Source organism: Sphaerodactylus townsendi, linkage group LG07, assembly GCF_021028975.2.
Source record: "Sphaerodactylus townsendi isolate TG3544 linkage group LG07, MPM_Stown_v2.3, whole genome shotgun sequence".
NCBI classification, from domain to species: Eukaryota; Metazoa; Chordata; class Lepidosauria; order Squamata; family Sphaerodactylidae; genus Sphaerodactylus; species Sphaerodactylus townsendi.
The window spans coordinates 64320543-64464721 of NC_059431.1; the positions used below are offsets into that span (position 1 = coordinate 64320543).

Here is a 144179-nt window from a genome sequence, read left to right on the forward strand (position 1 = left end):
CCTAGTTATGCAATATCTAGCCCATACATCTACTGTACCACACACACAGCTCCATCGAGGCGCGGGGGGGGGGGGGGAATACGAGGGAAGGAGGGGGAGGAGGAAAGGGAGGGCGAGAAACTGAGTTCAATTCAAGTCTGGTCCTGCCCTTGTTACTTCTCTCCCGGAGACACCCATTGGCTGCTCTTCGGAAAACCCTGAGCTCTGATTGGGACTGGTGGACCGCCAATCATTGCAGAGGCAGGCATGAAGATTGTACGTTGTGGGGAGTGTACAGTATTGACCTACTAACACAGATCTCTCTCCAGTGGCGGCGGAAGCAACGGCATCAGCAGCAGGAGACCCATTCTCGACACTCGCCTGGTTTATTCGCTCTCTCCCTCCTGACCCAGGAGCGGATTTGGGCTGCCCAGGGAAGGCAGCGCGCCCATTTAGAAGGGGGTCTTCAGGGGTCTTCCCCTCTGGCATCACAGCCTCCAGCAGCCTGAACGCTTTTCATCTGTCGGCTCCACTCCAAAGTAATCCGCTTCAAGAGCAAGCAGGCAGATGCCAAAGGGATCTTCTGAGAAGACAGACCCTTTCCACCGGAGGCGACTGCCAAGGTATATAGACCCTTTCATGGAACTAGAATTTGCAATGCGTTATCCACTGGGCACATTTATTATCACGCTCTGTGTGAATCACCCTTTCCTACCTAGCTAGCTCTGTACATGCGCTTCTGGCTTAAAAAAACACGTATCTGCCTGTCTATTGTCTAATTTATCTCTTATCGCAGTAACTTTTTTTTCACTCTTTGGCACGTCAACATTGGGACTCGCCAACTTAAGGTGGCCGCTTTGTTTACAGCGTCCCTTTGAACAGCCCAAAGACTCTGAGCAAGGGTGGCTGCCGCTTGATCACTGGCTCTTGGTGCTACATTGCTGTTGCATAATATGTCGCCTTGTTTGAGTGGAATTGATGTTTTGGAGGAGAAAAGGTCGGGGGGCGGGATGGGGGATCGGAGTGCAGCCTGTCACTGAGCCAGGGCTGGGAGAAGGACGCTTGTTGTCTGAGTAGGAGTGGTGGAGGAGATGAATAAGAGAAAGTTGGCATTCTGGGTTGCTATTGGGGGGGGGATGATTTTTTTTACTGTTCCCAAAAATGCTTGCTTGCAGATTTTTATATATATAGTTATGAGGGGGCCCTGTTTTTGTTTTTATCAGACAGGCACACATTTTCCTGCCTGAATGTCTAAACAGGCGGCGGGGTGTGTGTGTGATGGGATTTGTTCTTTCACAGATTGCATAATCTGTCCACTGTGAATTACTGGCAAGTGTTTGCTATTCTGTGAGCGGAGCGTGCGGTGCTTTGCTAATTTTGGTGCAGCATTCGAGGTTTCAGTCTTTATCTACCTTCATTACAACTTCATTACTCTGAAAATGAAAAGAAAAGCTGAATAATAGATGGACTACACTTTTTAAAAACTGTCAGACCAGTACCCGTCACAATCGCCTTTTCTCCCAGATTTCCATTTGGGTTGTGTGTTTTTATTCTATGTACATTCACCAAGATGCCTGTTTCTCCCGATTGGTGACGGGTTTTCAATCACTTCGTTTCCTGATCGTTCCTGGAAATGTTGTATTACGTAACCACAGTATTTGCTAGCAGTCAAGCTAGGAAGCTAACTATGTTTTTTTTTTAAATCTCGCCACAGAGAAACTAGAGCAATCTCAGCCTTTAAAATGTCGAATAGATTTCCCAAGTCGTCTTTCTTCTCCCTCCCCCCCCCCCCGGGCTCCCCTCCTCCTCAAGAAAAGTAGATCGCTGTGTAAGTGGGTAGGCAGTTTAGCTCAGCGAATGTGTGCCATGTCCCTTAAAATGAAAATTGCGTACGTCTATATTTAGCCCTATCACATTTGAGCAATTGTGGCTTCATGGGCTATTTCTGGTCTTTTCTCCAGAGCTACGCAAATAGACGTTCAAGGACATTTGCTTGCGTTTTGAACTCCACGCCCTCGGAGACGTTTTGATAAGGCTAGTATTTTTAGGAAGGCATTTCGCCCAGACATCAAGTGGTTTGGTAGGTGTTGGCTTACTTGTATGATTTTTCTCTCCCGCCTCGCCTCCTGTTCTCTGCAAAAAAGACCTTTAGCGATCATTACGCATTTCGGGAAAAGCGAGATCGCGTGTGACCTGATCGCCAGTGTAAACTGCAATGAACAACGGCGAAGTCAGCCTGACAGGGTGTGTTATGTTTGGGTTCTTATTCCAATGTTTGGGATCTCATACCTTACGCCAAACACACACACACACACCCACACCCACACACACACACACCCACACACACACACCCAGAGGGATCTAGGGCAGTATTACATACTGAATGACCATACTTCTAATGGAAGATCATAACCTTCCTACTAGTATGTTCTCTCCTCTTCCAATTTTGTGCCTTACTTTTGTACCAGTTAAGCCAGTGACCTGATCCGAAGTCATTTCCAAAATCCAATTACATCGCAGGACAGAGAATCTGATCCAGCGTGTTTTGCTTTCTATTGATGAACCAGTTTATGGGTACATGTGTCAATGCCAATTGAAACGCCTCCCAAAGTGTATCGCACAGACCATTTCCCAGATTTAAAGTGGACATTACGACCCCCTTTGGGAATCGATGGGGCTAGCTGGTGCCTAAAGCAACGGGGCAGGGGTCGCCCGCGGTGTCCGAGCAAAATCCCACTTCGATTCTGAAGGGCTTCGTTTTTCGTCCGGGATACGGGGGGGGGGGGAGGGGGCCGCGGCCGGAGTCGGGGGCGGGGGCGGCGCGCTGACCGCCGGAGCCTTAGGCGTTGGTTGTTATGACTGGGAAGGGAGCGCGCGTTGGTTGCCTGGCTGGCGGAGAGGGCTGGAGGGCGCTGCTGCTGCTGCTGCTGCTGCTGTCGCCGTTGCTGCGCTTCGCATTCCTTTGTTCTGGAAGGGGGAGCGAGACGAGGCGGCTCTCCAGTGGGGCGGGCCGGCGGGCGTGGGAGAGCGGCAGGCGGGCAGGCAGGCTGGCTGGCTGGCTGGAGCAAGGCCGGCCAGAGGAGTAAATAAGGCAGTGGAACAGTTGTTTTGTGTCCTGACAGGGAGCGAGAGCAGAACAAGCCGGCCGGAGGGAGGGATGCGTCTCCAGTCACGTAGTGTGTGTACTCGCTGTTTGACGCGCGCACTCGGGAGGGAGGGAGGGAGGGGGCACGATGGGCAGAGCGCTCCTCTCCCTCTTTCCCTCCGCCTCCCTCTCTCTCTGCCTCTTCTGGCTTGCGAATGGAGTCGTTGGCAGCCTGCAAGGGTTTGGCCGGCCGACTTCTCTCAGGCTTGAATGCCCTCGGCTGGCGTGCCTTCGCTCTTCATGCGCCCAAGCCTGGACTAAATTTCTTCTGTTTTTTAAAAAATGTAAAAAGCCCCACATGCCTTGGACTATGTCTGAGGGAGGCCTATTTGCCAGCGTCCCCCATAGTGCAGCAAAATTTCAGCAGCCTCCAGTTTTCTCGCAGTTCCCTGTTATGACTTGGCCGAATTCCGTGGGGAGTGTGTGACTCCGTGCATAAAAATGTTTGCTTGATGTGACACAGTTATTGGTGTGAAGGAGTGAACTGAGGAGACTTGACTGGGACACACTGCATATTGTGGGTGGCATTTTTACCACAGGTACAAAAGGAGAGATTAAAATATAACAGCCAATGGTATTATTAGTTCAGCAGTGTCCAAGGCCTGTTTCTATAAGTTTGGGACACCCCCGCCCCTTTCTCCCAGCGGCTTTAAAATAACTGGTATTTCACTGGTGTTAATGTTGCTATGAAACAAACCTTGGCATGTTTCTTAGATGTCCCACTGAGCTCAATGGGACTTGCTCCCAGTTAAACGAACACAGATCTGAAGCTTAAACATAACCCCAGTTGTTAGCCATGGTAGTAATAGCTGTAGACAGAGTACAGAGTTTTGTATTTTAAAAACTGAGCACATTTCACTGGTGGGACTAGACAGTTATAACTGATTGCTTCCACTTGAAATGCCAAAGTAGTTATTATTAACCTATGGAAACAGATTGTAACCACTGAGCAGCAGTATATGTAGTTAATGATAATTCCACGAGAGGATACATATGACATTTTTATTTGATTTCCTCTTATATTTTTAACTGTGATACAGTAAAACTGTTTGAATACTTTTTAGTTACTTTTCTTTCCATCATCTGACTTTTGCTGTTTTTATTAGAATTCGACACTTTCTATTTTAGTGAGTTCCCTGAATGATCCAAAATATGGGCGCTCTCAACATCATAAATAATGTTAAGAAGTCTTTGACACAGACTTTCCTGAGTTGTCTACTGATGTGAGCTGGCAGCTTTGCTGTTGACTTCAAAGTTCTAATGACAAACTGATGACTGCAGTTCTGAGTCAGGACCCCAAAAAGAAGGCACTGGAACAAATGTTAATATTTTACTATTTAAAGACATTTATTATTTATGTGCCTGATCAAATTCTGCAATATATTTTAATCCATTGGACTGATGAGGCTTCCTCATGTCTGTTTTCTTATCTGCATGGTACAATGTATAGTCTCTCCAGAATTATTTTCTCTGCTCTCTGGAACATTAAAGTTTTAGCTTTAGGCTCTTGCTACAGTTTTTCACATTGTTTTATTTATTTATTTATTTATACTTTGGGCTTCTAGACCGCCCCATCCCCGAGGGGCTCTGGGCGGTGTTCAATATTTATGTAATATTTATGTAATGTAAACTAACATTTACGGTGTTCAATATTTACAGTCTGGACTAGCTACACATGATCATAACTTTTGAAAATACACTTTAAATTTCACGCTAATTCTATTTTTTGTCCCATAAATAATTTTTAAAATGGTATGTTTCATTTATTTTGTCCGTAAAGTAGATTGTTAAATGGCAGAACCATACAGGACTATAGCTGTGGCTAAATTATAAGATAACACAGAGCTTTATAAATTAAATTTCTTTTTACCTGACTCCTATAGTAAACACAAATTAAAGTTTCTTCATGTATACTTGTTGGAAGGTCTCCTAGGCATCCGTTTTGGTAGATAAAAGCTCATTAGTAAGAGATAACCGGGCAGCAAGTTTCCACTAAGTATATTCCCAGAAGGTTTTACACATGACAATGTTGAATAATATTATTTCTGTCCTTCTTTGTGACCTTTTTTTGGGGGGGGGGGATGCCACATAGACAACAGACGTAACTGAATTACTCTCACCACATGCAGTTGCATAAAAACACATGAATCACTTAGGATATATAGTGTTATCTGTCATGTTTGAAGCAATGGTTGACTACTGGAACATTATACCTCTTTGATACATCAAATAATGGATTTATGGTCAGTCCAGAATATGTGGTCAACTGAACATTTGAATATATTTCTTGATATGCTATGAGTGTATATTGTTTATGTACTTGCATTTAAACAATGGGTTATATAATTACTAGTTGGCTGTCCTGCAGCTGTAGCAGACTAGCACACCATAAAGACATATCACAACCTAATTAAACTAGGATTTGCTGAATATTGAATATATATATTGGATAAGATAGTCAGAGCAGGATTCATCAATGGAAGCAGCTGTTGGAATGCCATTTTGGCAGAGGGCACCAACTGTTGCATTCCTGACTGTGTAACCAAGCTAGGTTGTAGAGCCTATCTGCAGTCCAACTTGGTGAGGTATAGTAAGAGACGTGACCTCCTCCTGCATTTGTGCTACTGTGTTCCAACAGTATCCAGAAACCCTTTGCCCATTCTTGAAGCTGATGGGGCACATGGGAGGACATGCTGCCACCACCTGGCTTCAAGAGGAATTGCTATAGAACTGGGCAACTGCAAAATAAGTGCGGGGGGGGGGGGGAATAATCTCTTTTTTCATGTTCTGAATACTTGGAGCAACAAAGAGAGTTGAGTTTTCCCTGATTGTCAATGGTCCTGTGTATTGTTTCTATGTAGTTATCTGCTCAAACTGGAGTTCTAAAATAATTTAGCTTTATTGGACCATGATCAACACCCCTGTAATGGTACTGTCTCTTCATTGAGTTGTTGAGGTCCTCTGGGTGTAACTGTAATTTATTCTTAGGGATAGCTTCCCACTCGTGGAAGTATTCACAAGGAAATTTGCAGGATCAGGCCTGTACCTCTGAAACAAGTTCTGTGTTGGTATTTGCTTCTGCCTAAGTTCCTCTACCTATGTGTCTTCAGTGGTGTTGCTAGGAGAAATGGAGCCCAGGGCAGACTCCCAGTTTTTTGCCCCCCTTGGGCCCTGCGCCCTGCCCCCCACTTACCTTGGCTGGCGGCAGGGAGAAAAAAAGTGGAGGGTCCCCCTGGCTCGCCTCGGCCTGCCCGGGCGGCACCTGGCTGCTCCGACACATCTGTGCACACTGCGCTGTGACCGCCCTGCCTCCTCTGGCTCGTCTCAGCCCGCCCCTCGAGCAGCAGCTGAGCCAGCCAAGGCCTGCCTAGGCAGCTCTGCTCCACGCTGTGCCTGGCTGGCAGAAGTGTGGGGGGTGATTTTCCGGGCCCTCTCCCCATGTGACTCAACGGGAGCCAACTGGAGCGGTTGTCCCCGGATGTTCCCATTATAGCTACGCCTATGATCGTCATAGCTGAATATTGACTATTCAATCCCACTTATTGTTCTGTCTGATAACTTGAACTCCAGGCTTCCCAATTTGTTCCACAGCATCTTGTTGTTCCTTCTCCATTTCTGTTTATGCTCAACACAAGTTCTGATATTACAGAGTTCTTCAGAGCCCCATCAGGGGAAAGGGACGGCGAATCTGCCAATGGAAGCAGCATGCAGCCATTTCTTCCCCCTGGCACTGGGATGCAGTGCCAGGATTCTATTGGTTCTGCTACCACCGACGTAGTGGGAATGGGTCAGGGGCATGGCTGGGGAGGAGCCAACTTTGATTGGCTCTAACCTGGCCATTCACAGAATTATGCTGGCAGCTGGGAATCCAGACTTACTCAGCGGGGCTTACTTAGGGTTGGTAAATAACAACACAAACAAAACAGTGGAGTGTGGTGGTTACTCACTGTCACTCGTGCTCGCCCTTCTCCCCCACTACTGAATTAATTACAGTTACTGTACTGTCTGCAGCTGCCTGAGAAGGAGCAGGTGCAGGTGTCAGCCATTCCCCATGGGAGAGTTGTGATTGCTGGTGGCCGCAACTGTGCTATTAAGTGTTGAGTGGCAATACAGGGATCTGAGAAGAGGACCAGGCATCTGGGTACAGGAGAAGGAGGAGGAAGTTGATGACATCGGGCTGAGGTAGGAGGAAAAGCAAGAGGGGTTGCCTCCCTCATTGGGCGCCATGCAGAATGCTGATGCAAGCATCTAAGAGAAGGAGGAGGACAAGGAAGGAGCTAGTGACCCAGGGCCAAGAAGGGAAGAAAGGCGGGAGGGGTTGTCTCCCTTGGTGGGCGCCATTAACCCACTAACAGTTTTCTAGAGCCTGTTGTATTTGTTTGTACAATGGGATTTATTGCTAGTTATTTATAATTTCCGTAGAATGTTCACTATGAAAAGTGTTTTGAAAAGTTTGCTTCATTTCATTTTCACAAACATCTAAAATGTATGTGCATGAAACTCAGGCTGAATATTACTTATTTACCCAAGGCCAGAATTTGAACATTATTGTTGAGGGACAAACAAACAAAACCTCTGTTCCCCAGTTTAGGGCTACTGGCCTGCTGTGGGCTTCAGGTATCCAGTATCTTTTGTTATTTCAGATCCTGATTATATTAATACCATCAGCAAAGGTCCCTTTGTTCATTAATGTATTAAAAAGGTTTCACAAGGATTTATTTCCTTTTAGTTTTTAATTACCATCTATTTTTAGCCTTCCTTATTCTTTAGCAATTTGTTAACTAGTCTCCATGGCCTTCAGGTTCCTTGATTTGCAGGTTCAGATTTCTGTCAGAATTGATTATTTTTAAAAAGGAAATGGTTTGAGATTAGTCAAAAAACCCTGTGAGCTTACTGAGGCTTTTTATGGTTTGTCTACAGCTGTGAAGAAAGAGACTGTTAGTCCATCAGTCATTGGGGTACGTTAACTTGAAACAAAGCACACACATTTAGCTTATTTTAAGGTGTGCTTATTTTACTAAAGGTTGTGCAAACTTCATTTATGAAATGACGTTCTTTTTCCAGATGGCTGACTTGTTACATTATCATAATGATCTGTGGTTATTATAACATTACTGTGATGAAATCACTTAAACAATACATTGCTTTGTTTTATGGTTACTGCATATTGTTAAGCAAGAGATCTGACTCATCAGCTTAACAGATTCTTCTAGATGACCTTGCCACGGTTGTTGCAGTCTGCTCTAGTATGAGAGAAAAATACTGCAAGTCCCCAGCAAAACTTTAATTGATTTTCAGCCAATGATCATTTCAGTTTAATCCACACATCAAGGAAATATTTCCAGTGAAATATTTATACTTTTAATCAACAGGATGGCAAGTTTGGCTGTCAAAAGCAAGAAACGGAACAAATAAAAGATGAAATACTACCCAAAGAGTGTTGTAGAAAACCCCTAAATATCTTATTTTTTAAAAAAACTGCGTTAATTTCTTATGATAATGTACAATCTGATATATTTTAGTTTTTCCAAATGCATTTGTATTGCTCCTTGTTCAAGTAAGCGTTACATTAATGTTCTTTGTTCCAGTCTTTCCGTACTGGAAGTGGATTACATTTCAAAATGCAATAATAATGAGCCACTTGCAGAAAGAGGGAGTAACTCAAATCACATTTGAACTTTAAATACAGTCTTGCAGCGTTTGTAAAACAATAAAACACTCTTAAAGATTTGAAAATATTTTGTGATAGTTCATAATAATTAAAATTTAATGCATAACTGCATAGGTTGATCATTGGGGAGGGGAGTTGACTAGGAGGTAGGGCTGCCAACTGGCCTGAAGAAAAATGTGGTCCTTTGAACAGGGGCTTAAGATGTAGAAATGGGGAAGTGAAGCTTTTCATGACATGGGAATAAATAACATCACCTGCTAAATACTATCTTATTAAGCATCTACTAAAGGGACAGGGCATTCCCCCACCCCCCAGCACTTGACACCTCTACTTGAAAATGGTGCTGTAGATTTGTCTTTACCTGTGTTAAAATTGATTTATTATTGTTCTAGTTCTACAGCAATGATATAATGTTACACAAGCAACCATTCTTGTGTAACTGGAAAATCCCCACAGAAGCCATGAGGAGAGAGAATATAACTGCTTTCCTACAGCCACTCTTCCAAGTTATGGCACAACTTGGAATACCAGCTAAGCCTGCAGCCAATTATAGCTTTCCCAGACAGTATATAAACCCTACCCAGGATATCTATATGTCTGATAACAGGGCATACATCCAGCATCTTCCTGGCTTTGTGATCTAGAACACACATGGGGGATAGACTTTTACGATGGGAGCTCTAGAGAAAGAACACTTTGCACAAAAATTGAACAATTTGGAAAAATATCAAAGGGAGAGAACAAATATGCTGTGGTCTGGGTTCCTACTGTTTTCCCTGTGGTCTACCACTCAGGGAGGGGTATTCTGTTCCTTTTGTTTCCTCCATCGCTGGATTCTGCATATGAATAGTGGTAGGCTGACATCAAGGGAGTTCCCACAGTTGCGTCATGTGCTGGCTGACTCCTTCCATCTGTGGCTGTCATTGGGCATCATTTGCATGGCACTTTGTGACTGGTGGATTACCTTGTAGGTACTATGGACTTTTCTACACTTGCTGTGCTGACTGCTGCTTGGAGTTGGATCTCTTTTCCCCTCTGTTGAGTAAGCATTAAGCATTGGATACCAACTAGGACTGCTGGCTCCAGCACTCCAGGACTGAGTGCTTTCCTTTCTTCATCCCCCCACTTTCCCAGTGAAATTAGTCTTTACTAAGGACAGTGAATTTTCTAACTCAAATATTACAGATATTATAGAAATGAATGTGAGCTCTAAATCAGATTTGTGAGACAAATGGAGGAAAAAATATGGGTCCACTGACCTTACCTGTAATCTTTTTAATCAACTGCTATTTTTGGCACACATTTAAATTCTGCCTAAAAGATAATTTAAGCATGTAATTTGTTTAATTTACCTTTGGGAAGTATGGTTGTACTTCAGTTAGTTAATCTGTAACTATTAATACAATGCTAAATATACACCTCATAATGATGAAATTACACCAAGAACTGAATCTCAGAGGATAATTCTTCAGTATTACATGCAGGAGTATATTTATTACATATCACCTGTTACGCATTTACTATCACAAGAACATAAGAACATAAGAACAAGCCAGCTGGATCAGACCAAAGTCCATCTAGTCCAGCTCTCTGCTACTCGCAGTGGCCCACCAGGTGCCTTTGGGAGCTCACATGCAGGATGTGAACGCAATGGCCTTCTGCGGCTGTTGCTCCCGATCACCTGGTCTGTTAAGGCATTTGCAATCTCAGATCAAGGAGGATCAAGATTGGTAGCCATAAATTAATAGAATATATAAATGATAGACCCGATCTTCCAACTGCTATGGTGTTCCTCGACGCTGAAAAAGCCTTTGATATGGTTAGCTGGGATTTTATGCTCGCAGTATTAGTTAAAATGGGTATAAAAGATGAATTCTATAGAGCAATACATGAAATTTACAAAGACCAGGAAGCGGTAATTAAAATAAATGGGGATTATTCAGGGAAATTCAAAATTGAAAAAGGAACTAGACAGGGATGCCCAATATCACCTTTGTTATATATAAACACACTTGAAATACTAATAAGAGAGATCCTAAACCAGAAAACTTTTGAAGGCATAAAAATAAAAAAAACATTCATTTAAAATCCTGGCTTTTGCTGATGACATAGTTCTATTTATAGATGATCCTATAGAAAATATTTAAAAAGTTTTAGAAGTGTTAGAAGAGTATGGTGGCCTAGCAGGCTTAAAAATAAATTTTCAAAAGACTAAGATGCTGACATTTAATCTGTCCATAAGAGAAAAACTGAGAATTAAACAACTAACAAATATTAAGGTGGAAAAGAAAGTTAAATATCTAGGCATTTGGATAGAAGATAATAATAAAAATCTCCTAAAAAACAATTATGACCAGACGTGGATAACAGTTAAAAATAAACTAATAGCGTGGGCAGGAAAACAGACATCATTGTTAGGAAGAATAAGTATAGTTAAGATGAATATCCTCCCCAAATTTATGTTTTTGTTTCTGAACCTCCCCCTGGTTATAACTAAATCAAGTTTTGCACAATGGAGGAAAGAAATTAATAAATTCATCTGGGAAGGTAAGAAACCCAGAATACGTTATAAAGACCTTATCCAACAAAAGAGGCAGGGGGGACTGGCTGTTCCAGATCTCCAGTTATACCATGATGCAGCAGCATTAGGATGGGTCAGGGAATGGATCAGGCTGGAAAACCATAAATTGTTAGATCTTGAGGGATATAACTTAACAAAAGGCTGGCATGCATATCTTTGGCCGAATAAGGACAAAAAAAACACAATAGACAAAGTTATAAAAAACCATTTTATTCGTTCTGCCTTAATTAAAATCTGGAACAAATATAGAAATATATTCTATAGTAGACTCCCACTATGGGTTTCCAGAATGAAATCCCATTTTGGTGGAGTTAGATCAACAACAACCTTTTGGCCCAAATACCAAGATCTAATTCTTTGGAATAATAACCAACCCACCCTAAAACAAAGGCATCAGATAGCCTGGGAAGACCAACCTTGTCACTGGTACACATTCTGCCAACTAGAAAGCTATTATAAATTAGACATAAAAAATTGGGGAATCCAAAAAAGGAAAACAGAATTAGATAACATATTTATAGGAACAGATAAGAAAATTGTGAGTTCTATATATAAAGTATTATTAACTCAACAAACTGAGCAAGAAGTGGTAAAACCAAATATGATACGCTGGTCAGAAAACATAAGAGAGGTAATTACTTTAGAACAATGGAGTAGGTTCTACAAAGAAATATATAAGTATACTCCAAATTCAACAATGTGGGAAAATAGTATTAAAATGTATTTTAGAACCTATTTTACCCCAACTATACTACATAAAATGAACCCCCAAATTCCTCCGCACTGTTGGAAATGTGGAGTCAAACCAGGAACATTCCACCACGTATGGTGGACATGTATAAAGGTTAAAAGGTACTGGAAGGAGATACATGACCAAATAACCAAGATAATTAAAATAACCTTTAAAAAAACTGAAGCAACCTATCTTTTGGGCCCTGCATTAATGAAGGAAAAGATTGCTGAAAATTACAAACATCTGTTGTTCCATATGATTTCAGCAGCCCGAATCGTTCTAGCGAGACATTGGAAATCAGCTGTGATCCCAAAGATAGACGAGTGGATCTGCAAGATGCAGCAACTAAATAAAATGGACAGACTCTCCTTTCAATTAAATAACAGGTCGTCAGAATATTACCAGCAGATATGGCAGCCGTGGTCAGACTTTGTTTCATCTACTTATAATGTTGTAATTGATCCATTATAAATAAGACATAGTATTATAATTATAACAAATTAGAAATGTACTTTTTAGGGGGGAAAAAAACCTTCTTTCTTTCCTTTTTTAAACATATAGAAGTTTCTTTTTTTTCCTAAGACAGCTTTGTTTTTTGTTTGTACTTTGAACAAAGCAGATGTTTTTTTAATTATGTAGTTATAGAGAATAATAAAGTAAGGCTCGCTGTACACGAGTCAGTTGGAGTGGAAGCCAGGGGAAGGGGGGGAGGGGGGGAGGGGAAGCAATATGGTGGGTACTTAATTATGACAATTGTGATAAATACACATGAAAATTTTTTTTCTTCTTGAGAATAGCCACGATCGGAGTTGATTTAATGTATAGTATAATTATTGTATCACTTTGTTTCTCCAATTATGCTATACTTGTGTGTTTCTAACTTCCTCCTCTTGTAATTCTTTTTGAAACTGAGCAATAAAAACAACTATAAAAAAAAAAGATTGGTAGCCATAAATCGACTTCTCCTCCATAAATCTGTCCAAGCCCCTTTTAAAGCTATCCAGGTTAGTGGCCATCACCACCTCCTGTGGCAGCATATTCCAAACACCAATCACACGTTGCGTGAAGAAGTGTTTCCTTTTATTAGTCCTAATTCTTCCCCCCAGCATTTTCAATGAATGCCCCCTGGTTCTAGTCTTGTGAGAAAGAGAGAAAAATTTCTCTCTGTCAACATTTTCTACCCCATGCATAATTTTGTAGACTTCAATCATATCCCCCCTCAGCCACCTCCTCTCCAAACTAAAGAGTCCCAAACGCTGCAGCCTCTCCTCATAGGGAAGGTGCTCCAGTCCCTCAATCATCCTTGCTGCCCTTCTCTGCACTTTTTCTATCTCCTCAATATCCTTTTTGAGATGCGGCGACCAGAACTGGACACAGTACTCCAAGTGCGGTTGCACCACTGCTTTATATAAGGGCATGACAATCTTTGCAGTTTTATTATCAATTCCTTTTCTAATGATTCCCAGCATAGAGTTTGCCTTTTTTACAGCTGCCATGCATTGAGTTGACATTCCCATGGAACTATCAACTAAGACGCCTAAATCCCTTTCCTGGTCTGTGACTGATAGCACTGACCCCTGTAGCGTGTATGTGAAGTTTGGATTTTTTGCCCCTATGTGCATCACTTTACATTTTGCTACATTGAACTGCATTTGCCATTTCTGAGCCCACTCACCTAATTTATCAAGGTCTGCTTGGAGCTCTTCGCAATCCTTTGTGGTTCTCACCACCCTACATAATTTGGTATCATGTGCAAACTTGGCCACCACGCTACCCACCCCTACTTCCAGGTCATTTATGGATAGGTTAAAGAGCACTGGTCCCAAAATGGATCCTTGGGGGACACCACTCCCGACATCTCTCCATTGTGAGAACTTCCCATTTACACCCACTCTTTGTTTCCTGTTTCTCAACCAGTTCTTAATCCATAGGAGGACTTCCCCTCTTATTCCTTCATTGCTGAGTTTTCTCAACAGTCTCTGGTGAGGAACTTTGTCAAAAGCCTTTTGGAAATCCAAGTAGACAATGTCCACCGGTTCACCCCTGTCCACATGCCTGTTTACACCCTCAAAGAACTCTAGTAAGTTTGTAAGACAGGATTTGCCTCTGCAAAAGCCATGCTGACTCTTTCTCATCATAGTATCCATTAAGAATCCTTAGATGATTAGCCTTTTATATACCATTTGTTTCCATGGTAACTTATAATTATCATTCCCAAGACATTGTACCTAGAAGTTGGGGATTGTATTTAGCACCACTCTTAAGACTTAAAAGTAGAATGCCAGGCTCTTATTTTGAGATAATTAATTGCTAGTTCACCTTATATTGCTGTTTTGGCAATACATTTGGGTGAACCCGTGACCCATCTTAAGAAATACGACATGTTTTTGGTGGCGCAAGTCAGCCATACCATCTGCCAGCACAGCAGGGTGAATGGCCAGGAGGAAGTCGACTAAAGTCAGTTCCTCCCCCAGCCACGCCTCTGGACCACCCCACTATGCTGGCGGCGAGAGTGCAGGAATGCTAGCGCTACATCCCAACAGGGACAGGCCATTGTGGCCGCACACAGGCAAGTGCCATGGGGACGACAAATCTGCTGGCATGACTGTGAACTGCTTCCACAGGCAGATTTGCCCCCTCCCCACTTTGGATGGAGCTGCAAGACTTGCGCCACCAAAAACATGTCGTATTCTGCCCAATAGAAGTCTCTTGGCGGCAGAGAGGCTTTTTGGCTCTTTAAGCCTCCTCATGCTGCCAGGAAACTTCTATGAGAGCAGTGGGCTAGTGCCATATTAGTGCTGCAGCACTTTGCCACTGAATTTGGTTGGGACTGCCCATCTTCTGGGCATTTATGATCAAGTGCTCATTTTTGCAATATTCCTCTGAACTAGAGGAATATTCCTCTAAACTGCACAACTCACTTGCTATCTGCAACAAAAGTACCATAGCATCTGCAACAGAACTGAAATCTTATTATGGGCCAATATGGGATGATGTTGAGAACTTTGCAGTAAAACTGATAAATCTCTTATATATAAAATAAATAAAAAGGGAAAAGTGGACAACCTTGTCTTAACCCCTTTAATAATGGAGTCTCACCAGACAGTACCCCCATCTTCATCTAACCATTCATACAGTTTAATTAATTAATCAGCAACAGTAGGTTCCAGTTGATAGATGTTTGAGATAATTTTCCCCAAAACACTAATAGGTGCGGTGTTTGCATGATGAATATGATTTTTTCATATTAAAAAGACAATATTTCTGGTTTATCTTGAAGTACAAATTAATTGTAGGTTGGTTATGTAATCTTTTAACACATCAGACAGCTATTGACTTGTGAGCAAGTTGCTATTATGGTCATAGGATGTCCAGGTTTAGGTAACTTTCACTTGACATTAAAAAGCTTATAAAGTAATATTTCTATTAAGTAAATAGTTACGTGTGCCTTGGATCCAGCTTCTCAGGACATCACATTAGGCAACAGCAATGTTTCTCTTAGTTAGATATTCCAACTCACAGTCCAGTCTCACTTTCGGAGCCTTACAGTCTTTTAAAAAAAAAGAAAATCTACAAAATAATAATGTAAATACTTATTTTACAGAGTTGTTATGACAATAAAATATAAGAAGAATAATGTAAGCTGCTTTGGGTTCCCTGTAGTTATGAGGTAAATAAATAAACTAGGTTCTGCAGGATGTTTCCCAGTGATAGCATACTTGATAGTTCAGCAGATTTGGAAAACCTGATCTAAATATTACGTAATAATTCTTTGGTTGTTATGATTTCTATTTTCATTCAAGTATAACTTTGCAGAGCTATCTGATCCTGTTTCCAATGGTAAAAATATAGTATGGAACAGGAATGAAAAAAGAGAGTTTGAGGCAGAAGGAGTTGTAAGCTGCAACTCCATTATTAAAAATTTCATAGGGATGGCATTGTGGGAGAACAAATCTCAGTAGCTACCTGGATATTGAATTGGGAGGAGGAGGTATAAGACAGAATAGAGTAGGTTGAAGACTAAAACCAACTCCTGAGGATGTGGCTTTCAACCTCTCTCTGGCCCCTTCCGCACACACAAAATAATGCGTTTTCAAACCACTTTCACAATTGTTTGCCAGTGGATTTTGCTATTCCGCACAGCTTCAAGGAGCACTGAAAGCAGTTTGAAAGTGCATTATTCTGCATGTGCGGAATGAGCCTCTCAGTCACAGGACTAGTTCGTACACATTACCTCAGACATCTGAAGGAGTCTAATTTAATTTTCTCCAAAAACCTACTTTAAGAATCCAAGAGCAATCACCTGGATTCTCACATCCAGCCACAGCAAGTACAATTAGTACCTCTCCTTTCATGTCTCTCACTGGGCACAGTCAGGCCTCCTCCAGACGCCGCAGGTCGTGATTCTTCAAGTCAAAAACAGCTAGTTGTCATCTTAAAACTATGGCTCAACAATTCCTACATGAGGGTAGGCTTATAACATTAAGATTACAAGGCTATGTATTGACTGTTATATTGTTGAAATGACAGTGATGCAAACAATCTTAATGGCATTTCTAAAAGTGCCAGATCTTTCAAAAGTGACTAATGTATGAAATGTTGGTTTTAGACTACTTTATGGGGGAGTGACAAAATAATTGCAAAATTAATCATAAGGTAAAACTTTTGGGAACTTGAAACATACAGTCATACAGTTCATTAGTTTATGTGTAAACTTTTGTTTTCCAATGAATTTATAGATTGCCAAGGTAGAATAGCTTGTTTTTGTTAAAGGCATTTTGCCAGTATCATCAAATGGAATTTAATATCCTCTGAAGATGCCAGCCACAGATGCAGGTGAAACGTCAGGAGAGAATGCTGCTAGAACACGGCCATACAGCCTGGAAACTACACAGCACCCCAGTGATTCCGGCTGTGCAAGCCTTCGACAATAATGGAATTTAATATGTTTATTGGTTGCCTTGGGCTGATCCACATATATTAACTGATAAGGGCTTTATCTCCATCATTTGGCAAACTACTGACTCGGTCAGAACGAAGCATTTAAAAGTGGTCATTAATAAGGCACTGATAAGATACTGAAAATATTTCATATTTTAGTGAGTTTACACACAAACACAAGACTGTTCCAAAAGATTTACCTAGTCTGAGAAGCAGAACCACTTCATGTAGCTAGGTGGTAAATATGTTTGCTATAGGAAAATTAATCCTGACCTCAACCATATTTTCACAAAGACAAAGAAAGTTGTACTACATGATAGTTTCATTCATTCAAATCATTTAAAAATTATATAGGGTAACAAAAGAGAGTTTCACTCTGAACAAAACATAGTCTATATTCTAAATTCATCCTCATCTTAAATTGGCTGGAATACAGGTTTCTGCCTCATCATAAAATAGTGCTTATGAGAATGGCTTTGCTTCTGAGTTAGTACATATTCAGCATGCTTATCACTTCAGCCTAGGGACCTCACTGGCCCATATCCATTCCATTCCTACATATCTTGTATTGCATAGAACTTCAGATTGTACAGAAGTGATTCCATTTTGCATTGCTATAGGATAAATAAGTTCAGATGTCTTATTCAGTACTGAAATATGAGTCAGATAATATCTGCAATGAACGGTCTGCCATCCTGTAAAGAGTAGGATGAGAATACATGCCCCCCCCCCCCAAACAAGCTTTCTCCTAGTATACAAAAGTCCAGTGCACTCACTGAGTCCATTCTCCTTCAGGAGTCTTACCAGATCTCATTAATATGTTCACTATTGTTTACCACTGTTATTCTACTGAAAACAGCTGTGTGGCCGAGTCCTGGGGAAGGTGAGACCTGCACAGTGTGGCATCAAGTAACCTCCATTTAGAGGGAAGGGCCTTACAAGATCAGTGCACTTGGTTCAACTGTGGTACACTGATTTCTACCTTCCATCCTTAGTTAAGGATGAGGTTACTTTTGGCTCCTTATCAGAGTCTGTTCTACAAATCCTGTGTTTGCATGGGGCTGGGATTATGACCTTAGCCTGTCTTTTTTTTTTTTTTGGCTAAGGAGGGAGGAATTAATTTATGTACCCTAGATCTTTATTTCTAGTTTAATTTGGACAGATTGGGGGTATAGAAAACCTGAGCTGCCTTATAACAAATTTTGGAAATGTGTCAGCAAGTGCTATTAGAGGCATGTTATTTCACTAATTACTTAACAGACTTGTCTGTTTATATAGTGAACCAGTGTTAGTTAATATATGGCATTTATTTCCCTTAGATATTTATTACATGTTAGATTATTTATGCTTCATATATTCCCCTATGGATTGTTTCAGCTTGTTAAAATGAGAACAAAGAAATCAGTAGAAATTTTTAAAAGTTACTTTGTTAGAAAACATGAACCCAGGGCATTAGATCTCATCAATACATTTCACTAATATAATTGAGTGATTATCACGAATTCTTTGTCCTGCTGTAGATTTCTGATTGACTCCAACAGTTTTCTTGGGGAGATCAGTGGACTGCAGTGGAATTGGGGGGCAGGGAAGTACTTTTCCATTAATGGGAGTGTCTTTTGTTCATCAATCATTGGGATCCAATCCAATATATGATCTATATTACCAATATACGATCTATACTACTCCCCTGTGTTATTTTATTAAATAGACTGGCTTGTCTAGATCTGTTAACCCAATTTTCACTGAGTTTAGCCATAAACACATAAGGTGGCTGACACTTTGTTTTTGAACTCAATTTAAGATCCTTGTTGTGATATTTAAAAACTCAGTTTGCATAATGATGATGATATCAAACTGTCAGAAAAGTATGGCAGAGGGTGTTCTGGATGACCTACATGTTAGTCCAAAAACTACTCTGAGGGAAACTTTGGGCATTCATGAAGTACATAGATTAGGTTCCATGGTGTCATCAAATATGAGTAGTTCTATACACACCTGTCCTAATTTGTGACTTTCCAAACTGCCACTTAACATTTCTGTATTAGAAATACATTAGCTGAAGTGAAGTAAGGAAAAACTTTTATTCACCAACATAAAACAAATAACTTTTTATTATGGAGGACACCTTTCTGTCAATCATTCAAGCAGTTTAAGGAAATAACATTGCCATCATAAAAGGACTTTAATGGACTTAGAAGAGTATAACTCTACTTAGGATAGCATGGTATATATCATCAACAGTGTACAATCTCAGACTTCTGCAACCTTTAAAAGGACAAAAGCTGAGACTTCCTTAGCTATCTGACTATATGAAAACAAAGCCCTCAGAGTTCTCTAGGAATAGGGGAAGGGGACAGGATTGTCTTCCCTCTTTGAAAGGTTGGAAATTTAGAACCATTACACCTAACTTCCTGAATAACCCTAGAGCACTTACTGGGAGTCATTAGCTCAGTTCTATGAAGTCTTCTTGGTTGAATGGCACACCAAGGAGGACAGTCCTAATACAGTCATCAAGGTTAGTTCTGGTATAAAATTGAGCTGGTTTTTATTCTGTTTTACAGTGCAAAAGATTTCAGCAGGGGTGTGTAATCCATGGATCATAACAGCTAATGGTGGTTTTCAATTGAAATATTATTTTATTTATTTAGCAAGTTTTTATGTCACCTCTCCAGGGAGCTTGCTTGAGGCAGCATAAAAAACAAAAACAAAATATTAACAGCTGTTAATTAATAACTGCATTAAAATATAATATTAAGAACCCAATCACAGCTACAAACATAAACCAGAACAGCTTAAAATAGTAGGTTTTGGACTAAAAGCATGCTAAATAAAAGCTTGGGTGAACTAAAACATTTTGACTTGGTTGCTGAAAGACACTAAGTGAACCTCAGGGAGAAAGTCAATCCATGAGCAAGGTACCTCTACTGAAAATTCCCTGCCTCTGGTTGCCACCTGCTTCCTAGTTCTGAGAGCAGGGCTTATGCGGCAAATTACTGGTGGACTGGATGATATGAGAGGATGTGTATCCTTTAAGTACCATATCCCCAAGCCGTTTAGGGGTTCACCATGTACCCTTGGATCCCTGGGATCCCAAGTACCCTGGGATCCATTGACCTCAATTTAAAGAACACTGATGTACCACATTATTCTTAATCCATCACTGCTTGGGTGCTGGCTGATAACACCAGCGACCCATATTGGATACAGATAGACAGTTAGCAGCAAGATATCTGAACATTGCAGAGCCAATCACTCTTTTCCTTCACAATCACCTCACAGTGTCTACTAGTAAAAGCACAGAGCTGCTTCTCTTTCACAGGTCAGAGGTGGTAACTGATTTTTATTCATCTGCTGCCCTAACTCATCTGCTGCCACTTGACACATTAGCAGTGCCATTTTAAGCAGAATTACACCCTTGTAAGTCCATTGAGTTCAATGGATTGCATGTAAGAACTCTCCATAATGGCAGCCAGTACAAGATGAATAGAAAGCAACTCCTTCCCTATATAGTACTTGGCACAGTTCCTGACATAAGGGTCATAAACTAGCTACAGCTTATAGTCTTTTCTAAGAGTTCTATAAGAACATATTGTTCATATTGTTAGACGTTTTGTATTTGGTAACAGATACTCTCCTGTACATTTCTTGATAGTGAATATATTTGGTATGGGCTTACATGCTTATATATTAGCCTGGCATAACCTCAAGATTAAATCATTTGAGACCTTGTATATCTTGATTTAGTGAAATCCTGCATCTAACAAAATGGTAATTCAAAGGGAGAACAGATGGGTTAGATTCACATTAGATTTTTGTTTATAGCAGCATCAGTTTACAGCAATGGTTCAATGCTAAACATATTTATTCTGGAATAAAGTACAATTAGTTAAATCACCCTAGTAGGATTGCTGCATTAGTTAAATTAGTAGTGTCAATGCATTCAAGTAGACCTGAATATTATCATGTAAATGTACAAAAACATTATTTGCAAATTATACATAATACATCCGTAGTATGGTGTTAATTATTTCCCCAACAATAGGTATTAAACCCTAACCCTGGCTCTTTATTAATATATGCCCAGTCAGGTGAAATTGCTTAGTGATTTATATCTTGGATGTCCTTTGATTGATTGCAGGGTAATTGACTTTTTTTAAAATTAAGGAACAGAAAATCAACTAAATAATAATTTTCTTTTGTGTGCCACAGGTTGGTAAGAAGATTGACAATTGAATGAACTCAGAAGAAAATTTGACTGAGATAGCTTGATGATTGAGACTATGAAACAAGAGGAAGAATGCTTATGGATTTAAAATTATTGTATTTATCCAGTTGTTATGGTCCAAGGAATCCTAGGAGATTAATTTGTTCAGTCACTATTTGCACAGCTACAAAAATTTGGTTCTGATGCAGCTGAGAAAAATGCAGTCCATTAAAAGCGAACAGGCACTTGCTGATACAAGTAGCAATGTGGACAAAATTATGGTACTTAATTCCACATTAACCGACGTATCTGATGACTTAAGCGGTGAAGACATGCTACTAAATGAAGGAAGTATTGGAAAAAACAAATCTTCAGCATGCCGGAGAAAAAGGGAATTCATTCCTGATGAAAAGAAAGATGCTATGTACTGGGAAAAAAGGCGGAAAAATAATGAAGCTGCCAAAAGGTCCCGTGAAAAACGGCGACTGAATGACCTTGTGTTAGAGAACAAACTAATTGCACTGGGAGAAGAAAATGCCACTTTGAAAGCTGAGTTACTTTCACTGAAGCTAAAGTTTGGTTTAATTAGCTCTGCAGCATATGCCCAAGAAGTTCAGAAGCTCAGTAACTCAACAGCTGTGTATTTTCAGGAGTATCAGAATTCCAAATCAAGCATTAATTCTTTCACTGATGAACATGATCCAAATATGGTGGGCAGTAGTTGTATATCTGTCATTAAGCACTCACCACAAAGCTCTTTATCTGATGTATCTGTTTCATCAGTAGATCCTGCTAAGACAACTCCTATACAAACTAATTGCAGAAATCCTGAAAATAAGTTCCAGATCATCAAACAGGAGCCAATGGAGATGGAAAACTATTCAAGAGATCCACGAGATGAAAGAAGCTCCTATGCGTCATCCATGTATCAAAACTACATGGGAAGCAATTTCAGCGGGTATTCACATTCCCCTCCTCTTTTGCCAGTTAACAGATCCTCCAGTAACTCTCCAAGAACTTCAGAGGCAGATGAAGGTGTTGTAGGAAAGTCGTCAGATGGAGAAGATGAGCAACAGGTTCCTAAAGGCCCAATCCACTCCCCGGTTGAACTTAAAAACACCCATGCCACAGTCAAAGTTCCAGAGGTGAGCTCTTCTGCACTACCTCACAAGCTTAGGATTAAGGCCAAGGCCATGCAAATCAAAGTGGAATCATTAGACAATGAATTAGACACTGCTCAGAAACTGTCAACTCCAATTGACATGTCATCTAAAAGACATTTTGAACTTGAAAAAAACGGTGTACAAAATACGGTACACACTTCCCACACTCCTTTCTCTGTTCAAGTGACTAACATCCAGGACTGGTCTCTGAAGCCAGAACACTGGCACCATCAAAAAGAACTCACTGACAAAATTGAGACTGCCTGCAAAACTGGAGTGGTTGAGGTTAAAGACAATTCCTACAAGGTGTCTGAGGCAGAGAACTTGTATTTGAAGCAGGGCATAGCAAATTTGTCTGCAGAAGTAGCTTCACTTAAAAGACTTATAACTACACAACACATTTCTGCTTCAGATTCTAGCTAAATTGCTTTGGAATGAATGTTCATTGTATTAAAGGATGTTATTTGCAGTAGATTGATATGTTTTGTATTATGCTGAATTTTCACTGGACTTGTGATGTCAATTCACTGTAATGTTCACATAATGTCTGATGGATAGTGTCTTTTTGTGCACAAATGATTATGATTAGATTGTCATTCTCACTATGCCTTGTGTATAGTCAAGCAGCCTGTGCAAAGGCTGTAAATAGTGGACATTATTTTTCTGTCATTCTGTTACTATAAATTGTGAAAGTTGCCATTTTCAATAAAAAAATTGGTGACAAACACAGAATTAGTTCGCTGTCTGTCCGTTTCTATTGGCCTGTAAATAGGACCCTTAAACTACAGTCCCTGCATTAGCCTGCTCAACGCCTTTTGACATTCAAAGTGGTTATAAATGAAGCACTGTAAAATCATTTACATGGCAAACAAATATAGAATTCCTTGGGAATGCCTAAAAGATCTCTATAGAATTGAACAGCTTGTTAAATTATCATGGTCACAAATAGGTAATTTTAAAAAGAACTAAAATGAACAGAAGTGTATGAGGGGAAAATCCAAAATCATATACCTAAAGGGAATGCAGACAACCAATGACAATCTTGTCAGATCTGTATAATGAAAAGTCATTTTACAAAAGGGAATGATGTGGTCATCATCAAGCTGTCAGTCTGTCTACTCTAACTGCCAGTACTTTCTTTGAAGATTAGAGAAAGTTGCATAGCATCAGACTCCAACTTGCCACCTTCACAACAGTCAATGGGCCTCAATTTGTTGTGGAGGAAATAAGTCTTAAAACACCCAGCGTTGTTTATTGATATTATTCATTTATAGTCTGTCTTTCTCATGAAGCAGATTTCTATCCAATCAGACAGCATAAGACATCTAATAAACAGTGCAGTAGGATCAGGATTACAGAATTGGAAAATAATGCAAGCAGTTTAAAAAACTGTTTAAAGGATAACTTAATGCAGAAATGGGCATCAAAGATAGAAGGCAATGCAATAAAATCAAGGTGATCATGTACAATAAACACTGAATTGATTGCAGTCCTATTACCTTATGAAAACAATGGTGAAATAAGAAACTGTAACTTGCATTTGTTTCTCATACTGAATGTAAAAGTTAATAACTTTATAAAGGATTTCCCCCCTACAGTCATCAGCGACTTTTAGTAGTTTATTGAAGCTGCCATTTATCTTCATGTAACACATAGCCCCCCTGCACACACTAACAGTATATATTTAAGTTCCTTTTCCTGTGTACAGATATTCTTGTTTCCATTAAAGTTCAGTTAATATTTTTATCTTGCTAGACTCAGATATGAACAACTTTTTTTAATAAGGATCTAACAGTGCAATCCTAAACAGAGTTTCACCCCTCTAGGATGACTGACTTAAACTGATTTAGAAGGACTTACTTAAATTGATTTAGAGGGAATTAGACAGCCAGCATGGTGTAGTGGTTAAAAGCAGTGGGTTTTAATCTGCAGAACCGGACATGATTCCCCACTCAAGTGGGGAGCGGCGGACTCTTTTCTGGTGAACCAGCTTAGTTTCCACGCTCCTACACTTGAAGCCTGCTGGGTGACCTTGAGCTAATCACAGTTCTCTCTCAGCCCCACCTACCTCACAAGGAGTCTGTTGTGGGGAGAGGAAGGGAAGGAGTTTGTAATCTGCTTTGAAACTCCTTACAGGAGAACAAGGTGGGATATAAATCCAAAATCTTTGTCTTGTTTAGGATTGCACTGTAATTGATTCATGACATACTTGTGGAGTGCTTCATACAAATCTTGTTTCAATAGAAGCTGATTTTAATATGACGGGGGCTATAGTCTTTAAGTAACATTTTTTGAGCTTCCAGAAGATGTAAAAAATCTTGAACATGGATGAATCAGGTTCTAACAATGTGGTTTTATTAGTCAAGGATAGTTATTTTTTTTAAGGTAGATTCATTTTTGTTAGACATCTTTATCTAAATGTTCTCCCATAGATTGCCCATAAATTTCAAGTAGGTATTCTTATATGTACATTGGAATAATTAACCATGCTCCTACTTGGTCTGCTTTGATAGATGAAAAGAAGCAATAGCCTACAGTAACAAATTATAATTATTTACTGTGACCAGGTAGTCAAGTGTCAACTGTAATTATGGAATAACAGTATTACACACAAGCACTGATTTTTATCTAAACTAGTAAATATTTTGGTGCAGTTTGCACCTAATGTCATGTCCTTGCCCTACATAGACTTTACTTTCAACATTGTGAAGGTTTTCTCAAATCTGATAATCACACATTTGAGTTTTTTAAATAAACTAATCCATGCATTTTAAATCTGAAACTACCTCATATGCCTAAAACAGAGGTATAATACCTCCTATAGCTACATCCATTACTATAAATAGATTACAACAGCATTTAGCAAACTGCTGTCCAGGTCACTCCTTGAGATCCTTGAAGGGACTCTTGGAAGGGGTGGTTGAATTCCTTTGTAAAGATAGAAAGTGATCCTTTCATGTGCCATTTGGGCAACTCAAAAGCATAGCCCTCTCAGTTTTCTAGAAATGGGAGAAGGAGCTGTCAAACCTTTGGACAGAATTAGCCGCTTCCCCCTTTCTGAAGGGTGGGAGCTCATATAGTGGCTGCTGCCCATAGTCACCTAGCTTCCAGATCATCTTAGAATATTAGCCAGAGAACATTATGATTTGTTGCTCAGAATCTACAGTTAAATCACAGAAACTCAGAGGTGGGATCCAGCAGGTTCTCACAGGTTCCCGAGAGTAGGTGTGTGCTGAGAGGGGGTTACTAATTGGTGATTTTGCCACGTGATTTTTGCCTTAGTTACGCCCCTCCTCTCAGCAGTAGCACGCAGAACTTGAAGCTGTCTAGCAGGAGGTGCACCGGCGTGCGTGGCAGCCTGCACCTGCGTGCATTTGTTTCCCACCCAAGGACCGGCGCAGCGGCTGCGTACTTGCCACAGCCCTGCCCAGGAATGCCTTCCACCTGGAATGCCCGCCCCCACCCCCGTCATGCCCGCCCAGCCCCATTGGCGCTATGCCACAGTTTGAATCCCACCACCATGGGAACCTGTTACTAAAATTTTTGGATCCCACCACTGCAGAAACTCTTAACTAGTCTAGTAGTACCAAGGACGCACAGTCATAATGCAAGCATTATGGTTTCTTCCGGTATAAAATGTCATACCATTTTCCAGTGCAAAGACATCTGTAGACAATATTATCCAATTGCATGGCCTCTTTTCCCCTTGTTTCTATGGGCAGCTCTGTCAGTTTGTTCAAGCCCCTTCCATCACATTTCAACTAGATGTTATTACTCATTAAGTAATCACATTTCAACTACATGTTATTACTCATTAAGGATGTTTCTTGCTGTCTGTGGTGCAGTCCCTTCCAATCAAGAGGTAAGCTTGATTAAATCTTGGTCAGAGTATTTTGAGTTGTGGCCCTATAGAATCAGCTACTCTTTCTAGATCCTGTACTTGCTTTTAAATTGTACCTAATAAGGGTCTCACTGTACTGTTTTGGGGACTTGAAAGAACCAGAAGAGTCTATGTCACATGACGTCCCATATGGTCTTTGAAAAGGGGTTGTCTGTTGGGTGGTGTATGCCAGTGTGGAGGAAGGAAGAAGTTTGGACTCTGTAGTTAAAAAAAAAAATCAAAATAGGATTCTGGGGTTGCTAAAGTGTGAGAACTGCTAGTCTACATCTTCTTTTTCATCCTCAGGGGACTGTGGTTCCTTGTGTTCTTTAAATCCCACCTTATTTTTAAATAGTTTGGGTTCTGTGCTTTAGCCTCTAATGCTAAGCTCTTTCATAGAAATTTCCCTGGCTGAATAAACATTAACCTCTGGTATTTGCTTCAAGTATAAGAAATCACTGACAGAATCTGCAGCTAATCTCCATAGTTGCTGTTTAACCCATTCATGTTGTCCTGAGGACCTTTAGCTCACTCGCTGCCAAATAAACCAGAGCTAATTCTAATATTTCTAACATGACTGAAAAAAGGCCAATACTGTATTACACATTTCCTCAAACATAATTCATTTTAGTAGGAACCAGTATCAGAGATCAGAATAGTGGGCAGTAGCTGGAACCAAAAAAAGGGTCAAGCATTCACCTACCATATCACAGTAGTTAAGCCACCTAAAAGCAGCAAGCAAGTGCCATATCCTCACTCTGTTCTCTGACTACAGTTGCCAGCTCCAGCTTTAAAAATTTCTGATGATCTGAGGCAGTGCTTGGGGATGGGGGAATTTGAGGAGTGGAGGATGCCATTGGTGGCCAACCAGTAGGAGATTGAGGGGCAGGAATGGGGGGAAATTACATGCTGTTTTCACCATATTGTTGGGTTGGTCTAAGATTCTGCCCAAGCCCTATGGTTTTACCACAGAACTTTGATGGAATCCTTGAAATTCATGCCAATATGGCATAATGTGTCCATGTTCTTTGCTGAAAGTGTTATTGAGTCATTGGCCTGACTGATTTTTTATCTGCTACTCTACAGAGCAGCAGCAGACAGAGTTAGCAGAGGGGCAGGAAATCTCATGCTGTAGTGACAGACATAACATCCCTAGTCAGCATGGGTGAAATGCCATAGAGGCTGACCTCTAAAGCTGCCATTTCATTCAAAGGAACTAATCTCTGTCAGCCATAACTCCAGGAGAACTTCAGGCCCTGCCTCAAAGTTGGAAACTCTATATCTGACTAATGAGGAAGAAGATAAGCCATGCACCATTGCCATCCACGCAAGGAAGGGATGAAGACCTAATCCCTTCAGGGGCCAAATCAACACTTCTGCAGTAGTCATTTCTTACTGCTGAGTTGTTTTAGCTGGTGAACGGGTCAGTAGGGACAAGGCAGGTTCAGGAACCTTGGGCTCAAGACTCCAGCACTTTGAAATATGCCTGGAAACAAATGGGCAGCCAGTACAAATCTTTATAGAGACACAGTCCGTATATCTTATCCCTGACAGCAGCCTGGCTGCCAAATTTTAAACCAATTGAAGTTTCCAGACTGTTTTAAAAACTAGTCCCATTACATTAGAGCACATTTCAGCAGTCTAATCTGGATGTGGATGGGTCACTGTGGCAAAATCATGTTTTTTACAATAAAGCCTGAACTGGTGTTTCAGCTGATGGTGGTAAAAAGTATTACAGGGAAAATCTCAGATCTACTTGTAAGCCAGGATCCAGCAGCACTCCCAAGCTATGAACCTGATCCTTCTAGGAGACTGCAATCCCCCTACATTTCAGACTCAAATGGCTTCATCATTGATCAATCATCATTGACCAGTAGCTCAGCCTTATTGGCTCTCATCCACTCTATCTTCCATGGCTACCGGCTTAGGACTCCCAGGGAGCCACCTATTCCAGGGAGCTCAGCTATTAAGGAGAAATACAGCTGACTATCACCTACATATTGGCAGTATCAAAGTCAAATCTCCAGGCAATCTCCCAGTGTTTTCATTAGATGTTAAACAGTGTTAAGCAGAGACAAGATGAAGTCCATCTGGTATAAATGCCACAGGATTGAGTAGCAGTCCCCCAGTACCTTCTTCTGGAGTTGGCTAGTGAAGTAAGAGTCAGTGACGTAGGTATAGATTTTTTATGGGGGGGTTCGTGGGTGAGGCCACACCCACCTGCCTCTGTGGGCGTGGCCATGCCTCCCCAAGCCCCACCCCCAGCCTAAGTGCTTATAAAAGCAGCTCTCCAAGGCAAGGAATGGCAGACTCCCGTGACCCGCCCGACTTGCCTCCCCCACCAGCTGGGCTCCCTGCTGGCAGCTGGTAGTCCCTTCTCTCTTCCCTCCAGGCAGAGGGGTAGCTAGGAAAAATGGAGCTCAGTGCAAAATGTGAGGTTTGCGCACCCCCCCCCCCATGGGCGACTGCTGTGATGCTGGAATCCACCCCCAAACAGCATCACTTTCAATGGTGTTTAAATTAGGGAGCCCAGATTCTCCTTTTAAATCCACCTTAAAGGGAGAATCTGAGGTCCCCAGATAAAACAATATTGAAAGTGATGCTGTTTTGGGGTGGATTATCCCCCACCCTGAAACAACATCACTTTCAATGTTTAAACTGAGGACCTCATATTCTCCCTTTAAATCCATGCCGAAGGGGGTGGATTTAAAAAGAGAATCTGGGAAAATTTGGGGGGTGCCTGCTGTCAAGGGTACAATTGTTAAGCTAGCAGCACCAGGGTACCTTTGGGAGACTCTCCTGATGATACCACCCAGGTTTGGTGAAGTTTGGTTCAGGGGGTCCAAAATTATGGACTCTCAAAGGTGTAGCCCCCATCTCCTATTAGCTTCCATTGGGAACAATGGAGGATGGAGGCACCCGGTTTGGGAGTCCATAACTTTGTACCCCCTGGACCAACCTTCACCAAACCGGGGTGTTATCAGCAGCAGACTATCCTGATGATACCACCTAGGTTTAGTGAAGTTTGATTCAGGGGTCAAAAGATATGGACCCTCAAATGGGTAGACCCATCTACTATTAGCTCCCATTGGAAACAATGGGGATGGGGCACCTTTTTGAGGGTTCATAACTTTGGACCCCCTGAACCAAACTTCACCAATCTTGGCTGGTATCATCAGGGGTGTCAGATAGCCTGAAATTTTGGTGCTGCTAGCCTAAAAACTGCGCCCCCTGCAGGCCAAAAACCGAAAAAACACTTTATAAATACAAAAACCCACAAACAGGAACCCGAGAACCCCCCCTTACCTACGTCCTTGGTAAGAGTGAAATATCTTGTAAATTAAGCAAATCTCCAGAACATCTGAAGAATTGTAGTTGAAACTCACATATTCCATAAACAAGGCAGAGTATGCAAAACATGCATGATGAAACAAGAAACAAAGAGGTAGGGATTAAAATATTACCAATCAGAATAAGCGGAACCTGGGGCAGACACAGCCTAACATGTGTTTCCTCTGAAAATGTTAGGTTAAATGGTTTCTATGTAGGAGAGATAGATAAGTGGAATATTTGACTCGGTCCTCTCTAGAACTGGAACTCTGTGTCTATTTTTTAAAATAACCTGCTGCTATGAATTAGTTTTCTGAAAATACAGTATCTGAGACCTAACAAAAATAATTAGGCAATAATTATTACTTATACTGCAAGGAAATTGATACTCCTATATAATATTTTACCATTAAGAATATTTAATGGTAGATGATGATGTTACGGAATTAGATGATCAGTTCAATATAAAGCTACCGGTAGCTGAAATTGTGCACTGAGGTTTACTATTGTTAGTCTTGGGGATCAGTTCCCATAACTTAACAGATATCCACCAACAGCTCTGAGAGAAAAGCTCTCGGTTATGACAGATGGTGCTGCTGGATGCTGAAACTTCCCCTTTCCATATTATATGTTGGTATATCTACCTGGTGCACTAAGATCATCATATTTCTCTGCTCATGTTGTTCAGTATTGGCTGCTACTGGGAACTAGTAAAATGCTTTAGTGATGATGATGGATGAATAAGTGCCATATGGGCTGAGTTAATGGAATTTTTTTGGCAGTAGTTTTGTATCTACTCAAAGAATCTTGCTGCTTATGACTTAGAAGGAGTTTTTCAGTCCCTGAAAGTAAGGATGAAACTTTAGCCTTTTTTTCCTGCTCCCTGAAGCAAACAGGACTCCTTTCCAGTTCAGAACTGGTAGTCAGCAAGAATTGGTAAATGCAACAGCAACTACCATTCTCATTAAATATTATGTTGCTGTTCTTTAATAAATGCTGTGTATTGTATAAATAAAACAGATACACCCATATGTTGGGAAATGTTGTAAATAAATATATAAATTCTTATTAGAAATGTTTATTTCAAAACACATTATATATAGGCCCTCGATTATTTTTAATGGAAGTTTTTCAACATTTTAAAATCTACAGTTGGTTTCTCCCTCATATGGCTACCATATAATTGGAAATGAAGAAGTATTACTGGTACTGGAGCAGTGCCTGTCACATTAGTGGAATACTGAGCAAAAATATTTTTTTATTTCCAACATATTGTTTTAAAAAATATTTTTAAAGCTGATTTCACAATATAAGCTGGGTAACCACATGATTACAGAAAAAAAATTTCATTGCAATAGCAATTAGCTTCAGTGTTCTGGTACAGAACATCATGTCCAGTGATAAAATATGTTAAACTAAATGATGAGATCCTTTTTATATTTCTGTTCTGAAATAAATGGTTTAGTGAGAAGGCATGGCATGTTGGTTGGGTAATTCTTAATTACATTGATCACATGTGATTTAAACATTTATCTAGATACGGATCCCCAGTTTCATTTGTAAAGTGGATGTGCAGAATGTACTTGTAGAATGTACTTGCGCTCGCTGTAACATATGAACAGGATTAGTATGGTGTAGTTTTGAATTAGGACTGAGGAGACCCAGGTTCAAATCTCTCCTTGCCATTCAACTAACTGGATTCTGCAGGTTAGTCATTCTCTCTCAGAATAATATGATTTACACTTACTTAAAAGAGGGGGGAAAGCCATGTATATTATTGTCAACTGTTTCAAAATGGTGGTGACTGAATAAAAAGCTGTAAATAAATAAAGTTCAAGATGAAAAATTCTGAAAGGGAGTGCCCCGCTGTGAATAAGTGTTTGTGTGAGGGATATCAACCAGTCATATCTGTAGTCGACCCACGCGGTCAGCGTAAGAACGAGACGAGACGCGGAGATAACATCTGGTGGAGATCGCCAGCAGCGGGAGACCGGAGGTCCGTGTTCCTAGCGAGTCTCTCGTCTGCCGGTTCCTGGCACCTTTTATTGTTACTCTATCGGGGGCGTGTAGGAGGGAGGACTGGGGGGAGTTCCGGGAGAGCGGGAGGTCGGGAGATCATCATGTGATGCATGATCTCATCTGGCTACGTGCGGAGAAGAGCGTGGGCGTCTGAGCCTAATCCTCACCTGGGGCAAGACCATTGTCCCTGCGCCCGGTGATTGAGCCAGACCGTGCACGACCCGTGACTCATGGGGATGAGGAGTGGGGGTGCGTCACGACCGGCAAGGCCGCAGGTCCGTTGGCGTCCCAACGTTCTACTACGGCACTGCTGGGTCGGCAGTGCACTACTACGTCTCCTCCTTTTACATTTTAGAAAAAAAACGGGGCCGAAACGCTAAGGGGCGATTTAAAGGGACGCTTGTCTCCTCCGCCGCTTGGTCAAGTTGACCAAGCTGCTTGTGCAACATTAGAACTTGGTTGCGGGTAAGGAAATGCGAGGGGTTTCTTACACATCGTTACAGGCAATATTAGACACGCATTGAACGAAACAAGATCCGATAACAAGGCACACAATTAAACCAATGCAGAGCTGTACAATAGCACTCAACCATCCTCCCGGCAGCCAGCTCCAGAGGGCTGACCACCAATGGGGCAAAACATCATACTTCAGATTAGATACAACTTCTGCAGCTCACGCACTTTCATGTGGATCAACTGGGAATTATCAGAAAGATTAAAACAACACATATTATGTACATTCTCACAACCTTGGTGATGTAACAACAACAAATAATCAATAGCGGCACGATTGTCTAGGGTCGCTTGACGAAAGTTCCTGCTGCTCGGAGGCCAGGGGCATCCAGAGCGGTGGAGGTAGAGTTGATGGACTTCAAGATGGGCACAGGCCAGCCGGCCAATAGTCTTAGCATTGTAGGAAGCGAGTCCGGGGACTCCCACTAGGGAAGTTGCGAGGGAGATCTAACTCCGCCTGGAGAGGGCGACCGCGTCGCTCCGACAGGAGGGGTCGAAAGGCAGGGCGGAGCGGCGGCCCGGCGTCCGGGCTCCCGGGTGGAGCCTGGGGTAGGACAATGGTGAGGCGACTGAGGCAGCAAAGAGTTCCGGCAGGGAGTCGGGCGGGGATGTAGTTAAACGTCCTCTCCCCGCGGGTCCAGAACCAGCCCCTGGGGAGCAGGATGCTTCCGAACACGGGGAATCTCCTCCCTGCGTGTGCAGTTCCACTTCGCCGAGCCGGCGAATGGGCCCGGGTCGGTTCCCCGTTCGGCTGCGCCGGTGATGCGGGCGCAGGTGTTGGACTCGTGGTTAGCGACCGTCTTGGTGACAAGGGAAAGAGCGCCAGCGGGGAGGGTTTGGACGACGGGTCCCCAGTCGGCGCTCATAGAATATCTGATGGATGAGGCATTCATGAAGGGGCTCAGCCCAGACTCCGCTAGGAAGTCTCCGGGTGCTTTGCAGACAGGGGAGCAGGCAGGAGCTCAGCAGGCTCCCGACTCCTAGGTACTGGCCCAGGCAGAAAGATGAGACGTTGGCAGCGGCAGCAAACTGCTCCCAGATGTTGGTCTGGTGAAAGCTTGCCAGGGGGTGGCCGATCGCCATCGGCAGGAGGCAGCAGAGCAGGCAAAGGATGGTGGTCGCTGAGTTGGTGGTGATGATCGCAAAGAGAGCGGCACAGAGGTTCTCGGGTGTCTCGGGGTGGTCTTGCTGGCGCAGCAGCGCTAGGGCCTGGCTGGTGGTCGCCTTGACGTCTCCCCAGGTCATTCGGGTCTTTGGGCGTTGGCGACGGCGTTCCTGCTGGGATCGCTGGGCGGGATCCTCTAGAGAGATGCGTTCCATCTCCGGGATGGGGTTGGTTTCCTCCTGGCGCCATTCCATGGGTTGGCCTGTCATGGCGAATCGGAGTCCACGGGAACCTGTAGGAAGAGGGACTGAAACACACACCCCTTTCCCAGGTTACGGGGCGGGTCCCGCCAGGCTCAGTTCTAGAGCGGATGGCGGGAGATTGGGATCGAGTTAGTGTTTAGGCGACCCTGGTGGGAATTGGCTTCAGAGCGTCATCAGGGTGCGTCAAGGCGAGGGTCCGAGCCTCGAGGGGGGAGGGAACAGGCGAGTCCTGGGGGGATTGTGGGTATGCATGCTTAATCAGCAACACAAAGGGGGCTTTGGAAGCACCTTTTGGGGGGATGGGTGCATCCGGGGAATGAAGCAATCAGGCAATTAGAGGCAAATTCCTCGCACACACAAAGGAGAAAGGAAGGGGGGGTTTCTTTGCAAGGGAGTTGCACTTACCATGACCTTGGTGGCTAATGCAGGAAGCTGGATGGTGCTAAATTTTGTGATCGAATTATCTTGGGGAACTGCCGTCCGCCGAGACCGCTCCTTAAGGGGCGGCCTCGGCTGAGCGCCTGGCCTTTAACATGGTATTGATAAAGCTGCCAGGCGCTGGGCAGCCATAACCCAAACGGGTTTGGGTATTAGGCGCATAATGGCGGCAGCCCCTTTTTAAACTGGGGCCTGTCCTGACAGTGCTGCGGTATCAGGACGGGCCCAGATTTTAATCCAGGGAGGGCCAGTCAGCCAATTGGCCCTCCCGCCTTTACTGGTCGAAAAAACAGAAGGAAAAGGGGAGGGGAGAGGGAAACAGATTTCCTGTGGAAATTAGGAGGCAAGTTCGGAAGGCACGATTGGAATCAATGATCCGTGACGGCTCTACCCATCCCAGACCAGAGTCGCTTTTAACCTGACTCATGAGGTCTCTTCCCCAGAGATTGACATGGATGTCTAGGAAGCGATGGGGCGACTGTGAGCTGCCGCCGAGTCCTGGAGCTGTTGACCGTGAGCGGGCGGATGCTCCGTCTCGCTGGGTTTGTCTCCCCCCCACCCCCCCAGATGTGCGGGCAAGCCTCGGTCGGCCACTGGTCGGGCCACTCGGCTGCTCTGATGACGGTAACATCAGCCGGTGTCCACCAGGCCCTTGAACTTACATCCTTCTATGGCGTAGCTCCAGATATGGACGGAGTTCCCGATAGGTGTCTCCACCGCGACGTGGTGTAGGCTGCGCCATGTTGGCTGCTGGGGCTCGTAGCCTTTATTGGGTCGGCAGCGGCAGCTTATGGGGCAAGAGAATCAGCTGAGCGCAGCTGGCTCCAGCGGGCAGCTCCTGTGGGATGTTTGTCCAGACCTGGAGGTGGATGGGTCCTTGGTGGTGGAGTCGATCACTCCGGGGACGATGAACAGTCCCTGTTCAGCGGCAGAGGCCTTTGGCAGCACTAGCCCAATTGTCCCGGTAGGGATGGGCCTGCCATACTGGGTTGGGGGGGCGACAAGAACCTCGTGGGGAACTTAAAGGAGATGGGCTGGGTGCATGCGGCGAGATGCCACGAGAGGGGGGTGGTTTTGGCAGGGGCCTTGGCGCTTGGGTCTGCTCTAGTACTCTCCTCCTTGGTCCTGGGCTGGGGAGACGCCCGAGCGGGAGTTTCCCGACGGGCAGTCAAGTTTCTCCAATGGAAGCCCTTCTGGCAACGTGGGCACCGGGTTTTAGGCGGTCTTCTCCTCCTGGGGGAGGACCCTCCTCCATCGGGGTTGTAGGCCCCCCCACCGGGCTGCCTGCACTCCCTTCGGAAGTGTCCGGGTCTGCCGCAGTTAAAGCATTCATCCTGAGACTGTCTCCCGCCGGTGGAGAGTGCTGCGCGAGGAGGCTAGCTTGGTGGGCTGAGGACCCAATGTCCTGGCAAGCCTTAAGCATGTCGGCCAGTTCAGGATTTTTGCCTAGGTCTGATTGCCCTGCGGCACTCCATGGAAGCGTTCTGCTCCTTTGCGAGGCACATGAGGGAGCTCGCTTGGGCCTCCTCCGCCATCTACCTGCCTCTTGAGAGCTTCCTGGAGCCTGTTCACAAATTCAGCATAGGGCTCTTGGGGTTTTTGCCGATGGAGGAGAAACTCTGGGTTGGCTGGCCGGCATTGGGGACGTTGATGAATGCCTTATAGGCGCACTCAGAGGCGACCGTAAGGGTGGCCTCAGGCAGGACAATCTGATCGTTGGGATTGGCAAAAGCATCGAAACCGTAAAGCTGAGCGGCGGTGTAGGCGCCGCCAGAGGTGGCTGCTCTGTTGAAACACTGCTGGCGGAACTCACTTTCCCAGACCACAAATTGTGCAGGGCTCAGGAGCATGCGAAGGTGGTCTTCCAGTCATCTGGGACCATTAGGTGGTTCCCTTGCGATGGCCTCCAGCATGCCTCTCACGTAGGGGCTAGTGATCTCCTACGCCCCGCATTGCTTTATGCAGTGGAGCTCGGTAAGGATATTATAGCTCAGGGGGCGGTAATTCTCGACAACCCGGCCAACTATGCCATCCTCCCCTCAGTATCTGTGAAGTGGATGGGGCACAATGCAAGAATATCGGCATCGTCTTCCATCAGGGTTTCTTTCTTCTGCAGATCGTGGCTAATACGTTCTGCGAGAGTTTCGAAACCCGCGCCATTACGTGGCGCTGACGGAGGTGCAGTGGCTTCGGAAAATGAAGGCGGAGCAAGGGGAGGGGGCAGCTGAGCCGCGGGAGAGTTTGAAATGGGTGAAGGAGCGAGGGGGGGGCAGAAGGAGGACAGGCGGCCAATTTAGTGGATAGAGAAAATTCCGGGGTTGAAATTGAAGGTGAAAGATCGAAAGGAGGGCGCCTACAGCAAGGGAGCCGTGGGTCTGCAGGCTGATGGCGACAAAACATTGTCTCCATCGTCAGTAGCAGCGACATCGGCTGCCACAGGCTCCCGTGCGTAAGAGTGCGCCTCGATGTTTTCCCAATCCTTAAGATTCAATGTCCCCCCCTCTGGGTACCATGGACACTGAGCTTCAATCTCCTCAACCAATTTGCGCAGCTCCCTTCTCTTTACGGGGACCCTGCCGCATTTCGCTAACGCTTTCAGTTCGCCAACGTGCTTGTCATAAGCCCTGCTTTTGCAAGCTCCCATACTCACCGGTGTTCCGTCGGACGAGAGAGTGTCCTAGGATCTGATGTCTCTGGATGCGCCGATCCAGAGGACAGGCGATACCGGAACGGTGGTCCCTGGATGCGCCGATCCAGCGGACTTCGGTATCGCGGCCCTTCCCCAGGCGACGGTGAGCAGGGTGGAGGTTCGAGGATTCCCGGGTTTCGGCACCAGCTTGTAGTCGACCCACGCCGGGTCAGCGTAAGAACGAGACGAGACGCGGAGATAACATCTGGTGGAGATCGCCAGCAGCGGAGACCGGAGGTCCGTGGTTCCTAGCGGCCTCTCGCCTGCCGGTTCCTGGCTCCTTTTATTGTTACTCTATCGGGGGCGTGTAGGAGGGAGGACTGGGGGGAGTTCCGGGAGAGCGGGAGGTCGGGAGATCATCATGTGATGCATGATCTCATCTGGCTACGTGCGGAGAAGAGCGTACGCGTCTGAGCCTAATCCTCACCTGGGGGCAAGACCATTGTCCCTGCGCCCGGTGATTGAGCCAGACAGTTCACGACCCGTGACTCATGGGGGGATGAGGAGTGGGGGTGCGATGCGACCGGCAAGGCCGCAGGTCCGTTGGCGTCCCAACGTTCTACTACGGCACTGCTGGGTCGGCAGTGCACTACTACACATATCATACACCCACCCAATCAGTTTGTGAGTGAAAGTTTAGACTTACTGTCATGCCCCAGACTGTTCAATAATAAGACTCTATATTCAGTTGATTTCTTTACTATGAAACAGCATCAGGAATAAGCATTTAGACTTCTTTTGCCAGAACTAAGCATAGCCAGCATTGCAGCCACCATTATACCTTGCTTTACTGCCACCAGATCTCCTGAAGATGCCAGTCACAGATGCAAGCAAAACATCAGGAGAAAATACTACAGGAATAGGGCCATACAACCCAGAAAACCCACAACACCCTATTGTTGACCATTGTCTGGATAGAATATGATGGTGGAGAAAGTGGAGAATAAAATGCCATGTGAAAAAGCCAAGTGATTAAAATATTTTTTTTCTTGGAAATGTCATGATATCATGAAAATGATTCAAACAACATTTCCCTCCTGTATAACATGTAAAATTAATTCTAATTTGTGAGTTTAGATGTAGTAAGATTACTGAGGATTATGAGAGCTGATACTAAAAGGGAAGAAATCTAGGCTTTCCTTCATTTCCCTGGGGATTTATGAGGTACCCTGAGGAAATTATTATACACACATATACATACACACACACACACATATATGTATGTGTGTGTGTATATATATACATATACATACACATACATCTTACACATATAAATATACATACACACACATATATATATTCACAGTGTGGCTTTAAGCATTTGATCTCATACGTTTTATAACAGATGAGCTAATATATAACTCTTGAAGTATACTTCTGTAAGTCTAACAACTGTCATTTTCCCCCTAGGAGAACCTACACTGACTGTTGAAAATGGTCTGTTGTTTTATACTTCAGCACATTTCCACAGCTTCCACTAGAGCGATGGGAATTCCTCTGTTCTGGTGTTTGACTACTTCTGGCACTTAAAGGTTATGGGAACTGAAATTCAACTGGGGGGTAAACGGCAACAAATATGTAATGAAATCAAAAGAATTTCTCTCAGCATAGTTGATGAACTACAACATCAAGCTGAAAGTTAAGTAAACAGAAATCCATGGGAAAAACTGCACTGGGAAAATAAAATTCTCACATAAAACCCATTTGTTACAAACTTTTGCATTCAGCATTCAAAGCCGACTCAGTTAAACCAGCCATGACCACTTTCAGCACTAAAGAGCAGGAGTAGGAGGAGACTGGAGAGTGAGGGGATAGCATGTGGACTGAATGGCAAATATCACTTGAATGTGGACTTTGCTTTAAGTTTAGAACATTGTCAACACTTCAGGAAGAAACAGTTTGTGATCATCTGCCAACTGTTGCACAACGATTTAAATGAATAAATAATCTTTTGGAACGGGAAATATACATCTATGTTCCCACAATCTTTTAGCAGAAGTTTTGTCTTGTATGTTTCACAGATGTTCATAAAACTAGACAGGAGATCACCATAGAATGTATTTTTAAAACCTTTCAAAATCACAGGTAAAGCTGACATGAGCAGGACTTTTCCAGTTTGTGGAAATATCTAAACATTCATATCTAAATCATATCTAAACATTCAGGTCTTCCAAAGTTTATTCATAATTTAGGGGCTACAAATTCCAACAGTCTACCTGAAACCACTCAGTTTTCTCAGCATCCTTGTTAAACAATCAATAATTTTCAATGGACATTCAGCGGGAAAATGCTTGTAAAATGCTAATTTGCCACAGGTTTCTGACTGACTTGCCATAAGGGTCAACAGTTTAAATACAGCATAAGTTCTGACCAATGTTCTCATACATTTTCAGTTTTGGTTCATATTTCTTGGTGTTGGTCCTGTAATAATTTCTATTTAGTCCCTTGGAGTTCATCCTCTCTCCCTTGCACCTGCAACATCCAGTGAACAGCCAAGAAAGCAAAGTTTGCCCAGAGGTTAGGTGGAGTATAAAGGAAACCTAGCCTTCCCTGTGTGATTCCTTTACTGCTTTCTCAAGCCGTCTTAAGCATGTTGCACAATTGTTGCTACATGTTACTCTCCTCAAATGCCCATTTGGTGCTGGGAGAACACCAAACCAGAAGAACGTGGTAAGGCAAAGATACCTGAAAGACTGTGGGCAGGATAACATGTTGCAAAATGCAGGAAGGATTTGGAGGGTTAACATACAATTGTAAATCAACCTTCCTTCACACTCATCAACTGATTTTAGAAACCTAATATATTATTAGGACATATAAAGTTTCCTTTCTGTTTTCAGATAGGAGTGGGGCTAAATGGCACTTAACACAGCACCTGTGAATTTGGTGTCACTCGTACAGGAAAGTCAAAAGTACACATGGATGGGCATGTCTAACAAGGTGTAATGCTTGCAGAATTAGGCATGAAATTGATCTCCCCAATTAACCTGCCATCATTTTTTTACCAGGAAAGGACCCAGAGTTCATTAACAGTAAGCTTGAAGATAGTGCTTCTACTACCAAGCTGATGTATTAGAAGTTGTTGTCAACAGAAAGATTCCTTCCCTTCACCAAGGCTATTGTCACTCTTGGCGTCTACCACACAGCACCTGCCTGTTATTTTTGATCACTTGACTAGGATTTACAAAACAAACTTCCTGCAGTCTTCACGGAGATTAATTTGTATTTTAATTATATTGTAGTATACTTTTACTATCATTAAACATTTGCTCTATAGAAAATTTCTCTAGATGCATTATGTAGGTGCTGCCAGAAAAAAATTACCTTTAACATGGTATACTCATAAATGTGATGCTTTTAAGGATGATTAATGATGTGAAAAGCTGAACTGCATAACAAAGAGTTCTTTCTAAAGAAGATTAACTGAGTCAGCTTCTTACTAATGTGTGAATATCTCAAACTGTAAACTGAGAAGGTTATTTATAAAAAAAAACTTCTGAAGTACTTGCAGTCTTCTGAGCTCATTATTTTAAATAGAACTCTATCTGAGGCAAGCAGTTAAAACTCTTCAGGATGAATTGCCAAAATTGGATGACAAAACTAATTAGACCTCATCTACGTCAACAATGCAAAGAAACCAAACAAGGCTTCATCGGTTTCAACAAGATGGGGGGGAAAGCACATATACATTTTCTCCAGGACTTAGTTAGTCTGACCACAAATTAACAAGATTTGCACTGGGGGAAAAGTGTATACCTGTCCAATGATCACGCTGAACAAATGGCTTCAGAATTTCAAGATTAGCTTTTAAAATGTGAGTGTCTCTAAATAGTGAATTCCATCCCTGCAGGAACCTTTCCATGCAAGGTATTTTTAACAGTACTACCAGAAATGCCACTAAGAAAAATAAAGGGTCATCTTAAATTTACATACAAGTTACAAGATTGGTACTCAAAAAACTTTTTTATGTATAACCTTATTTAGAAGACCATCTTACCTTTAGAAGTGTCTTCCTTTTAAGTAAATAAAAGTGGGGAATCTGAAAGGACTTGTAGGGAGAATGTCTCATTTCCCCTCCCTGTTTCCTCTTTCTTTTATCTGAAAGCCCTCATAGCCTTCTCCTGCATCCTTTTCTCCTTGCCACCCAGCCAACCTACCTTTAATTTTTTAATTGCTCTCATTTTGCTCTCATAATGCCCTGCATTATTTAGTGAGCTTCTGTGGCAGACTAGAGATATGAACCTGGATCTCCCAGACCCTAACGTGAAGCTCTAACCACTATACCACGTTGGCTTTCACATGATGACTGTTGTTGAACAGTACTAAGCAGCCAGGCTGTTACCATACCGGTCTGGCATAGTGGGGAAAGTGCTTCACAGGTATCCCTGCCCGTGTGCCAGCCAGCCTAAAGGATGATGCTGGCGTTGCAGAGATGGGGAACCCATTCTCTGACAATAGCCAGGTCTACCTACCAGGAACTTCCAGGACTTTTTCTTCTTCTTTCTGTTTTCATGCTCTCAGGTTGCTTGCCATAGCAGTACATTTCAGCACCACAGCCAGGGAAGAACATGTCCTCAACATGATACAGTAGCCCTGCTGAATGGATACTCATTTCCAGCCACAAGAGGACCCCTGATGACATTGCCTCCCTGCATTATCTTAACCCAGATACTCCCTTCTGCAACTAATTTATTCTTACAATTCACTCTATTGTTTCTCAAACAATCCGTCCGGACACCTCCCAGATTGATTGGAGGATAGACACCTCAGGCTCTATCCCAGTGGTTCTCAACCTTCCTAATGCCACGACCCTTTAATACAGTTCCTCATGTTGTGGTGACCCCCAACCATAAAATTATTTGTGTCTTGGTTCCTAAGACCATTGGAAATATGTGTTTTCCGATGGTCTTAGGCGACCCCTGTGACAGGGTCGTTTGACCCCCAAAGGGGGTCCCACAGGTTGAGAACCGCTGCTCTATTCCCTAAATCTCCAGGTATTTCTTAACTTGGAGCTGGCAACCCTAGACCTAAGGGAGAACAAAGAAACAGTTCGCTGCTCTCCTTAGACTACAAAATGGTCAAGTATCATTGCATTTGCTCGACCGCTTCTCCCAGTATATTCCCCAAAGAGTGCTCATCTGGAAACAATTTAGTGGTGATCCCTGGCACAAGACATCTGCCTGTCCTCAACCAGAGCAAGGATTTTCTTGCCCTGGCACCAGCCTGGTGGAACTCTCTGTTGAATGGGACCTGGGCCCTGCGAGACTTGTTTCAGTTTCACAGGGCCTGTCAGATGAAGATCTGTGTACATCAGGTGGTCTCCCTTCTGGACCCTTCCAGGGTCATGATTCCCTGATGTTTGTCTTGCACTGAGCCCCTTTTCTTGTTACTGTGATTTTGACGGCTGCTGCTGCTTGCTCACACTTTGTTAAGGAAATAACTAAAGCTGTCATCTTTTAAATATTTTAAATATTTTAGACAAATTGATAAATCAGGTTTTATAGTCTTATGTTGGTTTGTATATTCTTCGGTTTTTTAACTTATTGATGTAGAATATTGTTAGCCGCTCTAAGCTTGACTTTTGTTGGGATGGGTAGGATAAAAGTTGAATAAACAAACAAACTTTATAGAGGGTAGGTGCATTTTTCATAGAGGGTAGGCACCTTCACTATTTAAGAATGATGCCTAATGTACTCCCCATCTCAGAATAAGTCTGTGTCTGAATATCAATTGCAGGCCAGGGTGAGGGGTGGGGCAGGAACAACAGAGGGAAGTTTGGGCTTCTGAGCGATTCTTTGCTGTGGGCCTTCTGGGACATCTAGCTGGCTTCTGTGGGAACCATGGCGTTAGCTGACCTTCTAAGCCAGCAGAGCTCTTATGTGCTCATGTTCTGTTTCCTTTTCTACTATATTTTATGTACCTCTGTATTTTAAATTGTTATAAGTTGCTATGAATGTTAAGTGTTAGCTAGAAAATGAGATAAGTATACAATAAAGAAGCAAATATTTATTTTAAAAGGCATATTTAAAACTTTCAGCTCACCAGCTACATTGACTTTCTCATCCAAGTTGTGAGTTATTTTTTCTAAAGCAGAAAATCACACTGAATGCTTTCTTAGTGCTGCACTGCCCCTTTACATCTATGTAGATTAGCCATGTGCAATTTCCTTTACTAAAGGAAAATGTCAATGAAATGACAATGAAATTGCTCAAAATTGTACAATAATGCTACCTGGTTAAAAAGGTAATAGTCCACTTTGAAAAGAAAAGTTTGCACAATAACATCACATGACAGGCCTATTAATCTACTCTTATTACTTAAGAGTCTTCATTAACTTTAATGAGGTGTTTGGATATGTAAATCTTATTTGCCAACTGCTGCCAACTCTGACAAAAGACAGTATCTAATTTCTTGCAAAGCAGATACAATTTCTTTTTTCCTAGCTCACACAAACTTGCCAGTTGAACTTTTCAGACAAAGGTCTATAGATTCCAGACTGTATATAGTGACACAGGAACAGATGCTATTAGAAAAGTAAATATTTACTTCTAACTTGACTATGACATTGACACTGAAAACAGTCCAAATATTTGCTTTTATGTTCCCTATAATAAGCAAGGCTTCAGAAGAATAACAATCAGGAGCCTATGCCTTGCCTTTTTGAAATTAGTGAGATATGGTGAATATAAGAGACTTTTTGGATTTGCTAATATGAAGACTCTGCTGTCTCAGTTACAGGGAGGAAATGACTCCTTGTCCTTTGTTATAGCCTTTTAGCAACTGTTCTTAGTAGAGGGTCATGATTTATTAGGGGTTCTATTAGGCAACTAGAATATCTTAGTCTCCTTGCCCAAAGGTACTTCTGATTCACATTTTTCTTCAATAATGCATAGCAAAACACATGTGGAACTGAGAGGAGATGCAAACATGATGTGTAGGTAATGAAAGTTTCTCGGGGGTTTCCATATGTCTTTAGTGTTTTTTTTAAAGAAACAGAAAGTTAAAAAAAAAACTGGGGCAGGGCAAGCTCAATTTGTAGCCTGAAGTTGCTCTTTGGATCATGGTCTTGGTTGAGGAGTAGGAAAGAAAGAAGAGATAAATCACTTAAAGTAACCATTTTAATAAAAATGAATTAAAGTCTCAATCCTGTTTTAATAGCACAATCCTAGAAAGAGTAATATCCTTCTATGCCCATTGACTTAATATACTCAGAAGGGTGTAACTGTGTTTAGGATTGAACTATAAAATGCTAATGGGGAACAGAAGTGATATATTTGCTTTGGCTTGCCAATACTTGCTTAGTAGTTATTAGAAAGAAGGTATGTGAGGGGAAGGTACTCTCAGTCCCCATTTGACTAGCAAAGGCAATTCCTGAACTGCTTTTAACCATCAGCCAATCAGCCATCTCTGGGTTCAGGAGTCTGTTGAACAGAAAGATACTGTGCTAGTCTACAGTTAAATATTCCAGAAAATTCCTTGGTCCATTACATTTATATAACCCAACTTCTATAAACTATAATTGATTATCTTGTAACAGGTGCATAGCATATGACATGGTGGGAAGAATGAAGGAAGTGGAGGGCTGATGACTGGAATATTCACACACACACGCGCCATACAGACCCAACAAAAAACATTGAGAACAAAATGGGTTCTGTCTCATGCATCTGATCCATCAGTGGTAGCACTGTCACCAGTGCAAGAAGCTTTGCAATTTGTGCAATTATTTTATTAAATTATTTTATTAAAAGTCTCCATTTGCATGGGAAAAATACTGCCACTAGGGAAGCTCTGTGGAATAAAACCCTTGATGAAGCAATGCAATAAGAGATGGCCATCAACTCTCAATCAACCCACCACTACCTCTGTCTACCCCACAGTCATCTTCTGTGGCTTACATCAGGAATCTGTCCTTCATCCTCTCTGCTTCCACAAAGGAGGAGAAAAGAAGAAGCAACTTGCCAAGGATAATGTGCATATGAGGAACAGCTTTGAAGAAGTAGGAGTGTAGCAGGGAAGTCACGCTACTGGGGATGTTCAGGGACAAGGTTGTTCAGGGTCTCAGGTAAAGGATGTGGCTTCACTCAGTAGAACATCCTGCTATAGCAGCACTCAGTCATAATCACTGCTTTCTTGCACAACAATGACAAATAGTCATGTTTAGACATTGCTAAACCCCCAGCAACCCAAACTTTGAATGGAGCAAGGTTGGATGATGTCACATACTTTTGCAGTGTGGTTCACCCCATTCCAATCAAGGTCAATTATAGCCACATCACTATTTGAATGGTGCATCTCTATCTTACCATTAAAAGATCAAAATATAAATGGCCAGATTTTTTGATCTCTAATGGCTATCTTAGATATCATAAGGGAATCCTTGTTCTTCTTGTCATCTAATGTTGTTGTGTTTATGTTTTGCTAGAAACTGAGCTTCCCAGGGATGGCAGCTAAACCCTGCCTGTCTTTACTATACTCCATTGCTGGAATTATTTTTCTTCTAGCCTGACTCATTTCTAGTACCAGGCAAAGTCTGGGGGCCAAACCATCAAAATTAAGGAGTACAGTGAGACAGTGTGAAGGAGGAAGCACAGTTTAAGTTCTCTCACCTGTATAGTTTGTATTTTGTAAAAAAAAAAAAATAGACCACCCTCCATCCATTGTGTCAGGGTTGGGTCTAATGAGAACTCTTTGGAAGATGAGGAGGTGACTAATGCTGTGGAGGTCAATATCCTGGGCCCTCAGACACCCAGGACTAACATAGGCCACTTGCTGAGACCATAGAACTAGAAACCCAAATGGGTCCTAATTAACAGCAGGACATGGAAGCCACAGAAGAACCTGTCAGTGAAACCCACCCTTGGTGAGGGATCCCCAGAGTCCCTGGAATGAAGAGCTATCTCTGTGTAGAGGCTCAGATTCAGATCTAGCCACAGAGTGTCTGGCTGACTGATGACTGTTTGGGACCTCTATTCTACCAGTGAGGCTTATTACAGTGAAAATCCATTATGAGGTTTTGCAGGATGCTGGTCTAAGCCCAGCTGTTACTGGCTGCAGTGACAGCTGTGTGCACACTTCCATAAATAGTCTCAGTCCTGCCTGGTTATTGGGTCATCAAGTTCCAGTAGATGGTGTTATTGCCTGTCTTGATGCTGATATATACTTGAAAAACAATCAGAACATCCTGCTTTACACAAGAACAGAAAACATATGTGTAGCTCTGTTATATCTAGTTGGCTTTTAGTCTTAGGGCTAGATTAAGACATACCGAGAACATACTGCGCCTGGCCAAAAGCATGCTGCCTCTCCTAAAAACCTGCTTTTTCTTCAAAAGAAAAACAAACCGTCTTTCTTCAAAGTAGCTGCATTGATATCCTGCTTTTTCTAAGTTACCATTTTATGATATAACAGCAAAGGGCTTGTGGAAGGTAGGTAAGGTATTAAGATTTTAAGATCAAATGAGATGTGACATTGCACATTACAAATTCCTATATTTTTAAAGTACAGCCTGGGTAGGAAAGAGACTGTTCAACCCTTTTCCTTCAGTTTTCCCTGCCTGTATTTTTCCTCCATTGAGAAAACATACAGAAACAACTTGTTCTAGAGCAGGGGTAGGGAACCTGCGGCTCTCCAGATGTTCAGGAACTACAATTCCCATCAGCCAATTGGCCATGCTGACAGAGGCTGATGGGAATTGTAGTTCCTGAACATCTGGAGAGCCGCAGGTTCCCTACCCCTGTTCTAGAGAGTTGGAACATGTCCTTGGACAACTGGAGTGACTGGCTTCTAGGTGGGGGCTGGAAATCTCCAGGAATTATAGCTGATTTCCAAATTTAATAGATAGCTTATTTATTTTAAACATTTATTCCACCTCTTCTGAAGTAAATGGCTACTTTAGAAGGTGGACTATATGACATTATATAATCTACTCCTCCCCAAACCTCACCATCCAGTCTCCACCTTCAAATCTCCAGGTATTTCCAAGCCTGGAGTTGGCAACACTACAAACAAGGAAAGGATTTCATGAGTCTTGTTCTGCTGCCCCCATGAACTCCTTTGTACCCTAACTACCCATCCCTAGGTAGAAATCAGTCTGAGAGTTTTTTTTTTTTTAAAAGGAGAGTATTGTCTTGGATAAGACAGCTGATTTTTTCCCCTCCTCCCATCTCTCTGGCCACTAGGGCCTCCTCAGACTTCACTACACCTTACATTGACCCCTCTTACAGAATAGTTAGGCACAAGAATTGATATTTTTGAAACTTGAAGGATCACACCAAATTAGAATGTATGGAAGTAGTTTTTATTGTCAAAACAACAAGAAGATAAAGGTGCTGCCCATAACCCTGTATCTGTTTATCAAAGGTTTGCTCTGCTCCCTTCTTCCTTGGTGGAATATTTTCCTGTGACCCCATGGAATCCATCAGGCTAAAGAGGGAGAAAACATCAGCATAGTAGCCATCTAAGGCATACACCTTAACTTGTAGGGGAGATCTCAGGGGGTATCTGGCCTTACTCTCCCTGATGTTGCAGACATGGCCTGACACCTGGGCCCGCTGCCAGAGCTGGACCTTCTACACCTAGCTAACCAGTGGGGCAACCCAGGAACATTCTCCCCCATTCTCCAATGAAAACAGCCGGTGCGGACGATGTCCAGTCTCACCAGAAGAAGAGCTGCTGGGCGATCGACGGCAGGAAAGGTGACCTTGACACAATCTCTTGGGCTTCTGTGGGCAACCATGTTCTCTGCTGGGAGCATCAAGTCCATCCTCTGCCGATGGACTGCATTTCACTGCTGTTTGAATGCCCCTCCCCCATGCACAGGTCAGTGCCCTGCCCCCCTCCCCCCGCAATTGGGAGTGAAAACTCAGGTCTTGCCCTGGGCTCCATTTTCTGTCAATATGCCACTGCCTGAGAGGGTCCTGCGATTGCTTGCGGCTCAACACTCCTGGATCAAGTTGGACTGCCACCCCTACTGCCTCACTCGCCCTGGTCTCTAAGGGGCCTGGCACTGTTTGTAGCTCAGCAGGCTGCGTCTGCTGTTTCTGCCAGCTCTCTCTGCCCCTGGGACCCCCTCCCCATGATGAGGGTTTTGAGTTCTTTTTGCTGGCATCTCCCACCCACAGTTCCAAAAAGAAAAACCCCATCACTGTTCCCGATGTCCTCACTCCCAAGCTGCCAAAAACCACACCACAAGAAGCCGCCCACTGAAAGCCAGTTGATTTTCACTTGCTTGCTTCCACAAGCCAGCCGCTTCTGCTGTCCTGCTCACTTCCGGCCTCTGTCGGCTCTCCCAAAACCATGGCACTAAGGATTGCTTCCCTGGCTGCTCCTTGTGGCTCAGTAAGCAGCTGCCAGGCTGGGTGAGGAAGAGAAGCTGTCAAAACCTGGGCGAGAAGAGGAGCAGGATTAACCCAGTCCACCCATATAAGGCAGCAGCCCTGCCACTTCTAGCCACATCGCTTGCTTGTGCCTGCAGCTGGAAGTCCCTTCCCATGCAGGACTGGACACTGAGCCTGCCCTTCTTCACGCCCCGCTCCCAGGCAGCAATGGCGGCAAAGGTAAGTCTCAGCTGCATTTTTCCAGCTTTTCATAGGAAGAACTTCTTCAAAGCAGTGCTGGAAAAAGTAAAATTTAGCTTCTGAGTCTCTGGTTGTGTCAGCTTCTAGGGGTGAACCAATTAAAGATGCTAATTTATCCACAGCCAGTGTTAACATGAGTCTCCCTATCAGAACTGATAGTTTTTCCCTGGACAACAGATTTGGCTTAGCTCCTTTCAATAATCAACTATTTGTTACAAATCATAGACTAGCAGATTAAAAAAAATACATCGATAGAGTGGCTACAAGAACATACATAGACTGAATGAACAGTGTATACCCGTAGACTCTGACAGTTGCTCAGAAGCCAGCAATTCCATCCAAGTTTTCAGATTGAAGATCTGTCAGAGGAAGGGAGGTATACCATTCCTCTGATCGTCCCAGGACTTTTTGGAGGACAGGTGTAACAAATATGTATCTGAGGTAATTATAGAAAGGAAAGTACAGCAGCATGTGTCCAACCATTTTAATTTCCCAAATACTACATACCACAGTACCTTCCTTCTTATAATTCCTAAGGTATTTGTACGACATATTTCAAATTTACTTCAATTCAAATCAGTGGACCTTTACTCACTTAGCATACTTATAACTGAATATTGGTCTTAAAGAACAGCATAATTGGTCTTAGGATTGCACTATAAAGTCATTTTTTGTACCCAGATTGCACACTGGGTATAAATGTTGGGAAACTATCACCAAGGTTGTGCTTTTGGAATGAACATACTCCTAAAAAGCAGAACTCTTATGGGAAAAGTAACTGCTGAAATGAACATATGGTGTTTCATATTCTTATAAACTCAAGGTTGTACCGAACAAGGAGAATAGTCAATTTGAGGAAACAGATGCCTCTAAAATAAAGAGGCATTGTGCCAAAATGGGAATGCAGCATTTCTTGTTTATACCTGATAGATAACAATTCTGAAATATATTTTGGCCATAGCACTGTTTAAACAAAGAAAATAAAAACAGGATTTGAAGTGCATTCCCAAGGTAATAAACTATATTCTCTCACCTTGTGAATAACACCATAAAGAAGCAACCCAACCCTATATTCAATGCACAGGCAGGTGGTACAAAAATATGAACTTTCCTGTGCCTGCTTAGTAGAGACAACTCCTGGAGGTTACTGATAATAAGAAAAAGGAACTTGAAACCACAGCTTCACATTTCATTTAAACATGGTGAGATATGCATGAGTGGCTGCATCTGAACAGCATGGAGTATCAGTCAGAAAGTAAGCATTTTTCACTGTTACACATTTTAGAAGCCCTTTCCCACATCACAGTCTATTAGCCTATCTATTCACTAAAAAGTGAATTATAGCATTGCTGGCTCAACTGTTGCTTGCCTAGAGTGGAGGAAGGGGCTTCAGTTATGGGAAAACATAGATGGCCACAGATGTGTCAGTCTGTCACCAATCGTGTTGTCACCAGAGAGATGGAAGGTGGCAAATTCTACTCCCAATTCTTCTTGATTCTGATTCAGCCTTCCCCTGTCACTTCTGACATGTTATTTCCTGTCTAACCCACTTCCATGCCTCAGCAGCCACATCAAAAGGTTCTGCAAACAGCATGTTCCACTGCGCCGAATTTGGAAAACAATGTTCTACTGGTACAAAATTCTTCTTTTTTTACTTCATTTATTCTCTACTTTTTCTCCCAGTTGGCACTCACAGTTGCTTGCAACATTCTTTCTCCCTTCACTTTATTCTCACAACAGCCCCTGGAGATAGGTTAGGTTGAAAGTGTGTAACTGACCCAAGGTCATCTAACAAGCTCCTTTCCATAGCACAGTAGTAGTCTGAATTTGGGTCTCTCAGAACCTACACCATGCTGGTGATGAAACTGATTTTGCTATCTTACATTCCTACTGAAGAACTGTTAAATATGTGTGCACCTCTGGTATTTTTGAAAGACTGCTATAGGAGAGGCTAAACACAAAAACTGGCTGCCATAGAATCATAGAGTTGGAAGAGACCACAAAGGCCATCAAGTCCAACCCCGTGCCATGCAAGAACACACTATGAAAGCACTCCAAACATACGTTCATCCAGCCTCTATTTAGAAACCTCAAAAGGAGGCTCCACCACTCTCCGAGGCAGTGAATTCCACTGTCAAACAACTCTGACAGTCAGAAAGTTGTTCCTAATGTTCAGGTGGAATCTCTTTTCCTGCACCTTGAATCCATTACTCTGTGTCCTAGTCTCTGAGGCAGCAGAAAACAAGCTTGCTGCCTCTTTGACATGACATCCCTTAAAATATTTAAACATAGCTATCATGTCCTTAACCTTTGCTTCTCCAGACTAATCGCCAGCTCCCTCTCTCTTTGTAGGGCATGGATTCCAGCCCTTTTACCATTTTTGTTGCCCTCCTCTGGACACATTCCAGCTTGTTAATATTCTTCTTAAATTGCGGTGCCCAGAACTGAACACAGTACTCTAGGTGAGGTCTGACCAATGCAGTGGTACAATTACTTCCCACAATCTAAATGCTATACTCTTATTGATGCATCCCAGAATTGCATTAGCTTTCTTGGCTGCCATATCATACTGCTGACTCAGGTTCAGTTTGTGGTCTACAAAGACTCCCAGATCCTTTCACATGTACTGTTGTCAAGCCAGGTGTTACCCATCCTATATTTGTGCATTTCATTTTTTTATGCCTAAAAGTAGAATCTCACATTCATCTCTGTTGAAATTCATTTAGGCTCATTCCGCACATGCAGAATAATGCACTTTCAAACTGCTTTCAATGCTCTTTGAAGCTGTGCGGAATAGCAAAATCCACTTGCAAACAGTTCTGAAAGTGGTTTGAAAACGCATTATTTTGCATGTGCGGAAAGGGCCTTTGTTAGTTTTGGCCCAGCTCTCTAATCTGTCCCGATCATTTTGAATCATGCATCTGTCCTCCAGGGTATCAGCTACCCCTCCTAATTTAGTATCATCTGCAAATGTTATTAACATGTCCCTTATTTCATTATCCAAGTCATTGATAAAAATATTGAATAGCACTGGCCCAGGACAGAACCCTGTGGCATCCCACTAGTCTCTAGGATGAAAATGAGCCATTGATGAGCACTCTTTGTATTCAGCCAGTCAACCAACAGCAAATCCATCTAACAGTTGCACTGTCTAGTCTAGGCGTCTGCAAACTGTGGTTCTTCAGATGTTCATGGACTACAATTCCCATCAGCCCCTGCCAGCATGGTCAAATGGTAGGGTTGATGGGAATTGTAGTCCATGAACATCTGGAGAGCCACCGTTTGCAGATCCCTGGTCTAGTCCATATCTTTCCAGCTTACTTGCAAGAATATCATGGGGCACCTTGTCAAAGGCCTTACTAAAATCAAGGTATGCTGCGTCCATAGCATTCCTTTCATCTACCAAGTTGCCCCATGATATTCTTGATGTTAGAATTTCACCATTTTCTCCATGCAGTGACCCTATCATATCCTTTTTTCTCCTTTTGCTACAGACAACCAAAAAAGCCCTTTTTATTGTTTTTAACATCTCTTGCAAGTCTGAGCTCATTGTGAGCTTTAGCTTTTCTAACTTTCTCCCTACATGTCTTGGCTATTTGAATTCCTCTTTAGTAATTCTCTGCCCCGCCCCCTTTCCATTCTTGTACATGTGCCTTTTATATCTTAGCTCACTTGAGAGTTCTTTAGATATCCATCCTGGTTTCTTTAGACACCTCACATGTTTTCTTCTCATTGGAACGGCTTGAAATTGTGCTTTCAGGATCTCACTTTTAAAAATCTCCCATCCATCTTGTACTCCCTTCTCTTTTAGTATTCTTAACCATGAGATCATACCCAGTAGTTTAAGTTTACTGAAATCGGCTTTCTTAAAGTCTAGAACACGTGTCTGACTAGATTTGGCATCCTCTTTTCATTGTATAACAAACTCCAGGAGAACATGGTCACTCCCAGGTAAGGACCCTACCACTTTCACCCCATTAATCAGGTTATCATGGTTGCTTGTGTCTTCCTTGCAAGACTGATATAAAATACTCCAAGGAACAATGCTCCTTCCAACTTTTTTCCTTTGTTTCCAGTTAGTCCTCTTTGGCACACATCAGAGAATGGATATCATTAGAATCTTTTTAAAAATCATGTGCGTCTGTTAACTGGGCAGTTTAGTAGTTACAGGCAATTGCCTCAGAATAAGTCCCCTTCCAAAATCAGCAAAGAAAGTAGCTATAAACCTAGTAATGTCCTGTATTTCACTCACACTATCCTAAAAAGGGGGTGAGGAGAAGGGACTCCCTATAAGAACCCTGGAGAAACTTGGGGAGAAGGAAGCTGGGGGCATCTTCACACAGTGAGTGAGTGAGATCTGGGGGTTAAAACTATCTTTCTTTCCACAAGGTGAGAGAATGTAGAGATGGAAAGAAGGAAGAATGCGATCAATGTAGCAGGGCAAACAGGGAGGCAGGATGAAAGCAGTGTGAAGTAGTTCCTGGCAGATGAACTAGCTGACTGCCATCGGCTGACTGTGGAAGCACTGCTAGGTGAAGAAGCAGGCAAATAGAAGGGAAGGAAGAGAAACACTAGGTAGTAGATCTAACAGTACAAAAGAGCCAAGATCCCACTTGCGAAATTGCTTTCCACTGCTCATTTACCTTCTTTCCTCCCTCCCTCTGAAGAGCTCTGCCTGATCCCTTGCACCAGTCCCCTGCCTCTTTGTAACAGAGATAACTGTTTTTGTGACTCATTTCACACTTGTTGGGACTGCAGTTGTGGGCAGTGAAGCAAGCAGGTGTGAAGAAATACATCAGCAGATGTCATGGTGCCTGTGGGCGCCACACTGGGGATCACTATGGTAGACTTCTGTCAAGTGGAAACTAGGGGAATAAAAAGAACAGTTTCCTTTCATCCCCCATTTGTTCTTACTAAGGTGTATTTATTCACAAGTCACAGGATAACAGAGGCAACATTTAATTGGCAGATGGTGCAGCACCCAGTGCCTTACACATCATGCTATCTTCATTTAAAGGGTGAGGCAGTGGGGGAAAGTGAGAGTGTGAGTTGTAGTTGTAGTGAGGAAGTTGTAGTGAGTTATATTGTCTCTAATTTTTCTTTAGAAGATGCATATCATCCAGTAAACTTTTCCTTGTAGCCCTGAGTTCTGTTCCTACTGAATGTTTCCTTGCAAAATATTCTCTTGTGGCTGGGAGCGGAAAATGTTAGTGTGGACACTTACGAATTTCAATAAGATACAGTATTCATTTCTGTAACTTCTAAAATATTTATAAGAAAGTTAATATGCTTTTCTGGAAACTCCTTTTCTTCTATTTTTACTGTGAAAATGAGTGGGATGAAGTAAAACCACAGTGAACAATGAAAGAGTCCTGTATATGGAAAACTTTCCTTTTGCCCAGATCTTCTGACTCATACTTGAAATTCCAGTGGAGAGGGAGGAGTATCTGGGCATCTTGAAAACTGCAATGTGACACTTAAAAATAGTAAAATCCAGCAGGACTTTCCCACTGGTTTATTCTATAATGTGAGAAGATGTTTTTCAAAAAGAGAATCTCTATTATTGTTAAGAAAAGCTACACACACACGGTAATTTATAAATCGGATTGAAGGTTCACTGACACTGAATTTTCTTAAAAACAGTAATGATAGATAAAGTGTCATTAACACTTTCCAAATGGAATATCCTGAGCTGGATTTTAACCAATTCTCACAGAAAGTTGGTACAGTTGTTTTAAACAAAAATCCAATCTACTACATTCATTAATTCCAATGTTCCCATTTATATAAATCATGAGCAATAAGCAGCATTTATGACATAAACCTAAAACACTTTTCTGGCTTTACCTCTGATAAAATGTATTAGGGAAGGTACTAAACAAAGACTCATAAGATTCTTTAGAGTCTTGTATAATTTGTTGATTGAACTTAAGTTACTGAAACTTTTGCAGCCCAATCTGGTTGAACTACATTTAGACTGATAGCTTAACTAATGCAGATATGCCACTAATTAAAGACTTTGTGTGGAAGATTAATCCCCTGATTGTGCAATATCTTAAATTCAAGAGAGGTCTACAGGGGTATTATCACCATTCTAATTTTTAGCACTTATTTCAGAAATATTGCTTGGTGAAAGAAATATTCAGAGAGAAAACAAACAAGGAACCATGATGAGAGATGAAACTAAAACAAGTAGAAACCCAGGAAAATGAATAATGTTGTGTTGATAATAACTCTTGTGGAGTACAACCCTCCACCCTAAAACACACTGCAGTATGCTGCAATGCTAGGAAAAGACTGGCAAAAGGAAAACTATAGGATATGAGTCTAGCCAAAACAGTACTTTTCTTCTTCTTCTTCTTGATGCAGGAAGGTCAGAATTAACCCTATAGGGGAACAGACTGTCAAGGGAGTGTTAAAAATTCCCAGCTCTTCTAAGCTCTCTCAGCCCCACCTACCTCACAGGGTATTTGTTGTGAGGGGGGAAGGGTAAAGAGTTTGTAAGCCCCTTTGAGTGTCCAATAGGAGAGAAAGGGGGGATATAAATCCAACTCTTCTTCTTCCCCTTGTTTATCTTGGATGGGCTCAGTTACTTAGGGACTCCATCTTGTCCATGTGTTGATGGACAATGGGAAGAAGTCCTGAGAAATAAAGTGATATTGCACTGTTAAATGCTGCCTATCCTAATTAAAAATGATTTGGGATAAGTTTAGGTTTTAGAGGTTTTACTAGACATCTATTTTATTTTGAACAGACTAGTCTGTTCACATGTGTATAAACTGAATGAAACCTGCAGATTCATAGGTTTGGTTATTTGAAGAAGGCAGATGCTTTCACATCCTGCTTCTTTGGTTGATGGAAACTTCAAATGACTCTGACTTGATGGTTTCATCCAGACTCTTTTTGGGTTCTTCAATAAAGCAAATTTTAAATGGCAGATAGAAAAGGTGGAGACATGATAAAGGCTAGCTTAGTTCAGATACCATCCTGGTAGTTTAAAATCAACCTATGGTTTGTAAAAGGCGAGATGACAGAAAGATATGGACCCGAAGAAGAATATGTTGCTGAGTTTTGGAGTATTTGGTGTCAGGAAGCTTCTGTCATTCACAGAAAAAGCCTTCAACAAATTTCATAATATTATGACCAATTTTAATCAGGGCTTCTTGGAAATCAGTCAGTCCCGTTTAATTCAATTAGTCTTATTCCAGAAATGCCTTCGTGGGGCTACAGCCGAAATGTAATAACAGACTTTCACTAACGCCAGAAAAACTCCCTAAAAAGCGGCTAAATCTTCCTATTGAACCCTGCAGCTGCCTGAAAAGCGAAGCTTGACCACGTGTCCCTTTCCCAATCTCACAATGTCCGGTGGAGAAGGGTGGGTTGACAAAGGCTCGCCTCCACGCTCCGTTCAGCCACGCTCCAGGAGGGACCCGCGTCGCCGGCGGTGCGTCAGAGTCACGTGGGTTTGCCCTGGGAAGTGGGAGGGGCGGCTGCAGGGGGCTGCCCGGCTTGGCGCGCGCTTGTAAACAGACATGGCGGCGGCATCTGCAGTCTCGGCGGCCTTAAGCCTCCTGCAGCGTCGGGGCGGTTTGGTTGCGGCGGCGGCTCCAGCCGCTCTGTCCTGTTCCTCCTCTTCGTTCTCTCTGGCCCACCTGAGGGGGTCGGCGCGCGGGTGCTGCTCGACCGCCGTGAGGAGGTACAGTTCGGAGGCGAAATCGGGGGAGGAGCAGGAGGTACGAGTTCGGTACCTGGACGACGAGCACAAAGGTAGCGCAGCTTTCGCCGTTTTATGTATTGTCGAAGGCTTTCTTCCCCTACAGCCCGGAAACCACCCAGCACCCAAGTTTCTCCGTTTTCTTTGCCTTGCTCACAGGAGGCGCCTCGGCTGCTGCGTCGAACAAGTCGAGTCTTGGCAGAGGGAACTCTTGACCAGACGTACTCGCTGCCTCTCCCAATCAGCTGGTGGTTTAAAGGGCATGAGAATGAATGACTCTGGCCCTTTAAATTCCCAAACTGGGGTGGGAAATGGGAGTTTATGGCGACGCTTTCACACGCTCATGCGCGGCCAATAGTGGCCAAGCAAGCGCCCCCACATTTCACTGGGATTAAACTATGTTCTTTATAGGGATTTTTCCCCTGTACTCCCCCCCCAATCCACGTCACCTGGGGGCATGTCTTTTGTTCTATATAGGTTGTTTCTCGCTTGAACTGCAGTCAACATTCCTCCGCTCCCCCTTCAGTGTAGGGTTGCCAACTGCATGGAGAAAAATCTAGGGAAATGTGCGGCTGATGTTTTTTTTACGTAGAGATAAACAATATTACATTTAGACTCCCATTGGCGCATAGGACTGGTTTCTCGTGTCCCTTTCCCAATCTCACAATGTCCGGTGGAGAAGGGTGGGTTGACAAAGGCTCGCCTCCACGCTCCGTTCAGCCACGCTCCAGGAGGGACCCGCGTCGCCGGCGGTGCGTCAGAGTCACGTGGGTTTGCCCTGGGAAGCGGGAGGGGCGGCTGCAGGGGGCTGCCCGGCTTGGCGCGCGCTTGTAAACAGACATGGCGGCGGCATCTGCAGTCTCGGCGGCCTTAAGCCTCCTGCAGCGTCGGGGCGGTTTGGTTGCGGCGGCGGCTCCAGCCGCTCTGTCCTGTTCCTCCTCTTCGTTCTCTCTGGCCCACCTGAGGGGGTCGGCGTTCTGCTTCCCAGGTGGTTATTTAGGTGCCCTGCACCCGGCCAAAGCAGAATGTAAGACTCACTGATTCAGTTAACAGTTCAATACTTAAAGCTTTAATTGTAACAATGTTGACAGACCCTGACTCCTCCCAGGTCTAACTAAATAAAGGTTACTTTGTTGCAGAAACTTTCTGGAGTCTGGCATTTATTGTAAACACTGTGAGATTATAACATCTATACTGTGAATCTATAACATCTTTGACTGTTTAACTTAAATACTGTGAGCCTATAACATCTTGGACTGTCTAACTTGTTGCTGTCACCCAGCTTCCGTTGGCACCTAACTGCCAAAACCAGACGGGTTGCTGGGTAATAACTGCCATAGAACACTCTGCCCTAGGGCTTCTTAAAGGGACAGAACTAAATTAGGTTCCCTCCCACTGAATACTATACATAAAACATAGCTAAACCCATACTAACTGTGGGAAACTAAAGAGGAAGCTAAAACAAAGGCTCCTGTGGGGGCATGACACTTCAGAACTTCCTCTCTGGAAGTTTTACCTTATCAACTTCCATTAACTATACTTAACTATTCTACTATATAATACTCTTAATAATTATCTATCACTAATGCATACATCCACTATGCTAACTGTAAACTTCTAAACAATCTTGATTGCAGAATTGGGAAACTGCTTGTGGTTCACTGAAGTTCAACGTTCAGGAACTCTGAATAAAGAAGAATCTCCCATCTTCATTCTTAAAATCAGGGTTAAAAGTCATTAAGTAGCAGAAAATGGATGTTTTCCACAAGACATTTATCCACCGCTACAAAGAGAGGAGTCTCTCCTTTCATGTTTGTCTGTTGCCACACTGTGGGTTTTTTTCCATGTTTCTTTGTAGTGCTTTCAAACGCTGCCGCCATGACACGCATTATTTGGTAACTTGTCTCTGGGTTCTCGTGAAGGGGTAAAGGTGCTGATCCAGTTTCCTTGCTCATCCTGCTGACACTCTCTTTCCATTATGGCTAGGAAACATTTGTCTTCTATGGACAAGACTGGCTGGTCATCATGGACTGTAATTTTAAACACTGATGACTCCAACTCCTCTATGCTATGATGTTGTATCTGGATGTGATTTGGGCAGTCTAACATCTGTGTGGGTCGTCCATTTGGCATAAAACCCATACAGAAGGTGTGTGCATGTTCAGGTATTCTTTTGTGGTTCAAACAAACTGGGCCTAGAATGGTCCACCCCCAGCCCTAACCTCTGGAGCAAATGGCATTCCTGGGGACCTTTCACTTGTCCTTTGACTACTAACACCTCTGGACAATCTGTGCCGATAAGCAGCAGAATCTTAGCATTTGGGTCAAGCTTTGGTATCTTGTCTGCTATAGACTCCAGGTGCTTGTGATGCGTGGCAATGCTTCTTGTTGGGATTTGTCTTTCGTCTTTAGGAATATGTTGACATTCAAGGAGAGTAGGTAGTTTGAATTGCTCTGTCCCATCAGTTGATTGCAGAATAAATCCTGGTGCTGTTCTTCAGAGGTGTAGCTAGGTAGACTGGAGCCCAGGGACAAAACTTGAGTTTGGGGCCCCCCCCCCCCCCGGTGTGGGTGGCCATTTCCCCCCCACACAACCAAACAATGATTTTTTGCACCAGGTCATTTCTAAATCACCATAGAACATGTCCCAACACAGCAATAGTCTATACCACTCAGCAAAAATCAAACATTTAGACAATTTTTTCAAAATGCTTTCAAAATGTTTTACTACAGCAGTCGTCCCTAGGCAGAAGGGAAAGTAGCTGCCACATTCCTCCAAGCCAGGAAGTGCAAGTAAGCATGTAAATCTCTCACAAATCACGCCCAGCAAAACATTTGCCAAACGAATGTCAGTGTCATCTCTCACAAAACACCTCCCAGCCCCAGCATAACATACATGGCTCTCTCCCCAATCAAATGTCTTTCCTAATTTTGTCCTCACACCAACCCTATGAGGTAGGTTGTTAGCCTGAGAAACAGCTCCCAGCCAGTGCAAGTGGGTATTAAGCATGCAAATCTCTCAAAAAATCACCCCCAGACAGCTCTACTCCAGCTGTCAAGGATGGAGTGGTGTCACCACCACCCCCTTCAAGTTGTACTCAGATACAGTGGTCCATGGGCTTAGATTGGAGAACTCTGTATAGCAGTGGTGGCGAACCTATGGCACGGGTGCCAGAGGTGGCACTCAGAGCCCTCTCTGTGGGCATGCACAGAGCTCGCCCCACAGACACACACACACACATACAGCATTATTGGTAACTGATTAATCTGAGATTTAATTATCTGTGACTGCATCCCAGAGAGTCACCCATTATTTCCCCAGCATTCCCGCTTCCTCTGGTGCAGTATCACTAGAGTGCTTTTTAAAAAACATTGGCTGTTGCTATTGCTATCACACCATCCTGATTAGCCCAGTTGGGTTCAAGGTTGTCAGGACTTAGAGGCTAAGTAGGGTCACCCATGGTCACTACTTGGATAGGAGACCACCAAGGAAGACCAGGGTTGGTATGCAGAGGAAAGCAATAGCAAACCACCTCTGTTTCTTGCCTGGAATGCTCCATGCAAAGGATTGTCATGAGTCAGTTGCAACTCAATGGAATGTTCTCTTTAATTTTTATTCCAAAAAGTGTGCACTTGAAGTTCTAAAAATCCTTTGCCATGATCTCTGAATTCTCAGCTTTCATTAACCCCCCCCCCCCCCCTCAATAGACTTATTCTTTGCAGAGTTATAAAGCTAGAAATTCAGAAATCATGCTGGTAGATCTTTGGTAGTACACACTTTCTGACCTCCTAAACTTCATTGTGAGGCTGGGGATGGGAAGAAGCAGTGGTGGGATTCTACCTTTTAACAGCTGGATCTTCCCAACCAGTTGGGCAGCCCTCCTTGGAAAGGAGAGTTAGCTTAAGCCAGCAACCCTCACCTGGGGCTGCTGGGGCTCTCTCTCCCACAAGGAGGGCTGGGAAGAGGTTGGCTGGGAAGAGGTGAAGAGGGCACCACAGTTCCATCCCACGTAATTTTAAGCACTTCACTATTTGAATTTTTAAACAGGATATGTTGGGGATCAGTAATAAAAGGCAATCTATGGCTATCTCCTGTGCCTGTCTGAGCCCCCTCCTAGCAGGGTGTCCCCCCTACAAAGTGCCCCCCTAGGAAGACTCCTAGTTTGGTACAGGGTGGGAACCTTGCCAGCCTGTGTCCCGCCAGGGATTCCCCGGCCAACTTCCCTGCCAGGGACTTTTGTCCTTCCCTGTCCCAGCCCCCTCATCATAAGGCCGGTGCTGGCATCCCCACCACCCTGAAGTTTTCCTTTTGGTTCTGCATCACTACCTGCACCCGGGCCTAACCACTACTGCTCCACAAGTGCCTGGCACCGGCCACAGGAAGGAATCAAAACTGCCTGTTGGGGTGGGAGCGAGCAACGCAATGGAGGAAAAAACTAAACAAACCTTCCTGGTGGAGAACCAACAAAGCGCCATAGGACTGGAGTCCCTCTCCCATTCCCCGGGCCTATTTAGCCTCTAAATAAAGGGAGGGAGCTGACCAGGCCGCTCATGCCTGGGCCATTTGCATGCACCCCGCACTCTCGTGGCGCTGTGCTTGCCGTCACTCCACCAGTCCTCTCCCAGCCAGAGCTCTTTCAAGGCGCAAGCTCGTTTCCTCTGCTCAGAACAGGAGGTCAGGAAGGGCCGCGATCCCCCCCCCCGCAAGTGCATGAGGTCAATGGCCTCCAGCACCCAGCCAGCAGCAACCCCCTTCTTTCTCCCTCACTCCCTTCCTAAGCCTCTTCTAAGGCCAGTTGTTATGCCAGGGGAGGGGGAGCAAAATCAAACAAACCTTCCTGGTGGAGAAGCAACAAGCCCTGCAAGGGACTGGAGTCCTCCATGCCCACCTATTCAGGCTTCTAAATACAGGGAGGGAGCTGACCAGGCTGTCTGCGCCCGGGCGTCTACTTGCCACCTACTCTCCCAGCCAGAGCACCCTTTGGCTGGAAGGCACCACGGCCCAGCTGAGCGTGTCAGCCCGCTCGTTCTCTCTGCTCCAGAACAGGAGGCCGCGTGTGAAGCTGCCGCATCCTCTCCCCCCCCGCCAAGGAAGTGCATGAGGTGAGATGCGTCTCCGTAGCCCAGCCAGCAGCAACCCTCTTCTTTCTCCCTCCCTCAGCCTCTTCTAAGGCCTTGAGTGAGTCGTTATGCCAGGGGAGGGGGCAATGGCGAAAATGAGCCGCGGGGAAAACTAAACAAACCTCCCTCGAGGGAGAAGCAACAAGCCCTGCAAGGACTGGAGTCTTCACCTCCATGCCCACCTATTCAGGCTTCTAAACACAGGGAAAGGAGCTTGAAAGCGCGACACCCATCAGCCTTCCAGATGAGCGTGCAGCCCGGCCCTGTTCTCTGCTGCTCAGAACGGGAGGCTGTGAAGCGACCGCATCCCCTCCCCCCCCGCTAGTGCACGAGGTCGAATGGCGCCTCCAGCACCCAGCCAGCAGCAACCCCTTCTCTCCCCTCACTCCTTCCTAAGCCTCTTCTAAGGCCAGTTGTTAAGTGCCAGGGGAGGGGAGCAATGGGCCAATGGATGAAAACAAAACCTGCTTCCTGTGGCTGCGACTAGGAGGGGACACAGGCTGTTGAATTCGGCACTGGCAGGACTCGAAGGCAAAGCCGAGCCGGCTTCTTTTGCCGCGATGCCTGTGCTGCCTGCTGCTGCGGCTGCTTGCTTCCTCCCGGGCCGTCTCTCACCTCTCCTTCCCTTATGCTGTTCTACAGTCACTCAGCAGGGGAGGAGGTTTGTGCAACCTCTGACCACATGCGCTGAGAGAAGGAGAAGGAGGCAAGGCACGCTGGGTCAAAGGGAGGCGGAGCTTCCCGCCCTTCGACTCTGGTGGCTTGTCTGAATGGTGGGACTGGTCCAGAGAGGCTACCGTCCAGGGTGGGCGTGGCTAAGGCAGGCTGCCGACTGCTATGTGCTTGGCTTCACATGATCTGGTGCAGTCTGGGGAGGCGGGGGAGGGGCCCGCCGCCCGACATTTTGGCGCCCCCCACGTGACCGCCAATGTTGCGCCTGGGGACAAGGGGTACCCCTCGTCCCTATGGAGAAACGCCACTGCTGTTCTTCCTGTCATGATTTGATTTCCACTACATGTGGTCATGACATATTCTATCTCTTCTGAGTGTATGTTAAACATCTCAAAAAACTCTGGAGTGGCTAATGAAGTATCGCTTTGTGCATCTAATGCCACATACATACTTTGGGCTTGATGCGGTGAAGCTTTTGAGTAAACATCTGCGGTGACAAATCGGATGGCAAGTCACGTTATCTTTTGTTCCATCGCACATGGTAGTGCATGTCGCTGTTGCCATTCTGTCCTCCTTTGGTTGTGATGGTTTCTCCAGGATGGTTTCTGCCTCTTTGGTCTCTTTCTTTGGTAACTGAAGTGGTTTTGTGCGATGTAATGCTGAACAATGCTGTTCACTGGAGCATTCTTGGCACTTTTACCTTTCTTTTGCATTCACTGGCCCAATGGTTCTTGAAGGAGCAACATTTAAAACACAGTTTCTGTTGCTTTATGTAGGACAGGCGCTCTTCATAAGGCATTTCTCTGAACTCTTTGCAGTCATTGAGGTTGTGCAATTTTTTATGAACTGGACACATAATTTCCAATGGCTCACTTGAGAATTGTTTAACTGAGTTTGTATTTGTCTCTGTCTTCTCCTAACCATAACTTGAGGTTTTACCTTTAAACTCTTGGAGCGACTTCTTCTCTTCTCTAACACCTTGGGTACAAAGAAGGGAATCCTGTTTGAGGGTCATTTCTTTCTTTAGCCATTCTTGATATAAATCTTACAAGATATGAATATGGTGGATACCTTTGCTGATCGTTCTCTTTGTGGGTCACAACTTCTTTACCCCATTGCTCTTTCAGGGGAAGGGCAACTTGTCGATAACTTCTCTTTGAGTCAAATGCTGATCCAAACATGCAAGTCCTGGCAGCTCGGGTTTTCTTTTTGCAGACTCCATCTCTGAAAGCAGATCTGTCAAATCCCACAGTTTCTTGCAATCTTTCATTGCAAGTTTAGGGAAAGGTTTTAAGCAACTTTGTAGAAGTGAAGCTTCTATTTCTGAAGATGCTCCATATCTTTCATCTAATCTCTACTCCATGCTCGTTCTAAAGCCATGTGAGGGTTTCTTACATGTGCTGCATAGACTCTCTTCTTATTTCGCGTTGGCGATGTTGTTTCCCAACCAAGCTATAAGCAAGGTCAGCTCTTCCTCGGCATCTAGTTTCAGGTCTTTGAGAGCTCTCTGGAATGTAATTTTCCAAAGTAAGTAGTCTTCTGGCTTATCAGAAAACTTCTGAATGCCTCTGTCTGCTAAATCTCTTCTAGGATTTCTGGAAAGGGTAGCTTTCAAAACATCAGACCAATTTGGGATGTCAGGTTGCATAATGGGATTTGTTGCCTGATGATGCGGAGTAGAGTATAACTGTGAAGCTGATACTCCAGGTACAACTGTGTCTTCAGGAGACTTCTGCTCCTGTCTAAAAACTGTAGAGTCGAAATTGGGCATCCCAACTGGATTTGTGGAAGGTTTTCTCCTCCCCTCATTCTGTTCATTTGCTAACTGACTTTGCTTGTTGATTACTTGGGGCAGCTCATTTTGTGGTACTGCCTGCTGACTCACCACTTCTGGCGCAACCATGCTATGCTGTGGTTGGAACTGGACCATGGATTGCTGCACTCTGGACATCTGGGACATTAGTTCTGCTGATTCTGCAGCTGCCAGATGTTCTGTCACTCGGAATTCTTCCGAATCAGCAGTCACTTCTCCAAAGTTGGATGTCTTCATCATAGGGTCTTCTTCCTCTATTTCCTCCAGGCGGAAGGTAAATAAACTCTCTTTAAGGCCTTGCTCCAAAACTTGAGCTCTCGTTATCAGCTTTTCTGCCTTTGCTCTTTGTTTTAGTGTTGACAAGGCTGCTTCTACTCTTTTGCTTGTCGAGCAGCTTCCTGGGCTTTCAAATGAGCTTGTTCTTCAATGATTTCTTCTTTTTTCGTTTGAAGAAATCTACTTGTTTTGCAGCCGCTGCATCGTCAGCTTTGGCTTCCAGGATCTTTCTCTCCAAAGCCAATCTTTAGGAACGACAAGAGGCACTGTTATGATCAGAGCCTGACTTAGTGCTTCTTGTTCTGTGGGATTTGTGGGAAGATGAGGTTTTAGTTGCAGATTTACTGCCACACTTGCTTAGCACTTCAGGTGTAACCTTTCTTGGAATGTGAGGTGACATTCCTTTTCCTATGCCTCTGAGTAGGGATGCTGTGTCTACAGTTGTTTTGGTGGATTGTTCTTCTTGCGCGTGCTGGATCTCTGATTGTTGACTCGCTTGCAACCCCTGCAACTTGCTGGATAAACCACACATAATGTTGTTGTTAAGAAGTTTGCCTTTTCTCTCTGATCCTTCTCCATCTTTGTCTTGATATTCAAGGCTTCTGATGTATTCATACGCTCTAGGAGGAAAATCATATCTCTTAGCTGACCTTTCCATAAAAGGTACCGTTGTTGTAAGGTCTCTTTACAACTTAATATTTCTTCTTCTTGTACAAGGCATTTTCCAGATTGATAAATAGCTAGGAGGTCTTGCCACGCCTTAGAGCATTTGAGCTGCAATACATTCACCTGATCTTGCAAAGATGCTAACATTTTGGTAGTGGGCTTTTTATTTCTAGCATTGCTTTGTGAAATAGAGTTTGTTGGCTCTGAGTGAGTTTCTTCTCTTTCCTGCATTGCCGGTGCTCCTAGCAAAGAAGACTTCAACTTTCCTATGCCCAGCTTCTTTAGGGCTTGTAGGAACCAATCTCTCTCTTCTTCCAGTGCTCTTAGCAAAGAAGACTTCAACTTTCCTATGCCCAACTTCTTTAGGGCTTATAGGAACCACTCTCTCTCTTCTGCCGGTGCTCCTAGCAAAGAAGACTTCAACTTTCCTATGCCCAACTTCTTTAGGGCTTATAGGAACCAATCTCTCTCTTCTGCCGGTGCTCCTAGCAAAGAAGACTTCAACTTTCCTATGCCCAGCTACTTTAGGGCTTATAGGAACCAATCTCTCTCTTCCGCTGGTTCTCCTAGCAAAGAAGACTTCAATTTTCCTATGCCCAGCTACTTTAGGGCTTATAGGAACCAATCTCTTACTGTTGCTAGGCAGACTTTCTTTGTTCCTTTACTTGCTTCTCACCGACTGAAAACTTTCAATTTGGCCTTTTGGAAACTGGAAACATTCAAGTTAGACTGTTCTGCTTCCCAGGTGGTTATTTAGGTGCCCTGCACCCGGCCAAAGCAGAATGTAAGACTCACTGATTCAGTTAACAGTTCAATACTTAAAGCTTTAATTGTAACAATGTTGACAGACCCTGACTCCTCCCGGGTCTAACTAAATAAAGGTTACTTTGTTGCAGAAACTTTCTGGAGTCTGGCATTTATTGTAAACACTGTGAGACTATAACATCTATACTGTGAATCTATAACATCTTTGACTGTTTAACTTAAATACTGTGAGCCTATAACATCTTGGACTGTCTAACTTGTTGCTGTCACCCAGCTTCCGTTGGCACCTAACTGCCAAAACCAGACGGGTTGCTGGGTAATAACTGCCGTAGAACACCAGCCCTAGGGCTTCTTAAAGGGACAGAACTAAATTAGGTTCCCTCCCACTGAATACTATACAAAACATAGCTAAACCCATACTAACTGTGGGGAAACTAAAGAGGAAATAAACAAAGGCTCTGTGGGGGCATGACAGTCGGCGCGCGGGTGCTGCTCGACCGCCGTGAGGAGGTACAGTTTGGAGGCGAAATCGGGGGAGGAGCAGGAGGTACGAGTTCGGTACCTGGACGACGAGCACAAAGGTAGCGCAGCTTTCTCCGTTTTATGTATTGTCGAAGGCTTTCTTCTTCTTCCCCTACAGCCCGGAAACCACCCAGCACCCAAGTTTCTCCGTTTTCTTTGCCTTGCTCACAGGAGGCGCCTCGGCTGCTGCGTCGAACAAGTCGAGTCTTGGCAGAGGGAACTCTTGACCAGACGTACTCGCTGCCTCTCCCAATCAGCTGGTGGTTTAAAGGGCATGAGAATGAATGACTCTGGCCCTTTAAATTCCCAAACTGGGGTGGGAAATGGGAGTTTATGGCGGCAGCTTTCCTGCGCTCATCTTGCTGACCAATAGTGGCCAAGCAAAGCTCCCATTTCACTGGGATTAAACTATGTTCTTTATAGGGATTTTTCCCCTGTACTCCCCCCCCAATCCACGTCACCTGGGGGCATGTCTTTTGTTCTATATAGGTTGTTTCTCGCTTGAACGTAGTCATTCCTCCGCTCCCCCTTCAGTGTAGGGTTGCCAACTGCATGGAGAAAAATCTAGGGAAATGTGCGGCTGATGTTTTTTTTACGTAGAGATAAACAATATTACATTTAGACTCCCATTGGCGCATAGGACTGGTTTCTCGTGTCCCTTTCCCAATCTCACAATGTCCGGTGGAGAAGGGTGGGTTGACAAAGGCTCGCCTCCACGCTCCGTTCAGCCACGCTCCAGGAGGGACCCGCGTCGCCAGCAGTGCGTCAGAGTCACGTGGGTTTGCCCTGGGAAGCGGGAGGGGCGGCTGCAGGGGGCTGCCCGGCTTGGCGCACGCTTGTAAACAGACGTGGCGGCGGCATCTGCAGTCTCGGCGGCCTTAAGCCTCCTACAGCGTCGGGGCAGTTTGGTTGCGGCGGTGGCTCCAGCCGCTCTGTCCTGTTCCTCCTCTTCATTCTCTCTGGCCCACCTGAGGGGGATTACGGTAGCGAGTGCTGCTTTCGACCGCCGTGAGGAGGTACAGTTCGAGGCGAAATCGGGGGAGGAGCAGGAGGTACGAGTTCGGTACCTGGACGACGAGCACAAAGGTAGCGCAGCTTTCGCCGTTTTATGTATTGTCGAAGGCTTTCTTCCCCTACAGCCCGGAAACCACCCAGCACCCAAGTTTCTCCGTTTTCTTTGCCTTGCTCACAGGAGACGCCTCGGCTGCTGCGTCGAACAAGTCGAGTCTTGGTAGAGGGAACTCTTGACCAGACGTACTCGCTGCCTCTCCCAATCAGCTGGTGGTTTAAAGGGCATGAGAATGAATGACTCTGGCCCTTTAAATTCCCAAACTGGGGTGGGAAATGGGAGTTTATGGCGACGCTTTCTGCAGCTCATCTTGTGACCAATAGTGGCCAAGCAAGCGCCCCCACATTTCACTGGGATTAAACTATGTTCTTTATAGGGATTTTCCCCCTGTACTCCCCCCCCAATCCACGTCACCTGGGGGCATGTCTTTTGTTCTATATAGGTTGTTTCTCGCTTGAACGTAGTCATTCCTCCGCTCCCCCTTCAGTGTAGGGTTGCCAACTGCATGGAGAAAAATCTAGGGAAATGTGCGGCTGATGTTTTTTTTACGTAGAGATAAACAATATTACATTTAGACTCCCATTGGCGCATAGGACTGGTTTCTCGTGTCCCTTTCCCAATCTCACAATGTCCGGTGGAGAAGGGTGGGTTGACAAAGGCTCGCCTCCACGCTCCGTTCAGCCACGCTCCAGGAGGGACCCGCGTCGCCGGCGGTGCGTCAGAGTCACGTGGGTTTGCCCTGGGAAGCGGGAGGGGCGGCTGCAGGGGGCTGCCCGGCTTGGCGCGTGCTTGTAAACAGACATGGCGGCGGCGGATTAGTGTGACATTGGCCATCTTCCAATCTTCAGGGATGGAGGCTGATTTCAGGGATAAGTTTCATATTAAAGTGAGAAGATCAGCAATTTCATGCTTGAGCACCTTAAGAACTCTTGGGTGAATGCAATCTGGGCCAGGGGATTTGGTAGCATATGCAGGTTGTGCCTGCATTGTGGGGAGGGAGGCCATATAGTGGACAACTGCCCAGAGAAGAAGAGTCAGTCTGCCCTGGCTCCCAAGGAATGCACCCCTAAGAAATCTTCCCCTAAGAAATCAAGCCTGAAAAGGACTTCCGCCGATACGGGGTTGAGCCTGGAGGTGGCTGATGACATCTCCACCTCCGAGGAGGCATCAGATAGAGACTCTAGTGCAGAGCCAGTGGGAAACAACAGTGACCTGGCCTAGACAGTGCTCGTGGTCAGGTCCCTCTGAAGGGCATGCAAACATGGGTGATTGACTCTGGGCCCCTTCTTCTCCCCATAATGTTGGTGAACCTGGCAGTGGGGACCTGAATGCTGGTTGATAGACTCTGGTTGTTCCAAGTGCTTGATGCAACCTACTGTAGCGGATGACCTGGAACGAAGGAAGATCCCGCTTAAATGGGCAATTCAGTTTGAACAAATGGATGGTAAACTGATGGGTGCTTCTCCGGCCACTCATAAAACTGAAAAGGTATTGGTGAAGTGTGGCCAGCATCGGGAATGGCGCAGCTTCATCATTGTCAATATGGTTAAATACTCGGTGGTTTTGGGGATGCCCTGATTGGTATATCATGATCCTGCGATCAAGTGGTCATCTCGGGTTATCTGTTTCCAAGACCCGCCCTTGTGGACCTTATCTAGAGCCAGTGCCTGAACCCCATATGATGAACGTCAGTGATCCTATGGCAGTAGCTGGGAGGTTCGTGAGGTGAGCGGAGGATGGCCTGGCTATCCCTATGCCTTATGTGGATTTACAATGGTTCTTTGAAGAGGGGGAGTGTGATAAATTGCATCTCCATCGAAAGACAGACTATAAAATCAAATTGATTCCAGGGGTGAAGTTACTTAAGGATCGTTTGTGTCCGATGAGCCTAACAGAAGCAGTAGCTCTCAAAGAATTTCTGCATAAAAACTTGGCATGCAAATTTATTCGCCTGGCTACTAGTAGGTTTGCTGCCCCTGTGCTTTTTGGGAAAAAGAAGGGCAGGCCCTTCCGCTTGTGTACAGACTAATGTAAACTTAATGCTGTTTCTACATGTAATAAATATCCCCTTCTGCTCATCAAAGATCTGTTGGCAAGTCTGGGAAAATGTGGATTTTCACTAAGTTGGACTTATGGGAAGCCTATTATAGACTTCAGATTGCAAAAGGGATGGGGTGGATGACAGCTTTTAACACTCGTTATGGTCAGTTTGAGTACAGCGTCATGCCATTCGGGCTTAGTGGAGCCCCTGGTGTGTTCATGAATTTAATCAATGAAGTACTCCAGGACTTACTATTTAAAGGAGTAGTGGTGTATTTTGACTATGTCTTGATCTACTCTAGCTCCATGGAGGAGCATGTGCTGTGGGTCTGGAAGGTTTTACAGAGACTCTTGGACAGTGACTTGTATGTAAAATTATTCAAGTGTGAATTTCATGAGGACAAAGTTGACTTTCTTGGATATCGGTTATCAGAGTGGGGATTGAAATGAATCTGAGCAAAGTTAAAGATATCCTAGCTTGGCCAGTCCCCCGACCGCGTAAATGGTTGCAGTTATTTTTGGACTTTGCTAATTTTTACCATGATTTTATTCCAAATTTTGCGGAGTTGGCCCTCCCCATAACTAGCTTACTGTGTACTAATGGTAAAGCTGCAGTGGCCAGAAAACCCAGTGCTCTACTGACATGGGACTCTTAGTGTGAGGCTGTCTTTTTGAAATTGAAAGAGGCTTTTACTTCTGAGCCAGTACTTTGCCATGCTGATCCCACTAAACCGTTCTTGGTGCATGTTGATGCCTCAAACCGAGTTATGGTGGCTGCTCTCCTGCAGAGGGGGAAGGACGGTAAATTGTACCATTGTGCCTATTTGTCACAGAAGTTCACAGACTCTGAATTGAACTGGACAGTGGGGGATAAAGAGACTAGTGCTATTAAGAGGGTTTTAGCTACATGGTGTCACTGGTTGGAGGGATCGCCCCTGCTGTTTGAGGTCTGGACTGATCATAAAAATTTGGCGGCCCTAGAATTTCCTGGAAAGCTTTCAGTCAAGCAGTTGTAGTGGATGGACTTTTTTTTCTCAGCTTAATTTTACCCTCCATTTTTTCCTGGGTAAAACTAACTGTTTGGCCGCCGCCCTTTCCCACCTTCCCCATGCCAGGGGTGGTGCACCCTCTTCCCTGTGCATGCTTTTTAGTCCCACCCAGTTGGGACTGCAAGTCACGACCCACCTTTAGTCATGCCTACAGGCTTCCCCAAGACCTCCCTCCCCTCTGCTTACTCCCTCTTTGGAAACAGCCCTGCTGGAAGCGAGTTAACTCCCTGTTGATCCTTCTGAGAGTTCTTCTGACTTGGAACTGAGGGGGGGGGTATGGTGGAAGGGTGAGAAGTTAAATGTGCCACCTGCTCTTTGCTCCGAGATCCTCAAGGGGGCCCATGATGCCCACTCGACCAGCCATTTTAGCTTTGTTAAGACTCTGCATCTGTTGCGCCAGCAGTTACTCGTTGCGTAAGGATGTGAAAGCGTATGTGAAGGGGTGCCCCGTTTGTGCTATGGCCAAGAAGGCCCCTGGCCTCCTTCAGCTGTTTCCAGCTCCTGCAGCCCCTTGGAAGGTGATCTCAATGGACTTTATTACGGACCTTCCATCCAGGAAAGGCAAATTGGAGATTTGGGTTGTTGTGGACCTTTTTTCCAAACAGGCCCACTTAATCCCCTATTCTTCCCTCCTGTTGGCGGCCAAATTGGCCTACGTATTCGTAACGCATGTATGTCGGCTACAGTGATCAAAATGCATCTATTTGTTCTGCTGGTTTGTATACCAATTCTCCCAATTGTAGGGGATATTGACAATGCTGGGAAATTGATTTGTCTATTATCCAATGGTGATTCATACATTTCCAACTGAGTAGCACTTTTTGCTCATAATAGTAATATTAAAACCAACACCAAAATCACCTCATATATACCAATATAGCTAAAAAGAACTTAATTAGTTCTGGTACAAATATCCTTGTCAAATAATAAGACATATCATTACACCATAGGTAGCCTAATTCTTCTTGCGGCAAAAAAGTGCTACTCGGTTGGAAATGTATGTGATGTTATTTGGTGATGTTCTGCTAGCGTAACTCAAAGCCCTTCCCCATCCCCCATGTTTTAATAATTTTACTAACTGAAAGGAAAAGAAAGCCTTTGGCATTTTGAGTGTCACTCTTTCACACACAAAAATACTTTTTAAAATTAAACAATTCGCAAGTTTTGCATGATCCAGTTTTTTCTAGTAACATTATTTTTCCTAACTAGTTTGAAGAATTATTGGTATAGGTCTGTATCATCTATGGAAATATTCTGGTTGAATGTATACTCCACACACACAAGCCTTTGTTGGCATTATGTGAATGCATACTTTTTAGCGAATGTAGATCAGGATATATTTTTGCATGGATCATATACAGTTTTGAAAGAGTGGAACTAAACCTCTTTATGTAGACAACTGATTCATCTTAATTTTTTTTCTTGTGTGCAGGAATTGTAGTACTTGGAATAAACAGAGCACATTCAAAAAATGCCCTTAATAAAAATGTTATAAAAATGGTAAGTGGATAAGCTATTCATCTTTGTGAATGTAAATGCTGAAAATAAATGTGGATAACTTGCACACCTTTCTCTGTAGATATCAAAAGTTCTGGAAGCTTTGAAAAGTGACAAAAAAGTACGGACGGTTATATTCCGAAGTGAAGTTCCTGGGGTATTTTGTGCTGGTATGCAAATTTAACTTTATTAATATTAATCTTACTATGCATTTGGAAATCTGTAATCCATAGAAATGACTAATAATCCAAAAGCTGTTTCAGAAAATTCAGCTGTCTAGGGAAACTTCTTTATTGAAGAAATACATCAGGTATTCTGTTTTTTTAAAAATAAACTAAGGTTCTGTGTATATACCCTTTCTCAGGAAAGATGTCAGGAGATGTATGGATTGATCCGCCATATTTTCCTGGATCTTCCTTTTGTTGCAATGCTCTGTGGGGTCCTAGTGCCTGCCTTTCCCCCAGTCTGATTCTCTTTTTAGATTAAAGAATCGTATTTAAGTTCTGGCTTCGGCAAAAACGTTGCACTTTAAGAACATTGTAGGTACAAAATCTTTGTGGATGTGTATATTAATACACAGTAATGCTTTCCAGATAATAGGTATTATGAATCACATCTGCATTTGCATATTTGAATTACTGTATAAATAAGATAGTCATTGTGCATTCTGAAGATAAAATACAGGTGTAGCAGGAACCTGTAAGTACAGTTCATCTGAAATCTCTTCATGCTTGGATTAATTGTCCTGTCATGTTTGCATAAGCAAAGTGGAGTACGAAGCAAATTATACTGTATAAGTGCCTTCTGTTAATTTCCTTGCATGTTTAAACAAAATAATAAGACTGTTCTGCAGTCTGATATTAATATAACATTTGAAGCTTATGTGTTGAATGACTTGTGGTCTTACCATTTTAATGACTTCTGTAATGAATTGTTGTTTTAGATCATATTATTTTGATTGCAAGCTTCCACAAGGAGGACTTTGCTGAGGTAGCATAGAAATGTTCCAAATAAATAAGTCTAATGAGTTGTCCTTATGCAATATATATTTGTGTTTTATTATTTTGGTGTTTCAGTAACAAAGAATTTATTTTTTTGTTTTTGATAGAGTTAATATAATGTGGATTTATACTATAAGGACATTTTAGCAACTTTAGTTGCTTTCCCAATGACAGTAGAAGTGTACACTTTATAGACTTGTCAAAGGAGAATTAAGGAACTGCTGAAGCAGCAACTTCTGTCTTGACAGTTGGAAACTTATGTTATCAGACCAGTGATACCCACAATTCTTAAAGTTAATAAACAGTGCAAAATTCTGCATCATGGCCAAGACGATGCCCCTCTGTACCATCCTCCCTTTCTCATATTCATCCTTGTTACCTAGCTTAACAGTTAGAATATATTTTTAAAGTAGCAATGGGGAGAGGTAGGCTAGGTGGGAGAGGTAGGCTAGGTGGGATCTTTTAGACAGCTATACCAGAATTGGCTTTTGAAATGTTCTACAGAGAATGCTAGAGAGACCAAATTGTAGTTTTAAATATTTTAATATAAATTTTAGTTGCAAGACATGGAGAAGCATACACACAGTTCTGGCCTCAGATCGGGTGCCTGTTTTTAAACAACTTCTGTTTTAAACAACTTTTGTTGTTTTAATCTCTATCTGCTGTTTATAATTGTTATATAGGTTTTAAGGGTTTAAGTTTTATGCTGCTGACTTGCTGTTCGTTAGAATAGCCATATTGTGAGCCGCCTCGAGCCCTTCGGGGATGAGGCGGCCTATAAGTCTAATAAATAAATAAATAAATAAATAAATAAAAGCAGGGAGGAAAAGATAGGGTTGGATGATAGATTAGGAGGGGGAGGGGGGACTTATACGTTACCTAGGTTCTGCAGAGAAGTTCTTGAAGAAGGCAAGGATTCATATGCCAGCATGGAGAGCGGGGCCCAGCAGCAGCTGGAGCCAGCCTGGAGAGCCAGCTTGCAGAGCCAGCACTGAGAACGTGGAACTTGGGGTGCGCTGTATTTTTATACCCCTTAGCATAGTTTGGGGCAGGAGCTAGTAAGCTTCTATTCCTGGGTTTCCATGCTGGGATTGCTGGGTTGAGCTAATTAGTAGCTCATCTATTGTCTTCTAAATATTGGGACAGTAGAGCCAATTGTTTCTTGAGTGTATCAGGAAAGCCTTGAATGGCTTTGAGCAGAGTATCTTCTAAAAGACTCTGCCCAGGTATTTAAATTTGGCTGAAGTGTTTGTCATTAGGAAGGGATCGTTTGTTAAGGAGATTGTATCAACAGGTAGAGGAAATGCAACGTCTGGTATCAAGGAGTTCTCCAGGATCTATTGTGTTAAAAGTAGCTTGGCGGGGTGTGGTAATCAAGATACATGTCCATGGTCCATGAGGCTTCCAGATTCTATTGACTGGAGTAACTCATTCACTGATCTAATCTTGCAAACAGACCTTTTGCCATTGGCCTGCTTTTAGGTGGACACTCTGCTACACACACACACAAATATGAGAATTGGCATTTGCCAGCACATATTGTAGGAAAATAATATGAGATCCATATTTCAATAGAGCTGGGTATGAAGGGTAGGGCAACAGCCTTCTCACTTTGCCAGTTGTTATATATTCATTCCACCACTGTTATTACATCAGAAAAATCACTTGCTCGCTTGCTTTGTTTCGCAATCCCACTAGTCTGACCAGTCATCATGGTGACTTTTAAAAAGTTCCTTTCCCCACTTTAGGACTTTGCTTGATTGTATTGATGAGTGAATTGTAAGCAGCAGATTGTTAATAGTCATTGTCAGAGCAAGTGTTTAGGTGAGAGACTGGAAGCCAGTAAAACCATACAAAAAGCAAAAAGATTGAAACTCTGTTTTGTGCCAGATTTGGTAATGTGTTTGCAGCAAATATACAAGTACCAATATGAGAAAAGGGCAAGAAGAAATAACAGCAGCAGACTTTCTCAGACCTTTGAGGTACTATTCAGTCCCTTCTTTTCATGGTGTCTATTACACTGCTGGACTGTTTCAAGAAGGGAAGGTATCCTAAATGTTAGAAAAACCTACTTTATAGTTAACTTGCACCCTGTTCAAATCTTTCCCTCTTCGTGTGCCTTTAGTTTCAAGTTGTGGTATGGGACAATATCTGAGCTAATGAACTGAAGGTAGATGTACCCTATATTAACATGTATAACTATTTGAAAGACAATTTTTTTTTCATTGCTTGAGGTTTGGAGATTGCGACAATATTTGCTATGGAAGTTCCTGTTATAAGCATAATGCATTGTTGAAAATCAAAAAAATACCTACTCTTTATTTTAGCTCTGATACTTGACTTTAGATTTTATTTTAACTTTTTTTCACATGCCAAATGTGTTCATGTGGCAAGAAATGATGCATAATTACATCATCCAGAGTTTTTGAACAATGGCTGTAGTATGTTTGAAAAATGCTGTTTAACTAGCCATGGCTAGCTTTAATGTTGGTGCAAATATGACCCTGCATTATGTTAGCTTCGAAAAGGCTGGGGAAAAGTTAGTGCATATGTCACAGTGAAGAGAAATGAATAAATGAAGTCTGTAGGCCTCTATGGATCACCTGACCATGGTTCTGGAGTTTAAATTTTATTTTCACAGAACAGTTGTGTCCCATTCCACCTTAAACTATAAATCTGTAAACGTTCCTATTCCATTTGTGCTTGATAAGTTACTTCCATAAATATTTACATTTGCTACATAATATAAATGACCTTGTGAAGAGCCTGTGTTGTTAAAATTTCATTGCAAATGCGGGTTTAATTTTCTTGGAAGTATAAATGATGTCATCATTCATGTAAGTTGATATGTTAATATTTTAGAGCAGTATTATAGTTTTAATATTAATATGACCATAAAATGTCACTTGCAGGTGCTGACCTTAAAGAAAGAGCCAAAATGCATTCTAGTGAAGTAAGCTCTTTTGTTTCCAGAGCAAGAGCAACGATTAATGATATAGGTAAGTAAAAATTCCTTTTCATCATAAGCACGAACATTAATTTAATAGCTGGTCTCATGTTTTATTTCATTGTAAAAGTTCCCAAAACTTTAAAGTTGCAGATCACAGATTAGAAACACTGAGAGAATAAACATATAAAAGCCTGCTCTGTTTAGTGTGAAATTTCTGAAAGTAGAGATGCATAGTTTTCTGCATAGGAACCCCAAACTCAGAGTACAAGAACATATTTCTTGTTTACTGAAGCAGATCTGCATTTGTGTTTAAAATTGCTTGGAAGATAAAATATTAATACAGTAGACTTTTATAAAATCCAGTAAGATCATATTCCTTATTTGAAACTATGGAGAAATTCTTCAATTATTTTCTGAGCTGGTATAAATAAGTAAAATATAACTTATTTCAAGTGTTGGAGCCAACTGATTGTGGTGTAGATAATTTAAAAGACTATGGTCTGATATTGGCTTCTGCTGAGAAATCTTTCTTGGCTCCTGAACCATCTGCAGTTGAACTTATTTGATATGAACTTATTCAAGATGGTCTTTACTTAACTGTAATTCATCTCAACCCACTTTGTTAAATTTGTAGTTTTTGCAAATGAAATTGTTCCTATTGTGGTTAACTTGGAAGTTGCAGTTGTAACTATGAGCTGAATTTTAGAGTGGTGAGTTAAAATTACTGTGTAGAATTCTAAGTGATAAGTTTCATGTTTAATTGACACTTATTTGCAAAGCATGAAGTTGTGGCTATACAGCACAGTACTTGTTGAAACCACAGATTACTGGTGTGTTAATGTTGCATATTGCATGAAATGCTGTTTGGGTAACAGCTGTAGATCAGCTGGTGTCCTATTCCTCAGTTATGTTTCAAGAAGGCTACAGAGCTGGAGTTTGAGATGTCAAATATGTTGAAGCTGATCAAAAGAAACAAGACAACAGGGTGACCCTTTGGAAGTCACAGAGAAGGTGGGTTTTCTACTGTTACCCACATAGAGGCCAAGACTTTATTGTTAGATTTAATTATAGTACTGCTTCAAAGGGTGTATTTAGTGGCCAACCACATGAATTTTTAAAATACTTTGTAACAGTCAAGATGACAAGCTACACATCTTCAATGAAAGCTTGTTATTTCCCTGGTACAACTTAATTTGTTAGTATTTGTCTTGTTAAGAATATCCATACTTATTAAAAGCACAGACTAATTATAAATAATTTTTTTGCTTCTGGGCTGAAACCTCACATAAATTTTTGTCTTGCTGTTTTCCGGCATCCTTTTTGGTTTACAGCCCCTTTTAATTTAAATGTAATTTAAATTATTTTTAAAATAGATTCTGACAGTTTACTTTAGCCAGTGACTTGTGAGATTAATACTGATTACTGTATTTGGAAGCAAAACAGTTGTTTTAAGTAGTTAAAAAAGCAGATCCTTTTCAGTTAAAGCTCATACCTTTTCTCTGAAGTCAATAGTAGCCAACTTTACTAATTTTATTTTTTAAAAGAGTGTTACTCTTAGCAAACTTTCACCTTGATTTTTCATACCTTTAGGTTATTGGTATTGTGTCAGTGCCACTTGGTGAGTCTAAAAGACTGTTCATATGCACAGGCTTGGAATTACTGTTATTTATATCTGATGCTTCTTACTGTGAAAAGTGAAGAGTGATAAAGTATATCTTGGAATTCAATATTCTACCATGTATTTTTGCATTGGACTTGGGTTACTCAAACATCTTTGTGGTCTAAGTTTAGATTGCCATTGAACTACTGCATAGAAAAACCTAAGCAGAATTGTTGCCTACAAAAATAGCAGTTATCCCAAATGAAATGTTTCACCAAAAAAAAGCCATGATGTTTAAATGAAATGTTGTTGAAAATACCAATATTATTGTGGTGTTAATTCCTATTTTCCTTTTCAGCTAATCTTCCAGTGCCAACTATTGCTGCCATAGATGGCATCGCGCTAGGAGGTGGCCTAGAATTGGCTTTAGCCTGTGACATTAGAGTGGCAGGTAAGGCATAATTTCATGAAGATGAGAATACCACTGTGTAGATGGCAATTTATCTCCTTTTTTGTGTTATGTTTTTGTTTGTTGGAACTAATGACATTTGCATTTTATTAATTACTGTAGCTTCACTTTATTTTAGTTCTTCTGAAGTTTAATTGTAGGACCTCACTGAAGTTGAATCTAACTTTCATCTTTGTCACTTCTGTGCGGTCCCACATGGGGACCGCACTTGCACCAGCCTTCTGTGGATAATGAGTCTAAAGCTTCCTAGCTGTTTCTAGAAGGTTTGGAATTCTCTCTCCTCTTCCATGAGCTGGAATTTTCCTGCCTAAACCAACATGTGACAGAGTGGAGGAGGGAGCACTGGGCACCTGCAGAGTACAAAGCGAAACCATTCCCCTTTACAATGCCCGCCACCCATCAACTGACAGGCACAGGCCTGACACAGCCTTTGTTCAACCTGATCTGAGTAAGAAACATCAGATGACACTATGGTAAACATATCCCTTCCTCCCAGGGAAGACCCTGGCCGGGACTAAGCCTGGCCTCCCAATCTGCGGGACCTAGTTTGTCAGTTTGTGTGTGTGTGTGTGTATGTATGTGTGTTTTGGAGCAACATTTTTAATGAAATTGGTTACTTTTTAAGCTTTTGTGTTCCACTTGTTTCTTGTTCACTAGTTGATCACAACCTATTCCCCTCCTCATTTATATCAGGAGGTACTCCAGCTCCTAAATAAAGGAATCGTTGAGCTAGTCCTAGTTGTTGATACTACAAATGATTTCCGGGTTAATAAAAAGATGATGGTAAATTCCCGACCTGGATCTAAGGAACTTCAGTAAGTTTTAAATGTTCCAAAATTCCACATGACCACCCTTTCTAAGGTTCTACCATTACTTCAAAAGAACGATTAGTTTTCTATTGTTCACCTCACCGGCACTTATTTTTCATATAGCCATACATACAAGCTCTAGGAAGTATCTCTTTCTAATGTAGGGCTACACACTACCAGTATCTGTCTTACCCACTGACTTTGCCACTACTGCAAGTGTATTCACCAAGTGTAATTGCTTCGCTCTGTTCTCAAGGTTACAGTGTATTTTATACCCTTATCTCTACAATTGGCTTTTACTGTGCCCTCCTCTGAATTACTATCTAACCATATAATTGTCACTGCCCTGAGAGGACTAGATCGTCAAATTAACTGGGATAAATCTATTTTATGCCCTACCCAGACCGTTTTACCTGTAGGGGCCCAACTTGGCTCCTTATAGCAGCTTGCCTTTCTGCCACAAGATAGTGTGGTTGCCTTGCGGGCTATGGTGCTTAGGTTTACCACTGAAAGGTTCCAATTAATTAAAGCAATTCAAAGACAGGCAAACAGTTAACCACGACTCTTTCAAGACTCTTATGAGATATGGAATGAAGGCTGGGCTTAAATCCCTACTTGACCATAAAGTTGAGAGGTCATAGTAAAATCTCCATTTCTAAAAGCCAATTACCATCTGTTCTGAACTCTGAAAAACCTAAATACCTGTAAATAAAAACTGCCTCTTTCTATCCTGTTTATTCCTAACCTAATTCCCTGAAGTTGTTAATAAAATTGTATTTGTTAATTTTTTTTAAGGCTTCTTGCGTGATTATCTGAGGTAAAAGAGAGAGGGATCATCTGTCTTTGAAAAAAAAAAGAATGTAAAATAATTGTGGCTATGTCCCATGCATACAGGATTACCAATTATCACTGGTCTCTTGACTAGTCTTTTCCAGGTCATAGTACCCAGTTCTGTATTCAGTTTTGTATCCAGACTTGGTTGTGAAATGCTCTGTCAGCTTTCTCTGGCCTAAGTAACTTGGCGTCTCTTTTTTTGTGCTGTTGATTACACTGTGTCCCTTTAATTAAAAATAAGCTGCTGTATGTCATGAAAAATGACTGCAAAACAAAAATGTAGAATTGGCTCCTGTTTAGCTTCCTCATACTGTATTTGTAAATAACTTTAGTTCACAGATGTTTTGTGCTGAGCAGCATCACATAAAATTTCTGTAGCAGGGTGGATTTAATTTAAATCATGGTTTAAATCACTAATCAGCAAGACTTGATTTAAATTATGGTTTTCTACATAAAGAGTAATTCTTGCTGGTATAATCTTAACATTTACAAACAAATGAAGGTTTCATTTTCAGAATAATGGCTGCCTTACTCATAGGTAGAGGAACTTAATAAAAATGTTCCCAAGCCCGGTCTCTTTTATGGCCTGCTGCCATTATAGATTTTCTCCTCCAGTGAAAGAATAATATGATGAATCTCAGACTGTACACAGAAAGATCCCAAGACTTGTGGAATATTCTGCTCAAAACGTTTCCCTTTCATTTTTACTCCTTGCCCCTCATCCTCACACTTAGATCCATGTGCAGATTTATTCCACTCCAAACAATCTTCTATTCACTGAACCTCTTGAAACTCAGCACTTAAGAGGTAAGAGGTTGATTCTGTGTACATAGATTTGCAAAGGAACAATGGGATTCCTCACTTTTTTTGCAACTCTATTTGTTACAACATTTTTACTGTTATCTCTGCAGATACAAATTCAAATTCTCTCTGTGATACACCTCTGAAGGTGTCAGCCACAGATGCAGGTGAAATGTTAGGAACAAGATCTACCAGACCATGGCCACACAGCCCAGAAAATCCACCACAACCAGTTGAATCTGGCCGTAAAAGCCTTTGACAATACATCACAGTACACTGTTATGAAACAGACAAATTTTGGTTTCCTGCTATGTGGGGGTCAGACAATTTGGTGTTTTTTCATAACCTGTGCACATGGATTATCTTGCATTAATTTTCCTCTTGTATGAAAATTAATTTGCTACAGAACCTGTTTTGAAAGGATCTAATTTCATACTGTTTTTGTACTTGCTTTTGTATTTGTTATTAACTTTAGCCAGTACAGTATAACTACAGCATTGGTAGTATATTTTATAAAAGTTCCTCTTTGTTTTGTTAATGTCATAAATGTGAATTTCACAAAAAATAACTTTTGTTTTTTAGTGACTTCTGCAAAAATGGGTCTAGTTGAAACCAAGTTAGCTATCATTCCTGGAGCAGGTATGACATTTTCTTAGCAATGTTATTGATTTAATGGATGTTAGTGATTTTGTTGTTGATACATTAAATCTTTTTAAAATTAACACTTATTGTATTGTAAATAATTTCCTTTGAAAAAATTAAATGGCATCTGAAGTGTTTAAGGAATAATAATGTGAGCCTTGGAAAATCATTTTAAGCTAACTTTGTCAATATGGAAGGGCTATGTAGTACATATGTGGGGAAAGAAGCTGGCTTGACTTCAGAGTGCAAGGAAATATGCCATTAATGAGCAAGTGTTTTGTTACAATATCAGCTTTACTAAGTTTTTGAAAAATACCCAGAGCTCTTGCTTAACTACTAATTTCTTTGTGAGAAATGTAGGCTGTGTTTATTTTGTAATGTAGAATGAAACCACAGGGACCTAAACACAGTTCATATATTTGTGGTTGATTTTGTAAATGAGGATTATATTTTTCTTTGGCACCATTGCTAGTGGTGAACCCCTACCTCCTTAGAAAAATGTATTGCAACCCTGGCCTTGCAACCCTAAGCCTTTGTGCCAGTCATTCATGGTAATGCTAGCACAGCTGCTTGACATTACTGCTCTTCACTCACCCACACAATACAATAAGAGAAGGAAGATAGTACCCTTTCCATTTGGGGGACCACAGTGCTCTCAGCAGGAGCCCTGCAACTTTCACATTGTTGGAAGCTTTACATGTGGAGGCTTAAATTGGAAACACGGGGAAAGTCATTCCATCCATTTCACAGGGCCTACATCTTAGAAGGAAGGAGAACCTCATACAGGAAGGACAGGATTCCTCCCATGTAAGTGCTTCGTTCTAGGGGTGGGGAACAGTGCTTGAAAGGCCAGGCAGACCAGGTACAGCAACAAGAGAACACACTGCAGGATATTCACAGAAGGTACTGTTTTAACCTTCCACCCTGGCTAGCTCATCTGAGAAACAGAACTGAGGGATCAAATCCTTCCAAGGAGGAGGCTAAGATTGAGAGAATTCACTGTTTATATAGCAATAAGCTGATTGGATGCAAAATGAAGGGAGAGGCAGAACATGCAAAGCATTCTTTAAACTGCATGCACTGGAAAATGCTACATTATGTGTGTCTGTTGGGCCCAGTATTTAAAGCAGACATGTATATCGGTAAGGAACTCTGACTGCATGGGGCAAGCAACCACAGAGTTCTGGAAGTGGTCCCAGGCTCACCTGTGATTTCGCACCATCAGACCCAGTTGCTGATTGGCTGCCCAATCCTCTAATAATCCTGCTTATTTTTTACCAAATGCAGCCATCCTCCACTGAATTCATGAAGTTCATTATCTCTATCTACTTCTATTTGTCCCAGCAATCTTGTTTTCTATTTTTTTCCTACTGTCATCCTGTTCAGGTAGCATCTATGATTTTAATAACACACCAGCAGTGATCATGAGGATTATGAACCTGGAGGAGTCTGTACCTCTGCCTTGCTAGTGAACAGCTGTGCAGACAATAGATGACTTTCTCAGTCCCCTCCCAGTGTGTGTTTCATGCTGAAGCCAGCTAAGGTTAGTCATGAGTAGGGAGTGGGGATCAATGTCTGTCTGCAAAGCCCCATTAAAATAGATACAGCCATGAAACAATCCAGACATTTATTGGGCAGCATTAGTAACAGAGGTCTGAATGCGAGATAAGTTAAGTTACCAACTCTTGGTGTAGCAAGGTTTCCATGTGTTTGAAGAGGTTTTGACACTGCAGAATCATAGGTAGCACTGTCCCTTTCACCATGAGAGGGACAACTGTGATGGTGAAACAACTATCTGCTAATCAATTTGAAATGATACAAGAGTCATTTCTAGAACAGGAGACTTGGCTACTAAAAACACACAGGTTTCTATAACTGTTGGTCATGGAGTCCATTAGCATGTTTGGTTGAAATTTTTATTTACGTTTAATTTTTTAATTTAATTATCTGTTGCTCCTGCAGTACAAAATAACTCCAAAGACCCATAAATGGACCATTTATTTTATAATTAAAGCTGCCACCATCCATCTATGAACAGATGTGTACTGCCAAGCAAATATTCTTAACAGGAAAAAATACACATCAATAGCTATTTGTCTCTGTGACTTAAAGCTCAAATAATGAAAAAAGTAAACGTTCTAGAGTCACAATCTTGCCCTTCCCATGTCCTCACTCATAAGGTGAAAAAACTGTGTTGATTGAGAGATGGAAGGAACATTTCCATCTGCTCAAATATGCTTGGTTTCACCCAGATCTCTTTGTGGATCCCTACCTCTCTTCCAATGTGTGTTATATTGGTTTCTGTTTATCGTACATTGATGTATATGCAAGCCTTCACACTGAAATAAATACTTCAAACCTTGGTTTGCCTTCTGCTCAAATGAGAACTTGTTGATGCAGATGGAGTGATGCAGATGCATGGCTAAGCTAGCAAGAAGGTGGTGAAGGAAATTGTATCTGACAAAGGTAGCTTTGACTCTCAAATGCTTATACCCTAGAAACCTTGTTAGTTTTTAAGGTGATACTAGACTAATTCTACTCTTCTAATGCCATCTAATGTGGTTGCCCACCTGAAACTGTAATGGAAATATAAGTGGAGAATCTGTGCATCCCTAACACTGGTTTCCGAATCGCAGATTTTGGTTTTCAGGGAACTGTCATTACGTCTGCATAAACCTTAATATTGGGATGATTGTAATGTTTGTGAATGAACCTACCTGAACAGTTATACAGTCTGCAACTGTTGACTGCCTCTCATGAATTGTGGAATATTCTGGATTTTAGATGAATGGCTGTCTTCCTTCTCTACTTCATTAGAGTTTTCATTGCCCATATTTGTTGTTGATTAAGAGTTTAGATTAAAATAGGTTACATTGATAATTAAATGACAATTTTTCATATGTAAGAATATGAATGCTTAGTGTTGTTCAAAACAAATTCAGTATTTATCACTACTCTTTGGATGTTGAAAACTTAAGTTTTCATCTTATTCATATATTTGTTAATGTTTGCTTTATGTTTTGTTTGGAATACATGGCCTCAAGAGAAATTGCTAATAGTGTACAATGCAAAGGTTTGAACAACCATTTCTGTTCCCAAGTAATTAAACTAAGCAGAGTATTAATAGAAAAAGGTAAATAAATTCTGCTTTTCTAAGTTAAGAAAAAGTCTGTTTTATATATCTTTCATTTTTTTCCTTAAGTAAAAAATAAATTGTCTTCAGTAAGTCAGTTTCTTTATAATTAATTGGATAAGTATTTCCAGTAGTGATGCTTTTTTGTGTAGCATATAACATTGTGCTTCCAGTTTTCAAAAAAATTCAAATTACTGTCATATGTTAGAAGGCATAATCAAATGCTTAATGTTATGGTCTGTTAGTCAACATGGCGAACTCTTCATAGACTAGAAGAAGATGAGTATGAATTTATATCCCACCTTTCTCTCCTGTAAGGAGACTCAAGGCAGCTTACAAAAACCTTTCGCTTCCTCTCCCCACCACAGACACCGTGTAAAATAGGTGAGGCTGAGAGAGTTCTGAACGAACTGTGACTAGCTCAAGGTCACCCATCAGGAATGTAGGAATGAGGAAACAAATCTGGTTCACCAGATAAGAGTCCACTGTTCCTGCAGAGAAGTGGAGAATCAAACCTGGTTCTCCAGATTAGAGTCCACCTACTCTTAACCACCACATCATGCTGGTTGTCTAGGGGCATGATCCTAGAATGTTGTTACACTTGAGGTGCATTGGAGGTTTTTATTCTTACAACTGAAAAAGAAACCACCTTTATGGCACTGAAAATATTGAACTATTGATTAATGTATTATTGTGCACATGTAAAAAAGTGTTGATGGAGGCCAAGGTAATGCATAGCATGATATTCCCCATTACTATGTCCGATGTGAAAGTAGGACAGTAAAGAAAGCTAACAAGAAAAAAATGACTCATTTGAAATGTGTTGAAGAAGATTTTTATGGATACCATGGACTGCTAAAAAGAGAAATGTGGATAAAATCAAGCCTGAATTGTTCCTAGAAGGCACAGTGACTGAACAGAAATTATCATACTTTGGTCACATCGTGAGAACACAAGACTCACTGGAAAATATAATAATGCTAGGAAAAGTTGAAGGCCGTAGGAAAAGAGGAAGACCCAACATGAAACTGACTCATTGAAGGAAGCCATGGCCTTAGGCTTTCCAGACTGGAGCAAGACTGTCAATAGCAAGATTTTTGGGAGGTCATTAATTCATAAGGTTGCCATAAGTTGCAAATGATTTGATGGTGTATCATGCACATTAATTGTGGATACCTTAGTTGTATTTTACTAGCATGCAATTAAATAAACATGTTTGAAATTATGTTGTATGCAAGCAGGAAACCCATAAGACTTGCAGGGGGCACCTTTTCTCTCCCCTCTGCATTACTGTGTACGAATATGAATGTTGGACAATGAAGAAAACTGACAGGAAGAAAGCAGATTCCTTTGAAATGTTGTGCTATAGTGCCGGAGGAGAGTTGCTGATACCATGGACAACCAAAAAACCCAATAGCGGGTTCTAGATCAAATCAAGCCTGTACTGTCCTTGGAAGCAAAATGATTGTATCTGAGGGTATTTTATCTTGATCACATTATGAGAAGAGTTGTTGGAAAAAGACAGTAATGCTGGGAAAAATTGCAGTAGGAAAAGATGTAATCCTAACATGAGATGGATTGACTTGTAAAGGAAGCCACAGCCCATTTTGGAAGACATTGATTCATAGGGTCACCATGAATCAGAAGCTACTTTATGACACTTGACACATACCCACACAATCACAAGTGTAATCACTGCTTAATTTGGATGAATAATCACCATAGTTGTGTATGTGCTCATTTATGTTTGTCACACAAGGGTGGGGGAGAGAACCTTTGCACCCAAATATTGTCTCAGTTGCACTCATGTTGCTACAAGCTATGTTTTTAATTGCATTGAGTCATGCCTCATGCATATTACTTAATTTACTTGCTAGTATGATTTGTTTTATTACATGTTCCTTCTACAGCAGAAGAGTTGAATTTGTGTTCAAGGGGCAGATAAACGACAAATTAATTGGTACCGTATATACTCATGTATAAGTCGAATTTTTCAGCACATTTTTAATGCTGAAAAAGCTACCCTCGACTTATATGCGGGTCATTAAAAAAAATTGTGTGTTTTTATTTTGCCGGCCAGCAGGGGGCGCAGTTTTTGTGCTAGCGACACCAAATTTTCAGGGTACCCTCAGAAGACACTCCTGATGATACCAGCCATGTTTGGTAAAGTTTGGTTCAGGGGGTCCAAAGTTATGGACCCCCAAATGAGGTGCCCCCATTCCCCATTGTTTTCAATGGGAGCTATTAGTAGATGGGGCTACCCTTTTGAGAGTCCATAACTTTGGACCCTCTGAACCAAACTTCACCAAACCTGGCTGGTCTCATCAGGAGAGTCTCTTTATGATACCAGCCAGGTTTGGTGAAGTTTGGGTCCGGGGATCCAAAGTTATTGACCCCCAAAGAGGATGCCCTATCCCCAATTGTTTACAATGGAAGCTAATAGTAGATTTTCCATTTCTGATAATATCCCTCTTAAAATCTAAGTTGGGTTACATTTGGACATACAGATGATGATGAGGAATCCAGTTTTGGAGGATTTTAACTCTTGTGTTTTAGCTTGTGCTGGTTAGCTCTTGTGCTGGTTGAGCTAAGGTTTTTGTACTTTTAAAGTTATTGTTCATGCCATATTGTTCTTGTTGACCCTCTTTTCCACTTACAGAGCCAGTTTACTGTTTTTCTTTGAAATTAATATTCAAAAACATTTAACCTACTGATGCCTCAATTGATGTAATTTTATTGGCATCTATTTTTATTTTTGAAATTTACCAGCAGCTGCTGCATTTCCCACCCTCGACTTATACGCCAGTCAATAAGTTTTCCCAGTTTTTTGTGGTAAAATTAGGTGCCTCGACTTATATGCGGGTCGACTTATACGCGAGTATATACGGTATATTTGTTTTGTGTTGCCTTTGAAGAAAGAAACATCTGTATCAAAACTTCTGAATTTGTCAGGTAATCAGTGCTGTAGGAATTAATGATGACATGAGCTGGAGTTGTTTTCTGGCTGTTCAGGAAAGTAAGCTGGTGGATATATGATTGATGAAAGGCGACGGAATAGCTTATGGTTATTTTTATAGAATTGCAGCTAACAAAAGAATTGAGATTATTTGAATATGTAAAACACTAGAATTATTGAGTAGCCTTTTTCAAACTGACTGTTTTTCAAACTGACTGTTGCAGTCATTGTTAGATTAGTTCTTGTCTAGTGCAGGAGTATGCAGATACTACTGGTGGTATGGAGCATGTTAACTTTGTATAAGGAATTAAATTGATCCAAAAAGGAAACTGCAAAAAATTGAAAAGTGAAGTTTTTTTCAAAGAGTTATCAAATTTAATAAAAAGGAATAACTAAGACAATAAAGTGTTCCACTGTAAGACAGCACAGTCTTATGTGAAGTTACACCTTTGTAAGTCTGTTGTTGGAAGGCTTTTTGAAATAAAAGATCTGGTGAACAGAATTGTCTTTCCAGTTGTGTAGATTTTGAAGGATTGTTAAATTGGATTTGATAATCACTGAAGCCTTTGTGCTGGAAGCAGTGGCGTACCGACCTAGGGACATGGGGATACCTGCTTCCTAGAGCCCATGCAGCTTACTCGTGAGTTGGGCTCCAGGGGGCGGTGGATGGAGTGGTCCATCCACCGCTTCCTAGAGCCTGAGTGAGCTGCTCGGTCTCCAGCTGGCCGGAGGTCGAGCAGCTTACTTGCGAGTCAGGCTCCAGGAAGCGGCATGGTGGTGTATGGTGTGCTCCATCCGTCACCTCACCGCTTCCTAGAGCCCGACTTGCAAGCAAGCTGCTTGGCCTCTGGCTGGCCAGAGACCAAGCAGCTGCTTGGGGAGGCTGCCACCCACCCCACCTCTGAGCTGGCGCCTTCTCGGAGCAATGGAAGTGGGGTTGAGGAGTGCCCAGCCAGGCCGCAGCAGGATGCTGCCAGACCACCCCACCTCCATTGGAGCCTGCTCTAAGAAGGCACGAGCTCGGATGTGGGGTGGGCGACAGCCTTCCGCAGGCCCGCTGGCTCAGGTAAGTGGGGGGGGGGGGCGCCCACAGGGGTTTTTGTATCCAGGCACCATTTGGCCCCCCCATATGCCTCTGGCTGGAAGGCGGTATTAAAGGAAATCCTTGGATAAAAGCAGCGTTTGAGTGAATGCTCTGCATAGTGATTTGAAGGGCCCCTGGGATTGCCCACACATTTGATAAAATGGCAAGATTAAAACCATAAGGGATAAAGTAAATCAACATTGTAAGCGAAATCCTAATAGGCAATTTGATTACCGTAGCCCAGATTTTAGTGCACTAAAAGCTTGATTATCCAGAATGCTCAGTTAACCAGTACTGTCTAAATGGATTATTCCTTCTCCCTGCTACCATACTCCTGTGTCTTTGGGCCCACACATGTGCCATTCCTTCCTGCCACTGGTCATCTTGGTGCCTCTGATCACTGCTTGGCTTTTGACTGCCAACTGATGTGATCCTTGGATGCCTCTTTCCCCCTAAGCCTGCCTTGAGCTGTCTGGAGCCAGCTTTGCAAGAGGGATCCTGGATAGCTCTCCTGATTTTCTAAATGCTGTGTAGGATGGCTTGTGGGGGAAGGGACTTTGCAGGCTTGGGATCTGTTACCATGGCAGTGGTGTTTGATTGCCAATGGATGACAGGCTGAGCACAGCAATAAGCTTGAGTGTCTGGCACTTCTGTTTAACCAGCAATCCCCATTCCCCATGAGTGCTGGATAACAAAGCTTTTTATTATATTTACGTTCCATGTTTAAACATTAGCTTCTTGCAGTACTTTCTCTTATAATCTGTTAATCAGGTTTTGTGCATTTAATGGCTAAAGCTAATGACATCTGAGTAAGTTTGGATGCTTCCAGTTATTTCCATGTATCCAGAAACAATAGAGAATTTTATTATTTCTGACCTGGATTTTTGTGTTCCTCCTCCTCCTCCTCCTCCTCCTCATTGTTATTGTTATTATTGTTATTATTGTTATTATTGTTATTGTTATTATAATAACTAACTTCAATTTCAGTATATTCCATTCTTCTATCGTTCCCCTTAAGGTAGTAGTGTTTGGTAGATCCTGTGTTCAGAACAAGAATCTCAGAAATTAGCATATTTAGAACCAGATTGAGAGCATTATGGTGTTAACAAATGTTGATTTATTTCCTTTTTAATCACTACATACTTTAGCATGTTGGGCCTTTATATTGGGCCTTTATATTGAAGTCCATCCTGCACTTCATTAATTTGGAAAATTCCCATAAAAGATTAACAGGTCCATTCAGTGAAACGTATCTCCAAGGAGAGAGAGAGAGAGAGAGAGAGAGAGAGAGAGTTTATTGCTGTGCTCAGCCTGTCATCCATTGGCAATCAAACACCACTCTCTCTCTCTCTCTCTCTCTCTCTCTCTCTCTCTCTCTCTCCTAATTGTGCAGATTATGACTTTGTGCATACTTTATTTTAATGTCTCTGTAGATTATTATTTACATAAATTACACTAGGATTTCCCCCCCACAGTTAGTTATAGAGGTTTGTGGTTAGAAGCTATTTACTGTGTGTATTATTTTTACATGATTAATATCATTCTAGTCTATTGATATTGATTTCTGGATGTGTTCACATAAATGTTTATGTAATTTTTAATGCACATTAGTTATGTAATATTTTTATGAAGTCATTCAGAGATTGGGAAAGAGGTGTCATCAGTCATTCAGTGATGCCCAGTTCTGCTTTTCCTTTTTATCTGAATCAGGGATGAAACAGACATTTGGAATAGGTTCCAGAGTTAGTAAAGGGCTATATGCTGGCTAATTAACTGGAGCTCAGTTCAGATATCACAGAAGTTCTGGATTGGTTCTTCTGAAGTGCAAACTTTCTTCCACAATATCTTGATAGTTTAGTGACTTTTAAATATTGAATGTTACTTCCTTTACTTTTCCTCTGTGGTTGGCAGGAAGAATACATTTCTTAAATACCACAGAATGTCTGTAATTATATTGAATCTGATTGCTTGTTGAGAGGCATTACTGGTCAGTTGACAAATAATAGTGAGTACACCTGATTCTGAGTTTCTTTTTTAAAGTTGAACAAGAGATGCTTGTTCTCATGTAGCATACTTAATTGCACTAGTTTCAGGCCAGACTAAGTGAACCTTTGCATTTTCTCTCTTTCTACTTGCAGGGGGAACACAGAGACTACCTCGTACAATTGGAGTGTCTCTGGCCAAAGAACTAATCTTTTCTGCTCGTGTTATTGATGGTAATGAAGCAAAATCAATAGGCTTAATCAGTCATGTGGTGGAACAGAATGAAGCAGGGGATGCTGCCTACAGAAGGGCATTAGCCCTAGCAGCAGAATTTTTGCCTCAGGTACAAGTCAAGAGTGTTACTTAACCTGCAACTTCATTGTGGAAAAGGAAAAATAATAAGAAACGATGATAAAAATTGGGAAACCAAAAAAATAGTATAAAACCTGTTCTAGTCAAATAGAAATGAAACTTCTTATGTGTGAGCTACATAGTAGTGCTATTGGTGTCAGTATTAGAGGGTACCATCATTATGTCTACATTTTGAATCGTATGTTTGTTTGCTTAACCTTCACAATGTATGACAAAAGCAAAATCTTTGAAGCTTCTTTTACAATTTCTGTTTGTAACCCCAGTTCCTATGAAGCTGTCATCAGAGCAGTGCCCTTAATTCTCACCTTGCTAAATTTTCTTATTTCTTTGTCTCTAGACATCCCAGTTTAGTTCTCTATACATGCATCCAAATCTGGGGTGGGGGGGAGCATCCTGGAAGTGGCATGGGCTTGCACTGACATGTTTGCCCACCCCACCTGCGTAAGTGTGGCCTATGCTGACGGAGAGGGCAAACAGGGTGGCAGGCCAGCAGCACACTGCTCTGCAGTACCCAACCCAGAAGAGGCTGCCTCCACCAGAACCACACTGGCATAACAGAGGACCCTGGTATGACTGGGGGTGGGCTAGGGGCATTTCTGAGTGTGGAGACAACTTTAGTGACTTCTATCAGGCTCTTCTCTGGCCTTAGACTTATTCCACCCAAAAGTGTGCTGTAAACCCATTTGGCCTATGGGGCTGTTCGGCAGCAGGGAGCTTTTTGAATTTCCCTCCTTCCTGTGCCACCCAAAAACCTTTTGGAGGAGGCATGACACTGCCTTCGCCATGACATCCCTGGCTACCATGGAGCTCCCCCCCCCCTGGATTGAGCTGTAAATTCTACAGCTCCTCTGCATAAACAAAAGTGTCAAGCAGGCAATTTGTAGCTGGAGACACAAGTCCAAACACAAGCAAATTCTATTCACTTTGATGGGATTTGTATGCATACAAATGTATTTAAATTTGTAAAAAAATCTTCCAAAAAATGTCTAATGCAGCATTTTGATCCTGCTGAACTGTCCATTTGTTTACAGTTCAATATTGGTGTACTAGCATAATATCATTATATTATTGCATTCCCTTGAATACTTAGTTACTTAAACAGGACCCAAAGTTGTATACAAAATTCAAATTAAAAACCGTACTATAGCATTAGAACAGTCAAATGCCAACAAGCATCAAACAACTCTGGAATACCTTGTTAAGAAAAGATATACTTTTAAAAAGTCACGAGGCAAACTGTTTTCAGTACAGTCTCTGGAAGGCTGTTTCATAAACTTAAAGCCATTATTAAGAAAACATGACACTGCATGTGGTTATAACTAAAGACTTTGCTGAAAGGGAACTGTCAGGTAGATAAAATGGGGTAGTAATAGGAATTGCCACTCATAGAAATTGTCACTAGAAAAGTTGTTTGATATTATAATAGCTTTATTTCCTTTTGTTGTAGAACTAATCTGTCAGTGTTCCACACTAGTTTGGGCATGCTGAGATGTATCGGTATTACCTTTAAAAAATCTGCTTCCACATGTTTGTTTTGCAGCATCTTTTAAAATATGCTACTCTTGGGAGGAGTAGAGATTGTTTTAATGATAGTAATTTAAACGGAGAATATTTGAAGCTTTTCCTTTATATCAATAATCCTTAAGCTGTGGTTTTCTGCAGCATGTTTGAAAATATGCGTCTAGGTGGTCCCTGGAATTATAACCAAAATTATAGAGATAAATCTTGGAAGACTTGAAAAATACCATTTTAAAATTAAACTTAAACTTATTCCTGCTTCAGTACATCTGTTCTGAAAGTATAAGTTTCAGGGAATGGAGATGTGGTCAGACCTGAATTATAGTGCCCTGAGTAACAAATCTTTCAGTAACTTTATTTCTGTTGTGTCAGAGAAAGTGCCTATACCTTGTCTCAATGAAAGAATAAAATGCAGTCCCAACTGTTTACAAGCAATAAAAAAGTGTTTTAAGCAGAAACTTTGTCAAAATGATCCTTCATTCCATGGGGTAATAAACCCTGTACTTTGATACAAGAAAGTTTATATTACCTCAAAGGACTGTAGGCGAATCTTCCCTTTTTCAAAGTCAGTCCTTATCAGGGAAAAAATGGCTGACAAAGCAGGCTCAGGCATCTCAGACACTGCAGAGAGCAGGAGGGAAGGTGAGAAGGCAGCATAAAAAGCTGTATTCTATTGTACAGAACACCAGTGTGCTGCTACAGGAGGATAACATGAGAAGATTTTCTTGCAGCTTCCACAAAAGCCTGAGAAACAAGTTTTACATGAGGTCTCCTCCCTGAAAGAAATGACTGTGTCCCATTATATCTCTAAATACTTTGTCTCCCTCATGCACTCTTCCCCATCCCGCCAATCCGGACTTCTTTGTGTGTGGCCCCCTGCACCTTCTAACAAAATTTCTTCCCCCACCTTCATCTGACTGCAGTTTTCCCTTCTTCTCCCCCTGCCAATCGACTTCTTTCTTTCTTCTTGTTTGTTCCTCAGAATGGGGAGGTTGTTCTCTTCCTTCCCCTTTACCTCACCTATTATTCTCTCCCTATCCCCACAATTAGACTGGCAGCCTCTCATACTTTTTTACACACCTTCCGCTTCTGTAAAAACCAGAAACTGTCTGGACCTTTAAAGGGGGGGGGGTCCCCTTGCCTCACCTATTATACTTGGTGCTTTAAAAAGATTCTTTACCGCTTTTGTAGAGAATCAAAAGGCCGGGGGAGGGGGGGAGGGATGAGATAGAGGTACTAGGATTGCAGCAGAGAATTCCACTACAAAGAAGGTTCAGGAAATGGCTGCAAATTGACTCAGAATTGAGGTTTGTTCTTTCTGTGAGACAAGGTGTAGTTTAAATTTGTAAGCATTTCAGAAAGCTTCCTCTGTGGCAACTGCTATCCTTAGACACTATGGAGATGCAAACCAGAACAATGAAATCACTTAAATATGTGTAAGCAGCTGTCACACTGGGACACCTCTTAACTCCCCTATACCCAGAGGCAGGAGTGTTCTCCAAATTCTTCTGATATTTGCTTCTTCTGATCTTTTTGCTGGACAGCTTTACTTTATGTAACCTTCTGGGCCAGGGCCGGGGGACATATTCAATTGCCCCATCCCATACCTTGCAAAAGAAAATGTATAACTGAACCAGTTTAAGGAACTGAGATGATTCCCCACCGTTCTCCCTGCTGTATTTGATCTAAGAGATTATCCTGCTAGAGGCTTTTCAAGGTTCAACCATAAAACTCTAAAATTTTATTAGATTCCTCAGGGAAATAGGATAACAGTTGGGAAAAATATGATGAAACGAAAAGAAGCTGACTTGGACCAATTTTGCATGGAACATTTACCTTGGGATTCTTCACTAAGCAGTGGGGTTGTAGTGGGCTGTCCTCACATTTCTCTGTTTACACGCATGGAGACACCCACTGTAAAGCTTGTCTGCTGAACTCTCCCAGGTCTGCTTTTCCTGGTTCTCGTAACTCTGCCCATCAACTCTCAAAGACACAGATCTCATCACACCCAGTAGTCTCATGATTGCTGGCTTTGTAAAAGCCTTTAAATTACTGTTATATCAATATTGCTGTTATAGTAGTTATATTGATATTCTAGCCCTTTCAAAAAAATAACCCCCCGCAAATGAAAGAGCCGAAACAGTTATGTAGACCACATGCTGAAGAAGGGGACCATGTCCTAGAGCTGATATTCTCTCCCCTTCCCCTACACAGAGAGAGGAGGAGGAGGAGAAAGGCACTTGTTATTTTGGTATTCCTGTATTAGATCTAACATTATTTCGATAGCTGTAATATGGTACAAATTCTTGAAGTTGAAATGAAGTTTTAAAAGCCCTCCCAATCATCAAGAAGGGCAGAATCAGAGCGGGGTAGGTGGGGTGCAGCCAAAAAGACACCCTGCTTATACTATCCATAGAAATGGCAACTTGTCCCCTGAATGTAAATGAGCTCTGTAAAACCCCCACCATCTGCCACTCCTGTAGTGCTTGGGAGGGGGGATTCACACCATCCTTGGAAGGTGAATGCTGAGTGCACAGGAACATTGTATGTATGGTAGGACCAAGAACTCTGTCATTTTTATGTCGAGATATCGATAGCTCAGTGGTGGCGAACCTATGGCACTCCAGATGTTCAAGGACTACAATTCTCAATTGGCCATGCTGGCAAGGGCTGATGGGAGTTGTAGTCCATGAACATCTGGAGTGTCATAGGTTCGCCACCACTGCGATTACTCAATGTGAGAATTTAGAGGTCAGTGCATTTGGCTAAGCCCGTGTGGTTGAGCTTCTTTTCTTTGACTTACACTTGTTGACTACCAAAAGATGACAGCAAGATGACTAGGAAGCAGGAAAGAGCTGGCAACATGGAAGGGGGGCAAGGGGATAGGTGTGGACAGCAGTGAGAGGAAGTGGGCAGAGTCAAGCAAGATGGGCTGGCTGTGGACGGAGGGAAGATGTCCAGGGGAAAGTTGTGCTCACTGGCAAATCTGATCTCGCTTGCTATGGCGAGAATGGAAAGTGAAAGTGCGACTTGAGAAAATATGCCTATACAACAAATCTTACTGCAACAGACATTCGCTCTTGCAGCACAGTGGACAACCTGTGCATAATCAGCCTTATATAACAACATTCAGACATTCTTAATAGTACATCGTAGAGGGCATTAAGATTTTAGTTTGTTACAGATTTCTGAATTCTTTGAAATATAATAGTTCCAAAGTAAATAATAACTGTGAGTGTTCAAGAAATCTCCCAATGCAAATGAAATAGTTCAATGGGGCTAAATGAGTTGTGTAGCAGTTTCCATGTTTTGACTTATGGCTTCTGATCATCCAGTGGCCTTTAAAAAAACATGCTAAGATATTGCTTGAAAAAGGTTCTTTAGAAAATGTTTCCACATGCAGAGAACTACCATTAGGTCCAGCGTCGTCCTTTAAATTCAGCATGTCAAAATTACACTTAGGGATTTATTTCCGAGCTCTTACCAAACTTCTCTTTATGTTCTATATTTTTCAGCTAAATTATTAACAAAATGGAATAGTAGGAATCTGATTTATTTTATCTTAATAAATACTGATGTCTGGATTAGAGGGATATTAATGGAGCGATTGACATTACAACACTTTTTGTCACAAATACTTTTTGTTTGATCTGTTTCTAATTTCAGGGACCTGTAGCAATTAGAGTTGCAAAACTGGCTATCAATCAAGGGATGGAAGTAAGGAAATTCTTTTTTTGCGTACTATCTAAAAGAGTTGATAGGGCAATCCTAGATAGGTTAGCATCAAAGCCTGGCAAATGTTTATAAAGTGGCATGTGTGGAAACAACACAGTAAGACTGGAAGATATGTGCAGAGCCCCTCTCTTCCCTTTGTTGCTTCACCTAAAATAGAATCTCCCCTTTTCTCTCTTGCTGGGGGTTACTTTTGGTCTGCGGAGGGAGAAGGACAGGTAGAATAAAACTTTAGCACTACCCTGTTACCTTGTTATGCAGAGCCTTAAATTTCCAACTGTCCCACTGTGTACGTAGCTACTAGTGAATTCCCAAACTATTGTAACATCCTTGGTTTTATACCTTTCTGTGCATTGTTGTAAGAACATAAGCAGAGCCTGCTAGATGAGATCAGTAGTCTGTGTAGACCTGCATATTGTTTCACACAGATGCCAATCAGTTGCCCTGGAGGTCCACCAAATGGCTTAGGTCTTTGCCTAATGTTTATTTTTTAATTTATTTTTATTATTGAGAGTTATATACCACCCTACCCCTGGAGTTGCCTCCTAGCACTGGTATTCATAGGTTTTCTGCCTCTGTATATGGCTCTTAGCCATTGATGGAGCTCCATTAATTGCTACTATCTTGTGCCAAAGATTGAAGATATTATATACTTTTTAGTGTTGAGCTACTTTAAATCCCATTGCTCTTGCTATATTTCACATTTGTGTCAGTTACTTAAGTTTCCATATTTTGTGTGTACTGCTAGAAGTAGTAGTACTAGAATCATAGGCTAATTTTTTAAAAGTGAATTAATTTCTATGTGGGCATAGTTTAGCATAGTGGGCATTATGTGTATGGTAAAACATGCATTGACACAAGTTCAGTATAGAAAACAATACTTTGTTTATGTAATTGGACAATAATAGAAAATTATATCAAACTTCGATTCATAAGCCTGTCAACTCTCAGCTACTGTAGAAATACAATGTCTCTCTCCTCCCCCCCCCTTCACTATTACTGTCTTGTACAATTTTTCAGAATAATTGACAGGTATAGAAATTGTTTTCATTAAATTTCACATTTTTGTTTCACAGGTGGATATGTTAACAGGTTTAGCAATTGAAGAAGCTTGTTATACTCAGGTATGTAATTCTGTGCAAAAATAGACTGAGGAATATTCACAAACTTTATTCATAAACTGAATTAACAGAATAACAGTAGTGGCCAGGAAAAGTATCCAGTTCACAAGCCTACCCTTCATCTCTTACCTTTACTGTTGCCACAGAATGACTTATGTCCGAGCAGCAAACAAAAGCAGTAGCAACCCAGTTAGCCTAGGCCACAGTCATGTAACTTGTCCAGGCATCAGCACACTAGGTGATTGGCCAATAAAATGGGCCTGTTGTCCTTCTGAGTCACTGATTTGGCAGTGGATTACATTAGAAGACAATGATCATGCCTATTAGTCTGTCAGTAACTCTGCCCAGCTTTTCCCTGGACTCTTCCTCTTCATGAGTTAATACTGCTTCTGTTCATGGAGAAAACTGCCTGCTCCTATACCATTTAAGGGAAAAAAAACCCCTGTGAATGTGAGTCCTTTTAGGCATGTACTTGCCAGCAGGATTTTTCAGACAGGAAGGCTACCATGGACTTTCTCTAGGTCTTGGATCCTTAGTAAATAACTTCCCTGTATCTTGGATCAAGATAGGATCCAGAATAAGCTGATTTGGTCTCCTGAGGTCAATTGACTGAAATGTGAGGACTGAAGTCCGTACTTCTGACATTGATCTCTTGGGTTGGAGGGAGCAGTAAAAGGAGCCTTAAAAGCAAACTCTTCTCTCATAAGAGCAAAGTAGCTTGTCCTTCGGGGATGAATGTGTATTGTGACACTCTAAAAGACACTCATCTAACTCAGCTGTAAATATTGGGGATGAGTTTGTTATATCATCTGACAGCCAAAATAAGCTTTTACTCTTTTTTTAGAAGTGATGATAAACTTGTTTTGTTAAATTGAAGACATCTTTCAGAGTCTTTGGCGGATGGGGTGGGTGGGGGGGTGGGGGGTAATTTACCTTGGGAACCAGAAGTTGTTTTGTGATGATCTACAATTTTCCCCAGCACAGTATGTAATCATCCATATATACTTGATTGCTCACATTTTAATCAATTATTGTATGCTTCCATTCTTGCTGGGGAGGGGAAGGCCCTATCAAGATGCCTGTGAATATTACATCTGAAATTGCCCTTGGTGTGCTAGTTCTTCAACTGGCATAAATCAACAGCATATTTACTGTAAAAGCAACACAGTTGTAATCTTTGCTAAGTTTCTGGTTGTCCGGGCTGTATGGCCATGGTTTGGTAGATCTTGTTCCTAATGTTTCGCCTGCATCTGTGGCTGGCATCTTCAGAGGTGTATTACAGAGGGAAGTCTGTTACACACTGTGTCCCTCTGTGATGCACCTCTGAAGATGCCAGCCACAGGTGGAGGCGGAACGTTAGGAACAAGATCTACCAGACCATGGCCACACAGCCCAGAAAACCCTCAACAACCAGTTGAATCCGGCCATGAAAGCCTTCAACAATACATTTCTGCATGTATTTAATGGATGGAACACATCACCAACCTACATAATTGTTTGCATAAATGTACGCCTCACTTGTAATGTTAATGCTGAAATAACTTTCTTCTTTGTAGACTATTCCAACAAAAGATAGAATTGAAGGCCTCCTTGCTTTTAAAGAAAAAAGACCCCCTCACTACAAAGGAGAATAGGAAAAAAGAGAAGACTTGAAAATGTGAATGAAATAAACATACTACTGGAATGTCTTTTTAGCTGTCCTTTGCCTCAGACTCTGAGATACCGCAACCATTAAAGGAAAAGTAAACACTCATACTTTGAAATCTGTAATGTATTCAAATGTATATTCAGCCTTACTCCTTATGATTTCGAAGGCTTCTGTTTACCTGCAAGGTCACTAGGCTGTATACCACTTGTATCTTATATGTATGAAATGCAGTCCCTATAAATTCAATGCACAGAACTTTTAATATGCATAAAGTTATCATATCAAATGTGCACATGCTGTTGAACAGAATAATTTCATTGAGCATACCAAAACTGTTATGTATTTGCACAGAATTTTTAATTGAATATATAGATCAAAAAAGAACATAAACTTTAAACTTTGTTAATAAAGATAGTTTAATTAAGGTAAGAAAAAGTAACCACAGAGATGTGTATTTTATATAATGTTGGTACATGGAAACAGTTGGATTATGGTTCAACGTTGTAATATGGTGCAAGTGTTATCTTAGGCCCACTCTGCACAAGCCAAAACAACAGCCCAGGCATGGTAAAAACACTGTTCGGGCGGGGGGGGGGGCACTTTGCAAGGTTGCCGCCTCCGAAATAAGGCACCACTGTGTTTCCCCCCACCCCCCAACCAGCAGTAAAACAGTGTTTTTAAGACTTGCTAAATGAGCGAACGGCACCGGGCGAGAGGTGCCACTTTTAAGTGTGTCCTGTTTAAAAATTTACCTTCTCACCCTGCACAGTTCCGCAGGGACAAGGAGACATGCCCATGCTGCCCTTTGACCCCCAAAGCGTTGCTATGGCTGCGGGGGCGTGTCTCCTCATCCCTCCGGAGCTACGCAGGGAGAGAAGGTAAGTTTTTAAAAAACAGGATATGCCTTTGTGGAGGCACAGCTAACTAGCCACACCTCAGTGTGGGTTAGGATTTGGGATGCACACACGACTCAGAGGCAAAAATGAGTAAAATATCTTTTAAAGTTTATTGAATAGTAGCATCGCCTCAAAAAATGAAACAATAAAAATAATAAAAATATCCATAGTTTAGCATAGCTTTCATTCCAAAAAGCAAGCAAAGTAAAAGACAAAAGAATAGTTTATCACTAGCAGTCAAGGAATAACAGCATCATATCATATATGAAGTAGCAGCCGGGAAAAAAAGATTGTTGGTTAGAATATTGAAAGACAATTATAGAGAAACTATAGGTCAGGTGGCATGAGCAGACCAATCTGCAATTAACAAAGACGGTTAGTGAGAAAATCATTATTGCTAACAGGTGCAAATACTTGAAAATTTTAGCCACTAGGGAAACATCCCACAGCTGGGCTGTGACCTTCAGCCAAGGCAGTTTCTCGGTGTCAGTTGGAGCAAGCTGGGAGAGAGCCAGAGAAACAAGATTATTTTGAGAACCACATTTCAACAATACGTCCGCATGAAGATGGCTAGTTGTGCCAACACAGGCAGTTTCTCCACAGCCTCCTTGCAGAGGTGCCTCTGGAAGCTGCCCACGAGGAAGCATGCAAACGGCCCTGGGGCTCCACCGCTATCAAGTATACCAGTGAGCAGCAACTTCACTGACCCATGCAGAAATTTGTTGAATATTTCAGATTGCTTCAATAAGGCTGCAGATTGCAGCTCTAAAAATATCTGTGACATCTTGGATTTTTCTCAGTGCTTTTATATTATGTTCCAATCTAAGGAAAATGTTTCTTATTGTCTTACTATAGTACTTGACCTTGGAACTGTTAAACAGATTTTAAAAGATCATGATACTTCATATTGAAATCATATCAGAGTAGAGATCATATTGAAAATCCGTGAAAGAATTCTATTATTGAAATAGTGCTGGATGAAATTTACCATAATTAATTATTGACACCATTGGTACACAAAGAATTGCAGGGCAGATGTCTTGAAAATTTTCCCCATGCTTCACATTTCCCTTCTGGGATTCTGTAAACCCTTTCAGATTTGACAAGGCCAATTTCCCCTCTTTCTGTTTTCTATTTTTTGTTTAATTACTACATTAAACTATTTTCAACTTTCTGTGCCTCCTAGATGTCAATCATCATCAGGATCTTCATCAGAATGTATTTGAACATTTTAAAATCTACAGAGACTTTTTTGGCATATCTAGGGAGTTATACAGATACATCAGAATTCCATCTTGCCTGTGGATAGCTTCATTTTGTCCTGCTGATAGACCTGTGGTCATCAAGCTTTGTATTACAGAGAGTAATAATTAATATAAAGGTATTTTCCAGCCTCAGAATATGTTGCATGTTTCCCAGTTCTCCTAATGGAAGCAGCAGAGGGGTCTCTGGAAGCAGCTGAGGGTCTCTGGAAGCCACAGAGAAGAGTAGTGGGACAGAAAGTGCTAGGCTTCTGAGAGGTGGGGCTTGCTATTTGTTGCTCAGTCTCTGGAAGCAGTGGCGCATGCAGTTCTTTTACTTAATAAAAAAGTATCTTTTGAGGGATTGTAGAAGGTACGTTGGAGTCTTGACAAGGGGCCAGGGCTTCAGCCTTTAGGTCTTGCCCTTGGAGTGCAGTAAACAGGCTTGTCTAAACAGGTAAGGGAAGCACTTTTTGGGTTGAGAAATTCTTACAGGAGGCTCTGCACTACTAAACTGGTAAATATGGCTGGTGGAGTTGCTGCAGTTACAACAGCTGTGGGATGTTGTTTTTTTGCCAGATGATGTGTGTAGCTACACCTGCAGCAAGTGTAAGCTGGTTGCTCTCATAGAAGAGAAGGTCCAGCAGCATGAGGCGCAAGTATATATGCTTCAAGACATTAGAAAAAAGGAACATTTCATCAACACAGTGGAGCTGACGGTACTGGGGGAGGAATGCATTGGGGATCTTTCTGAGGAAGATGGCAATTCTCAAACGCTGGAGGTGGGTAATTGGAAAAATGTGACACAAAATGCAGGGACTAGGGAATATTCTTTGAGTTTAAACCTATAAAATCGATTTGAAGTTCTTTCCCTTCTCAGTGAGGATAAGGAAGATGCACAGGAGCAACCAAGTCAGATCTCAGAGATTGTGCAAGCAATAGACGGTTCAGCCCACAGAATATAAAACATCAGAGAAGACATGTAGTCGTTGTTGGGGACTCCCTGCTGAGGTGAACAGAAGCAGCGATTTGCCAGCCTGATAAGATGTCATGAGAGGTATGCTGTCTCCCTGGGGCAAAAATCCATGATGTCACTGAGAGGCTGACAAGGCTTGTTAAGCCCACTGACCATTACCACTTCCTTTTCATCCATGTGGGGACAAATGACATAGCCAAGACGTAGCTTTTGGGACATCAGAAGGGATTTTGATGGTCTGGGAAGGAAGCTGAAGGTTCTGGATGTACAAGTTGTCTTTTCATCTCTAATCCCGATTGAAGGATTGAAGGCCCATGGAGAGAAAGAAGAATAGTGGAGGTGAACAATGTCCTTCGCAAATGGTGCCACCAGAAACTGTTTGGGTTCTTGGACCATGGACTGTGGTTTCATGAAGAGGGACTGCTGGCAAGGGATGAGTTGCACCTCACGTCTGTAGGAAAAAACATCTTTGCCAGGAGGCTCACAAACCTGATTAAAAGGGCTTTAAACTGAATTATGTGGGGGCGGGAGACAATATTCAAACCGATAGGAGTTCAACAAATGGTAGTGATGGTAGTCCAAAGGTTATAGAGAGAACTGAGCAAGATGGCAACAGCAGGAGGGAAAAAACCTTAAAGAAGCATCCAGAGGAAATGCACCATGGCCTTTGATGTCTCTATATCAATTCACAGAGTATGGGAAATAAACAAGATGAACTCAAACTCTTAACACAGCAAAACAAGTATGACATTATAGGCATCACTGGTGGAAACCTGGTGGGATGAGTCTCATGATTGGAATGTAAGAATTGAAGGGTATAACTTATTTCAGAGAAACATAAAATAGGAAAGAAGGAATAGCATTATACGTAAAAGATTATTACAGCTGTGAGCAGGCTCATGACTTAAATCCTGCAAGCCTGGTTGAGAGCATTTGGGTAAAAATTAAGGGGGAGAGAAATAACACTGATCTCATTGTGAGGGTCTATTGTAGACCCCCATGCTAGTCTGAAGAGATGGATGATGCATTCTTGGAACAAATAACAAAACTTGCACAAAGAAGAGAAATGGGAGATTTCAATTATATGGATATTTTCTGGGAGTCAAACTCTTCCATGGCAATTAGGTCCAACAAATTTCTCACCTGCCTTGCAGCCAATTTAATGGTCCAGAAGGTGGAAGAAGCAACAAGGGGAACAGGTATTTTAGATCTGTTCCTAACGGATAAAGATGACCTGATTAGTGGAGTGGAAGTGGTAGAATCCTTAGGTGGGAGTGATCATGCTCTCCTGGAGTTGTTATACAGTGGAACCTTGGTTTTCACCGGTTTCGGTTTTCATCGATTTTTCAGTGAAAAATTTGTCTCGGTTTTCATCGATTTGCCTCGGTTTTTATCAATTTGCAGTAAGGTGCAGGGGTTTGTGGAGAAAAATCACCCGGACAAAGCTGTTGCAGGCCGTGTCTGCAACTTGTTTAATGACAATGTCATTTCAGATAAATATTAAAGAGGCGTCAGAAACAGACCTCTTTGGACAGCTTTCTGGTGCGACATTGGTTCACTGGCTCTGAAGCTGGTCCTAGTGTTATTGTTTGTTACTGTTTTCAGCATTAAAGTTCAGTTACTGTTTTCAGCATGTTTATTCACCAAAAAAATGTGGTTTTGGTATGTTTTTTGGAGTGCCTAGAACAAATTAATTGGATTTACATTGATTCCTATGGAAAAGTTTGCCTCGGTTTTGGTTTTCATCGATTCTTTTCAGATAGATTACCAACGAAAACCAAGGTTCCACTGTACAGTGGAAAGGGGATGCTAAACATAGTCATATACACATTCTAGATTTTAAGAAAGCAGATTTCAGTAAGCTTAGGAATCTACTGGGTGTGATCCTGTGGTCAAAAACACTAAACGAGAAAGGAGTGCATGATGGCTGGGAGTTTCTTAAAAGTGAGATCTTGAGGACACAATTTGAAACAGTTCCAATGAGGAGGTAAAATGGGAGGATGGCTGTCTAAAGAACTTTCAATTGAGCTAAGATTTTAAAAGGAGATGTACAAGAAGTGGAAAAGGGGGGAAATCACCAAAGAGGAATTCAAACAAATAAGAACATAAGAACAGGCCTGCTGGATCAGACCAGAGTCCATCTAGTCCAGCACTCTGCTACTCGCAGTGGCCCACCAGATGCCTTTGGGAGCTCACATGCAGAATGTGAAAGCAATGGCCTGCTGCTGCTGCTGCTGCTGCTGCTGCTGCTGCTGCTGAGCACCTGGTCTGCTAAGGCATTTGCAATCTCAGATCAAGGAGGATCAAGATTGGTAGCCATAGATCGACTTCTCCTCCATAAATCTGTCCAAGCCTCTATTAAAGCTATCCAGGTTAATGGCCATCACCACCTCCTGTGGCAGCATATTCCAAACACCAATCACACGTTGCATGAAAAAATGTTTCCTTTTATTAGTCCTAAATCTTCCCCCCAGCATTTTCAATGTCTGCCCCCTGGTTCTAGTATTGTGAGAGAGAAAAATTTCTCTTTGTCAAAATTTTCTACTCCATGCATAATTTTATGGACTTCGATCATATCCCCCCTCAGATGTCTCCTCTCCAAATCAGGATGTGTGGTTAGAAAGTCAAAAAAACTAAAGTGCACAATGAGCTGAGGCTTGCTAGAGAGGTTAAAAACAGCAAAAAGAGAGAGGCTTTTTTGTAGATAGGATAGAGTCACTGCATGGAGGAGATGGCAAAATACTAACAGGGAATGGAGTAAAGTCAGAACTACTCAACACCTTCTTTGCTTCAGTCTTTTCCCAAAAAGGAAATAGTGCTCATTCATGAGAAAATGAAACAGAAGATACAGTAGGAGAAATTCAGCACAAAATAAATAAAGAGATAGTGCAGGAATACCTGGCTACTTTAAATGAATTCAAATCCCCAGGGCCTGATGAACTACATTCCAGGATATTAAAAGAACTGACAGAAGTAATCTCAGAACCACTTGCTATAATCTTTGAGAACTCCTGGAGAACAGGAGAAGTCCCAGTGGACTGGAGGAGGGCTAATGTTATCTTCAAAAAGGGGACAAAGAAGACCCAGCAACAAACAGTTCTTCAAGTATATCAAAAGTAGGAAGCCAGCTAGGGAAGCGGTAGGCCCGTTAGATGACAAAGGAGCAAAGGATGTGCTAAATGATGACAGGGAGATTGCAGAGAAGCTGAATGAATTCTTTGCATTTGTCTTCACCCAAGAGGAAGTTAGGAAATTCCTGCACCTGAACCATGCTTCTTGGGAGGCGAATCTGAGGAACTAGCGAAGATAGAGGTAGACAAGGAAGAAGTTCTGGCAGCCATTGATAAGCTAAATGCTACCAAATCCCCTGGCCCAGATCGCATTCACCCAAGAGTTCTTAAAGAGCTCAAGCATGAAATTGCTGATCTTCTCACTTTAATATGCAACTTGTATCCCTGAAACTCAGGCTTCTATCCCTGAAGACTGGAAGATGGCCAATGTCACCTGCCAATCTTTAAGAAAAGGATCTTGTGGGGGGGACCCGAGGAAATTACAGAGCCAGTCAGTTTGACATCTGTTCCTGGTGGTAATTAGTAGAATCTATCATTGGGAAGATAAAATTATTAAACATGTAGAAAAGCAAGACCTGCTGAGAAAGAGTCAGCATGGCTTTTGCAGAGGCAAATCTGTCTTACAAACTTACTAGAGTTCTTTGAGGGTGTAAACAGGCATGTGTGGATAAGGGGGAACCAGTGGATATTGTCTACTTGGATTTTTCAAAAGGCTTTTGACCAAAGTTCCTCACACAGGAGACTATTGAGAAAAACTCCAGCAATCAAAAGGGAATAAGAGGGGAAGTCCTCCTATGGATTAAAAAACTATGGATTAAGAAACAGGGAAGCAAAGAGTGGAGTGTAAATGGGAAGTTCTCACAATGGAGAGATGTCGGAGAATTGGTGGCCCCAGGGGATCCGTTTTGGGACCAGTGCTCTTTAACCTATCTCATAAAATGACCTGGAAGTAGAATTGGAGTACAGGCATAGTGGCCAAAGCTTTGCAGATACAGATACCAAATTATGTAGGAGTGGTGAGAAACCACAAAGTGATTTCTTGTAAGAGCTCCAAAGCCCGGACCTTGGATAAAAAAATAGGTGAGTGGGCTCAGAAATGGCAAATGCAGTTCAATGTAGCAAAATGCAAGAGTGATGCAACATAGGGGCAAAAAATCCAAACTTCACATACAAGCTGCAAGGGTCGGTGCTATCCAGTCTGACAGACCAGAGAAGAGGGATTTAGAAGCGTCTTAGTTGATGATAAGTTTCCGCTGGAGATGTCCATCTCAATGCATGGCAGCTGTGAAAAAAGGCAAGAGCTCTATGCTGGGGATAATTAGGAAAGGAATTGAGGAATAAAACTGCAAAGATTGTCATGCCCTTATATAAAAGCAGTGGTGCTTAATGCGACGCTTGCTAGAGTACTGTAAGTCCAGTTCTAGTGCGCGCATCCTCCAAAAGGATATTGAGGGAGATAGAAAAAAAAGTGCAAGAGAAAGGGGCAACAAAAGGATGATTGAGGGGAATGGAGCACCTTCCTTATGAGGAGAGAGGCTGCAGCGTTTTGGGACCTCTTTAGTTTGGAGAGGAGATGGCTGAGGGGGGATATGATTGAAGTCTATAAAATTATGCATGGGGTAGAAAATGTTGACAGAGAAATTTTTCTCTCTCACACACAATACTAGAACCAGGGGGCATTCATTGAAAATGCTGGGGGGAAGAATTAGGACTAATAAAAGGAAACACTTCTTCACACAACGTGTGATTGGTGTTTGGAATATGCTGCCACAGGTGGTGATGGCCACTAACCTGGATAGCTTTAAAAGGGGCTTGGACAGATTTATGGAGGAGAAGTCGATTTATGGCTACCAATCTTGATCCTCTTTGATCTCAGATTGCAAATGCCTTAACAGACCAGGTGATCGGGAGCAACAGCCGCAGAAGGCCATTGCATTCACATCCTACATGTGAGCTCCCAAAGGCACCTGGTGGGCCACTGCGAGTAGCAGAGAGCTGGACTAGATGGACTCTGGTCTGATCCAGCTGGCTTGTTCTTATGTTCTTATGACCCTAATAATTACCGTCCAGTCAGCCTGACATCAATACCAGGGAAGTTTCTGGAGATCACTAGACAGACAGTCTGCCAGCACTTAGAAGGGAATACTGTGATCACAAAAAGTGAGCATGGGTTACTGAAAAACAAGTTATGCCAGACCAATCTTATCTCTTTTTTTGATAGAGTAACAAGCTTGGTAGATGAAGGGAATGCTGTGGACGTAGCATACCATAATTTTGTAAAGCTTTTGACAAGGTTCCCCATAATATTCTCGCAAGTAAGCTAGTGAAATGTGCACTAGACAATGCTGCTATTAGTTGGATTTGTATTTGGTTGACTGATCAAACTCAAAGGGTGGTCATTAATGGCTCATCTTCATCCTGGAAAAAAGTGACTATTGGAATGCCATGGGGTTCTGTCCTAGGCCCAGTGCTATTCAATATTTTTATCAACAATGTCCAGGGTCGGGCAGGAGGCCCCTCCCTGGACTCCCCCACAGCCCTGAGCCACCCCCAAGCACCCCACCAGACTTACCTCTCGAGAGGGGCACACCGGCTGCGGCCAAGACAATGGAGGCTCCCAGGCCCCGGGGAGTCCTGTGGAGACATGCGGTAATGGTGGGGCCCAGGGATGCGGTAATGGCGGGGCCCAGGGATGAGGCAACACAGCAGCTGGGGGGGTGGAGGATGCACCATCCGAGCCTCTGGCCTCAGGAGGCCATGCCACCGTGCCGAGGCACTGGACAAAGTCTCAGGAGGAGCCCAGCCATTTGGGAGAACCCTGATTGGCGGTAGAGGCACTGGTGGTGGAGCCCGGCACTGAGCCCCCACCCTGGAGGAGGGGCCAGGGGCCTGGAGGCCAATGGATGAGCCAGCAGGCCTCAACCAGGCCGGAGGGCACCGCAGGTGGACTGGCTGGCAGGGGTGAGATTGGTGGAAGGGAAGGTGGGAAGGGATAAAAGATGGCAGGAAGAGGAACTTGAGGTGGTGGTAAAGGAAAAGGAGGGGAGAGTGTGGTGTAGGGTGGATAGTGAAGTACAAATGGAGGAAGAAAGAGGCGTGGAGGAGGATGGTTGAAGGAAGAGAGAGCAAGGTGGAGTTAGAACCAGGAGGAAGCAGCCAGCTGGGCAAGAGATGGAGGGAGAGGGACTTGGTGTGGAAGAGCAGGCGAGGAGGAAATAAGGTTAAGGTCAGCTGCTGCACTTAGCAACCATGTGGGTCAAAAGGCTTTGTGAAACACCACAGCCCCTAGAGCCCAGGGCACTGTCCAGGTCTAACACCACCCAGGAAGGGATTGGAGGGACGTTCCAGGCCCCAGCAGGCAGGGGCAGGGAGGAGGTTTGCCACAAATGACTTGGATAATAGAATAGAGGGCATGTTATACAGATGACACCAAATTAGTAGAGGTGGCTAATACCGCAGAGGACAGAGTCAGAATTCAAAATGACCTGGACAGATTAGAGAGCTGGGCCAAAACAAGCAAAATGAATTTCAATAGAGATAAATGTAAGATACTATACTTAGGAAGAAAAGATGAAATGCACAGATATAGGATGGGCGACACCTGGCTTGACAACATTGCATGTGAAAGGGATTTGGGAGTCTTAGTAGACCATAAACTAAACATGAGTCAGCAGTGTGATGCAGCAGCCAAGAAAGCCAATGCGATTTTGGGCTGCAATCAAATATAAAGAGAGCCCAGCTTCCAGTAGTCCAGCTTGTTCAGCATTTCTATTTGTGATGGTGACCAGTCAGCAGTCCTGCACCACCCACAAACAGAGCAGAGTGTGCAGTGCCTTTCCCAGTTGTACCTCCAGCAACTGGTATACTGAGTTACACTTGTTCCTAACATGAAGGTGTCATGTAGCCATCATGACTAATAGCCATTGATGAACTACCATCCATGGATTTTTCTAGCTGTTTATCTTTATCTTGTGGCATTGGATCCTATAAGTTAATTAAGTATTGTATTAAGTACTTTCTTTTGCTAGTCCTCAATCTACTATCCAACAACATTACACATCTACTATCCAACAACATTACACACGAGGTCTAGTATTTTGAGAGGGAGATAATCCTGACTATCCATAGAACTTAATCAAGGGTAAGTATGCTTAACATAGCAACTCTGCATAGAAACACTGATTTCTTCCATGTTGCTGATTAAGCCATATTTCCACACATCTGTGCAGAAGGTTATAGAACTGTTGTGCAGCAAAACTCTTTTTTTCCTTCTAATTACAGCATACTTGTCTGAAGGATTTCACAAGTGTTCTTTTTGGTAATACTGGTAGGAGATTACGTAAGTGCTTCTCACTAACATTATTGCTCAAGAACTTCAAACACCATTGTTATGTGCTGAGATTTGATGTTCTGTACATTCCTTTGGCTTTCTTTGTTCCCCTGACCTTTATACTTGTTTGGCTCATCAAACCCTCCTGTAGAAATGCATGTGTTTTCTCTCACACAAATGCCAAGAACCACTTAAACTACAGTTTGATTCCAGCTTTAATGGCTGGTATTCTCAATAGACAAATATATACTAGCTAACTTGGCTATAGTTATATGTTTACTATGGCAGAACATATAAACTTCAAAGTTCCTTCTACTTTGGACTTGAAGACAAGTTTGTCTTCCTTCATATCATCAAACTTAATTATTGGCAATAAGCAACAGTTGGCAAGAGCAGTACATCACATGGTTTCATTTCTGTCTTATGAAAAGGTCAGCATATGGTGCAAAGACTTTTTTTGTGTATTATTCAGCCATGTACTCTGATCACATAACACATGTTTGAGAAAGTATTATGCAATGTTATGCTTCTGATTAATGACTGCTTGCGCAAGACGTTTTTCATTAGTCTGAATGCTGGGAATGATTAACTTTGTGACGTAACTCTCATCACATAAATATGGGAGGCTTAAACTTGGCTTCAAACTTGTGTTTCAGAAATCGCTGAACACTTTCCACTTTGTAGTGTATATGATTAACAACTGGTTTCAGCTTCAGTTGAAAATAGAGCAACTTATTTAGAGAAAGAGCAGAGTTGATTTATGTTTAGGGGTGTATTATCACACATGTATAATTTGGGAAATGGGGACAACAGTGTCTCAGTAAATGTTAGTCCTCTTCCTCAATAGGTGCATGAATTCTAACCTTTCTTCCTGACCTAATTTGCTCAGGTACCAAAGATTGTTTCAATCTGACTTGTTCCATGTCAACTATATAGCAGTCTCTTTTCTGTAAACTCCATTTTCCTAATTAGATCATGAGTGACTTTGGAACTTCTTTTATATCCATTCTAATGTAATGGCTTTGGGCTCTGTGTAATGTGAAACATTTGACTTCCACCCAGTGTGGGGATTCAAATAATTTAATAACCGGTTCTGTGGTGGGATTCAAATAATTTAACAATTGGCTGTTTGCAAGCACCATTTTAACAACCGGTTCTGCCGAGGTGGTGCGAACCTGCGGAATCCCACCACTGCTTCCACCCAATATCATCCAGACATGAATGGATTAAAAGAAGAGTCCTCACCAGAGACTACTGAGAAAACTCAGCAATCAAGGAATAAGAGGGGAAGTTCTCCTATGGATTAAAAACTGGTTTAGAAACAGGAAGCAAAGGGTGGGTGTAAATGGGAAGTTCTCACAATGGGGAGATGTAGGAGGTGGTGTCTCCCAAGGATCTGTTTTGGGACCAGTGCTCTTTAACCTATTCACAAATGACTTGGAAGTAGAGGTGGGTAGCGTGGTGGCCAAGTTTGCAGATGATACCAAATTATGTAGGGTGGTGAAAACTGCAAGAAGGATTGTGAAGAGCTCCAAGCAAACCTTTATAAATTAGGTGAGTGGGCTAAGAAATGGCAAATGCAGTTTATACTATACTGTACAATTCTTTATACTATAATGCATCTCAGTTTCTATTCCAAATTAGTTAAGCTAAGCTAAACATCAACTAACATCAGCCAAAAACCTAATCATACTGATCTCTTAAACCCTCGGTTCTGACACTATCTTGAAAGCTCCAATACTCACCTTCCTACCTTTCCCCACCCTAATACTAACCTTCCAATCCTCCCTCACCCTTAGCCTCACCTTCCAACCCTCCCTCACCCCATGCCTTAGTTTACAACCCTGCCCCCACGCCAGGCTTCAGGTTGTCACCCTGCCCCACCAGAACCTTCACCTTTCCACCCTCCCCCACCCCAAGCCTCCCCTTTCAATCCTCCCACCATCCCAAATCAGTTTGTTCCATCTTCTTCCAGCCCAATCCATTCCTCTCCACTTTCCCACTAAACTCATCAAGATGAAAGGGGGAGGGAGCCGGAGAAGGCAGCTCCAGAGCTGCCCATGGGGCAAAAACTCAGGTTTTTGCCCCAGGCTCCATTTTCACTAGTTACACCTCTGGCTGTAGATCCCCATTGGGAAGAAAGGTGGGTGCAAATAAATAAAATAACAAACTTCCTCTTCTTTCTCTGTGTAAAAAATCTTGCTAACTGAAAACTGCCTTCATTGAATTTGACAAAGTGGACTCAAGCCCACAAAAAAAGCATGCCACAATATATGTATTCATTTGCAGCCTGCTGCAGCAGTCTTGTTTTAGATGCTGTATGGTTCACCGCCCCCGCCCCCCAACTTTGGGCACCTTACATATTTATTGTGGTATACGCTATTCTGGGCCAGAATGATTTTCATTGAATGCATCAGAAGCACTGCAGATTAGCTGTGTTTGTGCTAGGAATCTGCTGACTTGCTAAAGTATTACATTAAAGATTAGCATAATCTGTATCCCCTCCTCGAAACTCTTACTGAAAAATCAGTCATATTTCAGAGAAGTAGCTAAAACCTCAGGAATGTATCTTGTCAAATAGCTTCTGGTATAGTATTTCTGCATAGTAATACTGCTGCAGTACTCCCAGTGGTGGGATTCAGCAGGTTTGCACCACTTCAGCAGAATCGGTTGTTAAAATGGTGCTTGTAAACAACCAGTTGTTAAATTATTTGAATCCCACCACCGGAACCGGTTGTTAAATTATTTGAACCCCACCACTGAGTACTACTATATATGACTATTATAATTTCAAGTGAAATATTTCATGTTCTTCAAAAAGTATAATAAAAGGGTTATATTTTCACATATTATATAAGGTTTTCCGTGAGATTCATGTGGGAATGAAAGATGCACTTCACTGTTAATGACTCTTCAGAAACATTTTATCTTCTAGGACCAGAGCTGATTTATACCATTAGAAGAAGGTTGTATGCTTATAAGCTAATATATGTGCTTATCCTTTCTTCAGATTCTTCTAACTACAACTGGCTTTTAACCAAAAGAAGTTATTCTACAATTTTTCGCTAAATGCCTGGCTAAAAATGGCCTTTTGCAGCTACTCTCACAAGGATGAGTAATACTTACTCACTGGAGTTGTCAATTAGAATGAAGTGCAGTGATTTGGAAAAATTAAATCATATGAGTAAGAGCTGCAGGATCTGACATTAATAGTTGGGAGAGGCAAGTATATGAATATGAGCATGTTATCTTATGTATTCCATTCAATAGAGTAACCACAGCTGAAAACAGATTTTAAAAGTTAAACATTAACTTTTCGTGTGTTCTTGGGAACTTGGATAATACACTGTGCTGCATTCCAGCTCCAGCAAATAGTAGCAGCAGCATAGGAAAGAGATTCTATTACCATAATCTACCAGCATGCTCTTGTTATAGCAAACGGTCCTCATTTTCCCTGAGCCTACGTGCAGAGCCAGCTCTGCTTTCAGCTGTGATGATGAAATGGCATGCCTTTCTTCCTGGAATACCAGGCAGATAAGAGGCTACTTGTTATTCTGGGGTTTCAAATGAACACCATTGAAGGGTTTCAAAACACTGTCACAATTTGATCAGCTTTCTTTAACAACCAATTCATTACAGAAGCCTTCTAGAGAAAAGAGGAAAGATGTGATAGCATATTCCCCCTTTGTGGTTAACTGTTTTCAAGTCACATGATATGATTATGGTGTCTTTAAATTTTACATAATCTTACATTACAGTTGATGCAATGGTCATGCCATGCTATTTCAGGCCACCTGGTGCATATCAGTAACAAGAGCTTCTGGAACACTGCAAATGTTGACTCTGTAATACTGGGTCTGAAAAGAAATCAAACCTCCTTTAGTTATATGGAGAACATCTCAATCTAATAAGTGTGTTGAAGGATTGAATAGTAATGACTTTTTTGATTTCTGAATGATTATATATTATGAAGCTGATTCAAGAAACCTCAGCCTTCTTTAGGGAGTATCAATTGTCAATTTCAGTCATCCTCCACATTTTTTAGGAACTTGTGCCAAGAGTTGATGAAACAATCACATTGATTTTAATTTTTAAAAATGTCTGTTTGAAGATGTAGAAAACACATTTTTCATTTACTACAGTATCAACACAGCTGCTTCCTGTTTGGCAAGGGAATAACCAATGGGCTTATAGTTTGTGTGTCTGAAAATTGTCTTCAAATAGTTAATGTCTTGTAGGTAAAAGCTAGGGGGTTGTTTTGTTTGTTTTTGATTTTTTTGCATACTCTGTAACTATCAGTCTCCACGGTGGGCTTCCATTTTGTAACCGAGGAGCCCATATTCTTTCTGAAGTTTGTGATGTAGTTAATTCAAGTAGAACAAGAAGAGGGGTTAAATTAGATGTAAATGTGATTTAGTTATTCAGCGGTGTCTAATAGTTATAAACTTGCATGAAATAGATTGAAATGGTTAAAATCTATGGGCACTGCACTTTCAATGAAGCTGGAAGAAAATATTGTTTTTTGGAAAAAACAAGATGGTCCACAATGAGGCAGGGACGAATGGTCAGAACTTGCATCATCATGGTGAGAACTTGCAAAATCGTCAGAACTTGCATCATCATAATTATAGTCAACTTGTCACTCCTGTTTGAAATTTTGGGAGAGTGAAGAAGAGAAAGGCTCCACTAGCGACAGTAAAATTTCAGGGGTCTGAATCAGAGGCGTAGCTGGGCCAGAGTGCACCCGGTGTGCACTCTGTGTTTTCCGCTTCCCCTCTGTGGCACTCTGCCCCACTGCCTTCCTGCCCTTAGCTTAGTGCAGGCTGGAGAAGCGGCCTGTTCCCTTCAGACTAAAAACTGCCTGGTGGGAACTATACTTCCCATGAGACCCTGGGGGTCGCAAGGCCATTTTCAGCCTGAAGGGAACAGGCTGCTTTCCAGCCTGCACTCTTTCACAAAAGCAAGTGTGTGTGAAGGGGCAGCGCAGGGGGGGCAGCGCAGGGGGGGCAAGGGGTGATTTTCTGCCCTCAGGCATGTGCCCAGTGCAGCGCACACACACCAGCCCCCTGGTAGCTCCACCTCTGGTCTGAATACTACCCACAATGGTCCATGATGTGAATTATGCTTGAGTGCTATCAAAGAAAAGAAGAAGGCTCTTGGAAAGCAAGCTGCTTCAATTCACACCACTGCCAAAAGATCTTTTTGGTGACAAGATGGTTTCCTTCCCTTCTGTTGCTGAGAGAATTGTGGATGAATTGACCTTGAAAGACTTGCATCCTTGGAGGCCACTTTCCTTTCCATTCATAACTTAGAGGATCCCTTGAATTATGAAGTAGATTCACCCTTCAGCACTGAAAGAATGGGTGATAACGGGGAAACCAGCCCCAGAGAATATAATTGTGGCCTGTCTCCTCACCTGAAATCTCTCATTCTTGTAGGGGTAAGGAGGGCTCATAAAGATGCTACATTTTCTGACAGGGTTCCTAAACATTTAAAAGAAGTGCAGTAAGCTGGTGACACCTGTCCCCTATGTCTAGTTGTAGGTTAGCAAGGCCTCCTCACTTTGATTTCTGCTTGTTGCAAAGCTGTTGAAGAAAGGGAAGTACTGCCAGTTTAAAAAAAGGAGCCAGCATGAGTGACTGGTGCCAAGAGTGTATAATGCTAATTTCACATTTCATTTCACATTTCATTTATATCCTGCCCTCCCCCGGAGGGCTCAGGGCAGCAAACAACAGTAGTCAACAAACAATAATGCATAGCATAAACAGCAACAACAATAAATCATTATACAACAATATCAACAGCATAATAATGCATCACAATGATATACTATAAACAATAACCAGTTATATCAGCTAACCCCCAAATCACAGTTCCCACAACTACAAAAACTAAAATGCAGTGAACTAGCATAGAGTTTGCTCCATCAACCTTCCCCAAACAGTCCCTGAACGGGTGGTGCCCTTTGGCCACTGCCCAAGCCAGCTGCCTTGGGCTGCTGGTGGAACTCCTGTTGTAGCTGCCAGAACCCACCCCCTGCAGGTGTTTCCAATGGGGTGGGTGGGAAAGGACTCTTACTCCTTCCCATGGGCAGCAGGTGGCAGCTCACCAGGTGGACTTCGGCTTGGCTGGCAGGCAGGCAAACCAACAGGGAGGATCTGTCCCAGGCAGGGCTGAACAGGCTGTACAAGCAATTCATGCAAATCCAAAACAAGATGTCTAACAATAAAGAGATGTAACCAGGTTACACATGAATGGTACAGCATTTGCAGAGTTTATGAGCAGCCCAATCCAGAGCTCTCAGTAGCCAGTGATGGTGCCACCACAGCACTACACTGTCGCCTCCAGAGGACTCTCTGGTGGGGCAGGGAGAGAGAAAAAGGCAAAACAAACAAACAAAACCCTTTCCACTGGAAAACCCTTCATGGGGCTTAATGGACTTCACTTATGCTACCTAAAAGGGTGCAAATCCAGAACCCAGGTCATGGTGTGACTCACTGCAAACCCAGGATAGAAGCTGACAAACATGGCCTCCATCCCAAGGAATGTACAAACCTGCCCCCCTGCCCTATACACACACACTGGTGTCTGATTGAGATGCCAGTACAATGCTGCAGCAGTCTGGACTTTGATGCTGTGGGGCTGAGGAGTGGCCAGCCGCCAGCACCTTTGCCCTCTCTGCCAGTGTGGGTGCCCCTTGTACTGGTGGAGAGGGCAAATGCATTGGTACATCCCTGCACTGGCTCCTCAAGAGAATTTGCCCCCCTCCCCTTCGATTGGGCAGTAAATATTGGCATTTTTTTTTCAAAAGTGACCTAACAAGCATCAAGATTAATGCCTATGTTGAGTAAATGTGGTGTAGTGGTTAAATTTGCAAGAACCAGGTTCAAATCTTCCATCTGCCATGCTTAGTGACCATAGACCAGTTACATACTCTCAACTTAACCTATCTCACAGAGTTGTTGCAATGATAATATGGAGGAGAGGAGAACAATGTAAGCCGCTTTGGCAGAACTGAAGAAAATAAATACATTAGTCAGCAAAAGGACTAGCATGGTTGGTGATATGCATGCATGATTTCTTCATGTAATAATGAATTTCATCCATTGCAGAAGTGTACAGAATCCACAGTACTTTTTACTAAAAACCCAAAATGTTCGTGGTATGAAAAACTGAGCTTCAAGTTTATGATTTACATGATCAACAATGCCAAACTAAGCATGGTTGCACCCTTCTACATCCATTGAAGTCAATGAATTAAGGAGGTAACTCTGCTTAGGATAGTACTGGAAATGGGTATCAAAGTACGTTTGACTTAGTGCTGCAATTTAGCAAAACAGCACTGGTAAGGTAACATCACCTGGCATATCCGAGAGCTGTAATGGAAAGGCGAGGGAAGAGTGTTTTTGTTGGTTTAAAAAGAAACACATTCATTCACTTACATACATTAAAAGGGTGTGTTTGAAGAAAAGGACATTGCAATCTAATTCTAGATTAACAGGTAAGGCAAGTGCAAATTAAGAGTTTGTTGTAGGTATTGTCTGCATCTCAGTAGGGGAAGCACCATAGCTCACAGGTACTTTTTAATGATACAATTAATGACGTTACAACATTCCAACTGATTATTGATTTATTGTAAAAACAAAGTGAACTCCAATAGGGGATGCAGAAAGCTTCAATAATCCTGGTATGGCTGAGACAGGAGATGCCATCAGAATTCTGGCAAGATAGTGTGGCATAAATATAAGGATAGAGAAGTCTTTGATGAACATCTGAATTCAGTTGACAGATATATGACAAATATTGGGAATTATGGTATGCTTGTTTTATTTATTTATTTATTTATTATTTCGGCTTTTATACCGCCCGATCCCCGGAGGGCTCCGGGCGGTGAACAGCAAAAATTCAGAGACAACAGGAGCAAAACACATATACAATATAAATACATAGGCTCCATCTCATGTCAACACTAAAATAACCTAAAACCAGCGGAAACAGATTTTACATTGTTTTGGATTACCAAGAACTTTCAGTTAATTTTTCTCGCAAATTTTCTTGCAGAAATTTAAATGTTAATGACTCTACTACTTTGCCCATGTAGGATGTCTGGCTGTCTTTTGCTCAATATTTCTAAATGAAAATTGATAGGCATGTATAGTCATCACCCCCCTATCCCCCACACAACTGGATTCCCCCCCCCCCCGCATGTGACCTTGTATTCTGGCTCATTAATGTTTTGCAGTACAAAGTTATCCCAGCTAAATTAAATTAGAAAATTAGCTGAGTTCGTTCTCTAATTTAGTAACTAGTCTTCTTTCATCATCCACTGGTTGTCTTATGTGGTATTTTGCATGGTTTTATCCTGTAATTTGCCTTGAGTCTCAGTGAGAAAAATGGACAATAAAGTAAAAACAAATTAATAAAACTGTTAGTTGAAGAAAAGATACATAATTTCTTGCGAACATACTTGTGCACAAACATTCACCAAAACCACAGTTATTTTTGTGTCTGAGTATTTATTTAGTGGTCATGTATATCGCATGTGCTCTTTGATCTTGATCTTCTGTTTGATTATTCCTGTAGGACATAGGTCCTACAATGATGTGAGCTTTCTTGGTTTGGTCTTGTTGCAAAAATGCAATTCAAAATATCTCATGGGGAAAGCAATATTGTGGCATAACTTTTTGTGAGACACAGGCTGTTTCATCAGATGTATTTCATAGGTACTGATCTCAGAGCTCTGTGCACATAAAAGCTAAGCACATGACAGAACTCCAATGTGGAACTGACAGCACATGCCTGGAAAGATCTTCAACAGTCAGAAATACACAATGGCACAAGCAGAAAGAGAGTGGTGGGATAATTACTAAGGGGAGGGGCAAGAGACTCTGCATTCCAAAACATAGCTGAAATGCATAGATAAAAACAAGAGGCAGTGAAAGCAGTAAATGATGCAATAAAAGAAAGCGTGGGCCACTTCCAGCTGCTGATGCCAGTTGTCTTGTCCTGAGAGGCAATTACTTTCTGTCATAATTACTTTCTGGCCATTCCCAGTTCTTATTGAGCTCAACTCTGACAATGCCATAACTGTGTATACAGTTCAAATCAACAGCTTTATGCTAAGTCTTCCTTTGATTTAGATTTAGTGAGAGGAGGGCTGAAATATGGCAACATTTAATTCTGTTGTTGAATATTCAGGGAGACTGAAACAGACTTTTAGTAGTTTCTTGTGTTTCCATGTTTAGTGTCTAGTTTTTTGTCCCATTTGTTTTCATACATAAAGACAGTTCTGGGTCTGTCACATTTTATTCCTCTTTTTCTCTGAGGATTCTCCACATTCCATTTTGTTTGTACAAAAGCCCTGTGAAGCATTTTGAATTGAGAGAAAGTGACTCACCCAAGCTTACACAATGAAGTTCATAGCTGATTGGAAATTTGAACCCAAGTCTCAGAAGTCCTTGTATGACACTCTAACCACTAAACACACTGCCTTAACGTAAGTGGCAAAAGTGCACTGGAAGTATACACCTCATACTAGAAGATGTGCAGATGAGTGAGGCCTTGACATTATGGTTGATGTTGGATTCTGTGATAGTGTCCATTTGTTACCGCTGCTGCTTGGGTAACAAGTGATTTCAGCTCAGGCAACATAGTGAGGCGCAGGAAGCCAGTGTTCTTCAAAAGCAAAGTATTTTATTCGGAAGTGGTTGCTAAAGCTCAGGCAGGGGAATCACGCCCTCATGGCCAAGTGCCAGAACTTTTATACACACACATCAAAAGGGGCAAGGGGGCAGGTAAGGGGGCAGGTCCCTTACCTTGTGACAATAAGGAAACATCAACACATAAAAGAAAAAGTTACAATTACAACTTTGTGAATAGGACCATGAGCTCTCGCTGTCAGGCGTCTTCCCGCGAGACTTTACGATAGTGCTGAAACAGAGAATGAAGAGTGTCCATTCATAAAACTGGGTGAGGCTGTTAACGCACCCGGGTATCTGGTTATCAGATGGGCTGCTTCCTTAAGTTATGTCCTGAGGCTCCCGCGCCTCAGTCCCGCAACAAAAGAAAGTTCAAATGGTCCAATGGCGATCTTGGCATGTTCTTCAATGGCTGGGATATCTGGGGTGCCGTCATCAGTTTCAATTTGTTAAAAAAGGGTCTTTGTTCTTGCTAAAGAGATCTACTGGGTGTTGGCCCAAACTGAATTCCAAGGCTAGCTTCCTTGGCTCTTAATATCCGCTGCTACAAGCTCTTGCTTTTACCAACAGATACAGATATCTAAAATAACATATCTAAACTTAAACATTAGAGGCAATCTTAAAGAACTTCCAATACAGTACACGCACACACACACATATATATACATATAAACAAGAGTATCCTAAATTAACAGTGATAAAACCTTAAATCAACTGGAGAACCTAGTTAAAGTATAAACCTAAACATTGGGCAAATAATAAATCCAACACTGAGGGGGGTGGGGGCTTACATTAAATCTTAAAAGGGATAAAAGCAAGAAGGAAACCATGTAGAACATTGGCACAATCACATATACACTTCCTTTCCAGGCCTTATGGAGGCTTCTGGACAACACTGGTCTCTTTGCTCTGATCTTTAGCCAGTGCAGTTCGGTGATAAGCTCAGGAAAATATTTTCCTATTTTCCTGATGGTAACACTTCGAAGAGACACAGAGAGGTTTCCTGCATAAGGACAGACTTGTGTGGTTTCCCTGTTGCTGCTGCTGCAACAACACTGTCCCCAATTCTAAACCATCAGGGCTTTTCCAGGTTTTTTTAAAAATCAGCAACTGATTTAAATTAACATGGTCAACTTCTTTGAATTCCCAACTTTCACTTTTTAAGGTACAATCTGTAGCCTTTTTCATTGTCTTCCCCCTTAGTTCTTCGCAATGAAACAAGCAAGTCACTTATTTTTTAAATGAAAACTGGGGATTCAGAGAACCTTTACACAAGTTGTTATTAAAATATACTATTGCCAGGACAGAGGCATGGAAACTGGCTGCCTTGTGGACAGAATCAGGAAAATCTGGACTTTCACGCTCCCCCCACTGCAATCTTTCCCAAAACTTTTCAGCAAAGCAGGCTTGGGGCAACTCAGAGAAAAGCAGAAGGAACCTCAGGAAGTCAACAAATCTGTCTTGATGCTGTGGGGAAGCAGAAGAAACTCCACTGCCTAACAGCATCATACTCAGAACAAGTAACCCATATAGAAATGGCCAGTGACATAGAGAGGAGAGAATCTCCAGCCCCTGTTTCCTATCACATCTTTAGCAGTGGCAGGAGAAAAAGGAAAACATGGCTGTCAAGCTGATGGAGTAATTGCACTTCCACGGAAAACCCAAAAACGATATCATACCTCTCTAGAAATTACTGGAAACATGTACTGATATCAATCATTCCCCCATGCCTCCACTCCCTGTCTCTAAGCTATGCCTGGCAAGTGGCAACCCTAGATAGAAGCAGGAGCTAATACTTGACTTCCTGCTGGGTGAATCATTGTAACTGAATGTTACAACCTGAATAATTGTTTCAGGTTGGAGGGAGGGATGTCTATAAGCAAGAGTGAAACCTTCATGGCAAGACCTGTGAATAGCATGCTGATCATGATCAAGAAAATTTAAGAAGTGTATATTACTGAAAAGCAAAGAGTTATAAAGAAGAAGTCCAAACATAGGTGGATTGAATGTACGGTATATAGGAAATTATGGCCCACAGTTTGCAAGTGTGGAGCAAGGCTCTGGACATTGATTCATAGGGTCACCATGAGTCAGAAGTGACTTGACGTGAGCACCTCTCTCTCTCTCTCTCTCTCTCTCTCTCTCTCTCTCCCTCTCTTGCATACACACATGCACAAAGCAACACATTGCCTTTTTTAGCCATTCCTTTAAATGAGCATGTTTGGATTCTTGTGCAACTCCCATCCAGTTTATTGTCGAAGGCTTTTGTCCCATCCAGTTTATTGTCGAAGGTGAGTGCACAGGGAGGCCATTGAAATTCACAAACACCAGGAGAACTTCAATAAGAAAGAAGAGACATTAAAAATTAGCAAAGTGTGGCTCCCAGTACTTAAAAAATGGACTGATAACCCCACCCGCAACACAATGCACTCAAGCACACCTTTGCATAGCAAGTTCCACCCAAAACACTTAATGATTGGTTCCCCACCCTGGGACATGGACAATATACCCCACTAAACTTTCCCTTCTCACTTAGACACAGTGTGAAACAGACTTTTCTGTGTGATACACCTCTGAAGATGCCAGCCACAGATGCAGGCAAAATGTTAGGAACAAAATCCACCACACCACGGCCACACAGCCCGGAAAACCCACCAGACCCCATCCAGTTTAATTGGGCTTGAGGAAATAACATTCTCTGTGGATTTTGTCAGCCAGTTGTTTTCAAACACAACGAACATACCCCAAACTCAACAGGATCTCACTTTCAAATGTCACTGTGTTGTATGTTTTAGATGACCTCATATAGAAATGAGTACACTGGTACTTACTGTAGAGGGAAGAGAACTAACAGTTCTTCTTCTTCTTCTTCTTCTTCTTCTTCTTCTTCTTCTTCTTCTTCTTCTTCTTCTTCTTCTTCTTCTTCTTCTTCTTCTTCTTCTTCTTCTTCTTCTTCTTCTTCTTCTTCTATGCAATCAATTCAGTCTTCTAGGCATGGTTTTATTAGCGGAAACAGATGGTGATGTTTTTAAAAAAACCTTTCTACTATTTTTGTCATTATTTAAAGGAATGAAACTAGTTTGAAGTTACTGTACTCTTGCAAAAATACACTGTCAGCACATTCCTTTTCTGAGTTGCAAACAAATCTGTCAGCAATTTCTTTATGTTATAATATCAGTACATGTCTTTCTTTAGATACTTTCTTTAAATAAAATGCCATTGTAATACAGTCCATTTAAAATGTTAAGTGTCAACAAATTACCGTCTGTCTTATGCATTCAGTCATCTTGATGAGGTCAGCACTCTGGTTAATGTTGTAAAGCAAAGATATGAATTAGACTTCAAAGGCTAGAAGCCTGCAACCAACATATTGAAAAGGCATACAATTGGCTTTTAAATATTCTGTACGCAGCAGTTACACCATTCTGAGCAGTTGCAAATATGTCTTGTTCCCTGAAGAGATTCAGCCCTTTCTCCCTTGCTGCTTTTGTGGTGCTACCTGTCTCTCATCCTTCAAATCCTTGCTTAAAACCCACCTATCTGTGATGCTTCTAATAACAACCCATCAGTCCTCATTTACTGTTAAGTCTGAGTCCATGTTACTAAACCAAATGCATACTTTCCTTCTTGTCTTAATCTTGCCTCCACCTCCCCTGCCCTCCCCCTTGCTTTCCCTGTGTCAAGTGCCTGGGGCTGGGCCAGGAACCTTAAAGGGCCATGCACACATGAACAACCTGGACCACTATCAGCGTAGTTCTAAATGGGGTTACAACCGTCTAAACCAATGTATTTAGAAAGGTATAATTCTCTTAGGATTCACTGTACAGTTGTTGCCACAGAAGGCATCAGGCAAACTTATCCAACTCCTGATGGGAGGGACAAGGAATATAGGGAGACAAGAGGCTTGAGAATTACTCAATAAAATTTTATTGAGGCCAGCAGCATCTCTGGTAGCAAAAATAGGGGATCGATGAACTGGGGAAAAGCAGGGGTTTTTATAGGAAAAAGTATGGGAATGTCTCCAAAACAATTCAAACATTAATACATCAATTTGCAGAGTATTGGTATCTTGATGGTGGCAATGTTTAAGATTTCAGCATCTGTTTTCTCAGACAGTACCTAAACTTCCTGGTTCTTGATGACTTAGCTAACACAACAGAAGGAGCTCTTTTACAACATTCTATGGTACTTTAGAAATGCAGATGTTTTCTGTAGTCGTACTTGAAGGCTAAATGTACTTGATTGCAAAAGGCAGGGTGTGCCTTATAGCAACATGGGGACAGAGAGAGAGAGAGAGAGAGAGAGAATGAGAGAGAGAGAGCAGCTTATCAGTATTCAGAGAGACAGAAATTCTACTTCAGTTTAACAAACATTCTACAAATGATCTTCATAGAGGCTAACAGGAAAATGATATCACAAGCTTCATAATATTTTTCCTATTAAATATAAGTAGAAACAGGTACTAGGATCTTTGGGGCTGAAAGCATGGATCTTTGAACAAAAGAAATAATTTTCCTTAAGGCACACACCCAGTATTCTCAGGGACCCTTGGGGCAGACTATATGGGTTCTTGATATATTCCTTCAAAGAAGGGCTATCCTTTCTGCAAGTCAAAAGGGCCCTTTATTCTTCCATGGCCCTTTGTTACCATATTCTGTGTATGTGTCAGCTTGCTTATCAGGGTTTGAGCTGAATATGGCTTCGTGAGGAATTCTGGGATACAACTTTGGCCAAACTGAAATAATACTGGCTGGATTAAAAATTAGATCAAAAATGCTTGTGAGGTTACACATATACTAGTAAAATGACCATCCTCTGTCCAAATAATGAAAACAGCAAAACCAAGCTGCCCGCAGATAATGAATGGGGCTTTTGTTACTCAGCAGGTATGCAAAAAATATGACTTTGTAAATCAAACAAAGAAAAAGGGGAAACAAACCCCCAAACAGATTGGTGAGGATGAAGACACTGCAGAAGAAGGGATCTGTTTGTGGGATTTCTAATTTTCTTTTCTCTCTGGTGCCCTCAGCTTGTCACAGTTTCTAATCGTAACATGACTTATTCCTGTTCATGATAATAAAAGTGTCGGATTCAGATCAGGAGGAAGCTCAGTAAAGATTAACTTTTGTTTCTTGAAAACACATCAACTACTGACTGCAACAGCTTCAGATCTAAAAGCCTCTCCTTACCCCACAATCCCATAAGGTTATTTCTTAAAGAGCCAGTAGCTTTGAAACACAAAACTTACAGCAGCTATCGTCTTTTTCAAAAGTGTTTTCTCAGGATCTTCACTGGTACATATAAATATAAATAAGCTAAGAAAATAACCAAGAGAGATTGCATTGCATAACCTAGTTGTGTTGCAAAGTATCCTTCTGCCAAAATCATTATTTCATAGCAAGGAAAAGAAGTATTGCAGAACACATTTGCCAGGCAGGAATTCATATGAAGAACAGTATATAAAGTACAAGAATAAGCATGTTAAATAAAGATTAGATCAGTTTACAAAGCTTTACAGGGAGATCTCTATTTTTTATGAAGGAGAGGCAACTATATCAGCAAAAAGCAGCTGGGAGCAGATTCTGTATATATTCATTCAAATATATTTATTTCAGATTAACAAACTTTCCAAACAGCTGAGAACATTTTTTGAAATAAATAAAAATCAAATCCAGTTAACAAAATCCCTACATATAGCAACCCTTTTTATAAAAACTGTCCAGTTCTATTAATTTTTTAAAAAATACTGAGAGTGTGAGATTTTTTAATCTAGACTAGCTTCCTTGCAGAAGCACAACACAAGCATACCACAGTTTTTAAAAGAATAATCATATGAAGAGGCTAGATTTGGATGCTAGAGGGTTTCATTTGTCTTTAAAAACCATCAAGAGAAAAAGTTTCACATACACAAAATAAATCCTTCAGCAGAAGAAAGATCTCATCTGGACCTGAAATATTTTACAATGTGTCCTTCATTGTGTTATGTAATGAAAAGTCCATTCTTTTATTACATGAAACTAAAAATCAGATGTGGGTCCCTGGATTTGTGTCTGGCCCTGCCAAATACACCTAGCTTTTCTTGTGAACCCTTAAAATAGCAACCAGCTTTTTCTTTATCTTGGAGAAGAGGATACTGAATGCAGCCAGGAGGACGACGAAAAGTACACTATCATCATGCAGATAGAAGAGCTGTCACTTTGGAGGGGATGGAGGCAGGTGTCATCTCATGGAGTGCTGGAGTATTGCTAATATCACATACATTGGGAGTTTTTAATTTTTTTGAAAAAATCTGTGCCTCCTCCTGACCCAAATGAGTAATTCATGTAATGGGACTGTGCTGCATCCATGCTTCTCATTGGGCTGTCTGATCCAGGCCTAAGGTTGCAAGGCCTGGCCTGTCAGCTAGCTGAAGACAAGGAAAGGTATGGTGGTGATGGCATGATGTCACTTCCATGTTAAATCCAGAGATCATGTCACAGCCCTCTAGGAAACACTGGAAACGCTATGGTAAAATCATAGAGGTTTTGGTGATTCCTAGAGAGGGCAACCTTTTTTCCCCTCTCACCATCACAACCCTATGTAGGCTATATTAGGAAGTTCAGCTGACTTCCTCTATGTGATACATGATTCATCATTGTGTAGATATTGCCACTTGAATTTGCTAGATCTGCAGCTCTAGGTATGATGGGTGTTCCAGGAGGACCTCCACCACCAAGGGCCTTTGTATGTGAATTAGCACTATTGAGATTGAATCACTGTTTACCAGCAACTGAGCCCATGTTAATCTAGTCATTATGGGTCCTATAATATTGAGTGGAGGTCTCATTCCATTTGCCATAGCTGAGCCAATCCTCCATTTTGCCCACCTGCTGTTTATTTGTTCTTTCCATGAAACCTCTATTTGTGAAGTTGCCTGCTACTTTTTTTAGGGATGGTGGTGCTGTCTTTGGTCTAGCATTACTTCATTATGCTAGATCTGTCAATTTCTCTCTCTCTTTTTAAAAAAACCTTCTAGTTGTTCCAGGGGTGTAACGAGGCAGCCCTGGGCAAACTGTAGCCCTGGGCAAAACCTGAGTTGGATGCCCCCCCCCATTCGCTGCCCCTCCACCACGACCAAATTTTTTTTGCACCAGGACATTGGTGCCTGAAGGGGGCGCATTTTTGGATGTATCAGCACCAAAATGTCAGGGTATCATCTGGAAACTATCCTAATGGGACCCCCCAAGTTTGGTGCAGTTTGGTTTAGGGGGTCCAAAGTTATGGACCCTCAAATGGGGTACCCCATCCCACATGCTTTGCTAAGGAGATGGCAGCTACCCTTTTGAGGGTCCATAACTTTGGCCCCCCTGAACCAAACTGCACCAAAGCTTGGGGTTGCCATCATGACAGTCTCCAGATGATACCCTGAAATTTTGCCCAGTGCTGATACGTCAAAGCATGCCCTCCCTGCACCAGGAACATCCTGAAATTTTCCCAAGAATCTTTGTTCTGCATTGAGTTTTTCTGTATTGCTGTCAATGGGGGTTGCAGGCTGGGGGGGGGGGGGAGCACATTTCTGAAGGCACAGTCTCAAAACTTTCAGGGTGTCATAAAAGGAGACTGCCCTAATGATACCCCCCAGGTTTGAGGTGCCAGTTTGGTTCAGAGGGGCCCAAAGATTATGGACCCTCAAGGCTGTAGCCCCCCATCTCCTATTAGCTCCCATTGGAAACAATGGGGGATAGGGGCACCCCCTTTGGGAGTCCATAACTTTGGACTCCCTGAACCAAACCTCACCAAACTTGGGGGGTAGCATAAGGACAGTCTCCTAATGATACGCTGAAATTCTGGTGCCGCTAGCCTAAAAACCGCGCCCCCTACAGGCCAAAAATGGAAAACCACTAAAATACCCAAAAACGAACCCAGCATTTTGATGCCCCCCACAAGGTGATGCCCTGGGCAGCTGCCCACCTTGCCCAATGGGCATTATGCCAGTGAGTTGTTCTGAAATGGTAGTCCAAAGAGTGGGAGGAACAGCTGTGGTGTGGGCAGGGGATGGTGGGGAAGAGTGAGAAAACCTAAGGAAAACCTAATGTAAACAGATCTTCGTTTCTCTGTGAAGGGAGAGAAAAAGTCACACACAAGATGTTTGCTGTATGGTGGAGGCGAAATTCTGCTGTGGCAAGATTTCTTGTACAGACATATTTCTTCTAGAACTGGTTTTACTTTCCACTTTCTCTGCAGCAAGCAAATCCATTTATAGCATGATTTTAATTTGGTTTTATTGCCAAAGGATTTGCCAGTGGGCTTTGCCCCAGAATTCTTCCCCCTGCTTAGTCTTACTCCCCACTCCCTAATGCTGCTTTGTATGCTTCCTCCTCTTCCCTTTCGCTGTCTACTGCCTATTTCTTGTCCTGCTGTATCATTTCTATTACCTGTAGCTTCCCCACTCCTGCATATCTTTTGATTTTTAGATTTTAAAACAAAATTAAATAACTATTTTAATAAATCGATAAATTTATACTAATATTAAAAAATGTAAAAATAATAGGTCTAGTTGATCACACACCCAATTTGCCCCTGCATTTGATCAACCAAGTCCAGCCTTGTAGTTTCATACATGAGCAATCAGTGATTCCAGACCACATCAGGAAAAGCTTGGCAGTCTTGATGCTTAGGTTTACAGCACATCTGGAGACAGACGATCATGAACCTGGGGATCTTAGCAAATGGCAGTTCATGATGTTGTTTTATGTTTTTCAGTTTGCACACCACCATTACTTCCCCCACCCCAACTTCCCACCATAAAAAACAATCAGTGTTTGGGCAAAGTGTACAGATACAATATTCAAAACTTTTCTTTAACAGTTCACCTTTTCATGTTGATATATCAATGTATTGATAGATTGATCTATTGATAGATTGATATATCAATCTATTGATAAGATTAAAGATAAAAATTGAAGACTATATTAAAAATTAAAGCATATGTGTGCGATGGAGAGCCCACAAAACATCATTCCTGCTAGATGGAAACAAAAAGCCAGCTGATGGGTAATGCCTGCCACACTGCAAACAGGTCAGTAGATAATAATGCTGAACATGCTCTGAAATAAAAACTCCCTTGCCAATTCTCTTAGAAGTTGTGGGAACCTCGCCATGCATAATCAGTCTTTGAGAGCATTCAGAAGCAGCTAGGATTCTCTGATCTGAGAATGTAGTGAGTTTTGAAGAGGGAGAAAAGTGTGCTTAACTGGGAATCCAACCCAATGGGAATGTTCACTCAGTGCAAAGGAGACACAAGTGTGTAAATTGCCCAAATCAGAATTGGGCCCCTGAAGTGTTCTTAAATGCAACTGCAACTAGGAACTTGCATCTGCAGTATGACTGCCTGAGGTTCTCATAGAATTGAAGACCTGCAATGTGTGGATTTGTATGTAGCTGTGGTCGGAGAGGTAGAATCCCTGATTATTTCATTTGAATTGAGAGGTGGGAGAGTTACCTCTAGAAATGTGTTTCTCAGTGAGGTCAGTGGAAATGACAAATGGGTTAACCTTCTAGTTCAACTAGCTAATTTCCAGTATGAAAGATAGTAGATGAAAGGGTTTTTTACCCGCTCCCAGTTAATCAAACTCAAACTAGGCCTTTATTATGCATCAGAAAAGAAAATGTATAGTATCTGATCCTTTTTGCAGCAATTGCTAAAGCTCAGCTAATACAGAAAAAGAGAAATTTAAATCTCTGTAGAACATAAGAATAGTTGAGTATGAGATTTGGAGATTTGGAGAACCTCAGAGTCAAGCAGCATTCCACTCCATTCCTACTGCAGCTTCCTCTGGCCCCCAGCTGCTCCTGAGGGTCAAAAAACACTTCGGTATGGTAAGGATCATGATACTGACACTTGTATTGTCACCCCAGATTTTGGACAAGAGCCTTTTTCAGACACAGTGTCCAACCAATCTTTCAGCTACAATCCAGAGACTGAATGTAGAACCTTAAAACTATAGAGTATGTATCTCCCTTCTTGGAAAGAAAGATCAGAGTACAGGAATTTGAACACGTCAGAGGAGGTTTCAGTCCATTTCAAACTGCTGACCATAGTAAGGAAAAAGCTGCATCTCAGAGTCCACCAAGTAGAAATCTACTAGAATTTGGAGGTGAAGGTTTATTTATTTATTTAGAACATTTTTATGCCACCTGTCCAGAAACCGCCCAATAAAAAAAAGAGACACAGTGTAAACTATAGTAAGTAAAGATGAAAAATCACTGTATCTATGCTGATTAAAATGTCACCAGTTAACTATGAAATATCAAGTGCTTTAATGATGCCAAAGCACTTGGAGTAGATGAAGTACAAAGTGCTATACATTAACAGCAAAATCAGATGTCTCTTCTATAGGTTCCGCTTATGGTCAATCCATGCAATCCAGTTCAATACATGAATATACAGCTATGTATGACCTCACAAACACGAATACCTCAATGAATGACAGTCTGAGGTTCGAGGGATATCCCTTAAACTCAGTAGTGTCCCAATTACAGGTAGACTAATGCCACTCTGTAGACAAGCGATGATACACAATCTCCCAGTAAGCCAGTCCGGTATTACAAGGCTTGGTAATTCACTTTCTCCCATTAAGTTGGTAAGTAGCAAGAATGCTGGATCTAGTTGCCCTCTGTCTCCCCTCCAAAAGTGGGGATACAGAGCAGGTCTTGTGAGGCAGATTTTAATTCAGCAACTTGTCATTATGGCTGATTCCGCATGGGCCAAAAACAGCAGTGTGAAAATGGTGTGAAAATGGTGTGAAAGGGTTTAAAACGGTGTAAAAGGGTTTATACTGTTTCCACACCGTTTTCACACTGCTGTTTTTGGCCCATGCAGAATCAGCCTATGTGACAAGACAGTCATTGGAGTAACTGGTCCCAAATCATTTAGGCCTATAAAGTTGACCAGCACTTTGAATTGTGCTTACCCTGTTTTCCCGAATATAAGACATCCCCTGAAAATAAGATGTAGTAGAGGTTTTGCTGAAGTGTGAAATATAAGGCATCCCCCGAAAGTAAGACGTAGCAAAGTTTTTGTTTGGAAGCATGCCCGATGAACAGAACACAGAAAAATAAGACACCCCCTGAAAATAAGACATAGCGCATCTTTGGGAGCAAAAATTAATATAAGACACTGTCTTATTTTTGGGGAAACACCGTAGAAACAAAGGGGCAGCCATTGCAGATCATTCATTCCCGGAGTGTTATTATGATCCTTCTAACCTGCCCCTAACTGGCTGGCTGGCTTCATTTTGGCAGATTTGATATTTTTGGACTATTTTCAGACAGGCACAAGTAAAAGCCCATATCTAAAGTTGGATGTAATGAGAGTATGGATGTCCATGGCCAGAACATGTTTTTCCAGGAACAGTCATAGCTGGCATATCAGCCAAAACTGATAAAAGGCACTACATATCAAAGAGGACATCTGGGCTTCCAATTGCAAGCCAGGATCCAGCAGTTTTTCCAAGCTATAAGCCTGTTCCTTTAGGGCTAGAGCAACTCCCTCCAGGGCTGATCCCTAAGTACTTGAGTAGCTTTGTCACTGACCAGCAGCACTTCAGTCCAGCTGTTTGTTGGCCCTCAGCCATCCCATTACCTTCTCCAGATGCCTATTCTATAGCATAAATGTTATGGGCTGAGAAGCAGCCTTCAGCACCATCTTTTAGAATAAGCTAGTCAAATAAGAGTGAAAACACTGAAAAATGGTACCCCCCCCCCTCCCAGCTCAACCCACCTTTCTAGAGGGATATCATGGTTGATGGTGTTGCATCACAGAGAGGATCGGGAGAATCAATGGGGATGCATTCCACCATCATTCTCCCAAATAAGGTCATCTGTCAAGGCATCCAAGGCCATTTCTAATTCAAATCCAAGCATGAATTGAGACTGAAATTGGATCTTGATAATCCAAATCATCCAAAACTGGCTGGTTAAATCTTGCTTATGCTGCTGAAAGGGACCAGAGCTGGGGTTTATAATCTATAACTTCAAATTTGTGGCTCGTAAACAGGGGCGTAACAAGGCAGCCCTGGGCAAACTGTAGCCCTGGGCAAAACCTGAGTTGGATGCCCCCCCCCATGGGCGGCCACTCCACCACGACCAAATTTTTTTTGCACCAGGACATTGGTGCCTGCAGGGGGTGCATTTTTAGACATATCAGCACCAAAATTTCAGCATATCATCAGGAGACTGTCCTTATGCTACTCCCCAGGTTTGGTGAGGTTTGGTTCAAGGAGTCCAAAGGTATGGACTCCCAAAGGGGGTGCCCCATCCCCCATTGTTTCCAATGGGAGCTAATAGGAGATGGGGGCTACAGTTTTGAGGGTCCATAACTTTGGCCCCCCTGAACCAAACTGCATCAAACTTGGGGGCTGCCATCATCTCCAGATGATACCCTGAAATTTTGGTGCCGATACATCCAAAAATGCACCCCCTGCAGGAACATCCTAGAAATTTGCCCAAGAATCTTTGTTCTGCATTGAGTTTTCTGCATTGCTGTCAATGGGGGTTGCAGACTGTGGGGGGCACATTTCTGAAGGCACAGTCTCAAAACTTTTAGGGTCTCATCAGGAGACTTCCCTAATGATACCCCCAAGTTTGGTGCATTTTGGTTCAGGGGGGACAAAGTTATGGACCCTCAAAACTGTAGCCCCCATCTCCTATTAGCTCCCATTGGAAACAATGGGGGATAGGGGCACCCCCTTTGGGAGTCCATAACTTTGGACTCCCTGAACCAAACCTCACCAAACATGGGGGGTAGCATAAGGACAGTCTCCTGATGATACACTGAAATTCTGGTGCCACTAGCCTAAAAACTGCGCCCCCTGCAGGCCAAAAATGGAAAACCACTAAAATACCCAAAAACGAACCCAGCATTTTGATGCCCCCCACAAGGTGATGCCCTGGGCAGCTGCCCACCTTGCCCAATGGGCATTACGCCAGTGCTCGTAAATCAGCATTTCTAGTTCAATTTTTAAAAATGTAGATTTATTGAAAAGAAGTAAACACTCCTTAACTAAAATATGTTTATGGATTGTGGATTGTGGTTTGAGTGTTTTATGCTTTTATTCATTCTAAATATATTCTGTATGGTTTTGTATGTGGTTGTCAATTGAAACAGATAAGAAGGCACAGAATCAGACCTTGTTCTATGAATTACAGAGAACCAAACTGGCATCTTCTGAATTATAGGAGAAGAATTCAATCAAAGAGTTTACACATGGCATGCACAAATGAAAGAAGCTTCCATGAAGAGCTAGTAATTCAGCTTTGTACAGCTTTGTTTTGTTTTACATAATTGTTTGGAGGCTGTGAGAAAAGGGCTCCTTCCTTCTCCCCCTCTTCTCCCCCCCTTCTCCAAGCAGGTATCATAGATTTGGGGGACTTGAAAACGCCAGAGTGATATCAGGAAGAGATATCTGACCTAGGGGGAAAAGATAACTCAGACTAACCTTGAGACAGGGGTGGGTCCTGGGAACTGATAAAACTGCTGGGAACAGAGGGGCGAGCTCTCTTTTTGCTAGGCTATTGAAGGGAGCAGAGCTCTTGCCTGGGCTCTGGAGAGAGCAGCCATTTTTGGACCATATGCTCACCTAGGGAGCTAACTTGGCCTTCCAGGTAATGGGAACTCTATGAGAATTGTAACCTTCTAAGCTTAAGAGCCTACTCTATTTCAACAACTGCTAGGGTATGTTTAGATTATGGGATAGAGGAGTTGCATTTATATCTTATTTGTTTTGGAAACTCTTGTTCAATCTGGTGCAGTGCTAAAACATACTTGTAACTATTTTTTAATAAATATTTTTGAACCTTAGATGTGGGGAACAGTTCTCTGTACCACCTAGGCTTCCACCATTGTGGATGCCCTATCAGAATAGGAGGGCACCAGGAGGAAGGCTGGCAGTTGGCAAGCAGCTACTCCTATGGGGCCTCCAATCTGCCCTGTGGAACCCAGGAAAAGGGAACCAGGGAAAACTGAGGCTAGGCCTCAGAGTTGGAAAGCAAGTCAGGGAGCCCTGGCCCTCCCCAGTGGGCAGTTCCTCAAATGGTCAAGTGGTGGCAGAGGTTTACCCAGAGAGAGAGAGAGCAAGCCCTTTCCAGGAAAAAAATGGCAACCACTGGTAGAGGCATGGGGTGGAATAGGGCCTGCCAGGCAAAGCAAGCCCATTCTGCCACAGGGACTAAGAAGGGTCACAGTGAAGGTTAACTTTGGACATCTTTGCTTTATCCTCATATTGAAGCTGTAGAAGCACATTTTGTGCTCCAAGAAAATATGGAAAATATAACATAAGGTTTGAATTACCCTGCAGAAATTTGAATTATCTTTGAATTGCCCTGTAGAAATATTCTTAATACTCGTTGAGTGGAACCATTGGTTTTAAAGATACAAAACCCCAACCAGATCATATGCTGCAACTTAAGCCTGGTCTAGACAAGCAGCAAAATGAGGTATGATTGTTAACAGGCCTGAAAGAAAATGTCCTGTCTCTTTAATAGAGGTTTAATGTAGGAATTGGGCAGCTGAAGCTTGTCATGCCATGGAGATAAATAACATCACCATGATAAATAACAACCCAATAAGCCTCTGTTAAAGGAACAGGATTTTTTTCTAGGCAGTTGGCAACCCTACATGTGGTTATTTTATTTTGAGCAGGTGGATTGGTCAGTGCCACTTGAAACTGTGGATACAGAATTCACATTGTAAATGCTCACTTTGGTAAAAGTTCCCTGCAAATAAATTTTAGCACAAAAATTGTTCTCATGCTGAACCTTATTAGTTGTTCTCATGCTGAACCTTATTAGGGCAAATTATCATTGTATGGTAATTCTGAAAAATGTAATCCTTCACCTTTCATCTGAAAGAGTACTACCCAGACTATCACCTCAACACTGTGAACCACACAGTATTCCTTGCAGGTTTGCCTATTATTTCTCCATTCATGGGCAAATACATAAGATATGTGGAACAATAAAGAAACTGATGTAAGGACAGGCAGATCATAGTGACATCCAGTGGTGGGATTCAAATAATTTAACAACTGGTTCCGGTGGTGGGAATTCAAATAATTTAACAACTGATTGTTTACAAGCACCATTTTAACAACCGGTTCTGCCGAAGTGGTGCAAACCAGCTGAATCCCACCACTGGTGACATCATAGTTAGGGGGTGAGTTCAACAAAATTGATTATTCTGCCTTACTATTCCAAACAAAAGGCAAATTTTGATATGTCCCTAGCAGAGAATGAGGTTGACATCACTTAGTAGGTCATACAGACTTCCATCTATTTTTAAAAAATGTTAATCATAACCTTTGAATCTCAAAGACTGCTTCAGACTTTTATGCAACTTACCACAAAGACTCAGTGTTTGCTCTGCTTTCTTTTATTAACTCCACAGTTAATTAGAACAGGCTGGTACTTTCATACTTATGTAAAAGGCATGTGGTTAATTATGACAATAAACATGCCACAAAGCACTTCATCTTTATTATATAAACTATGTTACATCAGCTCGATGATAGCTTGGTTTAGATGGGATTTTGCATGGTGAATAGAAACAATGATTAGAATTGCCCTCATTACAGTGAGCCTCAAATATAAAAATAGCAATAGCTGACAAAGTCATCATTGTATAATAGAAATGTTATCTCTATGAAAAATCTCAACCCACAAACCATTTACGCAGAATCCCTGAACATGAACCAGCCACATCTTATTGATTTCTGTAGGGTTTCAGTCTCAGCAATTTTGCTTAGCTAGTTTGTGGATCAGGCTACCATTTGTTTGTTTGTTTGGGTTTTTTGCAAGCTATTCACAGGGCTTTAAAAAAATCAAATGCTGCATCTGATTTGTTAGATCTTTGTATTGAAGTTGACAGATCTTACAATAACTGGACTTTTTTTCAAATTTGTATTTTGTGTTGTAATAAACATTTATTGGATGTGGTGTCGAGAATTTGGAAAAACTGGAAGAGCTTAAATAGCTTTAGCTTAGTCTTCAAAATGGAGAAACTCTGCTTAGTTTTCAGGCAAGCAAATCATTACCATTTCATTTTTTTGTTTTTCATTTGTATAACTCTTTTTCAGAGGAAATAACAAGAAGTTAACTTTTTGAGCATGTGAAAGAACTTACAGGAAATACTAATCAGGTCACATTTTTGCATATGAAATTTATGTGAAGTACACTTTTGATTTCTATGTGTTTTCTTTAATGGGGCTGCATTTTGCCAACTCATTCTGGGTCATATTTATTTAGGATTCATACATGCAAGAATTATGCTGAAGATTACATATCACACATACAACCAAGGTGATCTTTCCCCACCTCTGACAGTTGGCTCCCTTCCTATTCCACTCAGATTTTGTCACAGTGATCCACGCAACAGTTTCCTTCAGGGTGGATTAATGTAACTTGCTCTATGCTGGCCTACCCTTGAGACTGCTCCAGAAATTACAACTGGTACAGAATACAGTGGTTAGGGGCCTTACTGGGACTCAAGAGTGCACATTTGACCTGTGCTCCACCAACTGCACTTGCTACCAGTTGAATTCCAGATCATGTTCAAGGTTTTGTGTGAACACTTAAAGCACTGAGCAATCTGGGACCTTCTTTATCTTCAGGACACATCTCATGTTGCCCCTCAAAGGGCACTTCACTCTACCAGTAGTAACTTTCTGGTAGTCCCTGGCCCCAAGGTTGTCTAGCTAGCCTTAACCAGGATGAATAGAAATATACACTCTGCTTAACAAACTTTGATATACCAAAGTGAAAACATTTAAACATGAATAAAATATAATTCATTCATTTACCACATTCACACCTGCAAACTCTCATACAGTTGATGAAGTGGCAATAGCTCTGCTGTACTATGATGCATAACACTTAAACTTGTTGCTAGAGAGAGGAATTAAGTAAACATAACAATTACATAACCCAAGGTAATGCTTTATCCAATTCTCCAGGAATCTTCTGGAGATATTGCCAAAACTGCCAGAGATCTTCAATTGTTGTCCCAGTGTCCTCAATTAAGATACTGATTATTTTAAAATCATAATTCCAAAAACAGTGACCAATTTTCACCAGTCAGCAGTATTGTTCTCAAGTGCGTAGGCAAGTAGATGGAGCAAGCAATGAAGTTAGAGAGTCATTTTACCACTGGTAGCATTTCACCATTGGCAAGTAGATGGAGCAAGCAATGAAGTTAGAAAGTAATTTCACCATCTATTTGATGAGCTCTAACAGGTAGCTCATCAAATAGACTTGGCAATAATTATTTTATCCAAATGAATTCCATACATACACAAATTGGCATAAATATGAACGTGGTCTGCAGTTAGACTCCACGCTTTCTCCCCTTCCACAGATAGCCAATTCAAATAGTTGATGGAGATCTTTTTAGGAAGTAAATCCAAATGTATCTCCTTCTAACTTTATTAAATGTTTGCACTTTGGTATATCGAGGTTTGATAAGTGTGGTGTATATTTTTATTTATTCAGGTTTTTCACAGCCACTAGCCCTTTTTGTATTAGCCGTAACCAGGGCCAAGACATTTTCAGCCATAGCCTTGGCCGGGAGGAACTCCCCATCATCTGACACCAGAGCCCTTTGGGATCTTAGTTCCACAGGGCCTGCAAGATGAAGATGTTCCACTGGGTTCCACTGAGGCAGCTGGTAGTATTTCACCATTGGCAAGTAGATGGAGCAAAAAATTTTGTTAGAGTCATTTCACCATCTATTTGATGAGCGCTAACAGGTAGTTGGATTCCATACAATTTCAAGATGGCGTCCATGACAGAGCTCGATAGCGGAGCTCAGTTACAATGATTTTTTAAAGAACCGTCTCTCGCCTTCAGCCCGCTGAGAGTGAGTTTTTACACCTTTCCATTGGGATGTTATACTTTAGGACTGGATTTGTTTACTTACTTAACAATTAGCATTGAGCGAGGCACCGCCTAAAATACCGGGTGGTGTGTTGGACTTGGAAGTGAGACTGAACATACTATCCCTCGCTCTCTCGGCACCTCCAGCCTCCAACTTCCACGGCTCTCTGACCCCCGCTGGTCCGGCTCTGTTTGTTTTGCCCTGCCGAGTTTCCTTGTCGCCTGCAGTTAGACTCCACGCTTTTGGGGAACTTCTCCCCTTCCACAGATAGCCAATTCAAATAGCTCGACTGATGAGGAATACGAGAAGGAGCACAAATGGTGTCAAAAGGAAAGCAAGTTAGCTGTAAGGGAGGCAAAAAAGGATTATGAGGAATGCATGGCTGTGAACATCAAGACAAGCAACAAACAGTTCTTCAAGTACATCAAAAGTAGGAAGCCAGCTAGGGAAGCGGTAGGCCCATTAGATGATGAAGGAACAAAAGGTGTGTTAAAGGATGACAGGGAGATTGAAGAAGCTGAATGAATTCTTTGCATCTGTCTTCACCCATGAGGAGATGAGGAAAATTCCTGCACCTGAGCCTAGCTTCTTAGGAGGTAAATTCGAGGAATTAGCAAAGATAGTGGTAGACAAGGAAGAAGTTCTGGCAGCCATTGAGAAAACTAAATGCTACCAAATCCCCTGGCCCAGATTGCATTCACCCAAGAGTTCTTAAAGAGCTCAAGCATGAAATTGCTAATGTTCTCACTTTAATATGCAACTTATCCCTGAAATCCGCCTCCATCCCTGAAGATTTGACAATTGCCAATGTAACACCAATCTTTAAGAAAGGATCTAGGTGGGACCCAGGAAATTACAGGCCAGTCAGTCTGACATTTGTTCCTGGTAAATTAGTAGAATCTATCATTAAAGATAAAATTATTAAACATGTAGAAAAGCAAGACCTGCTGAGGAAGAGTCAGCATGGCTTTTGCAGAGGCAAGTCCTGTCTTACAAACTTTGAGGGTGTAAACAGGCATGCGGATAAGGGAAAACCAGTGGACATTGTCTACTTGGATTTCCAAAAGGCTTTTGACAAAGTTCCTCACCAGAGACTATTGAGAAAACTCAGCAGTCAAGGAATAAGAGGGGAAGTCCTCCTATGGATTAAAAACTGGTTGAGAAACAGGAAGCAAAGGGTGGGTGTAAATGGGAAGTTCTCACAATGGAGAGATGAAGGGAGTGGTGTCCCCCAAGGATCTGTTTTGGGACCAGTGCTCTTTAACCTATTCATAAATGACCTGGAAGTAGGAGTGGGTAGTGTGGTGGCCAAGTTTGCGGATGATACCAAATTATGCAGGGTGGTGAGAACCACAAAGGATTGCAAAGAGCTCCAAGCGGACCTTGATAAATTAGGTGAGTGGGCTAAGAAATGGCAAATACAGTTCAATGTAGCAAAATGTAAAGGGATGCACATAGGCAGAGGTGGGATCCAGCAGGTTCTCACAGGTTCCCAAGAGTAGGTTACTAGTTATTTGTGTGTGCCGAGAGGGGGTTACTAATTGGTGATTTTGCCACGTGATTTTTGCCTTAGTTACGCCCCTCCTCTCAGCAGTAGCGCGCAGAACTTGAAGCAGTCTAGCAGGAGGTGCACCGACGTGCGAGGCAGCCCGCCCCTGCGTGCATTCGTTTCCCGCCCAAGGACCGGCGCAGCGGCTGCGTCCTTGCCACAACCCCACCCAGGAATGCCCTGCCCCCAGAATGCCCGGCCATGCCCCCATTGTGCACCGCCCAGCCCCATTGGCGCTACGCCACAGTTTGAATCCCACCACCATGGGAACCTGTTACTAAAATTTTTGGATCCCACCACTGCACATAGGGGCAAAAAATCCAAACTTCACATACATGCTACAGGGGTCAGTGCTATCAGTCACAAACCAGTGACTGGGCGTCTTAGTTGATAGTTCCATGGGAATGTCAACTCAATGCATGGCAGCTGTGAAAAAGGCTGGGGATAATTAGGAAAGGAATTGATAATAAAACTGCAAAGATTGCCATGCCCTTAAATAAAGCAGTGGTGCGACTGCACTTGGAGTACTGTGTTCAGTTCTGGTCACCACATCTCAAAAAGGATATTGAAGAGAGAGAAAAAGTGCGGAGAAGGGCAACGAGGATGATTGAAGGATTGGAGCACCTTCCTTATGAGGAGAGGCAGGAGCATTTGGGACTCTTTAGTTTGGAGAGGAGATGTCGGGGGGGGGGTTATGATTGAAGCCTATAAAATTATGGCTAAATTATGCATGGGGTAGAAAATGTTGACAGAGAGATATTTTCCTCTCTTTCTCACAATACTAGAACCAGAGGGCATACACTGAAAATGCTGGTGGGAAGAATTAGAACTAGTAAAAGGAAACACTTCTTCACACAACGCGTGATTGGTATTTGGAATAAGCTGCCACGGGAAGTGGTGATGGCCACAAACCTGGATAGCTTTAAAAGGGGCTTGGACAGATTTATGGAGGAGAAGTCGATCTATGGCTACCAATCTTGATCCTCCTTGACTTGAGATTGCAAATGCCTTAGCAGACCAGATGCTCGGGAGCAGCAGCAGCAGCATAAGAACATAAGAACATAAGAACAAACCAGCTGCATCAGACCAGAGTCCATCTAGTCCAGCTCTCTGCTTCTCGCAGTGGCCCACCAGGTGCCTTTGGGAGCTCACATGCAGGATGTGAAAGCAATGGCCTTCTGCGGCAGAAGGCCATTGTTTTCACATCCTGCATGTGAGCTCCCAAAGGCATCTGGTGGGCCACTGCGAGTAGCAGAGTGCTGGACTAGATAGAGCAGGCTATTTCTTATGTTCTTAGATTCTAGTGGTCCTGAGGGTTCTGGCACCTTCAATCCACTGTTGCAGACCTCCAAACACAATCCAGGTCTGTCAACTCAGACCAGGTTTGAGGTAAGTCCCAAGCCTCTTCAGTGTAGTCTCTTCCTTCAACCCACACTTCTTGCCTAAGCTGATTAGTTTCCTCACTTTCCCAGTTGCCTACCTGGTTGGGATGCTTACTCACAATTTTCAAAAGCATCCTTTGGGACAGTAGTCCAAGCAATATAATTCTTTATAATGCATCTCAGTTTCTATTCCAAATGAGTTAAGCTAAGCTAAATATCAACTAAATCAGCCAAAAACCTAATCATACAGATCTCTTAAACCCTCAGTTCTGACCAGGTTGTGAGATCCAAAAATTTTAATAACAGGTTCCGATGGTGGTGGGATTCAAACAGTGGCACCGCCACACACACGCGCCTCCAGTCCCTATTGGGCAGGGAGGTTGCTTTAGTAACCCCTTCTCGGCACTCAGAAAAAATTAGTAACCACTTCTAGAGAAGTGGTGAGAACTGGTTGGATCCCACCTCTGGTTCTGACACTATCTTGAAAGCTCCTTTTACTCAGGGCGACCTACAGCAGGGTAGGATTTAAAATTTCTTATAAGCCAATGAAAGGCAGTCCATTATGAGCTTGGAAACCATGTGACTGTGTCCAAGAGTTATTATCTTTAGTGAAAGAAAGAAGGTGGACATCTGCCAATTCTAGATATGACATGTTGTGCCAATTCAACACCATGTGTTTGTCAACACTATAACCAAAGGAAGAGTAAACTGTGAATGGCAACTTCTGCTTTTCTGTTAAATGTTCATTTGACTGGACTTCATCCTTCATTCACCACCATTCCCCCACCCTTCTTCAGTAGCACATAACACTGTCTGACATACAACTTTCCCAAATTTTATTTTTCTTTGGCAACGATCATGAGAATAACTGCAGATCTGAAGTAGGAAGATCCATATACAATAAGTTCTATTGAACATGGAAACACAATTAATTCATTGTTATGGCTAATCATTCTCTCTCTCTCTCTCTCTCTCTCTCTCTCTCTCTCTCTCTCTCTCTCGTTCTCTCATTCTCTCTCTCTCTCTCTCTCTCTATCTATTTATTTCATTTATACCCTGCCAATATCCCAAAGGACTCAGGGTGGCTCACAAATAAAAGCAAATAAAAACAATACAATACAATAAATACCGGTAAGTATAAAAAATATAGCATTATAAACTTTAAAAACAGATTACAACAGATGACATAAAAATCTATCTGGGGATATAAAACCGATATGCCCTCTGTATCCAGACGAGGACCAGACATGATTTTAGAAGAAGGGATGTCCGGCAGAAAAGGCCTGGTGGAATAGCTCTGTTTTATAGGCCCTACGGAACTGAGACAGACTCTGCAGGGCCCAGATGTCACCAGGGAGAGTGTTCCACCAGGCTGAAGCCAGGGCCAGAAAAGCCCTGGCCTGTATCATTGCCAGCCAAATATCCCTGGGGCCTGGGACTACCAACAAATGCCCCTCCACAGACTGGAGGGGTCTTCAAGGACAATAGGGGGAGAGGCGGTTTCACAGATATACAGGTCCAAGACTGCTAATGGCCTCAAAGGTTAATACCAAGACTTTGAAGACGATCCAGTACTTGAAAGGCAGCCAATGTCGGTCTTTCAGGACAGGTGTTGTATGGTCTCAGCTAGAAGCTCCAGCTAGGAGCCTAGCAGCTGCATGCTATACAAGAGTCAACTTCCAGATCAACTTCAAAAGTAGGCCAGCATAGAGTGAATTGGAGTAGTTTAGCTTAGAGGTGACTATTGCCTGGATTGCTGTGGCTAGCTCAGTCCGTGAGAGGTAGGGGGCAAGCTGCTGCGCCTGGCACAGATGGAAAAAAGCTGCCTGGGCTGTCTTTGTGACCTGGTCCTCCAATGATAAAGTCCAGAGTCACACCCAGGCACTTTACTGATGAAGCAAGATGGAGAACCTCACCATCCCAAGCTGGCAGCTGGAAATTCCCTGGCCAGTCCCCCCGGCCAAGCCACAGAATCTCCATTTTTGATGGGTTTAATTTCAGTCTGCTCATGCTCAACGAAGCAGCTACAACTTCCAAACAGTGCTGGAGAGGCTGGCCGGCTCTCCATCATAGGAATGAGTTGGGTATCATCTGCATATTGATGACATCCCAGGCCGAAGCTCTGCACCAACTGGCCCAGGGGCCGCATATAGATATTAAACAGTGTTGGGGAAAGGATAGCCCCCTGGGGTGCTGCCTGGAAGCCTTTCCTCCGATACTACCTGTAGCCCATGGCCCTGAAAGTACGAGGTCATCCAGCTCAAGGCTATCCCATGAACTCCAGCATCACGAGGCGATGGAGCAATAAATCATGGTCCATGTGTCAAATGCTGTGGTGAGATCTAGCAACACCAGCAGTGCTGCCCCCCACCCCCAATCTAGCTGCAGGCGTTCATCCATGATGGTGACCAACACGGTCTCTGTCCCATGACCAGCATGGAAGCTGGACTGGAAGGAATCTAACACGTTAGCTTCATCCAGGAAAGACTGAAGCTGCTCCACAACCACTTTCTCAATTACCTTACCCAAAAATGAAAGGTTCGAGACTGGGTGGTAATTGGCCAGGTCAAATTGATCCAAAGTTGATCTTTTCAAGAGCAGGTGGACCACTGCCTCTTTCAGCCACCCTGGAAACACTCTTTGCTCAAAGCAGAGATTAATAATTTTCAATGAGGGCCCTGTAACACATCCCTGCTGTTTTTCACTAGACTGGAGGGGCACGGGTCAAGAGGACAAGTGCATACTTGAACTGCAGAAATTCCAATTTCAGTGGAATCAAACAGGCTGAAATGGTCTAAACAAGGACCAGAAGATGGGCAAGGGGCCTCTAGTTCACTTATTGTGTCAATAGGGGCAGGCAGATCATGGCGGAGATATGAGATTTTATCTGCAAAATAGCTCACAAAAGCTCCACAGCTAAAAGTCAATTTCTGCATTTCAGGACCTATAGAAGAGGTGGTAAGTGTTCGAATTACCCTAAGCAATTGTCCCAGGCATGAGCTTGAAAAAGCAATGGAGACAGCATTGAATTTCTTTCTTAGCTTTCTTCACTGCTTTCTCATAATCCTTCATAAATGTCCTGTATGAGTGTCTTGTCTTGTCAAAGCATTGTCGCCACATTCGCTTGAGCCGTCACAGTTCCCACTTCATCCTCCTCAGCTCCTCTGTATACCAGGGGGCTAATCTGGAGCGTGGACGGAGAGGGCGTCTTGGTGCAACAATCTGGATTACTTCAGAGAGCTTGGTCTTGGTCTCCCAGCTCCCTATCAGCTCCTCAAGAGAGTCGACAGCAGGTGGAGACTCCCACAGGATATTCTGGAACTGAAAAGGGTTCATAAACCTCTGCAGACTTAACCAAGGATGCATGGAACTCCCCTTGCCAACTCAGAGAATGATGCTTGTTAAAACCTCTAGGATGGTTATTATTATTACAGGAGACATAGAGAAGCTACTGTAACTCTCCCTCTGTGTGTGTGCGCGCTCAGGATTTAATTTTATTGACTAGGATCTACATTTTCTTAAGTGACTTGCATTAAATTTTAAACCCCCACAGAATTAGGAGAGGGAACCTCTTCTTTCCTTTCCAGGCTGAGCAATTTACCTGCCTACTCAGCCAATCAATCTACAAAGTGCCCCCTTGCTATTGCCTCCCGTAAAGGCTATATAAGCCTCCCTCAGCCTTGATCAACTTGACACCTGTTTCACTTTAAAAGAGTCTCCTATAAATAGAAAATGGAACAGAAACCTCTCTGGCATGGCATAGTATTCTAGAAAATGTGACAGACAACCCTGGAGGCAGGGGGAAGAGGAGAAGATGCAAAAGAGACACTATCTTCCATAAAAATCTGGCAAGCTATTTAAGTGTGTTGATTTTAATGTCTTATTCTATTTTCAGATAGTCTCTGGGATTTAAGGAATGTTGAGACATGCCAGTTCTAAAACCCTAAGTACAACATAGTCATGGATGGCTTGAATGAGGCATGCTCCTAATGGAAACAAATCACTTATCAGCAAACTGCCTTCAAATTTTTGAACAAAAGCTCAGAAGGTTCAGTGGAGAAATGCTTTGTGGAGGTAGTACTGCAGAATTTGTTACAGTTCTGCAGGACTTTTAAGACAGAGCTGTTCTGCCAGGCCCATGGTTGAGGACAGCAATGGTTCCATCTAACAGGCCTCTCCCTGGCCCCTCTGTTCTCTCTCCACATTTCATTAAGTATTGCAACTTTATCGTTAATTCTCTTCCTATATGAATTTTGTGCTTCTTTTTATTCTCCCTTGATCATCCCACTTTAAGAAATGTTGATGCTATGAAGTTTTGAAGCTTTAGGGTTTATACAGATTGTAAAATGAAGTTTTAGCTACGTTGTGGCCTGCTCTGAGCCTGACTTGGTTGCAAAAGGGCAGGCTAAACATTGAAACAAACAAGCAAGCAGGCAAATAATAATAATAGTCCAAGCCAGTGTTTTCCAGTGAAACAAACTATCAGATATGTGGTTGACATTCCCTGATAATGAAACCTTTTCCTAGATCAAAAGGATTTTCATTAAACCCCTCTTTCTATCAAAAGACAATCCAATCCTAAATAAGGTTCACTTTCAAAATCAGTGATGTCCAGAGGGTTTAGAAGGGTGTTTCACTGTTTAGGATTGCACTGTAAGTGACTTTTTGGATCTTTATTTCTACATAGCACAACTTGCATCAGCTGTCTTTGTTCCTCTGAGGCCCCAAACCAGATCTTGTGAGGAAATTATAAAAATAGTATCAGCACCTTTCCCTCACAAACTCTGGGTGTGGTAAATATATATGTAGGTCAGAGGGTGTGATGTCCAGACAGATCCAAACCTCTCATGCAATCTCTTCGGTCTTGAATTAAAGAGATGAGCAGGCATAGAATTGCACTGATGGTATCCTTTCATGTGAATTTTGTCCGGTGTTTTCTTGACTCCAGTGAAACAGTGCTGCCAGCTTTGTGGGAAAAGAAGGTGTGGGCATATACACATCCCTCTGTGTAAAATGAAAATAGGCACATCTGCAAAAC

At 42.4% G+C, this 144179-nt stretch overlaps 2 protein-coding genes and 1 long non-coding RNA gene across 5 annotated transcripts; 2 read left to right on the forward strand and 1 right to left on the reverse strand.

Annotated features, from left to right (window-relative positions):
* Nucleotides 1-467: 467 nt before the first annotated feature.
* Nucleotides 468-24018, forward strand: NFIL3 (nuclear factor, interleukin 3 regulated). The gene is made up of 2 exons (XM_048504745.1): nucleotides 468-602; nucleotides 21260-24018. The coding sequence occupies exon 2, from the start codon at nucleotides 21458-21460 to the stop codon at nucleotides 22838-22840; it is 1383 nt and encodes a 460-aa protein (XP_048360702.1). The 5' UTR covers nucleotides 468-602; nucleotides 21260-21457; the 3' UTR covers nucleotides 22841-24018.
* Nucleotides 483-100160, forward strand: AUH (AU RNA binding methylglutaconyl-CoA hydratase). 3 transcript variants are annotated; one of them, XM_048504746.1, is made up of 11 exons: nucleotides 56701-56915; nucleotides 65735-65841; nucleotides 71373-71440; nucleotides 71520-71607; nucleotides 75351-75437; nucleotides 77347-77439; nucleotides 80484-80540; nucleotides 89855-90042; nucleotides 95256-95306; nucleotides 96398-96445; nucleotides 97999-100160. In XM_048504746.1, exons 1-11 carry the CDS (start codon nucleotides 56788-56790, stop codon nucleotides 98074-98076), a joined length of 993 nt encoding a protein of 330 aa, XP_048360703.1. In that variant the 5' UTR covers nucleotides 56701-56787; the 3' UTR covers nucleotides 98077-100160. The 3 variants fall into 3 exon arrangements, with proteins under 3 accessions (XP_048360704.1, XP_048360705.1, XP_048360703.1); XM_048504747.1 differs by lacking the exons at nucleotides 56701-56915; nucleotides 65735-65841 and adding an exon at nucleotides 483-602; XM_048504748.1 differs by lacking the exons at nucleotides 56701-56915; nucleotides 65735-65841 and adding an exon at nucleotides 55713-56000.
* LOC125437273 lies at nucleotides 55366-56393 on the reverse strand. The gene is made up of 2 exons (XR_007245156.1): nucleotides 56063-56393; nucleotides 55366-56009 (listed from the first exon to the last, which is right to left on the reverse strand). It is a non-coding gene; the product is annotated as an uncharacterized LOC125437273 (long non-coding RNA).
* Nucleotides 100161-144179: the final 44019 nt, after the last annotated feature.

Excerpts from the sequence above, each read along its gene's own strand:
- AUH (XM_048504748.1), top strand. The coding sequence starts at position 55,766 with ATGGCGGCGGCATCTGCAGTCTCGGCGGCCTTAAGCCTCCTGCAGCGT. Across the intron at positions 77,440-80,483 it reads CTGTGACATTAGAGTGGCAG|TGACTTCTGCAAAAATGGGT; the intron begins GTAAGGCATAAT and ends TTTGTTTTTTAG. Across the intron at positions 96,446-97,998 it reads AAGAAGCTTGTTATACTCAG|ACTATTCCAACAAAAGATAG; the intron begins GTATGTAATTCT and ends TCTTCTTTGTAG.
- NFIL3 (XM_048504745.1), top strand. The coding sequence starts at position 21,458 with ATGCAGCTGAGAAAAATGCAGTCCATTAAAAGCGAACAGGCACTTGCT.